Source organism: Juglans microcarpa x Juglans regia, chromosome 3D (assembly GCF_004785595.1).
Source record: "Juglans microcarpa x Juglans regia isolate MS1-56 chromosome 3D, Jm3101_v1.0, whole genome shotgun sequence".
Classification (NCBI taxonomy): Eukaryota; Viridiplantae; Streptophyta; class Magnoliopsida; order Fagales; family Juglandaceae; genus Juglans; species Juglans microcarpa x Juglans regia.
The window spans coordinates 4724473-4851000 of record NC_054598.1 but is presented as its reverse complement, the minus strand read 5'-3'; the positions used below and the strand labels follow the sequence as shown (position 1 = coordinate 4851000).

Sequence of the window (126528 nt, the reverse complement as noted above, 5' to 3'; positions counted from 1 at the left end):
TGTCTCTGTAGATATTTGTTTCTTTGATACGTTCCAAACAAATCATGATGCAAGAAAGTTGAATATCTCAGACTGAATTGTTTGACTCATTTGAGTCCACAATAGGTACGTTGGGTAGTTTGCTACGTGACATATTGATCCTTGACTTGTGATAATATTAAATAAACACCCTAAGAAAAATGCCACCAAGCTTTACGATAATAACAGGCTAAGACAGATTTTAAGAGAGGTAATTAATTATAATATTACCAGCTTTATTACCCATTTGGCATTTTATATATTGTTGCATCCATCTAGCTAGATCATGGCAAATCCTTTTGGGTGCATTGCAGATTCATTGGATCCAGAGCTCCTTTGAGCTTCGACTTCGTGACGGTTCGTATTGGTTGTTCCTGGATTGCAGCTGGCTCGCTTTCCCGCAACTTGTTATTTGTATTTATCCAAACGAAAAGTTAACGAAGGCACGCGGGTAACGCGTATTACAATTACCAACTTGTTATACAACTTGTTATTTGTAATTTTTAAATAAAAAATATTATCTTATTAAATATGTCTATTCATATCTGCAAGCAGATGAGGGTATTTAAAAGTAATAATTATATTTAAATAATTTTTCATAAAATATCTTAATTTAAATTATTTTATATTTAAATAATGATAGAATTATTACTATTTTACTATTTATCTACTATCTTTTTTTTATTTAATTTTTTTATTTTACTTAATTATTAAGGAAGTAAATATTAGTAAAATTATATATTTTTTTATTTTTTATTTATTAAGAATATTAAAAAATATTTAAAAAAAATGATAAAAAAAATAAAAAAACTTGGAATGGATAGGTAATATGGAAACGTCAACGATGGACATAAAGTGAGCACAAAGAAATTGAAAACGAATAGGTTTACAAATAAAATTATAACTTGTTAAAGTGAGTGGGTGGTTGGAGACGTACTGAACTAAGTCACTACTCACTTTCACAGGACAAGCTGGAAAAAAGCAGCAGCTAGCCAACAATGGCTCCACGTGCTATCTTGTAGGAAGTCATTGGTCTAGCTCTCGTGCCTTTGAATTTTCCAAACGTTGCCGGTCGCTATGTTCGACAATCGTGCAACTACAAATAATTTATAAATAAATGATAGAAATTTCTAACTTTTTTTCATTTGAAGTTTAAGGTCGTTTGTTTTTAAGAAATATCTCATTTTATTTTATTATTATAATTTTTTTAAATTTTTATATAAAATAAAATAAATAATTTAATTTTTTCAAATTTTAAAATAAAAATAATATTAAAAAATATATTTTAATAATATTTTATTAAATTTTTTAACTTTAATCTCATTTCATCTCATTTCATCTCTGAAAACAAACGAGCCCTAAAACTGCACGCATTAATTTTATGGTCACGTTTTTATGCTAAGAAAAAATCTACATAATTTCTTATTATTTACACATCTTTCATACATCATATTTTTTTAATTTTTTTATCAAATATTTAATATATAACTAATAAATAGAAGAATTGAATAGTTTAAAAAAATAAATTAAAAAATATTTTAAAAAAATATTAAAAATTTTAAAAAATTTGATATGCAGAGGTTGGAGAGGTCGAGTGGTATCGTTATTTATGCTAATTCCATGCATTAATTTCAAAATAATTATTATGAAAAGTGCAAACGATCAGTGAGAGGAGATGTGCTCCCAGCCGGCTACGACGTTATTTATTTCAGTTCATTTTTATCTATTTTTGGTTCGTTTTCAAGCTTTTTTTTGGTTAGCATCATTCAATTTTGTCGATCTATTACTTTTCGACAGCTTAGGGCTGACATGCACCCCTCCAGAAACTTTTCCAAGTGTCGATCATTCAGATGGCAGAAGAAGTACGCTCATAAGTAAGGCGCATAAACCTCACGCGCGATCAGGGGTATAAATTTAAACCGACAAACTGAAAAATCGATCCGGACTTTGAATTGATTCGGTTCATAATTAAATCCTATATTATAAAAGTCGGTCCAATCTGATTTAGTTTTGATTCTGTAATTTTTGAGACCGAACCGGTTAAAAAAATATATATATATAAATTAATTTTATATATTATATAAAATATATATATATAAGTTTTATATATTAATTTTTTATATATAATATATATAATTATATATCATATATGAAATAATTTTATATTATAATTTATAAATTATAACATAAAATGTTAATCTTAAATATAAACATTTGTAATTTATTTAATCATATGTTATTAATATTATTATATATAAGATAATGTTATTATAATTTATAAAATAAAAATTTAATCTTAAAAATAAAAATTTAATTGATCATATGCTTTAAACATAATATATATATTAAATTATTAATAACATTTTATGTTGATAAAATACACAATAATATAATAAAAATTAAAAAGAAATTAAAATTAAGACAAAGCCAGTCTGGATTGAGATACGGAAATATAGCTTTTTTTAAGGAGATTCACGTCCTCTGCAGTGTACAAAGTTTCAAATTTAACCGGTGCAGCAAAACTCCTCTTGACCTGATTCCTCTAAGATACAACAATCCAACTGATCATCGTATGACTCAAGCCTACTATGTACAAGTAGTTGAGTCCAAAACTCCACTATAATAGAACACCTATCTTTTATATGAAAATACTCTCAAAAATATCTATATACATTTCTACTAATTTTTTCTATAATTTGTACGGAGAAAAAACAACACCACACTGGAATGAAAATAATAATTAAAAATCCTCACGGACGCCAACTTCCATCAATATTTAAACAAATCAAAATGCATCCGGTAACTATTGTGCAATGAATAAAAGAACACATTAATGAAAGTTGACGTTTTTCTCTCCAGGAAACGGCACAATCAATTATCACCCAATTCTAAAGTAAAAATAAACCGACCTGCATAATTTAGTGGACCATAAAAAAAATCCGGTAAGAGTAAAAGTTTAAACGACGTAAAAACACTAACGGACTCAGAATTAAAAGGCCAACGTTAACCACTAATAAGGCTTCAAGCCAAATTAAAACCCTAAGTAACGGCAATTTAATACCAGCCCCCATTAAACACAACGTAAAAGACCAAAAAGCCAAGTCAAGCAACAGTAAGAAATAAATATTATTAAAAAATATTAACATTTTATTATAGAAAGTAACACTTTATTATATATTTTTTACATTTTAAAAAAAACCGGATCAGAAACCAGTTAAACCGGTTTAGGAGGATATCCGGGACGTAATTGGTTTTAAAAAATACAAAACCGGTATATACCAGTTCGGTCCTAGATTTTGTCCAAAACCGGACCAGTTACACCCCTACGCGCGACTTATGCAGTACGTGAGATTCACGCACCGTCGCGCCTCGGAGAGCTTTGCTGCCACAAGCGACAGTTTCGGGACCAGGGGCCTCGACTGTTTCCAGATCCGACTATTCTTTTCACTCTAGTTGTGGAGCGTGGCTTGCACGCGCCGCCACCGCCAGTAACGGCCCCCCGCCAATGATTCGTCACAATTTTAAGTTGCTACGCTATGTTCTTGATTTTCTTAACCAAAGATCAAGTGAAAGTAGACATGAAAGTTTCTTCTAGTCAGTCCAAACCAACAAGTAGCAGCACACAATCCTTTAATGCGACTTATAGTCGCAGTTCTATAGTATGTCTATCAGACTATATAAAAACTGTCACCAAGTGGTATTCCCTTGTAGGAAATGTGTGGGAGCCATACTTTTGGCTCTAAATCCTTCTTTTTCTTTTCCGTATTGTAATATGTTAGTTTTGGAAGATTGTAGGGAACTCTCACCCTATTAAATTTTATATCTTGTAACCGTTAATTTATCTATGAATCTCTTATTTTGTTGAGAAAAAAAAAAAAAAAAAAAAAAAAAGATCAGCGAGAACGTGTGTTTCTAATCTGAAAAGGAAAATATTTTAACTACAAAGAAATAACATAAAAATAAATTTATAAATTAATATAATTTAATATAATATTTTAAATTATTAAATTACTACAATGTAGATTTAATAAATTTCATAAAATTAGATCAATTTATGAGTTTAGTTTGTTTAATCGCTTTATATACGTAAGAGTTATCATCTAGAAATGGAGCTGACCCAACTAAAAGCCAAATCACACGTTAGGAACTAAACTTGGACTCTAGGACTGGGACCACTAGCTAGCTGAGATACGTCATCGTGATCTGCTGAAAGATTTTGACGTACTGCTCAATTATTATAGTGACTTCTTTGACCTTTTCTTTTTTTTTTTTCTTTTTTTTTTTTAATGAATAACCATTGCATTTTTCTTGTAAATTTTTTTAATTAAAGTTCTCATGTTGGGAATCATTCGTCCAGTCCATAGTCATACAGTGTTAGGTTGCATGTAACGCTCGTTTTGGATCGATGGTCAATGGACACAATGGACGGCTGCATGCTTGGCTGAGCAACACGTGGGTCATTTTCAATGAACCTTATCACCACTTGGGTCATTTTTCAATGAACCTTATCACCACTATGTGGAACCCTTCGGCCCATAGCGATAGAGATACAAATTTTTTAGAATTGTTTTTAATAAACGGTACTTTTATATATAATAATGACGGATATATAAATTATAATTATATATCTTTTTCTATTTTGTTGTCAACAGCGGATATTTTTATAAAAAAGATTAATAAAATGATTGTGTTTATCGGTCGTTAGCGCATGAGAATTATGGTCTTTAATTTGCACGTATAAAAATTAATGCTGCTCATGCTTATCTACAGTACGCAAAGGAAATCTCTGTTTGCGGCTCTTTATTTTGACACTTCCACATTATCCATTATGTAATAGTACTTCGTACTGAGAATATCTTGAACATATTTATAAAAAATTATTAATTTTTTTTTTATAGAATTGATTTTATAAAATAAGTTATATTTTTAAATTTTTACATGATATTAAAGTAGAGGATTTGAGTTCGAATTCAGACTCTACACTCTATCCTATTTAATTAAATATTTCACGTGTTAGGTCATCTATTGATAGAGAGTCTGGCTTAAAAAAGAGTGTTAAGATATAAAATAAATAATAAAATATATATTTTCTTATCAGCTTAAACTTCTTGAATAAGTGGTAATTTCACAATTCATTTGTAAACGAACTTTTTTTTTTTGTAAGTTTTAAAATAAGGGGTAATATTGTATAATATCATATAAAAGTATCACTAATTTACAAAAATACTCTCAATAATAGGACCAATTACCTGTTTTTAGTACTTGTCAATGTTGAGTAACATATGTTGCCTTTGATTGAATGGAAAAATCTGCCACTTATAATTTAAAATAATAATAGAGTTACTATCTTATTACTACTCATCTACTATTCTTTTTGTATTTGATTTTTTTTTTAATTTTTGATTTTACTTAATGATTAAAGAAGTGAGTATTAGTAAATTTATATATTTTTTTAAATTTTTCTTAGTGATTAAGGATGTTAAAAAAATACTTGAAAGAAAATGATAAAAAATTAAAAAAACTTAAAATATACTTAGATAGTATATGGGTAGTAATAGGGTTAGAACATTGGTAGTAGTTTATGTATCTTCATATGCAAAATCATCATTTTTTAAGAATGATTTTACATATGAAAAAAACTCTCACATTGGTTTATGCATCTTAGAACCAAATAATAAAAAAATATTATTATTTTTTTATTTTTTATTTGTTTCCTAAAATTATTTTTTTATATATATTTTACAATTAACATTCATTTTGTATTATCAACTTAATACAAATTTTATGTATCAAAATCATCTTAATATAAATTCTACAAAATTGATTTTAATGAATAGGAAAGAAAAAGAAATAGCAAAATAATGTTTGAAGAATGAATAGTGCTTCTTCAAATTTGAAGAAACACTATTTATAGCTATGCAAAAATTTAGAGATGCATAAGCCAATATAGATGAATTTAAAGACACATTCTTTAAATTTAAAGATGAAGATAAAGATGAAGAAGCCACTACCAATGCTCATATTAAAACATTGGCATTGGCTTCATCAAAAGCCTAGCCAAATGCAAAATATGATGAATTTCATCAAAATAGAGCTGCATTAGATTAGCTAAATAGATAAGTGTGAAACTTTGAGCTACAGTAAATGGATGGGTTTCTTCAAATTTGAAGGGCTACTATTCACTCATCAAATCTATTTTTTATTCACTTTTACTATTCAAATATCTTTTTTATTCATGTTTAATCTCTAACCGTCTTGAAATAATAATGTCAGAATCAAATTAAATTATTAATTAATATATGATTAGTGTAATTGTAAAATATGAAAAAAAATATTTTTATTAAAAAAAAATATTATATTATTATTTTTATGAATTTAATGACTAATTTAATGTGGGATTATGGCTAGGGAAGTTTTAAATTTATAAAAATCATGTACTTTTCATCAAATTTTAAAGATAATTTTGATGAAGCCAATGTCAATACTCGTACCCTATAATTTATTTTAATTTTCTGGGTATAACTTTCTCAAAAGCAAAGCAGCATGACAAATTGCAAAAAAGAACTATGAATTCAACTTCTAGCGATGTAGGCAATTCAATAAGCACCAAACTTTTTGTAAAAATAAATCACTACATTTATGGAAAATCGATCCATGTGCATATATATTGTCATTCACGAAAAAATTTTGCTATTCATTATCTTTACATATCACACTTATTTTTATTTTTTATTTTTGTTTTATTCTTCCTAAATTAATTAAATTCATCTATTCATAATTCATATGCCACATATTTAATAAGATAAAAAAAAATAAAAAATTATCTATGATGTATAATATGAAGATGATAAATATAATTTTTTTTATCAAAAAATCGAGAGCAGCTATCTGTTAGTAATGGGCTCATTCCGGGTTAAGTCGAAGCTCAGTCCAAATTATAATCGGGCCTAGTCAAACCCAGGGCTGCCCAAACCGAGATAGAAGGAGTCCAAAACTCCAGATGTTGATGTGAGAGTTTGTAATTAGTGATAAGTGATAACTACGGTTTGTGTCTCCCAGAAAATCGAAAAACGAGAGTTGGTCGGGTTTGGATATAAGAAATATTTTATTTTATTTTATTATTATAATTTTTTTAAATTATTGTATAAAATATAATAAATAATTTAATTTTTTAAAATTTAAAAATAATATTATATTAATATTTTATTTAATTTTTAATTTTCTTTTTAATTCACTGTCCAAACTGCACCCAAATCTTGTTCTTTATCATCACCTCTTATTGAGTAATTCTACTCATAGGCCACTTAAGTCTCTAACACCACACAACAACTGAGCTGGTTTTTTTTATTTTCTCAAAACGATTCATTTTGGAAGACTACTCTCACGTTTTCGATCTTCTCCCCCAAATCCTCCATTCGGATTCACCCCTCCGCCGTTTCCTTACCAACACCAATTGAACATTATAATGGATGGTCTGGCTGAACATCTTGCAAATGTCCATTTGGGGATATAAAACTCCAGCAAAATCAACTTTTTTTACAAAGTTCATATCATACAGTAGTCATATGTGATTTGTATAAGAAAAACAATTACACTCATCTTCAAAAAAATTTTACACCCTAACTATCAAATGATCTAAGGTCCAAAAATAACATCCACCCTACTAATTAGAGATCTAAATAAGCTAATCAAATTTCCCAGATTAACTGTCCATCCGTCAACGAACTCTGCAACTTTGTTCATTCAAATCATCCATTGCCAGGGTTCTCTTCCCCCATCACCTCAAGTTCCTCCACTTTGTATACCCTAAAAAAAAAAAAAAATACAAGCCATTAAAAAATCTACACAACCTGAAATGATTCACTGCCATGCCGTCTGAGATAATTCGGAGCTTCGGAGGCGACTCGGAAGACTTGTGGGTTTCTGCGTGGTGTTTAGGTTTATGTACTAAGGAGAAGACGAAGGGCGTGGGTTTGGTTTCTGCGCTAAAGGAGAAGACGAAGGGTGTGAGTTTGGGTTTGGTTTCTGAGCTAAAGGAGAAGACGAAGGGCGTGGATTTGGGTTTGGGTTTGGGTTTGGTTTCTGTGCTAAGGAGAAGGGCGTGGGTGGGTTTGGTTTCGAGCTGTTTCGTTGCAAAACCGTGACATGGCGGTCAAACTGGGTTCGCCATGTCACGATGTGTGGTGTTGGTGAAAGAACCAGACTAAGTATAGACTTTCTCCCTCTCATTTACTGCCACAGGAACCTAATCTTTTTCTTACTCCAGTAAGGTTGGTTTTAATAGTGAAATGAGATGAGATGGTTTTAGATAAAAATTGAAAGTTAAATAAAATATTATTTTGTAATATTATTATTGTTTTGAGATTTAAAATTTTGAATTATTTATTATATTTTGTGTAAAAATTTAAGAAAATTATAATGATGAGATAAATTAAGATGAAATAATATAAAATACTTTTACTATTCAAACCATACTTTTAAGACTTTCATTGCTGGTTACATACAGTGAGAGTACTTCGCTTGCAAGAGAGGTAGGAGAGAAGCCATGAAAAAAGTGGAAGAGCAGGACACGATGATGGGTTTGTTGCGGCTGGATAATGTCCAATTCTGCTGAGGGCAAACATGGCCATCATGGCTTCGGAGCGAGCGAAGATGAAAGTCGAAAGATATGGCCTTGTAGCTTCTGTTGCGGTTGGACACGTTTCAAGCAAAGATTCGACGACCCAAGTGTCAAGTGCCCTTCAGGCCTTCACTCATCTGAAGCCCACCTAACTTGCAACGGAGAAATGTGTTTGGATTAAAAGAAAAACAGTGGGAAATACGAGGAAGAGGGCAGAGGGGGCTTAATTATTTAAAAGCGACGGTTTTTTGTTTTTGTTTTGGTTCTTCTTCTTCTTCTTCTAAGCAAGCTCCATATATTATAATACATGAGTGAAGGGTAGGGAGACTTGGATAAATACAATATCTTAACCAATGCAACACTATATAAAAAATAAATGAGCCCTAGAAACAAACAAATATTTTCTACCCTTCTTTGTTAGGAGAGAGTTGCACAAAGTAATAATTTTTATACAATTTGAGAAGAGGATTGTAGTTCCATGATTGTAGGCCATAGTGATTGTAGTGACTGTATTTTATCTTGAACTGGCTATTGGAGAAGTCTATTACCTCTCGTCTTCACGATCTTATGGCCAAATAAGACAACTCTTATAATAAAGACCAGTTAAATAACCCAAACTCTATCACATTATACATTGTCACAAAACTCCACACTCTTCCGAATGAGTACGTGTGATTCTTGCGTTGAGGACAAAAATAAAAAAAAAGTGGGGCTAGTGGGTTGGGCGAAGAGAGACCGCCAAAGGACCAAATGGGAGGTAGTGATCGTCAGGCGCCAATGGTTTGAATATTTTACTAAACTATTTACATATATGAATATCATAATAAAATTTGGAAAAATCAATAAGATAAAGATGAAAATGGACAGATTACAGTTTTGATCAACTTCAATAGACTCCAGAATTTGTGATAGAGCGTGGGGTCCATGCACTTGTCTCTTTGCAACCACAACAGTCAGATTTGAATGATCTGATGGTGGCGAGTCCGTTGATTCAACGCTTGTGGTGAGAAAAGCTCCCAGAGGGATGATGAGTGAGGCCCATGCACAGTTGTTGGTGGCGCGTGAGGCCCACTGCCTCGTCTTCACAATCCTATAGCCAAATAAGACAACTCTTATAATAAAAAATCAGTTAAATAACCCAAACTCTATCATTTTATACGTTGTCGCAAAACTCAATATTCTCTCGAAGGAGTACATGTGATTCTTGCGCTGATGACAAAAATAAAAAAAGTGGGGCTCTTGGGTTGGGGGAGAGAGACCGCTAAATGACCAAATAGGAGGTGGTAATCGTCGGGTGCCAATGGTTCAAATATTTTATTAAACTTTTTACATATAAGAATATCATAGCAAAATTTGGAAAAATTAGTAAGAAAGAGACGAAAATGAATGGATTTCAGTTTTGATCAACTTCGATAGACTCCAGAATTTGTGAAGGCGTGTGGGGCCTATGCATTTGTCTCTTTGCAACCACAATAATCAGATCTGAATGATTTGATGGTGGTGAGTCTGTTGGTTCAACGCTTGTGATGAGAAAAGCTCCTAGAGATGGTGATGAGTGAGGCCCATGAGCAGTTGTTGGTGGCGCTTGAGGCTTACACACGGCGATTTTTGTAGGACTGTCACTTTTATCTGAACGATTTTCATCCTAAGAGCCTTATTGTGCTATTCGTGTCTCTCGAATGTTGTTGAAAAATTGTATATCTGTTTTTTCAACTTTAAAGAAAACAAACCAACTAGGAATGAAGAACTAACTTTATAAATAAAGTGATAGATGGAGAAAGAAGAGGAGGAGGAGGAGGCGGCGGCTCCACTCCTGCAAAAAACACAGATATGAGTTTTGGGGACTTTTGAGAGAGAGAGAGAGAGAGAGAGAGGTTTTTTTTACAGCTTCAAAGCGACTGCCTACCATCACGTACAATGGAAATGAGCATAACTGCGTCAGCACAGATTATCGATGCAAAATCATCTCTTTATTACGTAAATAACTTTAATGAAATGATACTAGCCTATTAGGTGATAAGTCAAAATAATTTTCACCCACGTCTGTCCCTCCTCTCTCCCCCTTTCTGGTTCTTTTCAGATCGTCCAGACTCCATTCTCGCAACGCCCCCACAAATGATTGGCCGGAGAGATGGGTTCTCGATGCGAAACACGGCGCATTCGCTCCCCAAATCGAGGGTCACAATCTCCGTAGCCATCGGAGTGGGAATCCTCTTTGGTTGCGTCTTCGCCTTCTTGTTCCCTCATGGTCTTTTCCTCCCAGCCCCTATTATCACTCACCGCCTCTCCAAATCTGACAATGCACAGGTTCCGATTTACATGCCTGGTTATTTTTAAAAAGAAAAGTTTTTCTTAATTTTTGGGGTGTGGAATCGTTCTTGCTGTTTTGGGATTCTAAAATATGGTATGTTCGACGATATTATAACAACAAATTGAAACGAGCAAAATCATTCATACATACATATAAATTTGCACACTTTGTACTTTTCCGTGGGGTGTTTCACACAGATTATTAGCCTATAGAAATTTTAAAGTAATATGGTAACCATTTGACGGAAAACCCATTGATATGAGAAGAAGTTCATTTTATATGCATTAATACATGTCATATAGTCGAGCATCTTCTACAGTTTTGCTAATTTTTTTCATCTTGTGGCCATGAGTATGGTGTGTATGGAGTTCACCCGGAACTGAGTCGACAATTAGGTAGATTTTAAGGAAGGAATTTAGGTCTATGGAACTAGTATTCATTCTCTAACAAATTTGGGTCTATGGAAATAGTATTCATTTTCTAGTTGTTTACGGACTAGGTTGGTTCAGCCTCATGTGAATCGTCCGAACGGGTGAACATGCTGAAATCAGAGTTTGTGGCAGCATCAGAAAAAAATGCCGAGTTGAAAAAACAAAAATCAGGAAGCTTACTGAAAAGCTTAGATTAGCTGAACAAAGGAAAGATCAGGCACAGAAGCAGGTTCTTGTGTTGGGTAAACAGCAGAAAGCTGGAGGTTTTGGTACTGTGAAGGGATTAAGAACCTTCCCTACTGTTGTCCCTGATGAATCTGTGAATACAAGACTGGCTGAGATATTAGAGAAAGTTGCTGTTGAAAGAGAGCTCATAGTTGCTCTTGCAAACTCAAATGTGAAGGACATGCTGGATGTCTGGTTCACTAATATTAAGAGAATAGGTATACCCAATTATCTGGTTGTTGCTTTGGATGAGGAGATTTCCAGGTTCTGTAAGTCAAAAGGATGTCCCAGTGTATAAAAGAGACCCGGATGAAGGTATTGATTCAGTTGCGAGGACCGGAGGGAACCATGCTGTTTCGGGGTTGAAATTTCGTATTCTGAGGGAGTTCTTGCAACTAGGATATAGTGTCCTTCTATCGGATGTTGATATTGTTTATTTGCAGAATCCTTTTCCTTATCTTTATCGTGATTCTGATGTGGAGTCCATGACTGATGGTCACGATAATGGGACGGCTTATGGTTATAATGATGTCTTTGATGAACCTGCAATGGGGTGGGCTCGATATGCCCATACCATGCGGATGTGGGTTTATAACTCTGGTTTCTTCTATATCAGACCGACGATCCCATCAATTGAGCTTCTAGATCGTGTAGCCAGTTGTCTTTCTAGGGAGCCAAACTCTTGGGACCAGGCAGTTTTTAACGAGGAGCTCTTTTTCCCTTCACATCCTGGGTATGATGGGCTTCATGCTGCCAGGAGAACTATGGATTTCTATCTTTTCATGAATAGCAAAGTTCTCTTCAAGATTGTGAGGAGAGATGCTAAACTGAGCAAGTTCAAACCAGTAATTGTTCATGTAAAGTACCACCCTGATAAGCTTCCTCGTATGAAAGCTATAGTGGAATTTTATGTTCGTGGGAAGCAGGATGCCCTGGAGCCCTTCCCTGATGGTTCAGATTGGTAACATGTTTCTGTTCTCTGAAATACATTTAACATTTATTTGCTTAGCAAGTTATGATGAAATGTTGTATAGATGTTCCGAAGCCCGTGTTTTTTACTTTATTTTTTATTTTTTCCTTTAGTTGAACTTTTCCCTTCTAGCAAGCTGTATTGAAACAAGCTCCCTCATGTTCTGGCTGTTTGATATGTAGCCAGTAACTCAAACTTGGACAATTTTTACGAAATTTGTTCTACGATGCTACATGATGCTATTTAGCATATGTTTGTGAGCTCAGAAAGGGAAAAAAGAGAGAGCAAATGCTTGCCACTTACTTAGGCCCCGTTTAGATATAGAAAAACTTTCAATTCATCTCATCTCATCATTATAATTTTTTCAAATTTTCATACAACTGATTGCAAGATAGGCGCTTGAGTTATAGATGGTTCTTGCTAAATTATTATGTAGGACTGTCAACGATAGATGCTGTAAAGGAGCGTTTGCAATGATAAAATGGTTGGTTTGCTGCTGATGCAAAAGTGGGTTTTATGGAGAAACTTGAGTGCGGATTTAAATTGCGGGCTCAATTTGGAGTGATGAAAGGGATATTTCCTTTCAACTCATGATTGCTCCCATTTCGGGTCTCTCTTGCAAATCATTTCCGTCCAGAACCTGTCTATAGAAGTTGTGTCGATCAAAGAACCAGTCTCCTATTTATACATTCTTTTCTTTCTTCTTTCACTTTTGATGAGATTGTAATGGGTGCTGGGTCCACCTTTTTCAATGACTCGATTCTAAATCAATGAGTGTTCATTTCAAGTTTTCACATGGTTGCTCAAATCATCTTAAAATTACTTATTTATTGCACATTTTTAGAAAGATGTATCTTCTAAAATGATGCTTTATTTGTCATCTAATGCATCTTTTGAAAACGGGCTTCCTGAACCTTTTGAGAAGTCTAATGATTATATATTTATCAAAACCTTCCACACTCTCCAGAGAAGCTCTACTTTTTGACGTTTTGTTGCATATACATACAAAGGAAATCAATAATACTACCTATAAAAAAACAATAATAATAATAATAATTTACATCAAAAGCTATGCTGTCACTCCGTGGAATTTAAGTATTTTAAGATTTGGATTTTTGTTTAAATTCATGATTCTACAAATAATTGAATTCAATCTCCTCTTATTTTTTTCCTTAAAAAAAGGTAATTACAGAGAGGCCAATATTCCTTTTGTCTTGTCTTAACAACATTGTTAATTTTATAGCATATGAAGTGTAACTATGATGTGGGTAGTCTTTGTAATTAACTTTGTTATTGCATAGATCACTTGTGTATTTTTTTTTTTCACAAAATTCATCTACGCCTTTCATTTTGATAATAATTATCCTAAAATAATAAAGTTGAAGAATTTGTAAATCTTTTTCACAATAGCATTTACTTTATTTTTAGTCACAACAAATTGGTCTTCAGCCTAATTTGGATACACAATTCAGATAAGATGAGATGAGATATTTTAAATAATAGTAAAATTTTTTGAGTTAAGATGAAATGAGATAATTTGTAAAAAAATATATATTTGGATAGTGAGATGATATAGAATAGTTTTGACTTTTTGTAATTTGATAAAAAAAATACTAAAATCACAACTGGGTATTCTCAACTGAAATCCCGACTGATTTTTTTTATTTAATAATTAATGAATCATGATTAAGTAAGTATTTTTTTATTGATATTGTGAATTTAAAAAAAAATTAAAAATGATAAAAAATCGCAATATTTTTTTCTGTTTGTTTTTGCTTGTTTTCTAAGCACCTTAAATCCTATCAATCCATTTCAATTCATCATTATAATTTTTTTAAATTTTAATATAAAATATAATAAATAATTTAATTTTTTCAAATCTTAAAATAATAATAATATTAAAAAATAATATTTTAACAATATTTTATCATCTCAATTCAACTCAACTTAATTTACTTCAACGTTTAAACACAACCTAAATTAGCAGGAGACCAGACCTGGCGACTCATGATAAAGCCAGCCGGTCAAATTGTACGAAGAGACAACATGTCTTTCATGGTTTCACTTTTACCTTTAGCTGCAAGACGTATTAACCTCTATTATTCTTCTTTCTGTGTTATTCTCTCTCCTCATTTGGCTTCAAAAAGTACTATATTTTCTTTGCTTCCCCGAATCTTCGTTTCATTTCTGTCAGGTAAACAAAATACGATGTGTGGGTTTCGGGCACACACATTGCTTCATTTTCAGGAGCCCTCCCCCCTGCTCTGAAAATGGCCGCCTTATATTTTGGTGGTCGCATTTCCTTCGCTTTCTAATGGGTGGTCTTTGCATAGAGGTTAGTGCGTCTCTTTGATTATCACTTTCCTTCTGGGTTTTCTTTATTTTCTCGAGTTTTTTGGTTTCTTGATTGGATTTTACGCACCAAACGTTCTAAATTTCCGATGTAATTATTGTTGTTTGGATAACAAATGCTGCTGCTACATTGTTTTGTTTCCTGATGAATCTGATCTGCTTCCGTATCCAATTAGAGAGAGAGAGAGAGAGTTACGTAAAGTGGATGAAAGATACGCAGAAAGAACTTGACGGAAGAAATAAATTACTAAAATGCTTGCAAAAAATAGGTCTTGGACAAAAATGAGAAATAACATTGTTGTTATTGTTAACGCTCAGATCTTCAGATTTGTCTACTTTGCACGTATGTAAGAAAGGTGAAAATTCGATTGACGGAAGATATTTCCTTTTGTTTTAATATCACACAGTGCTATGCCTCAATTAAGAACTATTAGAAATAAGAATAAAATCATTCGCGTCATACAACTCTTAGGCCCGTTTGGATACTGAGATGAAATGAGATGGTTGTAGATAAAAATTGAATAAAATGAATATTATTTTTTAATATTATTATTGTTTTGAGATTTGAAAAAGTTGAATTATTTATTATATTTTGTGTGAGAATTTAGAAAAGATATAATGATGATATGAGATGAAACTGTTTCTCTATCCAAATGAGGCCTTAGTGGTCACTTTTTGCAGTTTAACATGGATAGTTGATGTTGTTATTCCACTTTCTACAGGTCGGAACCAGGCGTTGATGGATTCCTAGTTTCACCCTTAAATCATGAAATCAGGACCAAAGGATGGCTGGCATTCTATTATGCCTCCTTGTTTCGGAGGCAAATCGGCCACACGCTTCTGCATATTCCCAAAAGTGAAGTCAGCAAGATATAGTCCAGGCAATTCACCTGTCTATCTGAATGTGTACGATTTGACACCTGTAAATGGCTATGTCTATTGGGCGGGCCTGGGTATCTTTCATTCTGGAGTGGAAGGTTAGTTAATTTTATTTTAAATATCCATTAATGATGCTTTAAATTACTTGTGGTTCCTCTGAAAATGATAGTACCAGAGCATGTGGTGCTTCTCATGGAGTTTCTACCCGGGATTATCTGGCTATATATTACTGTCAATGGTGAGAGTATGAGTTGACAACTGAATTAGAACAGTTATAAAATTACTGAGGAAGGGACAGTGCCTTTAATCTTTGTAATGGTTTGGTCTATGCCACTATTGTTTACAGTGGAAAATTAACCTTCTTGATTGAACTGGACCCAGCTAGACAACGCTCCTCTCAAGCCATATGGACCAAATGATAGGAAAAACTCTGCAAAAAGATGTTCTTTTGTTTGACTGAATTAAAAGTGAGGGGATGTAAGGAGGAGAGGGGAAATAATCTACATCATAAATTGCAGTGGCACATGATTCATTCAGTTCAAACATTTCATTAATGTAAAAATATAGTAGGGGATGAGTACATGTGATCAAAATGCTAAATAAAGTTGCTGCATATCAGATGTTCATGTAAAAGTACCCAAAAGGTTTTTGCACATTTCTGTAAAGCCTCAATCCATGGTAGAGGATATGATTTGCCTTCTCTCCTCTCAACCTCCACCCCCCCTTCCACTTCCCCAAGGATAAAGTCCTGGATTCTCCCTTGTATGCATGCAAATATGAATGTACATATATGTCAAATGTTAATTTCATGTCATCTTCTTTCTCTTCTTAAATTATGGTATTCTCTGGATGATACAACCGTTTTCTGATTGTCCCTGTTGCATTTTCAGTTCAGGGGATTGAATATGCATTTGGAGCTCATGACTACCCAACAAGCGGTGTCTTTGAGGTTGAACCTCGGCAGTGCCCTGGCTTCAAGTTTAGAAAGTCAATATATATGGGGACAACATGCTTAGATCCTGTCCAGGTTAGAGAGTTCATGGAGAGCCAGTCAGCAAACTATAATGGTGATACATATCACTTGATTGCTAAGAACTGCAATCATTTCTGTGAGGATATATGTTACAAGCTGACTGGTAACCGAATGCCAAGATGGGTAAACAGACTTGCAAGAATAGGTAGGTTATATGCATCTTGTTTATCATGCAGTATATTTTACTTTCAGATTTTGCTTTTGTTTGATTACTTTGTTCTTTACCTTTATTCTACCTTTTACTTGGAAAAAAAAGAGAGAAAGTTTGCATGAACTTTTGGCTCTAACTATCTTGGTGGCTCAAGGCCTGAATGCTTCTTTTATCAATTGACTATCATGGTTTAACTCAGATTTTTGTATTATGCAACAATTTCCTTGTTTAAGGCTGATGAGGTTTATATAGAGCACGAGGCACTCATGTAACATGTGAACGAACCTTTAGGCTATTAAAAAATAAAGAATACTTGATGCATGACTTTTATCAAGTTACCTTGTTCATTAGATATATGCTTGGATTTCATCATCCAAGCACTGATTGAAAGAACCGGGAGCACTTACTTTTCTGGAAACAAAATAAAATAAAATGGAGGTTTAACATGATATTCATTGAGTTGTATGCCTTGTTACTGCATTAGTTCCCTCGTATTAGTTTCCACACATTCATGTGAAGGTGACCGTAGTTCATTCTTGTGTCTTCCTTGTAGGTTCACTGTGCAACTGCATACTCCCTGAGGCCCTTAAATCTACCACTGTATGCCATGACCCTGACTTCCAAGAAGATGACAATGAAAAGAAGAAACTGAGGAGTGTCTTCAGCTGTCTGTCATCAATCTCCATGCATCAGAAGGAAGTATCAATGTCATCCTTGTTTCTGCATTCTCACTACAAGGGCTGTTTACCACCATGGGAGTTGAAGAGGTCTAGAACTGGTTCATTGAAGGAACAGTGAGAAATTATTTCTTTGTTACTTTCTGCAGTTGAAGGGAGACTGGACGTCCATCTTGCAATATTGAGCTATTGGAGGTATGGGGTAGTCCTGCTCATTTGCATCCGTAAGGCCTTGGGGTAAAATCTGTGAGTTTGTTGTTGTGGATGTAGAAGTTGAAGGCTTCTGGTCTTCTGTCTTTGCCAACTTGTGTGGAGTTTGCTTGTTGTATTTGTAAAATCCTGCTGATGTTTTTTTTTTATAAGTTTAAATCCTGCTGATATTAGGCTATTAGCTTCATTGATATGCAGCCACATTTTGATTACACACCAAGAATCCAAATTGATTTCTGAATTGTTTTATACCATCTTGAGCTCTCATACAATGCGTTCTTGTTGTTAGTTCTGTGCATAATGTTCTTCACGACTAAATCAAAGAAGTGAAAGGGTTGCTTCGTGTCATCAACCTTAAACTCCACGAGGTTTGATCATCCATTTACCATCATCATCAAGCTATGGCTTGATACTCTAGCCCATGTACTGTATCAAAATTATCTACATCCAGAGTCCCAGACCCTCAACATGTACAGATTCAGAAAGTAACTTCGTGGAAGCACTGCCTTGGCATGACAGCAATCATGGAACTTAGTGAAGGCTGAGAAGTTATAATCGATGTTTCTGTGTCAGGCCTCTCGTGTTCATTTGCATTCATGGGCTTCACAAGTCCCTTAAAATGGATTATTTTCCAAACCCCACCATTCAAGGTGAACGAATGATATCCTCAGTCAAAATGCAGCTACGAATGAGCTTCTGGACTCCCACCTGATCTAAATGGAGTAATGGGCTGCCTTGATACAAAGCTTTTGGAGAGAATGAAACAAATGCATTTGGTAAATAATTTCAGTGGTTAGGTCCCATCATCATTCTTTTCCTTTTTCTTTTTCAGAAAAATTCTGTCATCATTCATTGAGAGTGGTGGTCCAATGATTTTAGATCTCACTCGTGTGAGATCTGGTGGTTAATATCCTGACTTTAATATGCCTGGGCAATATATACTCTGGAATAACCCTATTTGCCCTAGCCTTCAAAGTTTAAGATTGCTTGTAATATATCACCACTATTTATTATTTTATTAACTATTATTCAATATTCTATTATTATTTTTTTATTACTTTTTCATTATTATTTTCTATTACTATTCACAGAATACTTAAAAATACCTCACTACCTAATTGCAACCTCAATAGTCAGTTCCATTTCTGCGTTTTGAATCCAAATCCATTTGTCCACCCCGGAAGTCAGGGAGGAGGATCACATGCATAAATACTAATCCTGAAATGTTGCAACACACGATACATAAAAGCCAGAGAACCATCTCTTTATAAAAGACAGATCTTTGCATTCAAGAAAAAAGCCCTGAAATGTTGGCTAAAGATTTGCCCAACAGCGCAAATATCTGGTCGCCATTGCGCTCTTAAAATAACATAAAGTTTTTTGTAGAATGGGTCAAAAATGTGGGAATAGAAAGCAAACAAGAGATGATTCCAACCTCCAAAAACTGGAACCCAAATCCCTTGTCCTCATGTACCATCGCTATCACCATCGTGGATGACAGGTATAATAGTGCATGGCCAAGGAGCCAAAAAAAGAAAAAGAAAAAAGAGGATCTCGTTCAAAGTTTACGGTGAAATATTCCAATCAAACGACCACATGTTCCAGCTTCCCTCTTAATTGCCGAGGAAAAAAAAAAAATTCTTCCCTTTTGATCTTCTTTTACTACATCTTCTTGCCAAATGGCATTGTGCTATCCCACTCCTATTTTCACACCTGGAAATTGGAATGACAGCGATGAGCTGGGTCGACCCGGAGCTCTAAACAGCTCAGAAGGTCAACTTCACGTCCAGTTCCAACACCACCAATCAGAAGGCCTTATCAGTTCAGAACCTGGTAAGCTTCTGATCCTCGTAGTTGTCCCACGACACCCATCAATTTTATAATCTTACTGGGTATGAGTTTGAAGAAGAATTGAAATTCAGCGATTATATTTGCACTATAAAAATCTCAAACACAGTTGAAGCTTTTATGGGTAAAGGAGGTGGGTGTGTGCCAAGCAAGCACAGGGCACCCGCAGGTGTTGCCGATCAAGATCCTACAGATCCAGAAAGGATCACTCCTGTTTCTGGCCAAAACCAAACCTCAAGTACTAATAATACAACCACCCCAGTCCAAGATGGGGTCATACAATCGGCCAAGAAGCTCAGGATTTTCCTTGTGTTTTACTCGATGTACGGCCATGTGGAGCTCATGGCAAAGACAATAAAGAAAGGGGTGGATTCCGTTGAGGGCGTTGAAGGGGTTCTTTATAGGGTCCCGGAGACACTGCCCCCGGACGTATTGGCGCAGATGAGGGTCCCTCAGAAGGACAATGAGGTGCCCGTGATATCTGCGGAGGGTCTGGTGGAGGCTGATGGATTGCTCTTCGGTTTTCCAACGAGGTATGGGAGCATGGCCGCACAGATGAAGGCATTTTTTGATTCAATGTGGGGGCTGTGGGAGCAGCAGACGCTGGCTGGGGTGCCTGCCGGCTTTTTCGTGAGCACCGGCACACAGGGCGGCGGCCAGGAGACCACTGCGTAAGTATGGTCTTTGGTATTGAGTGGTTGAACTAATTCAATAGTTGCTGTTTGCTACATGCAATATTTTGCAGGAATGAAAATTGGCTATATTTGTTATTTCTTGGGAGAAGTATTGGTTTGAGAATTCAATTCTTGGTACATTGGGAATCCTTGTAAGTTGTAATTAAACGACTTGGAAGCAGTCTCTACTTCTACATAATTTGTTGGTTTGCGTAAGGCATAATAATCATTATTAGATCATATCGTTTGTATGAGTAGCCGTTGATGACTCGGCAGTTTTATCCATAAAAGTTGCAACCGCGACTTGCTTCCAGATGAGAATATTGGGATAGCTCTAAGAATGGTTATCCCTCCTGAAAAAACATGCTAGCTATGAGAACCGATCTGCAGAAGGTCAGAAACCTTTGCTAATATGCTAGCAACCCAAAAGACGGATACACAGTAGGGTGGTCTTTCCTCACTTTCCAATGTCGTAAGTGAAGGTAGGATTTGATCCCCGATTTCTGGTAAAATGCTAAGACATTATGCAAGCGGAACTAGCTGACCTTCTGAATGATTATTCTTTTGGATCGTCAGTCAAACTAAGAACCTCCATTATGTCTTCTTTTGGTTATGGTGCCTCTTGATTTATCTAAGCAGTAAGCAGTAAGCAGTATCTTCCTATTTTCATTCCATACATAATCCAGAATAATTTAGCTTTTCAAATTTCAGAATACTGGAACCACGAAATTGCAAAGATGGATTGAACCAATTCTTTGTACTAGTGTGGTAGAGCGGGGCGGGAAGCAGGGAGATTAATGTTTTAAAATTGTCTTCTCATTCTAGGGAGTTCTTCTTCTTGTTATATATGAATACTCATATCACTTGTGCCAACATAATTTGTTCGAAGATATGGAGTGAATTTCTGCATTATCATCTAGAAACCTTCCTTCAAGTGATCAAGTTTCATCTCATGACTTTTGCTATTTCTAATTCCTGCAGTTGGACAGCAGTCACTCAGTTAGCCCACCATGGGATGCTTTATGTTCCTATTGGGTACACTTTTGGCGCTGGAATGTTCAAAATGGACTCCATCAGAGGTGGCTCTCCATATGGTGCAGGAGTGTTTTCTGGTGATGGCACTAGGGAACCAAATGAAACTGAGCTTGCACTTGCAGAGCATCAGGGCAGGTATATGGCTAGTATAGTCAAAAGATTTGCCCGAACTTCTTAGTCCGTGCCTGGTTAAATCTCAACTAGCCTTGCTTGATCAACATTCATTTCCAACTCCATTTTCTGTGCTTACATGGAAATTTGACTCAGTTTTTTTATGGTCTTCAGATATTATGTGTTGATAGATCTAGACAGCTGAGGAATATTTCATTTTTTAGCCTGAATACTTTGAGCTTCCCACTTGGTGGATTTTACTTCATTGCTTGCTCATACTGTTGTATTTTTGTATATCGTGTGAAAAATCTCTATATTTTGATTGAATCAATTCTTATCATAAATCAAAGTTTCCCACTTGGTGGATTTTACTTCATTGCTTGCTCATACGGTTGTATTTTTGTATATCGTGTGAAAAATCTCTATATTTTGATTGAATCAATTCTTATCATAAATAATATAATGGTTTGTGTTCTGCTTCAGTGGTTTATCCTCGATTCCTCATCTCTATAGTTTTAGTTGAAAAAAAGAGAGGACATTTAAAAAAAATAGTTGGTAGTTTATGGGTGAAAATTGTAATTCGCCCAAAAACATATTTCTATACACTTTGATATCCCTCCGAAATTGTAATATCATATTGAGTCCCCTTTCAAATGGAATTGGTCTCTCCTAAGGTCCTTAGCCAACACAGTTTGCGGTAGATCCAAACTCTTTAACCACAGGCTACATGCTCAAAATCAAATACCCAGAGAAATGATGTCCTGTGGAAATGACTGTTATGTGGAAATGCTGCATCTTGACGGCGTACCCAATAATACATGCACTGTCTTCCATTCGAGGTTAATGTTTCCTTTACATCGCCTCTCACTGCAAGTACGAAGATTTCATGGCCATGGAAGGGGTTTTCGAATTTTTGTACTGCAATATGGAGGCATTCACACTCTCAAAAAGGGATCTTCGTCAACGCTGCTGATAGCGTTAGTTTGTGCTTTAAGATCAGACCCATTCTTGGACATGATCTTTTGAGGCTGCAGTGTTCCACTGATGCCATTGCATCGTTGCCCCTTGAAGCATAATAACGAATTGCTCTGCCGAGTTATAGTCCTTGTACCCTTAAAAGCAGCTCAGGTTGCCAACCCCAACCTGTGCCATAAACGGTTTACCAAATAAACCATATAGATTTGATCACAAAATGGAACCATTATTACAAACTTTTACCTACATATATGTATTAGTCATTCCAGTACTAACTAATATATCACTTTTACCTAGGATCGCAGGCCAGAATAGAAATAAATCATAGCACTTTTTCAATGGATAAATTACACATGTAATAAGAATTCAACCCAAAATCAGCCTCTACATCTCATCCCTCCATTTCTTTCGTACCGAAGGGAAAATGCTACGTGAACTCGGGCTCAACAACGAAACGAGGCTGAAGACAGGTGAATGACACAGTCGGAGTTTTAGCACCATTTGCCCAAGCAAGGCAGTACAAGGCATGTTTTTCCCCAAGAACTATAAAAGAAATAAATACATAACTAAAGTCTTATCCCAGTGATTCACATTAAAATAAAGAAAATCAAATGTCCCCAACCAATAACTCAAACATGTCACTAAGTTACACATCATACAAACGTCTTCTGCTGGGCACATTCTGAAGAACTGTCCAAACAGCACCATTCTAGGAAGTTCTGCAACCAAATTTACAGCCCTGAACCTTCAAGCGATGAAGTTGGTGCTTAGCAACACAAGTGGCAGCTATATGCATCGTGGGAAGAGGGTCTGCCCCACATACCCACCAGTCATTGCCCTTCGCACATTGGATTCAAACAATTTTGGGTTGTCTCTTAAAACTGCAGCAGCATCATGATTGAGTGGATCTTCACTGTTGGGTTCCTGTGTACAAACAGCTTGTCATTAAAAGGGGGATATCCACCTAGTTGCAAGAATGTACTCGTGAAACAATAATCAATACCGTGAAAAGATGAAATAGGCCATAAATTATAGTGTTTATATTTAACACAGGTTTCCAGTCTTCTCTTAGAATGTTAAGGCAGACATTTCCTTCCAAGTCAATATTAGGATGGTACACCTGCATGTTGGATGCATTGTTAAAACTGCCTTACCTCACATAACTTATAATATTTATCAAGAAACAACTTTTTTAGAGGACAGGATGTGCTTACTTACCTTTGTCTTGCACTTGACCTTCGGTGCTTCATGAGGGTAAATAGATGAAACTTGGAAAGTGAACACAAAAGTACCACCTCTGTTACAAAAATAAGAGATTTAAGTATTCAAAACTTCCACCATAAATATGGCACAGGGTATTATCATCAAAACTTCATAAACATAATACTCCATCAGCCACAGAAGAATGCTATAGATTTGAGTATTCTTACAGATAATATCCTTCATCAGGCCGAATGGTAACCTCAAAGTTCATCAAGTCATCCTTGCCGTTGGGGAAAGATATGCTACAAGATTTTGGCAGGTTCAGTTCGCTGATGTCTACACAATGAAAAACATAAAAAGCTTAGAACATAACCTATATAGCTCTGCTGGAAGCTAGTGGGTTGATTTTGTGCTTTTTATACAAGAAAATGCCTTTCAATTTTCACATCAATTTGCCCACAAGACAGATTATTAGGAATTCTGAGTAAAGAACCAATGTACGCCAACGAGATCCTGAAACAATGCCAAAGAAAGTTTTCAAATAAAAAACAAGTTGGCTAAGCTGGTCCACAGTTTTAGAATGTGTCAACCAAATCTTAATAGGATGAAGTACCTCATAGCAACTGTTTCAGGTACCTTGAGTGAAAAGCTTAAAGTACATTATTCTAGTCATTCAAATAAAAATATTGGATTCAATACCTCTGTGAAGACGTAATTCTCCGGCGCTTTGCTTCTTGATAGGCGACTTTCCATTAGCACTCTCTGCAAGTTCCTTTTGCTTTTCCTTCACCTTAAATAGTTTAATCATTTTTCCTACAACAAAATAACAAAATCTGTTTACAAGGACTGCAATGCTGCCATATCAAAGAAAAAGCTTACAAGGAATGCAATGCTACCATATCAAAGAAAAAGCTTAGGCAGCACAATAGGATCTAAATAAAAATTTAACACTTAAATATTTTAAATAGAGAAACAGGAAGTCTGTCTTGGCATACACAATGCACATGATTGCCAAAGATCATCACAAAAGTGGCAGCATCAAAGACTACGAAGACACCAAGGAAGCAGCACACAGAAGATCACTATAAAGAGAATGACCAGCGTGGAGAACCAGGCCCAAAATTCTCACTCAAGCCACACTCAACTCCAGCCACACTTCTGAGATATGTGCTCTTAAGCACTCTAGCAGCTTACATGAGCATTTCGATCATTCCGCATGTGAAATTTGATGGATTATTAGTGATTTTCTGATAGGATTAGATATACAACAGAATACTTTGACACGTGGATAGATAAGTGGATGGTGCATTGATGCCAATCTAATTACTGGCATACTTGAGGCACGTAAAACATTAATCCAGCAACTATCCACTTGATACTAGCAGAATAAGCAGATGAGGCAACTTTTCTTTTTTGTAACAGGCTGTTATCAGCTTCCTCACAAGTTGCTCCAGAATACTCTCAGGAACTAGAGGAAAAAAACCTGGAGCATATTGGGGTGGATGTGGGTACAATGTTAATGACTCTCGATGTTGAATTGTTGATGCATGAAAAAAATCGTCCAAACAAATGAAGGTATTGATATAGCTAAGAAACACACAAAAAATAACTTCTCATGAAAAAATTAATTCTTTTAAGAAACCCATTGAACAGAATAATTTTTTTTTATCAAACAAAATAACTTAGGCCTCGTTTGTTTTCACAACTCATCTCATCTCATCTCATCTAATTATTACAACTTTATCAAATTTCCACACAAAATAAAATAAACAATTCAACTTTTTCAAATTCCAAAATAAAAATAATATTAAAAAAATATTTTCTAACAATATTTTATTCAACTTTTAACTTTAATCTGAACTCATTTAATTTCATCTCCAAAACAAACGACGCCTTAATGAATATTTCTTCAGCAAAACTACCCAATCAAGGAATCGAGGATGCCTTATAGCCACCAAAAATTCAGCAAACCAAAAAGAATATCTCCCACCATATATTACAATTTACCATGATCCTACAGTAATGCAATTACGTAAGACTGTATATATAGCGAATGACAACAACTTGTAGAACACGAAACAAAAGACCCGCTTGGAAACAAAAAATCCCACAACTATTCGAGCTTCCAACCAATAACATGGTTCATACAACAATTCAGGAACTTACAGCTCCTTACCAATGGTATTTCGCGAAAGTCTTCATACCACATAATACTTCTAAAACAAAACCACCATGCTTAAACAAAAGTTATGAACTTACCAAAAAAAACCACCGAGAGACAACAACTTCAATAGTTCTTAGTTCTTAATACATAAAACATAAGCAATCCACAACAGACGCACCCATGAGGAAAATAACCTCGTTGACCGCAATACATAGCAAATAACTCAAAAAAAAACCAAAACAGAATAAAACCCTGCATAATTACAAAATCTTCAAGTAAACCCAATCGCAAAGAACCCAGAACCCGATAAAAAGCCCCCGCCCCCCCCCCCCCCCCCACCCCACAAAAAAAAAAAAAAGTTGTATGGAGAATAAACATATACGAAGCTCGTAACCTGGATCAGATTATCGGAGAGGGACGTGAAGATAGAAAAAAGGCAACAGATACTATCGCGTGCAAGGAAATTATGATAGAGAAGACAAAGAGTATAGCTTTTACCTTGTGACAATAAACCAAGGGACTTTTTTTTCTGCAGGGCGAGAGAAAGCTGGCTAAGAACGAATCTGAACGATAATTTTTTATATTTTAGGAGTGGGGTCTCTCTCTCTCTCTTTAATTTTTAAAAGAACATTTTTATGAATCAGTCTATAGTAATAGCACAGCTCACAATATTTTTTTATTTTTTTTAATTACAGCACAGGAGGTGTGCTGCTCATGTGCTGTGGTTATAGATTGATGTAAATATATATATTTTTTTAAATTACGTATTAAATTAGAAGAAGTTGCAAGATTTGCATATCAATATAAATGATTTTCTCTTTTCCTTTTAAGTAATTTTTAAAAAAATAAAAAAATATAAATTTACTGATAATCACTTTCTTAATTATTAAAAAAATTAAAATATATGAATAAATATATTTGGTAGAGACATTTGTAAGTCATATTAACATTTTTCAAATTAAAATATATAATAATACTATTAAGGATAAGATATCCGGACTCAAGACGAGCCCAATCCATCTAAAGGCCACTACTAGGAAACAAAAGAAAAATTGAGAGAGGGAACAAAAGAGAAACGAGAGAACGTGTCAAGAAGAAATGATGGGAAGGTAAGAAAGAAAGTGGAAATGAAAAATAAGATGTCAGATATCCAATGAGGACCATGCCTCACCATTGCAAGGGCACACGGAAAAATGTATCAGATAAAATGGGACGGTCAAACAAATTCAAACGGGTGATTCTTCCACTGCTTTAGCTTCTTCAACCTCTCAAAGCGAAGCTCCAACGAGAACGTTTTTTCTGATAAATATATTCAAGATCTTCATTATATAATGAGAAATGATAGGCTATGAGAGATTGTAAACAAGTATATTATAGTAAATTTTTCATCCCAAACATCATATAGACATAGATAATATGTTGAATCACGTAAATCTGTGTGTCTATTTCACTATACTTATTTCACTGCTATGAATTTACACACTGACACCATACAGTCGCACCGGAATACTATCAGGAGCTCCATACCACATTGATCGAGGCTTGAATCTTCATAGCGGGTCAGGAATGACTCTTTCTCCCCTTTCGACCTGTTGTGGAATTTTTTCGGCATGAACAAATACCCTTAGACTTATTTTACTATTAATATACTACCCAGCTATTTTTTTTATTGTTCTCTTTGAATTTAGATTAAAAATTTCAAAACATGACATTTTTACATAATCTATAAGAAAAAAAATTCAATGAACATAACCATATAATTTAATTAAAAATAAATTCAATTTTATAAAAATATCTTAAATTTTAATATAAAATATTAAAAAATTATATGTTTGATATACAATATGTATATCACACTTAAAGTAATATTAAAAGGGCCTATTTTTTGAGAACTGATTTATACAAGTTTTAAATCGACAAGTCTTGTATAAGATATTGTAAAAAGTAAATTCCACTAAAAAAAAAAAGTGTAAAATAGTTATTTTTTATTAGTAGAACTTATTTTTATATAAAAGAAAATTGTATGCCTATTTGTATTTAACATTACGCTTCTTTCTTTCGGATAATGTTTTTGAAACTAAAGAGTAAAAAAAAAGAAAGCAGCACTAAAGAAATTAGAACTACTCGTTAACCCCTTTACAAACAGAAATCTCCAAAACTACCCCAATTTCTATTTTTCAATCTCGGGTAAAACCACCCCTTTACAAACAGAAGTCTCCTCACTCGGTCTCTCTGTGCACCCCCACCCCCCGAAAACCCTAACCCCAACCATGCCGAAGCTCTCCCTCTTCCTAATCCTGTTCCCTTTCCTCCCATTTTTATGCACCTCCTTCTCTCCCGAGAACCCTTCTAGTCGCCGAGTCCTCGTCTTGCTCGACGACCTCGCCCTCAAATCGTCTCACTCAGTTTACTTCAAGTCCCTCCAGTCCCGTGGGTTCGAGCTCGATTTCAAGCTTGCCGATGACCCCAAGATCGGGCTGCAGCGTTACGGCCAGTATCTATACGACGGCCTGATCTTGTTTTGCCCCACGACCGAGCGTAAGTTCGTGTTTTCTCAATTTTGTTCTCGATCCGTTTGGTTTATCGGACAATGCGAAAAGATACGTGAAATCCTGGATCTCATTAGCTCAACTGAAAGAAATAGTGATATATTATTCTTCGGGTGACCGAAAGTTGACCTTTGAGTTTATAAAAAGTATCAAGGGCTTAAGTTGTATTTATAGTCCTTTCAGTCGTCTCAGCAACCAAACACGTTTAAAGCTTAATAATAGCGATTTGAGGTGAATTTGTAGGGTACCTGCCTTTTTATTTATTTCAATATTTATACTGATGGAGGAGGATGAGAAATGCAGATGCATTTTTTAATTTGTTTAGTTTTTCTCCTATTTTTTGTGTCAAAATTTGTAGGTTTTGGAGGATCCATTGATTTGGCTGCAATACTGGATTTTGTTGATTCTGGTCATGATTTAATTCTTGCGGCTGATAATAATGCATCGGATCTAATAAGAGAAATTGCCACTGAGTGTGGAGTTGATTTTGATGAGGTGTGTATCCATCATCGGAACCTAATATATTCTTCGCTCAACATTTCAATTCCGTCCAGTATTTTTGTGTTTGTAGGTGGTTGAGTGATTTATTTATTCATTAAAAAAATTCTGTCAATTACCATCTTGGTTGCCTTATTATTATTTTTTATTTAATCATTTATGGGTACAGGACCGACAGCTATGGTTATTGATCACACGAGCTATGCAGTTTCAGAAACTGAAGGAGACCATACTTTGATTGCTAGTGATGATTTCATCAAGTCTAATGTACTTTTGGGAAGTGAGAAAATTGAGGTTATTACAGGCTCTGACAGTCAATCTTGGTTATTCAGTTTATGTAACACAACCATGTACATGTTATCAACACTTGTATTTGACTCATACCTCTGGTCTTTACGCATATTTCAATGAATTATCCACTGTCTCTTTTGAGTTTTTTTTTTTTTTTACTTATAAAAAAAAGTTTTTATGATTTTCTTTCAACTTATCAGTTCTTGTATATTATATTTTTCAAAATGGATAGTTTTACAACTCACTCCAACTTTATTTATTTCATCATTTCCTTTTTCCTGATTTGTACTTCGATAGGTTTTGCAATGTCCGACTACGTTCTTAGTCCTGAATTTTCATAATTGATTAGTTTCTGATGTCACTTCATTTCATAACAGTCTGTGCTCAATTTTAATGTGCATTTGCAACCACTGACCAACCACTGTGTGTCATTAGTGGTTATGACAATCGCAAGCTCAGCTTTTTTATTAGTTTTTGGATAAACTTGTGACAGGCTCCTGTACTTTTCCAAGGAATTGGCCATACTTTAAGTCCTGCCAATAGCCTGGTATGACGTCTCCCTCTCATATGCTTTTCAACAACTAAGATAAGTAAATGCTTACGAGAATATTTCAATTTTATTGCTCATATGCTTTTCCATGTTCATTGTAATTTCCTAATGTCCTTTTCACATTATTAGGTGCTGAAAGTTCTCTCCGCTTCTCCTTCAGCATATTCTGCTAATCCAAATTCCAAGCTGTCAAATCCTCCATCACTCACTGGATCTGCAATCTCTTTAGTTTCTATCCTGCAGGTATTATGGCACTCAACTCATCTTCCTCTGCTCTTTGACCAAGTAATTTTTCTTGATTTGTTTTGATCAGTAATTTGTCTTGATTTGTTACTTACTGCTTTTTATGGTTTCTTCATGTTTTATATATGATTTCTATACAATATAGAGGCAGGTGTATGTATGTGGGAAGAAGAAGGATAACATTTAGTATTTAGTTTATTCAGCTCTACCAAGCCTTTGTTATGTTATTCTAAAGTAGTTGGCATTCTCCATATCAACATTGCCCTTGTCGAGCCAAGTGTATAAATTTTGTAGAGATTTATACAAATTTCATATTGTTACTTTTCGTTCCAGTGCCTCAGTAGGATATCTCTCTGTAACACATTGGGCTTAAGATACAGTCCATAGGAGTTTTTCTTACTTCTTTGAAGTGGTTGTAACGCCCCAATGGAGAGCCCAAGCCACATGACTTATACTCCAAAAAGACTAGTCAATGATACAATTGGAACCCTATTGAAACATTATAAAGAGCAAGAACTTCTCATTCCCAAACGATGTGGGATCCCATACACCACCTACTTATCCTCTTATCATATGGAATATCACAATCTCCCCCCCTTAAATCCCAATGTTCTCATCGGGTCCATCCGTCGTAGATGACATGGCTCAAGTCCCACATTTCTAGTCGGGATAGGCTCTGATTCCATTTGTAACGCCCCAATGGAGGGCTCAAACCACATGATCTATATTCCAAAAGGAGCAAGAACTTCTCCTTCTCATTTACTCCTACATTGTGAGTTTGTCCGGGATACATGGAATCATTTTTTTAGTAGGGTGGGGCTAGCATGGACGATGCGGGAAAGGATTGTTGAATTACTTGCAAGTTTGAGAGGAATCTCAGGGACAACACAGATCGCAGCTTTGTGGAAGATGGTTCCCATTTGTATTCTTTGGTGTATCTGGAGTGAAAGAAATGATTGACATTTTGAGGATCACGAACGCTCTGATGAAGAGTTTATGAGTTTTTTATGGAAGACTTTATTTATGTGGGCCATTGCTTTAGATTTTAATGGTCTCAACTCCCATGATTTCCTTGTAACAGTTTCTAGTTCTTAAAGCGGTGTTTTTCATGTATACTTCCAGTGTACCTGGCTTACGCCTATCTTTATATTAATAAAATTTCTTATTACTTATTAAAAAAAAAAAAAAAAAAAAAAAGAACTTCTCCTTCCTAAACAATGTGGGATCCCATACACCATCTATGTTATCCTCTTATCATATGGGATGTCACAATGGCTTTGTGAATACTAAAAAGAAAAGGTCCGGCCTGCATACACATATGACATGAACCTTTTCCATTACCGATGTCTGACAAAATAACAACTGAAAGTAGCTTAATTTCTCGTTCAGATCCCTTGTGGAACATAGAATTACTTCATATAACATCACTACTTCGCAGAAAACAATAGAATTATGAATTCAGCTCTGTTCTTACATGTTGTGTTTTTTTGTGTTGACTCCACATTATTTCCATGGCTCTATGAGCATGGAAACTGCCTCTAGTATTGAACCCATTTACTGGAGTTTGCCTTTGATCCTCTTTGTTATCAATTCATTTCTCATGCTTGATTCTAAGAACAAGCCCTGCCTGCATAAAATGAAACATGTGCTGAGCAATTCATATTTTTAATAGGCTTGTAAAAAGCTATTAGAATTTGGAGCTTGTTCACCCGTTAGATAGGGCTGGGCGGCCACCCCCACAATCTGGCCTGCCCGCCCAATCCACACAGCCCACAGGGGTAACGGGTGGGAAACCTGCCCCGTTAACTCAGACGGGCAGGCAGATGCCTTAACAAATAAATGTAAAGCGGGTGGATAGCGGGTTGGATTTTACCCAACCACATTTTACCAGCCCATCTGCACTTCACTATAAAAGAAAAAAAAAAAAAAACCTAGATTCTTATTCTTTTCCCATCTACATTCAGCCTTCCAGCTGCTCTCCCCATTCCTCTTCCCTCACACCTCTCCTTCCATCTCTTCTCTATTTTTTCTTCTACTCCCTCTTCTTCTTCTTGTCTTTTTTCAGATTACTTCTTGGTGCAAAGGCATGGGTCTTTGCAGGCTCCGAGGGTTTCAGCATAGAGATCCCTTGGTCTCAACACAGAGATCTCGTTAAACGTGTTTTCTGGGGTTTTGTAGAGAATGTCACAGGAGATCTCGTTGGTTGGGTTTTTTTCTTTTGTCGATTTGTGGTTTTTCAGATCTGTTGTTGATTGGCTTTCTTTCATTTGCTATGGATTTTTGCATAGATCTGTCGATTTGTGATAAATAATGTTGATTATGGCTGATCCGGTCGGATTATGGGCGAAAATAGGGTGAAATGAACCCACCTGTTAAACGAATACGGGCGGACAGTGGCTGGGGCCGGGGAGGACAGCTACCCACCTGTATATGGCAGGTAGCATCACTAATGTTGGATGGTAGTATATACCTTAATGAATGTTTATTTGTGTCCGAGCAAGTTGGTTGGGGTATAGAGCCTTGAGCGTGGTGGGGGTGGACAGACTCGTATGTTTCATATAAGGGTATGATAAACTCGTTGTTTGAAAGTTACAAAATTTGACTGTTTTTATATTTTTGATGGAGTGGGACTTATTTATGCCTGATTTTGTGTAAATTAAATCCTATTGCTTGCAATAAAATTATCGGTTGTTTTGATACCATTTAGTGGGTAGTATTACTGCAAATGATATCATCATGAAATCTTATATATATATATATATAATACATATATATATATATATATAAATATATATGTAAAATTTAAACATGCTTAGATCTTGTTTGTTTCAGGCTCGAAACAATGCTCGGATTTTGATCTCTGGCTCATTGGTTATGTTCAGCAATCGGTATGTAGTACTTGCCAGTTAAACAATTTTTTCCTATTGCGTGCCCTCTTTTGATCATTTTTTTTTTTCCTTACAGATTCTTCAGATCTGGGGTGCAGAAAGCTGGGACTCCGACTAAGTGAGTAAATCTTTTGACTTGCCATTGTTTTGTGCAGTGTTGGTAAGAGCACAGTGCCAAGACCAAAGTGCTTTGCTTACCAATAGTGGAGTGTATTTACAAAAGCGCACTTTTTGACGCTTTTTGTTATCTACACACACCTGCCTTTCGAAAGAAAAACTGATTATGTGTTTATTTTGCGTTAACAGACATGAGAAATCGAGTAATGAACAGTTTTTGACTGAGCTTAGCAAATGGGTTTTCCATGAAAGAGGACATCTCAAGGTCAGCATCCTATTGTAGTAGTTTTGTTTACGATTTAATTCCTCCTAAGACAGTTTGGGGAAAAAGAATAGTTGACTTATTGGTTCATTTAGATTATCTTGTGTCATTGTTTGATTACCATATTTTTGAGTTATTTACTGCTTCGTCATAGTAAGACCTTTATTGATCAATAGGCTGTGAATGTACAACACCATAAAGATGGGGAGGCTGATGAACCGTCCATGTATAGGATCAATGATGACTTGGTAATTTTGCTTTACTTTTTAATTTATTTCAGAGCACAACATAAGACTGATTAAAAGGTTTTCTGTACTACTCACACTTCGTATCCGGTTGAAGGTATATTCTGTTGAGATTTATGAGTGGTCTGGTAGAAGTTGGGAACCATATGTAGCTGATGACGTTCAGGTGCAGTTTTACATGATGAGTCCCTATGTTCTGAAGAATTTATCCACTGACAAGAAGGTGAAGAAGTAGTTACAAAGTTGCAAGTGATTTCACTGGCTGTGTTCTTACGGACTTTTTTTTTTTTCTTTTTTTCTTTGAGAGAAGAGGGGGGGGGGGGGGGGTGGGGGGATGAACACCTCTTATTTATAATTTTGATTTCTTGCAGGGTCGTTATTTTACAGCATTCAAGGTTCCAGATGTTTATGGGTTTTCCAGTTCAAGGTTGAGTACCAAAGGCTTGGATACACAAGCTTATCCCTGTCAAAGCAGGTATATAACATATAGTATTCTCAGTTGGACCTTGTAAAGAGGCAACCTTAGGATTATTACTCAGAGAATTGTATATGTGATAACTCTCTAAAGCATTCCATAGGTGAGTCCTAAGGGCTCTGCCGTGGAGCGTCATTAAAAATAAATATAATAAAAAAAAAAAAAAAAACTCTAAAGCATGTATCCAAGTATATAATTTAGAAGTAAACATAGCTGGCTGAGCATTCTTGCAAAGAATCTAATGCTTTTGTTGGGTCTTGGTCGAAACTTAAAAAATGGTACAGAACTGGGACCATGATCTGTGCCTTCTCCACATTATATTGCTGCTAAGCTATTGAGTTTAATAAGGTGAAATTTAAGGGTCTGATTTTGAAATGTTATAGAAGAATACATGACAGATCTGCAACTCAATTGCCATCTTTGACATTACTTGCAAGTTTGACTCAATGTTACAATATATAAGCACCTTTTTTCATGTATACCATGTATTGATAATTTTTTTAATACAGATTCCAGTCCGGCCCTATAGGCACAATGAATATGAAAGGTTTATACCTGCGGCTTATCCCTATTATGGGGCAGCATTTTCAATGGTACGAAACACCCTCTCTCTCTCTCTCTCTCTCATCAGTCTTCTTGTCTGTGTGCAGTTTTAAACAAATTATCTTTTCAGTTGTTTGTTTATTTTTCTTATTTCTTTTAATTTCTTGGAGGGATAATTAGAGGATCCTCCTTGGATTTCTGGCAACAGCTTATCTGCCCTACTGCTGTTGTGGTCATTTCTACAGAAGCTGGGATTTTGTTTTTTTCCCACTAATGCTAGGATAGTCTAGGTTGGGAAAGATGTAATTCCAATTGCGCCTTGTAGATCGGTATACAGATAATGGCAGCCTACTCAGATTGCGTGTTAAAAGCTTTCAGCCTTAGCCTAGTTTGACTTGAGTTGAGCTCTGCAGAAATTTTCATTCCATATTGAATAATTTACTCGAACTTGGCTTACCATGCAAATTGACCTTAGCAAGTATTGCTGGCAGAGTTAAGTAAGCAGACTTATGAGCTGAGCTCAAGTTATTGGCAAGTAGCCTATCGACTTGTGATGAGTCTTGGCTTAGCAACTAGCTTATACTCGATACCTGACATTAATTTGGCATATTTCATTCCAACTATTTGTTGCCGATTTTCCTCATAGATTGGTTTGTCTCCTGTTTTGTTGCACTCCCTTCTTTATCACAAAACCTTTAGCTTGAGTTTCCACTTCATTCTGTTCTGGGAATGCTGTAAAATGTCAGGGTTTGCTTATTTTACTTTTCCCAAAGAAGAAATGTCAGGGTAGCAAACAATTTTGAATTTGTATGCTAGAATAAGATATGCTTAAAGATAACTTGAAATTTAAATGTGGATGCAGATGGCAGGTTTCTTCATATTCACTGCGGTCCACCTGTACAACAAGTAGCTGTAGAACCATTGCATATGGAGAAAATGTACCATTGGGATTGAGGGCCCAATTTTTGGATTGGAAATTTTGATCCAGCAATGAATGAGTCACGTGGAATGTTTATTATATAATGGACACATAAGCTGATAGTTGGTCAAAGAAAATGCAATTTGCCATCAGATACATCACTTTTTATTTGTTACTGTAGTTGAAGTCATTTTCATTAACTCAATTGCGTATTTTCAAGGATGTCTGAAAATCTAGAGACACTGAAATTGCAGCCATTAGAGCATAACCATGAATACCTATTTTGGTAGTGGTCTCAACAATTGCGTGTGATAAATGCTATCTACTCTTGACTAAGATCCTTTAAGGCCCAGTTTGTATTCGTAAATCATCTCAACTCATTTCAACTCATCTCAACTCATCTTATTACTATTCATTATTATTCATCAACTTTAACTCACAAATTTTACTATTATTTACAATTCATCTCATTACTATTTATAATTCATCTTAACTCATCTTCGAATCCAAACGATACCTAAATGTACTTTATCAAAAAACGATGCCTGAAGTACAAACTGGCTCAGATAATTACTTCCTATTTCTTTTGCCGTCGAGTGGGGAATGAATTACTGCTTTGTCTGTTATATTTGCAGTCATGCTAGCTGCGTTCGCTCTTTTTAAAAAGGTAAATAAATATAAAAAGAATATTTTATAATATTTAATTTCACTCTATTTTAAAACAAATACGAGATACTTGTATAATTTATGACTATCTAATGTTTTTGTATGTGTACGTGTTTTAATGCATGTTTGGAATCACAATGATTCTGATATTTTGACGATAACATTAATACCAAGATTAAAATTTGAATTTTAGAAATTAAATTACATATGGTGGAAAGCAAAGGTACATAGAAGGCTGTCCCATTCACACTTGGGAGATTTTTTATAAATTTTTAGACCAAACTATTTACATGAATCCAAACATCAAATGGAGCACTGGCATTGGCTGTTTCAAAATTTAAAGAAATGTAGATAAAATGATTTACATCGACTTTTTTAAAAAGTAAAAGTTTGAACTATGATCAATAATAATTTTAAGTATATTTTTAAATTTGAAGATGTCCTGGTCATATTCAAAAGTAATATTTTATTGTAAAAATTACCTAGTAATATTTTATTGTAAAAATTACCTCAACTGTTTTGCTTTTCAATTTTTATTTTTCACAATTTTCATTTTTTCCGAATGCCCTTTCATTTTATTTTTGTGTTCAGTTTTAAATTATGTGAATGAAGAAATATTATTATTAATTAACGTATGTTAACATAATTGTAAAATATGAAAGAAATATATTATTATTAAAATATATTATTATATTATTATTTTGAAGGTTACGGCTAGAAAGTTTTAAATTAACGAGTGTGTGTGGTTAAGGTTTCAAACTTCAAACGAGCAGGTCATGAATGAATCGACGTCCGATTGAAAAGGCAAACAAGAGACGCTATATATATATATATAAGAAAATATATTGCTTCTGCATTTAGCCAACCGCAGCAAAAGCCAAGTCGGGTACGTAGGTAGGTTCACACAACTCAAGGGAAAAATAAAAAGAAACTTGGGGGTTTCAAAGAATCGATTTTCATACTTGGAAGGACAACAAAGGGGGAAAATGGAAAATTGAAATGCATGTATGGCGAAGTTACTAAGTAAACGCCTCAAAGCGATGAATAAAAAAGTAGGCGTTAATCAGCGAAACTTCCCAACTTTGCTTTCTGCCTCCCATGAATCAGGTAAGCACCGAAGCTTTAGCTTATCTGGGATTATGAAGGCACCTCTATCTATCGTATACAGAAAGAGATCTGTAAAGTTTAAACTATAATAAGACTTCGGAGAAAAGGCGCATCCGATTGGCATTGAAACAATTTGTGCGAATTGAAAGAGATCGAGAAGATCAGAAATATTTTACCACAGGTTGGAAGCAAGAAGCTCTCAACGATACTACTTTTTGGCTGCGCTTTAAGACGGGAATGTGGAACCTTTGACGTCCGTGTGTGTGTGTTGGGTTTTTATAGTCCCTGGCGACGGACCCGAAAACCAAACCCTAACCCTAAACCCTCATAATTTAGGATTTGTCCTTCATTTTTCCTTAGTTTTTCTTTTCTAACACTCTAATTGCATTAAATATTAAAGACAGTCTTATCTTAAAAAATTTGAGAGCTTTATATTCGCAATTTATCTCAACTTAACTCATTACTATTCATCAACTTTAACTCACAAATTTCATTATTATTTATAATTTATCTCACTACTATTTATAACGTATCTCAACTCATTTTCAAATCTAAACGACACTAAAATTTCCACAAATTGACTCCGTGGTTAAGACATTGAACTTAATTAATTATTTTAAATATATATAATAGAAAAACTTATTTATTTATTTCAATAGATTTCTTTATGAATCTTTGCCATGTGATGTTTTATACTTTCAATTAACTTTCCATAACCTCCAAAAATGAGGCACGTGGTCTAATGGCATTATAAGTGGGAGTTTCAAGGATTGGATTGAGTCTAATTTTCTCTATTATTGTTGCCTTCGTTACTGTCCATAAACAACATTTAATGTAATGGATTCGCAGATTGTGTTTTTTTTTTTTTTTCTTTTCTCAAACTTAGGATAAATATAGTTAAAGCATCAAGTAGACTTTATTGTAATTAATGTTGTGTTATGTTAATGTCGTGTTTCGTACGTCTTTGAGTCATGTTTCAACAACTCGAATCTTGAGTCTTTCACCTACAAAATTAAGAAAACACAGAGAGTGAAGGAGCTTTGGTGGAGGTTGGGGAGTTTCTAATATTAAAGTTAGTATATCTCCTTAGTAATTTGTGTGTGAGGTTAGAGGAATCAGAGATAGTTCTTTGTACTGGGGTCGACTTTTATACTAAGTTTCTGGTGGGGACAGCTTGTACCTGAGTATGAGGAGCCTATATCATTTTCACTATTCGTTTAGTCAAAATCATTTAATGTGGCGTGGCTTCTGGGACAGCGTCATTAATGCAGCATGAAGTCTAGGAAGTGGCGTCATTGATGCGGCGTGGCTCCCTAACTCACTTTGCCCTGCGAACATTCCAAGTTAAGCCCCTCTATACCTGCTGTGAGGAGATTAAGGGTTATCCATATTTGCTGCCCACTTGCCTGCATAGGTTCCTAAGGATAAGGTGTCATTGGGGTAGTGTCAGGGCGGCGAGTCCCATCTGCCCCTGTCGTCCGCTTTCCCTACGCGTGGGTTGCTTCATCGATAGGTTTTGCTTATGGGTCGAGTACTCTACAGAGGCCTCTTGACTCATTTTAGTAGAGGGTTGTTGGGCTTGGTTGGACTTGTTCGGGCTCTCTAACTTACTTCTCTCGTGGGCTTGCTATACAGGCCGATAGGAGGGAAAATTCCCTTATATGTTCGACTCTATACATAAACAAGTGTTCATAGATTGTATTGATCTCGTGCTTTTTCTTAAATTTATATTCGAATTTCATTTTGAGAAATACTAGTCTCACCGCTGGCCCCTCCCACTTGACGTGGAATACTCACGTGTAAGAATATTAAATATTTAAAAAACAAAATTTGGTTACAGCCCTTACCCAATGTCCAAAAGCCTTCTTCAAAATCCCAAATCCTATAGCCCTTACCCATCATCCACATTCCAGATTCCAGATCCTTCTTCAAAATCTTAGCTAGAGGCCTTCTTCCACATCGTCCAAAAGGCACTTCCATCCCAATTCCTTATTCAGAATCGTCTCTCCTCCACATCATCTTTCCTCTACATATATTTTTGGGGTTGTGATTTCTAAATGTATTTCTAGTGGATTTATTTTTTTGAGTTATTATTATTCAGAAACTGGGTCTTGAGCTCAAATGCCCTCTCTGATATGTGCTTTTTTATTTTTTTTCTATTGCTTTTTGTGTGTTTGGTTCTCATATGAAAGAAATGACTTTTGATCTGTTTTTATTTTTTTCACAAATTGGACTTAAAAATCTAAGTCCAACAAAAAATTTCGAACCAACAAAAAATCTAAGCTATCTTCACATGAAGACCGTTGCTTTTGGAGGCCAATGTTGCTGGAGAACTCACACAGAAATGAGAAAAAAATAATAAAAAGTCTCAGAGTCAATAAAAAGTCTCGATGTTGAGGCTGATATCGCTGGAATTCACAGAAAAGAAAAATACATTGAAAACTGAAAAAGTTACGTTTAGTTCCTTTCCTCCTACTCCTTTTTTTAAATATATATATATAATTACACGTGGCATGACACATGGCATGCCATGTTGAGCGGGAGGGGTGAGCGGGGACTGTAGAAGTAGTCTTTAGTTTTTGTTATTATGTTTGCATTTAATTCTACCCTTTAGTTTTTGTTATTATGTTTGCATGTAATTAAATGTTTTTCTTTGTTGAGAAAAAAAAATTAAATATTTTTCTTTAAGTGATAGTGACAAGGATTGGACAGTCTATTTAACAAATTGCAATAGGCACAAAAGAGAATTACGTGAGAGAAGCATTGATTAAGCGCCCTTCGTGCTAGCTCCCATATATCCATGTGTGTGTGGGCACGCACGTGTGCATGTATATATATCGATGACTGAAGAAATTGTGATAATTTGAAATTAAGTAATTAACACTTTCGAAAATTATTTTATAAGAACCTAGCTAATACAATGGAAAATGCTTGATATCTTTCAAATTAATTATAAAATTACGTTATAAATTAACGTGAATTGATATGTTAAATTTATTTTAAAATTCTTTTTATTATAAAATAAATAAAATAACCCATGACAAGTTATCTTTAAAACTCATCGTATATAATCATGCATGCCCATTCGAATTGTGTATTGCAAAGACGTACAAGGGATTAAGTTAGAAGGTATGCAGACTGACTCACACGTATTTAATTATATCTACTCTATTATAATAAATAGCTATCTAACTATAAATAGTAATTTTTGTTATTTTTCGTTAACTTTTCTTGTTTTATCAAAAGGTTTTTAAAATTTTTGACCAGTTGACGCGTAGCCCTCTTGTAGAATTTAATGAAGGATCATCTTATTTTACCAAAAGACTCTTATTATTAAATTAATAATATTTTATTATTATATAGAGAGTAGATAGATAATCCAATACGGATGCAGACCAATACTCATATTTTGCTAAGTTTTAATTTTTTTAATATTGATTTTTTATTTTTCTTTAATCTTGTATTTTCTTTTTTCAAACAAGTAAACTACTGATTTTTTTACTTTTTTTTTTATTTAAATCATTATGTCGAGTGCATTTTTAGGCTAACGCATCTGAGACTGTTCCCTAGTATGTGTATATATATATATATGTATATGAGCTTTACTATTTCATCATTCCTACACACCACACAACACACTATTTTTATTTTTATTTTCAATTTTTTTTAGTTTTTTTTTTCATAAACTAATTGATTTTTGTATAATATTATCACGAAATAAAATGGCACATGGTCTGTGAGGTTCACATGCCACCATACAGAAGATGCCTTTTTCCATAAACTATTCGGTCCATATAAAGTTCCCACAAAACACAAAACCCCTTACACCACTACTGTACCACCCGTGACAGTACCGCCCATTGTAATCCCAACTTTTGCGAACTCCGAACTGCATGCAGTCACGAGCTGAAAAGATATATTTTGCGTCCCTCCAACTAAACGACCTAATTATTTATACTAAAAAGATATATTATGATGACTAAACGATGATAAAATAGTATTTTTCTCAATTATTGCTTATCCCATTTTGCTTATATAAGTGGCCAGTTAATTAGATACGTACATAGCCATCACTCTCTTGAACTCCAAACGAAGTAAAGAGCTGAGCTGTTTGAGCAATATGGAAGGTGGATACAAAAAGCTAGTCTTTGTTGCATTAATGGTTGTGTTCATGGTCATGATGGGATCTGAGACCATCATGTTGGCCAATGGTCAGACATTATGCCGCATGACAAAAGAGGGTCTCAAGGCATGTGAGCCATCGGTGAGCGGCCTATTCCCAGTTCCTCCCTCAGCCGCCTGTTGCTCGGCTCTCTCCAATGCTGACATGCAGTGCCTCTGCCTTTTCAAGAACTCCAGGCTGTTTAATCTCTACGGAATTGACCCCAACCTCGCCTTTGAGCTCCCCGCTAAATGCAATCTTCCCCAGTTCCATTGCTCAAATTAATATATTATATGCTAAAACATGATATGTATCCCGGCCCGCTTAATTTATATATTCATCATGTACTATCTCTCTGTCGTAGTTTTTCCGGATCTTCTTTGTGCTAGAGCTTGTTCATGTGTTTTATTATGATCATGCACGTACTCGTGCGGCTGTTGCTTTCAGCTTGTTTGCTAGTTTGTTTTCATGTCTTGCTTTTTCGTACGTCGTCGTTATGTAATAAACAGTACTCTTGTTAAGATATGGTTCTGGATGGTTTGCTTATCTTTTGAATCTTCATGGCCTCCAAACTTATTATGCGTACGTACTGCATATACGTACTGATCTCGCGCTCAAGTTTGTTTTAATTAAATCCAGCCATCATGTTAATTTTTACCAATCCTATACACACACACACACACACCCCTTATGACACGATCTGGTACTGGTGTATAAGATCAATTCCATGTTTCACATGCAAAGTTCTGATATTGATCAAGGCCGGGATAAACAAGAACGCAAAGAACACATGATTAATAATCCTCCATGAAACTTCAATATTCATTTATTCATTGCAATGCAAAATGGGAGAATCGGCAAAAGGGTATTAGTGAGTCCAGTTTGACTAATGTTAATCACACAATCTATAGATGACGTGTTTTACACCACCAATTGCTCGGATGACCTGCAACAGATGAGAGAGTGGCAATAGGCGTCGAGGGGAGCTCCGATGCCTAAGTTAGAGAAGCGTGATCTTAATATGAGTATATTAGCCAAAAGTTAGAACTTTATTACCTATAGATGTTATTTATATATAGAGGTTATGAAGATATAGATAGGTACTAATTATTCCGTAATAAATGGACGAGATAACCATCTTGATCTATTGGCATTATTATATTACACGGTTAGGCCCATAGGTCACGTGAGCTCCTAGAGAGTAAGTTCTCCAATCTCGAGCCCATAGGCTGAACTTGTCCTCTAGTCGTGGGTTTATAAGTTATAACCAAGGGACCTAATATCAAAGATTTAAATTTCGTACCGTACCGGCTGGTACGGCCGAAATTTTTCGTTTCGGCCGTCCGGCCGGTACAGGTACTATACCTGTTCCGTACCGGCAAAAATACCGGCTGTACCGGCCGGTACCGGTCATACCGGCCTCAATTTCGGCCTGTACCGGCCTATATTTCGGCCGGTACCGGCCGATATTTCGGCCTCTATTTTTTTTTTTTTTTTTTCGTTTTTTCAAACTACAAACTTATTTTTTAACCCTCAATTCAGACTAGACTATTTATAATTTATATATATATGTATTTGTATATAATTTATTTATATATAGACTATTATTTTAGAATATAATTTTTATATATATTTATATATATAATTTATTTATAGATCGACTATCCCGAAACGTTATCCCGAAACGCTATCCCGAAACGGTACCGGTACCGAAATATTTCGTTCCAGTGCCTTGACCGGTACGCTGTCCGGTACGGTATTCAAAACATTGCCTAATATCCCTTCTACAATCCTTAGCTTAGGCGCATGTATATATATATATATGCATATATAAATATATATATTCTATTCATCATCCTCACATGACACATGCATGCACTACAAATATTTTTTATTTTATTTTTTTTCTTATCAAATGTGTAGTATATGGATGATAAGTAGAAGAAATTAATTAGTTTATGAAGAAAAAAACCAAAAAAAAAAAAAAAGTGTGATATGTGGAGATGATGAATATCAAAGCTCTATTGTATATATTGGTCTATGTGTTTCTATTGATTACTAATACTTGATTTTGTGATAAAAAAGAAAATTAGTGCGCTACACGCATATATAATTTTAAGACAATATTATACGTATTGAACAACAGTTCTATGTTATCAATATTTTTTTAAATTTAGATTTTAAATTTCAAATTCTAAAATGTATATTTGACACATTATGTTTATATAAATAAAATCGTAAGTATAGATAGTATTTATAAAAATAAAAATAAAAATGAAAAACTAATCTTTCGGATAAGTTTCACATGGCAAATGGGTCTTCTCACCCACCTACCATGTGTTCATGATAAAGAGCGGTGCTACTTCCACCGCTGGGAGCTCTCGCTGGGGCTCCCGCTAGTGGTTTTGGATGAGTTTTTTTTTTTTTTAAAAAATTTTTTTACATGTATTTTTTAACACATTTAAATATATTTTAAAAAATAAAAAATTCATAATATTATTAAAAAATACTTACTTAATCATTAAGTAAATAAAAATTAAAAACTCACAACGGTAAAAATTAGCGGTAAGAATAGTATTTTTCCATGATAAAATAGCTGGCCGGCCTCTAACAACGGGAGATTATAAGTAGTCTATATATAAAGAAAAATTACCTTTATTATTTTCTACATTACACACTAATATATGATTTGTTATTTTATCTTTTTTATTTAAACACATACATATTGATATATAAATATATATATATTTAAATAGAAAAATAAAAAATGATAAATCAAATATTTGGTGCGGAAATAATAAATAACATTTCTTAGACAGAAAACACCTCAACGAAGTGCATCTCCCGGTCGTACGTCCAATACTGGATTGAGTAAAAAATAATCGAGTGGTGAGAATTTACTGGAGCATGCTAAAATAATATTATGAAACCAGCATGATCTATTTGAAGCCGTTTTTTTTTTTGTATTTTATTATTTTTTATTAACTAATTTGAGAATTTTTCTGAGATCTTCCTCCCCAACATTTAAGAATAAGGACACGCATATATTAACATTTATTGCAGTTTATTTTTATAAATATATTTTAAATGGGTAGAAATTAGGTTTCACCCCGATCGGACACCGAATTACATATATAATTTTTTTAATAAATTTCATATAATCTATGATTATTGACCATATAAAATATTAAATATACTATTACGAGGAATGCTATACATCATACTACCATCTTATTTTCATCTTATTATGTAAGATATATCATATTTATCACCATTATATGATAAAAAATCATATAATAAATGATTATTTAATAGTGATAAATGCGTCATATCATATATAGTGAAATGAAAATAAGATAGTGATATGATATATATTTTGCATGAGTTCAAACCAAATAGAGCAACCGAATCAATAGATAATATAGTATATGGTCCGATCCAGAGGTACCACGGGTCCAGACCAAAAATATATCTTTGACCGGACTGAACTGATTAATTACAATCTCTAGTAATTATATAAAACTTGAAATAAAAAGAAAAAAAAAATTAATATGAATATCATTATTACTTTTTATTTTTTGATAAAGGGGATGGTTGGTTCGAATCCAATATAAATATCATTATTATTTTTTCAGTGAAATTGTTATTTTGCGAAAGCATAAAGAAAAAAGATTAAGTTCTTATTTGTTTTCGTAATTAAGGTAATGTGGATTGAAATTAAAATTAAAAAATTAAATAAAGTATTATTATAATATATTTTTAATATTATTTTTATTTTAAAATTTAAAAAAATTGAATTATTTATTTTATTTTATATTAAAAATTAAAAAATTAAAAAAATTAAATAAGATAAAATAAAAAAAGATAAGATATTTAAAAAAAAAAAAGTCATATTTTAAGTAAAAAAAAAAAAAAGAGCGAACTGTGACCTGTCACAAAAAACACGTGACTGGAAGAGTTTTGTTGCCGTAGCGTGGAATAATAATTTGAAATCACTAAAAGGCGGCACCCAATTAATTACTCGTCGACACGTATTGTGAGCTTACGCGTCAGGTGGAGGAGTGTGGTTATAACAGCCCCACCCAGAAAAACGAGAGGGTTTTTTGGGACCATTGTAGTGCTGTCATCGGATTAGCCGATTAGGACTTGCTTTTTGGTTTCGCTTTCCTCGTGCCATACGGAGTCTCTCCACCAAAAACAACCCTGCCTTACTTTGAAATTACAACATCGCCATTTTTCCGATTTGTTTAAAGGATTTTTTTTCTCCATATGTTTTCGGTATTTTAAGCGAGTAAATCTAGTCATCATCTTAATTTTCATTATCTTATTATTATTTTATAACGTAATATCAAATGATAAATTTATAAATATAATATAATAAATAATTTTTAAATATCTAATATCACATCACGAGATGATAATAGAATGATAAAAATTAAGATAATGAGTAGCATTACTCATTTTAAACTAACAAAGACAAACAATTTGACTTAAACAATACAATCTAATACTCATATATATATATATATTGATATTATTTTTCATGATATTTTTTTATATCTCCAAAAATTCATATTATCTGACTTCTTTAAAAAAAAAAAGTGAGATATATATAGAAATTATAACTTTTTACAGTGAAACTTTTTTTTTTTTTTTTTTTTTTACGCATGTTATAATACAATCTTAACTATTAAAAATTAGACATATCATATACACTAGTCGCGTACATTCTTGTAAATTTCTTTGGATACAGATGCACTTAAATGGGCAAGTTGATTCTTAGACACCAAGTCATCTTTTGAATTTCTAGAATATTCAGTATAAACATACATTCATATTATAGCTGCAATCATATTTAACTATCTGAACGCCGGCTCAAAAAAAAAAAAAAAAAAAACTATCTGAACGCCCTTTGCAAACTCTCTCTCTCTCTCTCTCTCTCTCTCTCTCTCTCTCTATATATATATATATATAATTCCTTTGAGGCTGTGAATTGCTCTGATCATTCGAGAACTGCATGCAATCAAAATAAGGTATATTTCATTTTTCTTGTAATTGTTTGCATGTATGCATGGGGGGGATGAATGATGAATTTCAGCCATTAACATGTTGGATGTAATACTCGGATAATGTTTTTTTTTTTTTCTTTCTTTTTATAGTTTGATGCTTGACCATTTTAGTGTCTGTTCCACATTATTATCTTGAAGATCAACAAATACTTTGGAAAATTTAATGGGAAAAGTTAATGCTTCAAAAGCTATAGAGATATCTAAATACCAGGAAAATGCTCTTCAGAAGATAAAAAAGGGTTTGGAGAAAACAATTATAGGCCTTTTTCTTTCGAATATCTTGTGTCATAAATCCCTTGGAAGTGACGAGAACAGGGCCTCCTCAATGTTCACCTTTTCAATAACTTCCTTCTAAGCTTCCCAACAAGTGTTCCATGAACCATGATATATTTGCGGGGATAAGTTTCTAGCATGAGAAAATAAAAAATAAAAATACATCTTCGCTTGAATTTAATTATTTTAAGCTTTATCTCTCTATCTTTTTCTTAGAATGACCAACAGATATCAACTTCAACCTTATATTGAAAATGCATAATAAAAGAACAAAGAGAGAAAAATCATCTACACATATATTCATAATATTTAAAATGAATATTTGTTAGCAAATGAATCATCACTACGAAAAAATATATATATATATTTATGATGAGTTATTTGCGATAAGAATAACTATTTGCAGTGAAAATAAATTCTTTTTGATAACAAATTATTGTAGCATATAACTAGTTATGTTAATGCCTTAGGATAAATCTACTCCTCTTGCTGGGGGTTACTGCTGGATTTTATTTTTTTATTATTTTACTTAATAATTAAGTAAGTATTTTTTTAATAATATTGTGATTTTTTTAAAAAATTATTTAAAAGTGTTAAAAATATACATGTAAAAAAAAAAAGCAAAAAAAAACTAAAATCAACTAACGGGAGCCCCAGTGGTGGGAGTAGAGCCATCCTAATGCCTTAATTTTGCACAACAGACCGGAAGGAGGAAAGAATCATCATCGACTCACGATGGTGATTCGGACTTCGATACTGTACTATTTGCATTCATCCATATAATAAATAATAAATAAGCAAATAAAACTAAATAAAGAGTGACACATAGATTTACGTTATTCGACATAATGCCTACATCTACGGGTTGTTTAGGAGGTAAAATCTACTATAATGAGTAATTTTACAATCTCTTATAGCTTCACATATATCTCAATTAGGCATTATGACGAATCACGTAAATAATTATATATCTCTTTATTTATTTTTATTCATTTATTTATTATGTGAATGAACGCGAAGAGCACCGAATCGAAGTTTGAATCACCATCGTGAGTCGGGAATGATTATTTCTTCTTTTTCCGTCTGTTGTGCAAAATTAAGCCATTAACAAGTTATAAATAATAATTTTTGTTATAGTGAATTGTAATATTTAGGATGAAAGATAATATTTTCTCCAATTAAAAAAGAAAAAAGATTTCGGTATTAATGTTCTTTGGCTTCCTTGGCAGTTCATCAACCAATACCCTTGTTTTTCTCGAATCAAAGACTTGTGTTTTCTTCTATGTTATTACCGAAGTCTTAGAACCGAAGCTTCTGCCGCCTTTATGTCCGCTTTATCTTAGCTCCAGGTCTCCCTTCTCTTTGGTAACAGTTGCTTTGCGCGTTAAAACTGGAAAAAAAGCAAGAGAGAGAAGGAGATACATATTGCTTCCTGCGTCTTACATTGCCCAACTCTCTCATTTATCTCATGCGTGCAAGCTATTCCCAGATCTCCTCCACCACCCCCACATCTCTTTGTCCCCAACAGTTGCAGCTCTCTTCAAGCTTCTTCATTCACCTCAATTTATGATCCAGACCTTCCTTTATATTGCTTCCCTCCTTTTAAACTATATCCGTCTCTAATTAGATCGACCATTCTCTTCGTCGTTTCTCTAAGATTCTTTCAACTTGCCAAGGTTCTTAGTTCTCTATCCTTTTCTTGGTCTGATCCTTTCCGGTCGGTTTCAAAATCTTGAAAAAAAATCTCCGCACTCTCATCTGTGGCGATCAAGTTTGCCAACTAGGAAGGTCATGCACACGAAGTTTTAGCTTTAGATTCAGTTTGGTGAAGTGGGTTTGTTCTGATATGTATGCTAATTATTCTATTTATTAGCTGGGAAACTTGGATTGGATTTTGTTCATCATATATATATATATATATATATTTATGTACTTCTAGGAAATCTGCACTCAGAAATTTGGTTGTCGTTCTCTGTCTCGACATAGACGAAAGTTAAGCTGCTGGTTGGCGAGGATAAACAAGGGGTTTTGAAAAGCAAGCTCAAGCATCTGCAGAGTTTCTGAATTGAATCTGGTTTTTTGTTCTGTGCTTGGTTTCTTCAGATCTAAGAATCAAAGTCATGGGAGGCCATATGAGCAAAAAGGCCCCTGAAACTTCCACGGCTATCAATCTCAGTACCAATTTACAGTACACTAGTGAATTGAGTTCTTACGAGGCTGCTTGCAAGCTTGATGCAGACTTGCAGTCCTTTGACACCACCCTCCAAACGCGTACCAATCAGGTCATCAACACTCTTGCCGTGGGAGTGGAAGTTCGAGCCCTTTCATTTGATTCTTTGAGAGAGGTCACGGAATGTCTCCTGGAGATGAACCAGGACGTTGTTAAAGTCATCTTAGAATGCAAGAAAGATATATGGAAGGATCAAGAACTATTTGAGCTCGTCGAGGAGTACTTCGAAAATAGTTTGCAGACTCTAGATTTCTGTACAGCATTAGAGAAGTGCCTGAAGCGGGTTCGGGATAACCAATTGCTCATTCTTGTTGCGCTTCAAAAGTTTGACGAAGAAAGTACTGAAATGGGAGGGAGTAGGTACGGGAGGACATTGCAGGAGTTGAAGAATTTCAAGGCAGCTGGAGACCCTTTCACACAAGAATTCTTCCAAATCTTTGAGTCCGTTTATAAGCAGCAGATGCTTATGCTTGAGAAGTTGCAACACAGAAAGAAGAAACTCGACAAGAAGCTTAAGTACATTCATGCTTGGAGGAAGGTTTCAAGTATGATATTTGTTGCCACATTCGCCGCTGTGTTGATTTGCTCAGTTGTGGCGGCAGCCATGGCTGCTCCACCAGTGGCAGCAGCATTGGCTGCTGCAACGTCTATCCCCGTGGGCTCAATGGGAAAGTGGATTGATTCCTTATGGAAGAACTATGAAAATGCTTTGAAAGGGCAGAAGGAAATACTTAGCTCGATGCAAGTTGGTACCTATGTTGCCATCAAGGACTTGGACAACATCAGGGTTCTCATTGATCGGTTGGAAATTGTGATTGAGTCACTCTTGCAGAGCGCAGAATTTGCTATTGAAGAAGAGGCTGTTACGATTGCAATAGAGGAGATTAAGAAGAAGCTAGGAGTGTTTATGAAGAATGTTGAGGATTTGGGGGTGCAAGCTGACATTTGCAGCCGGGATATTCGGCGGGCAAGAACTGTAGTTTTGCAGAGGATCATAAAACATCCTAATCACTAGAACATAAATGAATCTCCTTGGTGCTTTATAAATCCACCTGCAACTGTTGTTATGTTAGAAAACTGTTTTCTTTGTGGTTTATGATGATGATTATTCCTTGATTCTTAGATTGTATCATGGATCCACGCTGTTGGATTCATGTTAAGAAAATAATGCAAGAGTGCTAGTGAATTTCACTTCAAGATGTTGTTTAGGGAACATGTCCTTCTTTTTGGGCTGATGTACATTGTTTTGCAATCTAGTCAATGAACCCAAAAGAAAAAACAAAAACAGATTTCTTGTCCGACAGTTGTTTTCTACTCTTAACTTACAAATTTTTTTGTTAAAATCAATAACACATTGAGGTACAACTAATACTAACGTATATAGTGCGAGCATGAAAGCAAAACAAGAGAAAAGCCAAGGCAAAGTTAAAAGGAAAATGCATTATTGGAAGAAGCAAACAAGATCAATGATCAAAAGATAATTCATACAACGCCATTGAAGGAGAACATTATTGTTGGAACCCTCAATACAGAATCATCTGTACCAGAGAGGCAGAGACTGTCCCCCAACTTTACTTGAGGAAAAACCTTAAAACCTATGAACCTTGGCCCTACCATAAAATTACAACAACAGAACTCATATTCCTGCTCAATACATACTAGAGAAAAGCTTTGACAAGGCAAAAAATGGCACCGGTCGAATATTAAAGTAGGTTGCAGATGCCAGATAAGCACAGACCAAAGACACGTACATTTTGAACCAGATGGATGAGAAAAAGGTCAAGTAAATACAAATGCTGATCAATGCAGTAACCGGGACAATATTGACAAGCCACTTCTCTGTGGAGATCTCCATTTCCGTTCCTTCTTGTGGAAAATGGCCTTGAATATAAAAGTTAGACAGTAACTCATCTTTGAGACGAAATGTATCCATCAACCAACTAGAAATCTTGTCTTCCGATGTTGGGATATTGTCGAGAGGGATGCGTTGAACATGAATATGAACCTCGGAAGGGTCTACCCCGAAGACATTGTCCAAGAAAGATGGACAGCGATGCTTGTAGCCAATGGTTATATCATAAACTGCAGTACATACAAATACCATAAGATATGAAGGTGTAGATGGAAGAAAGTCATCAAGGGTGAATTGCTAAGATTTAGAAGCGGGATTGTGAAGAGTTCAAATATAGGGGGAAATTAAACTTTTCTCTCACAAACTACCACCTATTTTCACTTTGCATTCAAACTGCTACAAGCTTTAATGTATAAACAAAACTACCAATATTTTCAATTTGCACATTTGGCAGATAAAAAGAAAAAATTGAGAGTGCAAATTTATAATATAGTTGGTTTAGGTGCAAATTAAAGCTTTATAGTTTGGAGTGCAAAGTGAAAAATATGTGATAGTTTGTGGGTGGAATGTGTAATTCCCCTTTAAATAAATAATAGTGACCTTTCATATGGAATGCTGACATGAGACAGCATTTAAGAAAAAAGCTCTTGTAGATTAGATTAAATAACACTCATACCTAAACAATAAAGCAGATTATACATGTCCATTTGTTTTCACTCCAATTACGTTGTATCCTCTAATACCTCATTTTTAACATTGAATGCATATTACCATGAAAGTAATAAGATTCAATCAGACAATGATTGTAGCAAAATGATCCTGCATATGCATATGAATTAAAGAACAACCCTGCAACGCATGTAGTGATGTATAGCATTTCAAATTCTGTTGCATCTGCTCTCATCACGTCTAATGTTGAAGGCCATACCAGTGCAAACAATTCAGGAAAAATATTGGCTTGAAATACAAGTCTGATCATAAATGATTACAACAAAAAACATTTCAAAATATAAAATCACAAATAGCAGCAAATCACATTAAGTCCAACGTTTAACTCAAGCGCCACAACCATCCACAAAGGCCAATACCTCCAACAAGCTTTATCATAATATGAGCAGCAGTGTCGATACTACCCTATGGTTCACATATTATTTGATCAACTTCACCAGTTGCAATCGTCGATATCCAAATCATAAGCTCTAGAATCTCCAGGCTTTGACAGCATTTTTACACCTCTATTACACGCTAAAAAGCAACAATTAAGAAAAATATTTTTTTTTTATAAGAGATTTTATTTATTGAAATAGGCATAGCCAAGTACACAGGAAATATACAAGAGGAAACACCTAGTTAAGAGAAACAATAAAGAATAATAATTAGAAACTAGAAGCAAGACTTCAAGAATTTCTCCCCGGACCAGGAATGAAAATATCATCCAAATACTAGTACCGCAAAATATTCAATAATTTCCACTCAAATTATGGAAAATTATAACAAGTAGAGTTGATGCAATAGTCATTTAAGCAATATATATAGACAAGTAAGACAACCTGCATCCAAACAGTCCCTTAACTCTTCCAAGCAGGCACAGAAGCCCTTTGTTTTTGGGAGCAACACATTTTTTAGGATGGGCAAGCCATTCTCAGCAGCATATTTTTGATTTCGAATGCATTTCTGCTCACTGCACAAAAGAGTTGGACGAAATTAAAAGACATCAGTAGTTAATATGGATAAGCAATAGGGCACAGAAAGCACAATTTCCATTCTGGTACATATACACTGAATACATCTGGTTCATCATTTAAAAATAATACCAAATCAACTCGAAGGACCAAAAAGAGAAAGAAGAAGAAAGACAAGATATTACGTGAAATCAGTGCCTTCTGGGAAAAGAGCAAGCCAGAGGGGATCTTGAGGATCTTTAAATGTGGAAAGCATCTGGCGCATGGTAGATTCGTCAACCTCCCACTTCCTCTCCACTGGGATGAACTCCAATATGTGAAATCCCCAACCAAACACTGGTAGTTTCATCAAAGTGCTTTTAAGAATATACTTTATGCATCCCAGGCTTCCCTTCCGCAATGCAAGATCCCACAAATACATCCAATCAACTTCGGTTCTATGGTTTGCAATAAGCAAAACACGTTCCCTTGCAGGAACAGTTTCCCCAGAAAAAACAACTTTAGTCTTGTTTATCTTTTCAAAGAGAAAAGGCCACAAAGCCAGCCAGGCACTAAAGAAAAAGGATGTTGCCTTTCTGCTGTAATGTATGCTGAAAATTCGCAACATAACAGCACTCAAAAAGCCAAAATACACTAACATTATGAACGCAGTTGAAAGTAGCACCAATAAACACATTAAACCCCTACACGCCCTTAGTGGAGTTAACTCATGGCGCCTTTTTCCCTCAGTTGAACTTACGCGCTTATGATCTTCCATGCGGTATCAAACTTAGTTACAACCTCCCTGCCCAAGGTAGCTGCAACACCTCTGCACCACCTATGTTTGATAGCTTACCTAATTAGGATGTTCTTGACATTAGTATTGGGTCTCAGAGGGTTGTTAATTGTGAAAAGAGAATTTGGAGATGAACAAGCTCCTGAAGATGGAACAAGGGAGTCATATAATGAAACACAGTCTCGCTTTGAGCAATGATAAAGACTAGGCTGGGGGGAATCTAGGGTGGTTTAGTTGGTTTAGTTAACAAAAAATGCCCTTACAGGAGGGAATTTCTGTAAAAGTTGCTGACGGCACCAGCACAACAAATGCATGCAAGGAAGCTACTCGTGGAACTGGAGGAATCAGGACACTGAGCGTTTGCCCTGCAGAAAGAGTCAGGAAGAGACTCAAAAATTTCATTTGTCATGTAACACAAATATGCATTGTAAGCCTGGAAAATAACTGAAAGAACCTGTTGATGTGAAATGATGTGCAGAAAAGCTGGGAAATTCATTAACATGTAATAGCAGGAAAAATAGCAGAACTTTCAAATTTTGAAAGCTCATGGCTGCGAGATGGTTCAGTTATCATAAAGACTTCTGAGAACAAATTAGCTCAATGATTTTTGCTTCACAGTCTAAACATCCCTAGAGCATAAGCTTACATATAGTTTTCAGAGAACTTTTTTTTATAAAGTTATTGAGATATTTGTAGAAATCGAAGGGGTGCTACTCCAATAGACACGAAGTACACATTAGAAACACCTAAGTAGAAAATAAAAAGAAGAAGATTTTGAAAATTCGGGAAAGAAAAACAATTGTAAACTGCCCTCCAAAAGTAAATGATGTTGTTTTAAAACTTCCTTTACAATTAGATTTGAAGTTGGGAAGTGTGCGCAAGTTGCTCCACATGAACTTAACACTACATATGTGCATTTCTCTTCCAGTGAATTAGCAAACTATGGAAAACATTGTAATCTTGCAAGTTAGACCTTATAACCAATTATCCCCAAGAAATTCAAGCCCATGAAGAAAGCATTAGTAGTGTATACTGTAAAGGCTTTGTATTGAAGTATTGATTGAGTTTTCAAGCCAATAAATTACAAAAAGAAATCATATTTATATCGTATGGGAGACAAAAGAAATTAATAAAACAAAGGAACTCAATCAATGACAGGAGCAGAACCTAAGAGAATCTAACACCCAACAGTCAATTAGTTTATCCCTCATTTCCAATACACGACGTATCCAAACCTTAGTTCAAAAGATAATGAGAAACCCGGATCTGCTCACAATATAGTAGCCCATACGTACTTAACTACTGTAATTAGATACCAAATCCAACCTTGATAAAAACCCAATACTATATACGCCCCCAAAATAGATGACACAATTATTACAATTATGAAGCTCAACCTAACTTTTTTTTTTTTTTTGATAAGTAAAAATGAAGCTCAACCTAACCTAGTATTTGACTTTCCTTAAACTTCCCCCAAGTACCTAAAACAAGCAACATCGAAGGACATCATAATCCTAATCCAAATGAAAACGTCACGCGAATCGGAAACAACGGATCGGAATCAGATTTCATTACGAAATGAGAATTCCACGGAAACCTCACTTGATTGCGGAGAAAACAGAGGAGATGCAAGTGCACGGAACACAGAATCTTAGCGGCAAGTTGCCTTTTGTTTTTACTTTCGAAACAAACATGAAAAAACTCAAATGAGCCAATGAGTTCGAACTACGCTTGGATCAGCCGGAGCATTGAACGAAGACTCGGAGAAACAAGTTTCCTCATGTACTTCTCAATCATTTTCGCGGCAACCAAACGGAGTCTTAGAATTAACAGTATGTATGAATGAGAGAGTGGCTTACGAAAGATTGGATTTGGAGCGGGCTTTGACGGAAAGAAAAAAGTCTGCCTTTGGGTGCTCCGACAACTGAGAGGCTTCACACTGTGAAGCTACCAAGTATCAACCAAGCGAGGGTGTGAGCCTGTGAGAGTCGGTGAGACTGTTTCAGCGAAGAAAAAGGTTAAAAAGGTAAGAATAAAAGCAGATTTTTTCAAATTTGGATTGAGAGATTCTTGATTTCATTTCATTTCATTTTATTTTATTATTATAAATTTTTAAAAATTTTAAATATTAAAATATTAAAAAATAATATTTTATTTAATTTTTATTTAAATAAAAATATTTTATTTAACTTTTATTCAATTTCACTATTCAAATCAGCTCTAATAATAACAAAGAAGCCTGCGAACACGGATCTTTGTAATTACAAATTTTGCCACGAATCCTATCCTAGATCCTCTGTCTATTTTTGGTATTGACAGGCTGATACATAATTAAAGGTATCTTATTAATTAACTAAACAGATAATATCAATTGGGAAAAATAAATTAATATTGGCTATATTTGTATGTCAAAATCTATTTAATTTATCTCAAATTAATTATTGATGTGATCAATTATTTTTTTTAACTTTTTTATAAAAAATTAAACATATCTCAATATATTTCATATATTTAAATACATATCTCAAATTATTTATATTTAAACATATCTTAATAAAAAATACAAAATAATACTATCTACGGGTCAACTCAAATTATACCCTCATTTTTTCTCTGCTTGGTCAAGTTATAAGACTCTTTAATTTTAGGGGTGGGCAATGGAGTCCCCATCCCGCTCTCATCCGCCCCGCCTCCGTATGGCGGGGTGGGAAACCCAATTCCGCCCATGCAGGGCAGGGCTTCCCACCCCTCATCTAGGGCGGGTGGCGGGGAGGGCCCTCCCCGCCCCCGCATGCATTTTTATATATATATATATATATTATATAAACATAAATATATATTTATATTTTATAAATTGTGTATATATAAATATATATTATAATTAGTTAGAATTATTTACAAAATATGCATTGACAAATTTAAAAACTACATAGTTTAAAAGTTAATAAATTATAATTTACACAAAATATACACTAGTAAATTTTAAAATTATAGTCATATTTATAAAATTTAAATTTATAATTTAGGTCTAAGAATATATTTTTAATTATTTTTACATTTAAAAATAATTTTTAAATCAAGAAAAATATAGTATTTTTTTTAAATAGTAGATATAAAATGGATTGAGAATCTATCCCGCATCCCATCCCAGCATCACGGGAGTAGGGGACGGGATGAAAACCCCACCCCCCGTCCCGGGTGGGAAGTAGGGGGCCTGGTCTTTCGGCCCGCACAATCCAGTCCAAGAATTAAGTAGGGGTGGCCCCGCCCCTAAGCCCCAGCCCATAGTCAACTATGTGTAATCGTTTTCTTGCTCGCCAATTTTTCCTCTTTATACTTTACTTCGTTTGTTCCAAAGGCAAAGGCTCCTCCCACCCAAACTTTTTTCGGCTCTCACTATTTCTACCTGGTTCTCTCGCTCCCGCTCCCGCTCCCTCTCCATCTCTAAAACTTTCACATGGAACTCGATTTCAAAGAATACCAATTGCGCTGCGAACTCAGAGGCCACGAAGACGACGTAAGATATTCTCCAAATCCATGCCCTTGTCAAAACCATTCTTTATTTAACTCTTTCCGTCTGTTTTTTACGTTTCATATTTACACTCTTTATTACTTCTAAGTTATTTTATACTTCTAAGAGTCGCTTATCATCAATTGTAAACTAGATTTTTTTTTCTCTTGAAATCTGTAATTTTCCCTATTTCTGAAATGATTTCCACTGATGAAGATTGCTAATTTTTCAATCTCAGAATCATTGAATTATTTGTGCTGTTGGCTGAAATTCAGTTTATTTTTGTGTAAAATACGATGACTAGGCTCGTGGAATTTGTGTGTGTGGCAATGCGGGCATAGCCACGTCGTCTCGGGACCGAACCGTGCGTTTCTGGTCCCTGGATCCGTCGGACCAGCGCAAGTACGCGCCCTCGAAGATTCTGTTGGGCCACACGAGCTTCGTAGGCCCGCTGGTGTGGATTTCTCCCAACGAGGAGTTCCCAGAGGGCGGTATTGTGTCCGGCGGTATGGACACACTTGTTCTGGTGTGGGACTTGAGTACTGGAGAGAAGGTGCAGACGCTGGAAGGTCACAAGTTGCAGGTGACCGCTGTTACGTTGGATGACGGAGACATCGTATCAGCGTCAGTCGATTGGTGAGTTTGTGTGCTTAAGCTGATTTGCTTGTATAATTTAGCCGAATTGTTGGTTGATATGCACTGTGTGCCGTTTCTCATTATTGTTGTTTGTGAGTTCAAAGTCGTTCCTGATTGAAATTATTGCCTGCTGTGCATGATAATAGAAATGTAAGCATAGTATTTTAAGAATTATGTTGTTAACTTGTCATGTTGATGACTCAGAAGTTGTGTCATCTTCAGTCAACTTACGAGTTTTTACCTTGATTGATTTTTTTACTCTCCCTGTTATGTATTGGAACAAAAAGAATTCTTTTTCTGGAGGTTATTTGATTGGTTATATATTTTTAATGAAATTTATCGCTCATAAAAAAATCAATTTAGTACTTTTATTTTGTAGCCATATATTAATTCACTAGTGTTTATTTTTATTGTTTTGGCCCATTCCAACCAGTAGATACCGGTTTAAAACACTACAGCTGCAACACCTTGAATTAATTCTATCAAAAAGAATTATATTCATTGTTTTGCTCAATTGAATTTATCAGATTAAGTGCCGAGGGACACAATTCAACTAAATTGTCATGGAAGGCCAAAGGAAAAGAGAACATATTGAAAAATCCATTAATCAATCAAATGGGAAAGAGAGAAGACAGGTCTGCTTTCCACACGCATGTTAAAGCAACACTCAAATCACTTATGGAGCTTTCTATCAATTTGGAAGTCTAATGATATTGCCCTGCCCAAGCATGCGAAAATCAGGAATAAGAGGACTGCCATTTGAGCTGCATGGCTTGCTTCGTGTGAATTTCTTTGCAAAATCTGTGTGATGTCTTTATATCTGTCACTTTAATTAAACATTGATATATGCATATTATGTTTTCATTTTGTTATGTTAGCCATGTTATTTGAATTGTAATTTTAGTGCTTGCGTATATCCACAAAGTTTAGACTCATATTTTCTTAATAGTTTCGGTTAGGACCTTATTTGGCTTCTTTGGTGCAGTACGTTAAGACGTTGGAGAAAGGGCCAATCCATAGAATACTGGGAGGCTCATAAGGCAGCAATACAAGCAGTTGTAAAGCTGCCTTCAGGCGAGCTTGTTACAGGTGTATTGAATTCAGTGGATGGGTGACAAGTATATATTGTTTATTTTATTTGTTAATTTTCAAACTGACCGTCATCGGAATCAAATGCTTGGATCCAACTATTGCTTTGAGGATGAACTTACATTTGTTTTTTAACCATGATTTAGGTTCAAGTGATACAACTTTAAAACTTTGGAGAGGAAAGTCATGCGTACACACTTTTGTTGGGCATTCAGGTATTTTTATCACTTTTGCTATAAGTCAAAAATGGAAGAATCTTATCATGAGGCTTATGATTTTCATGGAAAACCTTCATAGTTTTAGTACTTTAAACCTTTTTTTATGGGCAGTGCTTTACATGGCTGAATTTCTTAAACTGTGGAGATTTTCAGAATTCCAAGTAGTCATAACATTTTTGTTGCTCAAGTGTGAGAGCCTTATCGATGAGCTCTAGTTTAAAGGGCACCTTCACCTCTTTTAACAGAAGGGTGAAGGGTTTGAGCCCCCTTACATGCACATGTTTCGTAGGTATTGAAAAAAGTGTGAAACCCTCCAATTTCGAAATCTTCCCCCGGCAAGGCTTGGACTAGAAATCTCAACTTGTGAGGAGCTAGTCCTGCATAGTGTGAGTTATGCACCTCATAACTTCAGGCTTGTCTCCCCCCTCCCCCCTACTTTCCAGATGGTTATTTCAATCAATTAGATTACATATGATAGCACCTTTCATCATGTAACTGATTTTGATTAAGGCACAAATGTAATAGTGGTGTGGCTTGAATTGAAAATAATTAGAGAGATGGCGTTCTTCAGTTGGGTGGTTGCTCTAGGGAAAGTAGTGACTACGGATAATCTTAGAAAACGTGGTTTGTGTATAGCTGATTGGTGTGTCATGTGCAAGAAGGGTGGAGAATCTGTAAACCATTTGTTTTTACATTGTGAGGTGGCAAACTCTTTGTGGTATGAGGTTATTGGTTGGACAGGTTTATTTTGGGTGATGCCCAAGGAAGTAGTGGAGCTTCTTGCATGTTGGTGTGGTTGTGAGGTGAGGAAAGATGTTGCTGCCAGGTGGAGAATGATTCCTTTGTGTTTAATGTGGTGTTTATGGCTAGAAAGAAATGGGAGATGTTTTGAAGAAAAGGAGCGCTCTTTTGAAGATCTTCGAAACCTTTTCTTTTATACTTTGAGTTTGTGGGCTAAGATCTTGGTAAGGAATGATGAGAATGTACTGAATCTGTTTCTGTTTTAGTTTTCCTGTTTTCTAGAGTGTAGTAGGTATTTCCTGTGTACTTGGTCTATGTCTATTCGTGATAATAAAATTCTTATTAATTAAAAAAAAAAAATCGGAGAGATGCACATTATGCTTGACGCTGTTTGTGGAAGTGGTGATAAATACACCCAAAAGTTGGCCACAATGATTAGCCAACATTGGCTGACCTACAAAGATAGATAGTTGAATTAGAATTGGAACATATTCCCCATGAATTGCAAGTGTAGTGAAAGTTTTTCAAGTGTGGACTATTCTAGGTTTAATTTTGTTTGTTTTTTAGTATGTGGGTTTAATTCTTCTACTAACAGAGGATGTTAGTAGAAGAATTAAACCCACATACTACTTGTCATTCTGGAAATTTCAGGTTTTCAGTCAGTTCTTTTTATAAGGTGCTTAGTTGTCATTCTGGCTATGTATTCCCTTAGAAAAGCATTTGGAGGGTGAAGGTACCTACGAAGGTGGCGTTCTTCAGTTGGGTGGTTGCTATTGGGAAAGTATTGACGATGGATAACCTTAGAAAACGTGGTTTGTGTATAGATGATTGGTGTGTCATGTGATGGTGAATCTGTAAATCATCTGTTTTTACATTGTGAGGTGGCAAAGTCTTTGTGGAATGACGTTATTGGTAGGATTGGTTTATATTGGGTGATGCCTAAGGAAGTTGTGGATCTTGTTGCTTGTTGGCATGGTTTTGAGGCAAGGAAAGGTGTTGCTGCTAGATGGAGAATGATTTCTTTGTGTTTAATGTGGTGTTTATGGCTGGAAATGAATGAGAGATGTTTTGAAGACAAGGAGCGTTCTTTTGAAGATCTTCGAAATTTTTTCTTTTCTACTTTGAGTTTGTGGGCTAAGATCTTTGTAAGGAATGATGATAATGTACTGAATCTGTTTCTGTCTTAGTTTCCTACTTTCTAGAGTGTAGTGGGTATTTCCTTTGTATACATCCAGCGTACTTGGACTGTGCCTTTTCTTGGTAATAAAATTCTTATTAATTATCAAAAAAAGAAATTAATTGATGAATTGGATAATTTATTGCTCAATTTTTTGGTGGTAGGTAGTTATTATCTTAAGCATATATCTGTGTGACTTGTGGATTTGCAGATACCGTTCGAGGTTTGGCAGTGATGTCCAGTTTGGGAATCCTTTCTGCATCACATGATGGGTGGGTTTGTCGTTGCAATAGTTCTGTTATTTATATCCTGTTTTGGGCGTTCACTTTTAACATTCATTTTCATGAAGAGCATTTTTTTGGGGTGAGTACCTAATGTGATGGGGAGGCATTCAAAGCAAAGAAACTCTGGAATTGAGAACGAAACATAGGGAAATAAACCAACAAAATGGATTTAGTTTGATGGCAAGGAGACATGCAGCTAGCAGACATTTGAGTCAAGATGCCTTCTTAGTAGATTAAGCTTTCTAGTAGGAAGCATAGAGAAGTTGGATCTATTGAAGCATTACTTACCCCCATTGTTGTTATGGTTTTTCAAATTACATTCTTGGTCCTTTTTTTTACTTGATCAATAAATTATGATGGGAAAAAATGTTGAGAGAATCTTATAAAAAAAGCTTGAGAATCTTGAAAGTTATATATCCTTCCGTGTATAGTTTGACACATATTTGTTACTGTTTATGTGAATTGTCACCATAAGTTGCCACTCTGGCTTTGGATTAACTTAATCAATAGTTTTTGTCAGAATAATATTTAATCCATTACCTATAAAAAAAAAGAAATAATATTTAATCCACTAAGACACTATGGATTTTAAGCAAACTGTTGCATTCCCAGCAAAAGAAAAAAGAAAGTGTGGGATCTACCACAGATCTACATTGCATTCTATTGGTGCCTTGATTATTGATTGGTTAAAAGAAAAAAGGTTTCTCCGGATGGCTGGTTGGTAATTCTGTGATTAAACAATTATCTTCTCTATTCCGTGATTTTGAGAGCATAAATGGTAGCAAAATGGTCTTCATTTTGAGTTAATCATAGGTGCTTCTTAGTGATTTAAGTTTGCATATATTTGTTGATTAGGAAAGCTTTGTCTTCTGTTGGAAATGTTGTTCTCTTTCATCTTGTGCTCCTATTTTTCCCAATTTCTCTTGAATTCTCAATTTCCATTCCTACAGTTCCATAAGATTGTGGGCATTAAGTGGTGAAGTATTAATGGAGATGGTTGGTCATACTTCCATTGTCTATTCGGTTGATTCACATCTCTCTGGACTTGTTGTCAGTGGTAGTGAAGATTGTTCTGCAAAGATATGGAAAGGTAGAACTATCTGGTTTTCATGCTTCGTTTTGGAGAAACTATTTACTGTTGATTCTCTAATGTTATTATTTCTCATGCTGCAATTATAATAAAAAGCTAGGATGATATTTAAGGTTATGGAATGCTCTATCCTTAAAAGACTTGGATGTGACAATTTCTATTTCGCAATCGCAAAATAAATCTTTTCTGACTAAAGGGCAAAAGATTTGCAGAACCTTCATATTTGGAGCTGTAATCTGGTGATGCCTTCTCATTTTTTTCTCCTTCAGTAAGAATATAAATGTTTATGAAGCAGTGGTAGTTTTTATTGACATTCTTATTTCAGGTGTTTGGTAGTTAAAGGTGTCTTCTTGAAACCACAATGGATAATGTTTGTTCTTACAATGTAATTTGTTCCAGACGAAAGTTTCTCTCTCCTCCCTATTCTCTCTCCGTACACACTCATTTTTTTCGTAAGTTGGTTGGAGATGTTATCCATGGGTTTTTGATTGAGTGATTCTTGCACGTATGGGAAGGGAGATGGTTCTGTCGAATACTGTGATCATTGAACTTAAGGCTTTTGAGGTAGTAAGAGATGGTCGATGGGTGCTCATCATTGAAAGGGGATGGAAGTTAGTGAAAAGTCTTTGTTTGGAGTTAACCACGGCATAGTGGTTCACAAAGGCGTTGGAGGACTGCTTGAAGATGGGGAGAAGGGAGTTTTACACAGCCCACCGTGAAGGAGACGGGCTTCATAGCTCAAAGGTGTTCCAACCCCCAAGGGGTGTTCATGGCTTTGGTGGAATACAAACAAGGGGGTCGGCGAGAGTGTATTTTCATTCCTGAAGACGGAGATGGGAGGGGGTGGAGAAAACTGGTGGAGGTTCTGAGGGAGGCTAGCAGAGAAGGATGTTTTACTGGGTTGGTACCACCAGTGACGATGGCAGCGACGAAGCAACCGCAACCTTCTCCTTGGTCGTATATGGAGGTGCTGCAGAAACCAAGGCAAGTTTGCACTTGAGGTCCTATAGCTAGCTTTGGCCTGCAAGGTGGTGTCACCACTTTTGCATAGGCTCAGCGTAGTGGGGATGGTGGCAGGGGTGTTGTTGGCCTTAATAAGGAAATCATTTTGCGGGCTCTTCAGAGATGCAATCGTAGGTAGAGGAATTGCAATGTAAAATAAAGGGTTTGAAATGATGCGTAGAGGAGGATCAAAGGGTGGAGAAAAATGGTGCATTGAGGAGGGTTTTGAGAAGGGATTGAAACGGTGCATCAAAGGGGTGGGGATGGGTTTGGGTCAGGGGGATGGGCTTGCAGGAAGGAATCAAAGGGGGATGGGTTTGCTGGATTTGGTGAAAGGCCTGAAACGGGTTTGGAAGGTAAAGGCCCGAAATGGGCATCTTGGTGTTTTGGGAGAGTTGGGGGAGGCCAGCACGTTGGCGCCACCCCTCACACAGAAACTGTAGCGGGTCCTTGGCGAGTCTTTTGGTGGTGCGTCGGAGCCGGCAATGTCGCTGGAGGAGGAAGAGGGTGAAATTCTATTTTGCACTTCGTTGGCTGTGGTGGCTTCGCAGGCGCAGGAAGGAGAAGAGGGGGAAAATATGGAGGAAAATGCAAGAGGTGATGGGCTGGAGTACGTCGATAAAGAAGAACTTGTCAGCGAGACACAGTTCACGTCGGCGAGTCCTGGGATGAAACAGAACATGCCGATGGAGGGATCTTGTAGTTTTGGGCTGCCACAGAACATGCTGATGGAGGGAAAAGAGGTGCTTGTAGCTAAGGATATTGTAGTTCTGGAGAGTGGGACTGAGATGGAGAAAGGGAATGTGGAAGGGGAAGGATCGTTGATCTTGTTTAAGCCTTCTGGATCAGTGGGTGAGGAGCCTGTATCGGAGGACCCTTCTTCGATAAGTATTATTTCTCCTCTACCTGCTGACTAGGTAATGAAAAAGGTGGATGAATTGTAGAGTTGTGGGGGATTTTGTGTGAGGGCTATGCAGATCAATTTAGGGCACTGTTAATAGCCATTGAGGCAGGCCATTACCAACAGGGAACGGGGCAAAAAAGTAGGGAGTTGAAACGGCTAGATTGGTCTATCAACTATGATGGCAAGGAGGGGAGTGCAAGCCGTGGTAGGAACAAAGGGTGGGCTGGAATAGTTGATAAATGAAGCCCAAAATTTTGATCTGGAATGTTAGGGGGTTGAATGAGATTAACAAACGCCTCTGAATAAAATCTTTGTTAAGACAATGGAAGATGAATATTATTTGTTTGCAGGAAACGAAGTTGAAGCTTATTACAAGAAGAATCACACATTCCAGATGAAAATTTTGGATGGTCATACTTACCTTCAAATGGGGCTTCGGATGGAGTTTTGATTATGTGGGATAAAAGGGTGGTGGAGAACATTGATGAATTTGTGTGAGAATACTCGGTGGGGTGTTCTTTTAAAAATTCTGTGGATGGTTTTGTATGGTCTTTTGCTGGGGTTTATGACCCTAATTTGGATTGTGAATGACAATTGCTTTGGGATGAGCTTGCAGATTTATGTACTTGGTAGGAGGTTCCTTGGTGTATTGGTGGAGATTTTAATGTGACAAGATTTCCTAGCGAAAGATCAGGGGAGGGGCGACAAAATCATGCTATGGCGGAATTCTCGGATTTAATATTCGAGTTAAAACTCATGGACCTACCTCTCATGAGAGGTGATTATACTTGGTCTGATAACTAAGTCTGGTCAAAGTTGGACAGATTCCTCATAGAGTAATGCTAGATACAGTCAGAGATTATGCAAGTGCCGCACACTCCTTTTGAAAAAGAGTAAAATATATCATTAAAAATTAAATTTTTCATGTGGATTTTATATTTTCTCACTATTTTCAAAAGGGGTGCACGGTGCTTATGCATTCCATGACTGCAAATATCATTTCTCTTCCTCATATCTTCTTCATGGGAAATACAATTTCCATATGTATGTTAGAAAAAACTTCCTCGGGTATGCTCTGATCACTTTCTTATAATATTAGATTGTGGAGAATTCCAGGGGGTAGAAGACCTTTCAAATTTGAGAATATGTGGTTAAAAATGGAGGGGTTTGTGGAATTGGTTAGGCAATGGTGGAATTCATATCAAATACAGGGCGCTCCGAGCAAGGTATTGGCTGGAAAATTGAAACCTTTGAAGATGAATTTGAAGACATGGAATGAACAGGTATTTGGTAATGTAGCATTACTAAAAAAGAATCTCCTACAAGAATTACAAAGCTTAGAGGGTGTATAAGATGAACGATCGCAAAGGCCAAGTAGTCGAAAGGTTGATCTTAATGGGGGAGATCTCGTGGAGGCAAAAGTCAAGGGCATTGTGGCTAGGGGTGTAAAAATTAACCGGGAAATCGGAAAATTGGCCTGAACCGATGGAACGGGTCCTGTTTTGGACCAGTTCAGTCCGGGACTAGTTCCCTTAGTTCCAAAATTGGCCGGTCGGTTCTAGTTCTATGCTTTTTAGGATCGGACCGGACCGGTTCAATATATTATATATTTTAAATTATTTTTTTATATTATATATAATTTATATAATAATATAAATTATAATTATATATAAGATAATGTTATTATAATTTATAACATAAAATTTTAATTTTAAACATGAAAATTTGTTTGATCATGTGCTTTAAACATAAAATATATATATTTATAACATTTTATGGCCTAATAAATTCTCAACATATTTCTTTTGATAAATACATAATACATTAGTATATCAATTACATTTCGCTTTAATTAATTAGTATACATTAATATATTAATGTATATTAGTATATTAATTACATTTTATGCCTTAATACTAATACTATTAAAACCGAAAAACTGGACCGGAACGGGTAAAACCGAATGTACCGGTTTAGGAGGGCAATCGATATGTAATCGGTTTTCGAAAATGCAAAACCGGTCCGGTCCTAAATCTTGTCCAAAACCGGACCGGACCTGACTGGTTACACGCCTAATTGTGGCTTAGGGAGGGGGATAAATGTTGGGAGGTGGTGAGAGAGGATGTTATGTAGGTATTTCAGGAATTTTTCTTGTGTGGAAAAATTGAGAAAAGTTTAAATGATACTTGTATTGCACTGGTCCCTAAAAAGGTTGGTGCAATAGAGGTACAAGAGTTCAGGCCTATTAGTCTTGTGGGTAGCATGTATGAGGTACTTGCCAATAGGATGAACACAATCATAGATAAGATTATTTCTAAGTTTCAAAATGCATTTGTGAGAGGTAGACAAATATTGGATTTGGTTATTATAGCTAATGAGGGCTTAGACAGCAGGCTCAAGTCGGGAGTACCGGGTATTTTATGTAAACTGGACATGGAGAAGACCTATGACCACGTCAATTGGCATTTTCTATTCTATTTGTTAAGTAGATGTGGATTTGGGGAAAGATGGAGGGGGTGGATGATGCATTGTGTGGAAACGGCTCGTTTCTCGATTTTGGTAAATGTGATCCTGTGGGTGATCCACTATCACCACTCTTATTTGTCCTTGTGATGGAGTGTCTTAGTAGAATGGTGTTGGCTGCCGTAGAGGGGGGTTTCTTTTCAGGATTTTCTGCGGGGGCTATTAACCACGGCTCCATCACTATTTCTCATCTCTTGTTTGCAAACGATATGTTGCTGTTTTGTGAGGATAATGTAGGACATATTCAATCTTTGAAGGCTATCTTACATTGTTTTGAAGCGGTATTCGGGTTAAAGATAAATCTTGCTAAAACGAAGATGGTTGCGGTGGGTGAAGCAAGAAATATTAGGGGGTTGGCCAACATATTGGGATGTGTGGTCTCTTCGCTGCTGTTGAAATACCTTGGTCTCCCGTTGGGAGCAACTTTTAAAGCTAAGACAATTTGGGAGGAGGTGTTAGAGCAATTAGAACGTAGGCTGGCCGGGTGGAAAAAGGTTATACTTATCCAAAGGGGGGCGGACCATACTTATTAAGAGCACTCTATCTAACCTTCTCACATACTTTTTGTCTTTATTTCCCCTTCCAGCAAGCACTGCATTTAGGATTGAGAAATTCCAACGAGATTTTCTGTGGAGTGGACTAGGTGATGAATTTAAATTTAATCTAGTTGGATGGGATAAAGTGTGTACTCCTTTGAGAGATGGTGGGTTGGGGGTCCGTAATGTTAGGACCTTTAATAAGGCTCTATTAGGGAAATGGTTGTGGCGTTATAATCATGAGAGGGAAGCCTTATGGAAAGGGGTGATTGATGCAAAATATGGAGTGCAAGGGGGGGCTGGTGCTCTAATGAGGGGAGGGGGGCATATGGTGTGGTGTTGTGGAAGTATATACGGCAAGGGTGGGGGCTTTTTCGAGTAATACTAGGCTGTGTTTGGGGGATGGCAGCAGATCAACTTTTGGAATGATGTGTGGGTGGGAGATATGACTCTTAAGGTTGCTTATCCTAATATTTTCATAATTGCACGAGAAAAGGAAGTTATGGTGGCTGATGTGAGAGCAATTAGACATGATTCACAAGAGTGGAACATCAACCTCACTACGGTGGCGCAAGATTGGGAAGTGAGTGCTTTGGTGGATTTCTTTAGCTTGCTGTATAACATCACTGATGTTGTTCTAGCTGAAGACAAGATGGAATGGAGACCTTCTAAGAACAGGAAATTCTCAGTACACTCTTTCTATGACATACTTACAGTTCAAACCAGGCCCAATTTTCATTGGAAGAACATATGGAGGAGCAAAGCACCTCCCAAGGCTGCATTCTTTGTTTGGACAGCAACTTTAGGGAAGATTCTAACCATTGATAATCTAAGAAGGCGTGGACTTATAATTACGGACTGGTGTTGTATGTTTAGAAATAGTGGGGATACGGTAGATCATTTACTCTTACATTGTGACTTTGCACGGAATATATGGAATTATTTCTTCGGCAAAATGGGATTAGCATGGGTAATGCCGGGAAGGGTGGTGGAACTACTAGCTAGGTGGAGAGGGATCACAGGGACACCACAAATTGCAGCTATGTGGAAGATGGCTCCTATTTGTATTTTCTGGTGTATTTGGAGAGAAAGAAATAATAGATTTTTTGAGGATTATGAACCTTCCTCGGAGGAGTTTAGGAGTTTTTTTTGGAAGATTTTATTTATGTGGACCATTGCTTTAGATTCAAATGGTCTCAGCTTCCATGATTTTCTTGTAACAGTTTCTAGTTCTTAATTTTGTGTACTTATATGTATACCTCCGGTGTACTTGGGCTATGCCTATCTTTTTATCAATCAAATTACTTCTTACTTATCAAAAAAAAAATTGTTCCATATGAACTGGCTTCTTGCAACCCCAATGGATAAAATTTTGGTTCTTGCTGTGTAATATTTCCTTTATAGCTTGGATGTTTATTTGGGCAACGATGTCATGTTTCAGATGGAGTTTGTGTTCAGAGCATAGAGCATCCTGGTTGCATTTGGGATGCCAAATTCTTGGATAATGGAGACATTGTAACTGCATGTTCAGATGGAGTCATACGTATTTGGACGAGTCATCAGGATAAGATTGCTGATTCTCTAGAACTCGAATCCTATGCTTCCCAAATTTCCCAATACAAGCGAAGCAGGTATGATCATCCATCAGCTTCCAGTTCATGATGCACGGGATTTTTTGCAATTTTGGAATAAATAAAATTTAGATAAGCATCCTCTGTGACATTCCCTATATAATAGATTTTGTATTCTGGGGACATCCCTCTTTTCCCTTTGTTTTAAATATATTATAAAATTATGAACCTCTTGTCTGTTTATGAAATTCCCATAACTTTTGTTTGAATACTGTAGCTCTTTATTTATTTATAATTAAAAAAGTAATTTCTGATTTCTGAATTTTATGATTATCACATGTGATTTCCATTTTGGATCAACTTTGCTCACTAGCTTTTTCTCATCTTAATGTCTACTTGTTTGTGTTAGGAAGAGGGTCGGAGGATTGAAACTGGAAGATCTACCAGGGCTGGAGGCTTTACAGGTTCCAGGTGTGATTAATAATACCGATCTCTTTAACATTAAGTGAATGTTATATTAGTTTAATTGACTGAAAAGACTTCGGTTCAGTTGCTGGGTTGATATACATTTAAAGTTGGGACGGAAAGTTTTTTTTTAATTGAAATAGTTGTAATAAGGACTTTTGAAGCCTCGTTTGTTTTCAGAAAACATCTTATCTCATCTCATCTAATCATTACAACTTTCCCAACTTCCAATAAAAAATCAAATAAATAATTCAATTTTTCAAATCTCAAAACAAAAATAATATTAAAAAATATATTCTAACAATATTTTATTCAACTTTTTAACTTTAATCTCAACTCATCTAATCTCATCTCTGAAAACAAACAAGCCCTGAATTGAAGTCGTTGTAATAAGTACTTTTTTAATGTATTATATGTTGGCAGTGTAAATCATATTACTGAATGAAAAGGGAGACTTTCTTCCATAAAAGTTCTGTAAACAAAAAGTAGGAAACATTTCTTGCTTGTATGGTTTGCATGCACCTGGGCTTTGTCTTCAATTTTTTATTTTCAAAATTTTCTAAAGATATTTTATCTACTAAATAAGAAGAAAATGAGCTTCCATGAATAATGCAATAGAGACTTTTCCTTTTCCTGTCTTCTTATGTATGCCAAAACCTAGCATTCAGATGTTTCTGCAGGATTGGTATGTTGCACCAGATCGCTGTCCTATACTGATTTATATAATTGTATTTCATCTTTCACTTATCAGGCACCAGTGATGGGCAGACAAAAGTAATCAGAGAGGGCGATAATGGTGTGGCATATGCGTGGAATTTAAGAGAACAAAAGTGGGATAAAGTAATTCAGGGTTTCATTTTAATAACCATACCAACAAGTTTCCATATGGTTATATCTTCCATTCAACATGAATTGTTTTCTGATCTGGCGCTTGATACACTCTTTCTTTACAATTTTGTTTTCTTTGTTTTGGTATTTGGTTAGAATACTATATGCCCTGTATCTTTGTTCATTTTTTTTTAAAAAAAAATTGACTTCTTTGCTTTTGCAAATAGGAGATTACGACAACTGAAAAGTTGTTAGTTTTCTTTTTCTATTTCAGAAGGAAGTGAAGGATCTTTTTGTGTGGAAGGCCGTCACATCCAATTTTCTGTTTGATACTTACAAAGCCATTGTCTATGTTACATATTTTTGCACTTTTTTCTGTCTTTCCCCCCATTTGCCTGAATTTGTTTACATGTTTTTATTTTTGTAAACTACTTAATTGGTTTTTTTATAGTGCCATTTTAGTAAATTTCTGGCCTCAATATATTTCTTTTCACTGTCCTGTGTTATATCATTTTATCACTAGATCGATGAGGAATGTTTTTGTTGCAATTTCTTAGAGTGTAGGATTTAAAAAACATCCTTCATTTGGATAAGTGTAATTTGGTATCTATTGTAATGCACTTTCATGCTGATGGTTTTAATGATGCGCTTATCTTTATCCAGTTATTTATTGTAAGGTTTCCTTCTCTTCAATGCATGCATAAATGTAATTTTGGATTGGATTTTAGCTGGACTATTACAGATTTTATAATATACAATATTCATTTGGTTTGTTTCTTGGATTCTTTTACATGCTGAGTTTCTTTTGCATTTTGGTTGCCCCTATTTTTTGGTTTTGTACTTTAGAATATTTTATCTTTTATCGAAACTTTTTTTTTTGTTTAGATTGGTGAAGTTGTTGATGGACCGGATGACAACATGAAACGTCCTTTACTTGATGGAATTGAGTATGACTATGGTCAGCATCACATGTTGTTTCGAAACTTTTAATATGGTTGCCTTTTTTCAGCAATGATTAAATCTTTCATTCTTTTGTTACTCAGTATTTGATGTCGATATTGGAGATGGCGAGCCTATTCGTAAGTTGCCTTACAATCGATCAGGTATTAATTTTGTTGGTCCCGTGTTTAGCTGCGGTGGTTTTATAATTTCTGTATTTGTTGCTCTTCTTTTTATTTGCTGTCTTTTAACATTATAATGGTGATTTTGCGGTCTCTATTTTTCTCTTAAAGCTTTCACTTCTCAGTGTTGATGTTCATCTATTACTGTAATAAAAATAACACCATATTATATATTTCCAGATAATCCTTATGCTACTGCTGATAAGTGGCTTCTCAAAGAGAATCTTCCTATTGCCTATCGGCAACAAATCGTAGAGTTCATACTCCAAAATTCTGGACAAAAGAATTTTAACCTGGATTCATCATTTCGTGATCCCTATACTGGTTGTGAGTATAATGTTGTTATGTTTCTTTGTCATGAAACATTTGTGTTGATAGATGCAGTTGATTCCTTTTCTCTTGATTAATATTTTCTTTTCCTGCAGCTAATGCTTATATACCTGGCGAACCCTCCAGCTTGTCTGGTATGCATCTGTATGATTATATTGTTTAAAAAATTAAAATGTTACTATTAGCGTTTGTCACTTTCTTTTAGTTTCACCTATGCTAATAATCTCTTCTATGCTTTTTTGATCGAAATACTCTCTTATATGCTTCTCACTTTGAGACTCTCTCTGAGGCTCGTTCTTCCTTGTTCTTGTTTATTTAGCAGCAGTTCCAGCGAAACCTACTTTCAAGCACATTCCTAAGGTATGCTCTTATGGTTGAATGTAAAAAGGTTTGGATGTATCTGTCAAGTGTTTATTATGTATTTTCAAAAATAATATAGTGAACATAGAGTCATAGTGTACCTTTTTTGAATTGTACTCCGCGGATCACTTTCACCATTTTAGAGTTGGGAGTAACACTGTTTTTTATCTGAGTTGACTGACTTGTAATAACTTATTGATAATTGGTTTACTCTGAGATGCTTATTCTTCCCGGTATTGTTTGTATGTATTTCTGTTAGAATACACTTCAATTGTATTCTCCATGGTATTGGTTTTTAGCTGTTTGATGAAATTATGAGTTTTATTGCACAAATATCTGGATTTCTTCTCTATGGTTTTGATTTTCAGTTATACAATGGAACAATGAGTTCTATTGTACAAATTTCTGTTTTTGCTATTTTTGTTTATATTCTTTCAAACAGATTTTTTTATTCTGTTAATTATATGGTAGCTATGCCAAATCATTGGTTTTTAAAGGCTGTTATGAGTCTTTTCTCCCCTGAGCTTTTTGGGTAGAGTTTATTTTGATATTCTTATTCTTTATTCAGAGGCTAGTACTGTTTTTTTTTTTTATATCTAGTTGGGAATCATTATTTCAATATCTTATCTATGGCTGGTTGAGATCATAAAGTGGGTGATTGAAAGGAGATTTGCTGCTGGTTTTATTCATCTGGTCATTTACTTGCCATTGTTCTTCAATCATTTTGTTCCCAGAAAGGAATGCTTGTTTTTGATGTGGCTCAGTTTGATGGGATCCTCAAAAAGATTACTGAGTTTAACAATGCTCTACTCTCTGACCCGGTATGTTCTTTGCATAGTTTAAGGGCACATAAAAGATTAAATTCTGCTTCGTTAAAGATAAGAATCTTTGATGCAGCTCTGTAATCTACCAATATTAATTCCTGATTAATGTGGATTTATTGGCAAACTTTTGTAGGAAAAACAGAAATTATCGTTGACAGAGCCTGAGCTTTCCAGATTGGGTGCCATTGTCAAGATTTTGAAGGACACATCACATTATCATTGTAGCAAGTTTGCAGATATTGATGTTGCTTTGTTGCTTAAACTGCTAAATTCATGGCCACTTGTAATGATTTTTCCAGGTTAGTCTGCCAAACTTTTAAGGCGCATGATTTTTCCAGGTTAATCTTCATGATTTTCTTCTAGCTTTTTCTAGCCCCTAGCTCCTAGCTTGTATTTAGGTTTCTGCTTGTATACTTCCTGTGTACTTGGGCTTTGCCTATTTACTTAACTTAATAGAACATTTTATTACTTATCAAAATATATATATATATATATATTTTGGACTGTGATTTTGCTGTATTATACTCATTTTCTAATTTTCTATAAAGATGGAGTAGCATTATACTTCAAGGAAAATATTTGTGCTAACTTAGTTGGCCTTTACTATCTGTCTGCAGTTATTGATATTTTGAGGACGAGTGTCCTCCACCCAGATTGGGCGAATTTACTTCTCAAGCATGTTGAAGCTGAAAATGGTATCCAAGTTAAAGATGAGCACCAACCGTGTCTTATTTCTGAAAAATGTACCATGCAAATGGTTTAATTGTTTTTGAGTTATGCCATTTTCAGTCCTGGAATCACTTATATGCATATAAAGAGTAACCATTCTGAAATTGTTAAATGAACTTATTATAAGGTCTTATCAGTTTTTTTTTTTTGTTCTGGCAAAATTTGATCTTTACTCAAAACTTTGTGTCTACATAGATGTAGTTATGGAAACGATCAAGAAAGTCACGAAGGATCCAGCTATTCCTGCAAATCTTTTAACAAGCATCCGTGCAGTTACTAATCTATTCAAGAATCCATGCTACTACAATTGGTTACATAAAAATTGTAGTGAGGTTGGTAAGAGTATTGTTATTTTCCAAGTTTGACCACATGTAGTCAGCAGTGACATTAGTTTGGTTGTAGGTGTTGTTTGCCTTTTTGTGTGTAACGCCTGTGAGCAGGTGGGTGGGTATTGGTGTTCTCTATATGTGTTCGCTAATAGGTACGATATTGATTTATGGCTTCCCAATTCTTGCTGGCAACCACCTCTTGCATCAAATTAATTGTTGCATATGCAATTTTCTCTTCTGTGCTGTCTTATTATATTCTTGAAGCATTTCCTATGAATATATTGGAACTTCATGTTTTCTCACCAACTTCAAATCTTTTTTTTTTTTTTTTGTCTTTAACCTTCTTAAGGTGTTTGAGATTGAAACTCTCTTAGACAATTCTTGTGATTAAGGGGTTGTTTGGGAATAGAGATGGTTTCATCTCATCTCATCTCAAAATTTCTCATCTCATTTCCTTCCTAAACATCACTCAAACACAAATGTTGTTGCTTCCAATATAGTGATTAATATCACAAATATAAAGAAAATGATTCTAGCAGTATTTGGGGGAAGGTTTTTTACTTAATTTGAGCAAGTTCTCAAAGTATTTCACAAAAAAAATAGCCAGCAATTCCTCTTGTTGCTAAGGTTCTTGTCCATTTTCATTTGGTGTTTATTCCCTAGGGCTGGGTATGAAAGGGCTTGCCTTGGTCGAGTTTCAACGTCATCAAAAAATTTTAATCAGTGATTTATTAGGATTTTCTTTTCTGTTTCCTCTCCTTTCCAGTCAGGTCTCTTTGCTTTACTAGGCTTCGCGTTTTCCTTGCATCTTTTGCTTTTCCATCTGTTTTTTGAGGGTTGTTTGGGGGATGCTCCTGTGCTCGTGCAGTTCGTGTTTCCTTCTGTTTATATTCATTGACCAAAGAAAAATTCTTGATTTCCATGCATGTTTTTAATCGGGAGGAAATATCATGCGTTACTGGATTGAAGCTCAAAATAATTGCTGATTTTGTCATATTGAATATGTTTGTAAGTTTATATGGTCAATGTTTCTCATATACAAATGGTGATATATTATTTTTCAAACTGATTTTGCAGATTCTTGATGCTTTTTCAAGTTGTTATTCATCTCCAAATAAGAATTTGCAGTTGTCTTACTCTACCTTGATACTCAAGTAAGTAATTCTTGACTGTTGTCTTACTCTACTTTATACTCAAGTAATTTTTAACTTAAACATGCAGTTGTCCTATTTAAGAGAAGATGATTCTGTCCACAAGCAGAACAACCCACACCTTTGTGAAGGGAATCATTTAAATCCTGCATCATAAGCTCAAATTTGACCTATATGTACTGATAGCATAGGCAACTATTTTTTATGCATATTATATTATTGTTGACACTCCTGAGGAAAAGGTAGAAATTCAGGCATATGTTTATTTACTAATAATTCCATGCCTGTTATGTCACAATTATACTTCCTGTAGCTAGCTAAGTTTGGCATTGACCTTTAGCATTTCTTGGTGAGCTTCACAGTTATTCTGTGCTGTTAATTGAAAGGAAGGATGAACAAGGTCAATCTCAAGTTCTTTCAGCAGCTCTTGAGGTATGTCTAACTCACATGTCTGCCAATTTGCAAATGTTTACCTTTCACATGCTTTTCTAATTTGAAGTTTTCTTGCGGGGCCTTTTCCCCCTCATTTGGCTTTTCCCCCCTAGGGGTTGGCTCAAGTGGAAAGAGTCTTGGTCTTAGTGGCATGCTCCTTCTAGGTCCAAGGTTTGAAACCTTGGGTGCAAACAATTTCTTGGGGCCACGTCCCATTGGTGAAAAGCCAATGATTTACCTAATCCGTGTGATGGGGATGTGTTACATGGGTCTGGGGTTTAATTGGGTAAAAGACATGTTGCATTTGCATGGTCTCCTGATTCCTCATCATTAAAAAATTATTATGTGGGTTGGTTACTTTTAAAAAAAAAATTATTATGTGGGTTGGTTGTGAAGTGGCAATTGAGTTCCACCATAGCATTTTTTGTCGTAGAACAAATATTAGATGGAGGGACGGCTTTTGGTCTGTACCGCATGTATTGTTTCTTCGAAAAACTGACCCTAAGGACCCGTTTGAAATTCAGCAAAAACCCTTGGGATCATTAGATGAATTTTCCCTTATATTTGAATGATCTCATAGAGCTTTTTAGAAATGAGAATCATCAAAATTCATGTTTTATGATCTTACCTTAAAAAACATGATCTTAAGCTATGGTTTTTGGCAGATTGCAGAAGAGGAAAATGTAGATATTGATTCAAAGTTCCGTGCTTTAGTTGCCATTGGATCACTGGTATCATCTCTCCCTCTCTCGGGTTGGCATTTTATCAGTTATTCTATTATTGTATATGCGTGATGATGGTGGCTGATTTTGTTGAAGATCTGACCATCCTGTGTAGGTTTTTAAAGATAATCCTTTCACTTTTGGTGTATCAATACTACCTATGAAATGATTGTTTGAAAGTGAAAAATGATCAGATTTACTTTTATGAATAAGTGCCAAGAGAAGTGACTTGTCAAAAAAGTGAGTGAATGAGAGGTTTGACCTGACTTCCATAGTCTTTTGTTAAAATGAGAAAAGTAGCCGAGAGAGAGAGAGAGAGAGAGAGAGAGAGAGTTTAAAGAGAAGTTGGGTAACAAGATAATTTGATACTGAGATTGTGAACCTAGACATTTTTTTTTCCATCGTATAGGTGAAGTATTAGTGTGCTAGTTTTCTTGTCCAAAAGGCAGTGAAATAGCGTGGTAGCTTTTGTCCAAAAGGCAAAAATATATGTTTTGTCTTAGTTTTGTGGAGTTTCGGGTGGTGTGCTTTGTGGAAACAAGGGGTTGTGTTAGTTACAGTTGCTTTGGTGCGGGGAGGAGCTTTTTGTCCCAATCGGGCTTGTGTATATTGGATGGACTTACTGGTCATTAGGGGTACTCTATTATGGACTAGGTGTTCTCTCTTGTATACACCCAATGTACTTGGTCACGCCTATTGATATTAATAAATTTTTACTTATAAAAAAAAAAAAAACAAATATTTTGTCTCTTGTACATGATGTTGTGCATCCATGAAGCCGAATGCCTGGATCTATAATGTTAAGCATGAAGAGGGAGAAAGTTTGGAATTTAGTGAAAAAGAGTCAATGAATAGAACTTATTAAACATAATTCGAACTGGTTGAATAGCAAACATAGACTCGTTGCATCGAGACAATGTTTTGGTCACATTTGTCTCTTAATAGCATTTATCCTTTTAGCTGACCAATTGTTTTCTTTAGTAATATCTTCGCTGTTTTCGGTGATGCAGATGCTTGAGGGTCTTGTGAGAAGAATTGCCTTGGAATTGGATGTTGAGAGTATTGCCAAAGCAGCAAAAGCTTCTAAAGAAGCCAAAATTGCAGAAATTGGAGCTGACATTGAAGTGTTAACTAGAAAGAGTTGAAACTCTTAGATGCTGGTAACTAATATTCTAATTCTCAACAAATCCTGTGAAATGTGTATAATATGAAAGACTGGGAGATGCATGCATGCATCTGTAGATGACATGCGCACATACTAATGCAAGCATGCAACACACACAGAGATGCACACTGTTCTGGAGATAGCTTCCACAATGTGGTTTATGATGTTCCCTAGCAATTTATCATAGGTAAGACATGAGACATGCGTCAGTAATTGGCTTAGCTGATTTAAGAGTCGGTTAAAGATTATAATATACTTGCCACCACCACCCAGCCCGAGTTGGGAAGAGGTTCTAGGGGATTTGGTTGGAATCTTCATCTGCCTGCCATAACACTATACTGTATGTATGCACGGGTATGCACAATCATACATGGCCAATGCGGTTATGTTTGAATGAAGGACATGGTCCTTGATAAATCACAATAGCAAGAGGGGATTTCTGAGGCCAATCCCGCGAAGTGAGGGGTTTCAGGCTTGTTTTGCTGCGTTTAGTATACGTAGCTGATACCCATTTTTCCACTTTTCAGGTTTGGTTACATCATCGGCTTGAATTGATACTTAATAAAGAGATGAACATTCGAGAAGGTTGATTAGACAGACTCCACAGAATTACGAAGGTGAGAAACCGGGTTTCTGTTTTCCTGTCGTGTACAAGGAAATACTGAAATTGATGTAGACTGCCGAGAATGTGATTGTCACGAGCTTTCATTTTCTATTTCAAGGAATTTAACCGAATCTAGCTCAGGCCCATGGAGTTCATCTTTGCTACAAAATGGTGCGTCATGCCTCTTTAATTGTGTAGCTGGCCTCAGTTGTACCTACCTTATGCGCAGACCGACCCTTGATTGAAATAATATAGCTTCAAAGAGATGGGAGTTTCACATTTCGGGATAATCTGTAGCTTTTGGTCTTCATATGCTTGCATTCATAGTGAGTAAAATATCAAAGTTAAAGTTTCCTTTTAATGGGTTTCAATTCAATGCCTTGAAAGTACTACTACCACCTTGCGGTAATGCAAGAAAAGAGATTTGAGAGGATTTTGCTCCTTCAATACAGGCCCCCGTACTAAGGTACAATTCAATTGAGATGGGTCTCAAAGTTTCATCAGGTCGCATGACAAAGCTTCATGCGGTAAAGCATGCAATGGATTTTAAGTACATTCTTAATATATAATTGATATATTTTTTAAAAGAAGAAGGGAGAAGATATAAGCAAAAATGAGAAAAGGACAATAAGTACTGCCAAATTTCACTTCCACTTGGCATAGAATTTTTGGTCACCCCAAAGCAACATTCTATTCAATGGAAGGCGAACATTCCTTTCTTTCAGGTGCAAATGCCTCGGCACTATCCGCTTCTCCAAACTGAACGCGAAGTACTGCGGGAACCTCTTCAGTTCCTCCACACTCCTCTTCATCTCATTCACCAAATACTTGTACTTTGGCCACAGATTATTATCAAGGCTGTAACCAAATATCGCCGGCAATCTAACGCATAGCTTAGCCGCCTCCTCGTGCGAGAACCCTATGCTCCGCAGGAAGCCAATCTTCTTGCGCAGCTTCTCCACCCCGTGTTCAAAAGATGCGCGTTCAGATTACTCGGCGTGCTCAGGTTCTGTACCCCCAACTTCCTCAGATAATTGAGCGTCGGGCGGAGACAGAACTCGACGTCGGAGAAGAGAATGCTTGGGCACCGGAGGATCAATCCACATGAGTCTTCGGGTGAAGCGGGTAACTCCGTAGTCAAGAAGTCGAATACCGGAGTGACGTCGGTTGGCTCGAAGGCGGTGGAGAAGAGCTGGGGGCAAAGGAGGACGAGACGTGAGAAGTCTGAGTCGGTGAAGCCCTTGGACTTGAGGAAATGTACGGTTGCGAGAATGTGATCGACGGCGTCTGGGGAGGGGAGCTTAGTGATCTTGGTGGAGGGGTGGAGTATGCGGAGGGCTTTGAGGTAGCGGAGGTTCTCGCGGTGGGAAGTACGGAACTTGAGGTAGAGAGGTACAGGATTTGCAGGGAGAGAAGAAGATATGGGCTTGAGGTTGGAGAGGGATGGGATGGAGAGGGAGAGGGTGTGAAGCATGCTTCTTTAGTTATAGAGGGAATTTTGAAGAGGGTGTTTTGTGGTCGGACGGTGTTTTGGGGAGGATGAAGAAGATGATGGGTGGGTACGACAACGACACGCCAGCAATGGTTACATAAAGTTTTAAGAAGATATAAAATACAAAAAATCTGAACTCCATTTTAAAACGTACCAACAGTGAAACAGAGAGTATGGTATTTTATTAAAATAAAATATCTGCTTTTCGTATAAATTAACAGCAATGGTCGTTACGGCTCGTTGTTCAGTTCTGAAACTGGGAGACCGTTCCACAATCTACACAATGTAGGCTTTACAGCCCACCAAAGCCCGATTCCCATATCTACCTAATACCCTCTTCCTCAATCCAATCTTCTCCGCTCCACCTTCAAACCTCAACCAATTCCCTGTAGTTCCAAACTCGAGTCTTCACAGTTCTAGAGTTCTCTCATTCTCCCTCATTTGCAAGTGGAAGACACCTTAAGACATCCAAGAAGATTGTGCTATCGGAGGTGACGCCGCGCCACAGCTGGGAGAGGAACGCGGTGGAGTAGCTGGAAATGGGAAGTTTCCAGTAAAGTCAGGGAGTGGGGGTGGTGTGATGGGGCTGTTGAGGTTCTGGCTGGCTATTTTGTCTAATCTGCCTTTGGCTATTGGAGAAATGTCCACTCTCGCTGGTCTAATGGCCCTGGGTATGTTTTGCCTAATTCATCCAATTTATGATTTATCCTTTTTTTAATCCTTCCCTGTTTTTGGGAATTGGGGACGATCGGGTATATAAATACAAGGTCGTGGTTCTAAGAAAAATGCCTTCATTTCCTTTGAGTTTCGTCTATATAAATTGCTGATTGCGTGAATATTGGCATTTTAAACTTGGTACGCCAAAAACAATGCCTTTTCGTACTCTTTCGCTTAATATATATACAAACTGTTAGAATATTCCTTGTATTTTGTAAATGATATTGTAGGGCATAAGGAGATGGCGTTTTTGTCAAGCTGCTTTAGCTTCATATACTAGTACTTGCTAGTATTATCTAAAAGTGTTCCCTGATGCATTATAATTAAAAATAGTTCTTGTTTCTATCCAATGCTTCTACAGGTACTGTCACTGATCAAGGCGAAGCTCCAGACTTCTACTTTCAAAAGTGCCCTGAAGGCAATCCGTTATTGGGATTCTTCACTTGGAGATGGGTTCTCACTCTTGGGTTTGACCACATGTACACGTCTCCCAGTTCTCTTGGAACGTTGGTTTTCCTGGGTGCATCACTCATGGCCTGCACTTACACAACACAGATCCCTTTGGTCAAGATTGCAAGAAGGTCTGATTGAATCACTCTCATATTTGTATCCTCTTTTTCTAGGAATAAATGGGAGAAAATTTTCAATATCAAAACTTAATTGAAATGTGTAGATGGAGTTTTTTAGATTCTGTTGAGGCTATTCGTAAGCAAGAATATTCAGACATTCTGCCCAGAGCATCAGTTCAAGATATATGTGTTATTCTGATGGGATCTGGATACGAGGCAATACCATCTTATATGTTGCTTGCTCTGTTTTCTCACTCTCGTTCACTTTTCCTTTAATTTAATTGGTGTAAGTTGTTGTATTCTGTACAATCCTCAACGGTGTACATTGACACAAAAGTTCATGCATGTTCTTTTGGGTAGACGTTCATTTTACTAGGAGGAGAAAAATTCTGGGAATACCTTATATTAACAATACCCGGAATGCAATCCAATTTGTGGTTGCCGTAGGTTTTCTTGAAAGGACCTGACTTGCCTGTCGATTTGCCCTAATTGGAGTACACTTAGCAATGCTACTGATAATGGCTGGTGGAACTCTTAGTGCTGCTGGGAGCTTCAGAGGTTCAGTCACAGTTCCACGGGCTGAATTTTTTTGTTGATGTACTAGGCCCGAGTGGGTTTCTCTCTACTCCAGTTGAAGCTTTCAATACTGAGGTTCATGTCAACAGATTCTACATGGACTACTACAACAGTGGAGAGGTAAATATCGATTTTGTTTTACATCAGTGAAAATCCATCAAGACGAAAATAGCTTTTCGCAAGTTTTAATGGTTCTGTGTCTAAATCTTATATTTTGTCAAAGGCTTCCAGGAATTATTTTCAAGTAAATATATTTTTCTTTTTCCATTCGCCACAGATTTCAGACCAAAATCCATGGGTTAGTGGGTGTTCATAGCTCTATCGTGATGAAGTCCTATAGGCATAGCATTCTAATGGATTTTGTTCCTTCGGTAATCTTTTAGTGATGAAGCCTCCTCTTGGAATGATTTTTTTTTCTCTGGCTTTGTAGGTGTCCCAGTTTCACGCTGATCACCGTTTGACATTGATGGGAAGGAGGTAATGAGGAAAACCATTAGCTTGAATGGTCCTTTGAGGTATGATTGGATTACTGTTCAGTTTTTTGTATACTTCATCTGTACTTCGCTTTGCCTTATTACTTGTTCAATAAAATTTTCTTAGTCCTAAGAAAAAAAGGTACGATGGGATTACCATATACCAGACAGATTGGAGTTTTTCAGCACTCCAAATACCTGAGGATGATGAAGGACCTTTCAATCTGGCTATGGCACCTCTAAAATTCAATGGAGACAAAAGCTTTTTGAGACCTTACCAGTAGATGTTCAGTTTCCTAGTGTAAAAGGAATGTATGTATTTCTCAATGACTGGATATGCTGATTCTTTTAGGGATGAGGGAATGCACGTGCCTGATTCTTTTAGGGATGAGGGAATGCACGTATTTTGTAGGCAGAGCCATGCTTTTTTCCCTTTTCAGTGTTTTCTCACTAATCTAATTTCTTTTTGCCTCGTTCGCTGAAACTCAGATCAATGCTTGCTTATGATCTATAGTAAATTATCCTATACGATCAGGAAAGGGAAATTTGCGGGAGTTAGACGGCCTAGCTCCAAGCTCCCAATTGACATAGATGGCACAAGAATTATTATTGCAGATGCAATAGGCAGCAGTGGCCTTGACTTGAAGGTGATGACTCAAATTAACTAATTTCGTAAGCAATATGGATTGTTCTTGACTGCTTATTTTTGTTTGTGTTGGAACTAAGCATGCTTTCATCTCAGACTGACCCCAGAGTGCCAATTGTTTAAGCTGGATTTGGTGCTTTAATGCTCACAACTTGCATCAGCTATCTATCTCATTCAAAGGGATAATTTCTGTGTATTTGATAGAGATTGGCTATGTTTGTTTCGAGGATTGCAATGAATGCTTTAATTTTGATACAGGTTCTTCAAACTGTTATATGCTATTTACATTTTGACACCCGTTACAATGATGATGAACTTTACGTCAAATAACACTGTTCCCTGCATCATAATTAATCTAATCTAAGAGTATAAAGATGTTAATGCTAAAATTTTCATTTTTCAATTCTAGTTTTGGTTCAATATAGCTTTGTTGAAAACATGATTCCAGTTTGTTCATACTCATCTGTTCATATTTTCTTCCGTAGGCAATCAAAAGATTTGGGCAATACAACAGTTATTGTAGTATGAACAACGAACCGAGCAAAGGCTGAATTTCCAGAAGAGATGAATCGCTTGCTTGATCAGGTTCCAGAAATAGTTGTATCATCTCATTCCAAGGAACCTGACAGAATTAGTGGCTAGCTTATGAGGCATTGGAATGGAAAGAAAGTGCACTTGAAGTGAGGATATTGGATCGCTATTTTGAACTTTTGAGTCAAGGCCAAGAAGTTGCTCAAATGCAACCTGAATGTCTAGCATAGGAAATAAGAGAAGCACTCCATCCCAAGTTGGTTCAATTAAACTTTGGTTCAGCCATTGAAGTTGTCCTTCTAAAGGTATAGGTGCAGCCGTACAGGCATTTTTCGGCCAGGGCAAGGTTCCAAGCCACAAGAAACTTGTGCCTGTCTTTATCTGCCGAAAAATGAAAAGAAGGGAAAAGGACAGGAGAATGAAACAGTTTTATTGCATTCTCTGCAACGAAACTTATGTAAAGCAGGACCTATGTTTGTAATACAGGGAATTCAACACAATATGGAACTATTTTTTATGCATATATATATATATATATATATGTATGACAGACTATTTTTTAACGGGAAACTTATGTAAGGCAGCATCTATGTTTAAAGGGGCAATTTCATTGATGCCCAACATTTTCTTTTTCATCATGTCTGTAAAGAGTCATCTTGAAGACAACGGAATTATGTACAACATTATCTGCATCAGAACCAGAGGCCGTCGCATAGGGGCACTAAGTTTAGAACATCTATTGATAAATTCTGAACATTCCAACTATAATGTTTAAGCTAGAATACATTGGGGCTGTAAAACATGTATAAATCCCTCAATTCTCTTGCAGTGTTACACTGATACCCCCTAGCTGATGCATACATCTAGACCAACCTAAATTACACCAGTTGCAAGGCTTCTTCACGTTTTATGTCAAACACCTTGATAAGAACATCCTCAACTACCTGGTTAAAATCCAAAAGGAGACAAAGTTTATATTACTTCTATACCCAATAGCATTCAAAATCCAGCACGGTAATGGAAGTTGACCTAGCTCAAAAGAAAATTTTTATTCATAATCCCCACACACCACAACATACTTTTTTTATTTTTTTCTCTTACCAATGTGTGGTATATGGATGATGAGTAGAAGAATTCAATTAGTTTAAGAAGAATAAAATCCGAAAACAATTTAAAACAAAAAAAAAAAAATTGTAGCGTGTGGTGTGTGGGGATGATGAGTAGCAAAGCTCAGCTCAAAAATGGCTTTCCAGGATTATTTTGCCTCCAAGAAAATTACCTTATCTGGAGTTGAGGCACCAGATGTTACACCCAGTGTTATGGGACCCTTCGGTAGCCAGTTTTCTTTTTCAACCAACTCGCCATGCTATCAGAAATTCACAGTAAAACAATTCAAAGACAGTTACTAAAATGAAAATGAAATCAGAGGAAAGGCAGACAACAAAAGACTTGGAATCTAAAAACCAGTTGAAAAAATGGAACTCTATGCATCCATGCTTACATTGAGCTTATATGCTATTTTATTTCCAGGACCTATTCTCTGTTCACTGTCAACCCAATATGAGGGGATTCCACGGGCCTCTGCAATCTCTTGTAGGTGTGAGGTATTGCTTGAGTTCCACCCACCAACCACCAACATAAGATCTAGCTTTTCGTCCACCAGCTTATACATCGCATCTTGACGCTCCTGCAAATGAAACAAACTACTAAATTAGCTGCCTAAAAGATCAGAAAGCCTCAAAGCAACTTTGCTTTGGCTGCTCTGCAAGTTGGCCACACATGAGCAGTTGAGCGGTCAGGTGGTGTGCTGCTAATAGGGGTTATAAGAAAGAGAAAGTCTACTATGCCGCCCCACTATGACCGCTCAATTTGACCGCAGGTCAAAATTTTTTTTTTTTTTTTTTTACTTAGTGGTTAAGGAAGTGATTTTAAATGTATTGGTGTATTTTTTTTATTTTTAAAAATATTTAAATGTATTAAAAAAATGTGAAAAGAGAAAGAAAAAAAAAAAAAAAAAAACCAAAACCACTGGGTGGCACGCCCAGCGGTAAGAGTGGGGCGGCATAGTAGCCCCACTCTATAAGAAATATCTTCTCTTCCTATAATAGTACAGCTAACAAGGAGGATAGAGAGAAGATGAAGATTATGTAAAGAAAGACCTCATACTCTATTCAGCAGAATATAGACATATATTTCCTGGAGAACTGACCAAGCAAAACCATAGGATTCGGGAAAAGAAAATTACTTGAGTAGCATCACAAATGGTATTGAAGCTTATGAAGTGCTCATTAACGTTTTCCACTCCATACTTGCGCATCATTGTCCTTTCTACTAACTTCCCTGTGAAATTGGAAGTTTTTTTTGGGAGATAAGTGGAAATTTTGGACAAATATCACAAGTAGCAGCTTCTTGAGAAAATAAGAATTGAATTAGCATAACTAAAAAACTAACCAATCTCTTCTGTTTCTCCCTTAAGCATTGTTGTCTGATTTGCAATGCCAACTTTTACCAAGTCATTATCTGGATCAAAGCCCTTTGAGACTGCATTTTTAAATTTCTGCAGGCAAGACAATGATAATCACTAAAAATCTGCATTACGCCAAAAATACCAGACATTACAGCTCAAATTAGCAAAAAGATCTGTACTTGTAGAAATTCCTCTTTGGTTGAGCTAGATCCATTAAGTTCACCCCCAAGAACGTAGTCACATACATACATTGCCTGCATTCTCAAAAGTCCATATGAAAAAATATATTCCTTGTACAAAAGTGCCAAAAGAAAGAAGCTATTAGCTGCATCTAGGATATACCTCTGCCATACTCTTGACAATAATATACTTCCCTGCAAAAGATGCAGTTGCTACAGTTTCCTCATGAGCATATTTTCCATGAATGATTGAGGTGTAATCACCTTTCTTATGCTTCTCAACAGTATTCCAGACCTACAAACAAATTTATAAAGATATAACTTGAATTATTAAAAAAGATGATGAATTTAAAAAGAAAATATGCACCCATGAAACAAGAGGCTAATATCTGCAAAAGATACCTTAGACACCCATGGACAAGTTGTGTCCACAATTTGTACATTTTTGTCACTCAAAGTCAACATCTCTTCCACTGCAGCTCCAAAAGCAGGCAAAATGACAACATCACCCTTGTCAACAACATCAAACTGCTTCTCCCCTTCCTCAATGGGAATATTCTGCACCTCCATCTCCTCTAACCGCTGCAATAAATATAAAGACCACATTAGTGAAGGTTATGAGAAATAAATATAGAATTGATACCGTATAAAAGGATGAGGAACTTCTCAACACGGTACATGGTACACGGTATCCAAACTCAAAAAAACCAACCAGTTGCACAATTACACGAGAAAAACGATAAAGTACAAATCAAAAAGTAAGACAGATTAGGCTTGCAGCTGGTGGTTTCCAGACATCAATGTGATTTTTTAAAAGTACTTTTAAAGAAGGACTCTTGTGCCAAAAACTCTTTTAGTGCATAATATGTAAGCCCATAACTGATGCAATTGGTCATATACGAAACAACCATTTTTCTAAGAAGAATTAAATCATAATTTCTACTCCTATCTTCGCCGGAATCCAACACCAGCAAACACTCAAAGCAACACGAAACAAATTTAGCAAGTTCCTTTAAATTCAAATGACCATGAAGATTGGTTATAAAGTTTAGTGACCTTATTAACAGTTGGGTTATGAATAATATCATTAGTAATCCAAATCCTCTCATCTGGAAACTGTTTCCTCGCTTCATAAGCAATTTGGACAGCCCGCTCAACGCCCCAGCAAAAACCGTAAGCTTCCGCCAGCTTCACGGTAACATTTCCCCATTTATACTCATTTCCATTTTCCTTCAAAGTCTTTATGATGTCACCTGAAATTTTCAATACAGAATTAGCACACAAACCACAACCCCAATCAAAGCACCAAAACGTAAGAAAATAATGTACAGCCACATTTCTCATTGGAAGGAATTGAAAAATGGACTATAATAAGGGTAAATTTCCGAAAAGCTCATGCTAATGTTAGCGCAAGTTGCTAGATATTAAATTCAGAATACGTTCGAGCCAATAGTGATTTGCATATATAATTGTAACCTGGACCTTACATGAACCAAGCTCCGCTTGTTGTAAAGTCGCTCTAATGATAATCTTAAAATCATTTTGCATTATTATCCAAAAAAAAAAAAACAATTTTGCAAAAATTCAAACGCATAATAAGCTCTTCCGAGCGATTTGATTAAAAAAACTCACTGGTGTACTCGCGGTTCATGAGCTCCAGTGTCTCCTCCTTGCGACCGAAGCCTTTCCGATTATAATTATCGCTCCTCGTCAAGTTCTTCCTGAAAACCTTCGCATCGAAATCGGAGTCGACCGCCACCGAAGACGAAGGAGATGAAGAATCGCCGGCACATCGGACGGAAAGAGGCTTCCGGAAACGGAGAGCTCCGGCTCCTGAGAGGATCTCGGGAAAGAAGAGGTCCTTACGAGTAGGAATTCGGCAGAGTTGAAGAGAGATCGCCATGGCACCGACTGAGAGAGAGAGAGAGAGAGAGAGAGAGAGAGGGGGGCAGGCGCACGACCACGAGTGATTGCTGAGACCAGAGTACTGTTGGCTTTATCCGCAGGCAGGCACCCACCTCGTGTTTCTTGTTTTATTTTTGTTTGAAATTCTCGTGATTCGTGGATCACATTTTGTCCTTAATTTCTTTCTTAAAATTACTTAAAACTCGTGAAATAAAATAGGACCATAGATTCCCCTTTTTTCTTTTCAATCCAAATTATATGGAATATCAAATACATGTAGACATAAATCTCTGCATATTTAATATTTATCACATATCATTTTTAAATATAATAATTTCTGTACAAATACTTATTTCTATGTTTATCTTGATTTAAATCACATCATCAAGTTTAGACACAAGTTTCAAGAGAATCTCAATTCATAAAAGAAAAAAAAAACATGTCTTAATTTAAATAACTTTCTAATTCAATAGTTGATATATAAAATCATTTAAAATAATTATATCAACTGTGTAACTATGAATTATAAGATTAATGATCTTGTATTCAAGTTTCCAAAAAGAAGGGGAAAGAAAAAATAAAGTTCACTGAGTATGGTAGGATAAAGGAAAGAACAAGATGACAAATGTTTAGAGGATAGTTGTCTATGTCACAAACTAGAAGGAATAGTGCCGAGAACTCTGTAACTCATGTGTCAGTTTATAAATTTATTTTTATGTGTTTTATTTATGACTTTAATATTTCTCTAAACAGATCAATTTGGATTGAGAGGGCCCTCAACCCATCTCATCTCATCATTATAATTTTTATAAATTCTCGCACAAAATATAATAAACAATTCAATTTTTTCAAATTTTAAAACAATAATAATATTAAAAAATAATATTCTAATAATATTTTATTCAACTCTCAAGTTTCATCTCGACTCACTAACTAAACCTAAGCTAAGTAGTCTGATGACAACTATAAAAATACATTACAGCAACTCCCAATAATGAAAATAGTCTCCCAAGTAGGATGAATAAATGTCCAAAGAATAATGCTAGTTAACATAATCTTTTTGCCTCCTCAAAGTTATTATTGGTGTATTTGATTTTTTTTTTTTTTAATGGTTAAAAATGTTACTACTAGTGCATTTGTGTATTTTTTTTTAATATTAAAAAATAAAAATAAAAATAAAAAACGCACGAAAAACCAATTTGAACTAGTGGTAATTTTGAGGGAGCAAAATGATAGAGGTATCCAAAAGCAAATCCCAACATAGCAAAATACTCCAAAGAGGATGGATTCCATGCTGTCTCAAAGGTCCCTAGACAAAATTCTATTGAATCTTGAGCTCGGAAAGGCACTGCTTGATTTCATTAGAGCTTTCTCCCATAGCAACATCTTCAAGCCAAACAAAACTGGGAAGATACAAAAGTGCATAGAATCTTGAATGAGTCCCAATAGTCTCCAATAATCTAAAGTTTTCATTTTTGAGGTCATAAGAATATATATTGTCATCAATAAAACATATGATCTCCTCGATTTTCCTGTACTTGATGATCTTGAAACCGTGAGCTGATCATAAGCTTTCCATTGGGTTCTCTAAAGCAAACACCTTTGTCCATGACTCGGTGACACCATACTCCTTCATCACCCACACTTCAATATCTGGATTTCCATCGCCGAGGCCAGAGATATTGGATACACATAGATTATCTGTCAATACTCCTAGACCCAACCACGCATGATACTTTTCATTATCCAAGGGAGGACGAGGTAGCTCCAAATTAGACCGGAACTCCTCACTTTCAAAATCAAAGGAGCAGATTCGTCATTGAGTTCGGGGCTATTTCGAGTGAAAATCAAATTGAATTCTCCATTGAAAAAAGTGCCATCTAGTGTTATACAAAAATAACATTTCTGTGGGACTTCTTGCAATGTTTCTCCAGGTGACAGCCCCAACTCCAAGCGTACAGATCTCTGCTGCCCATATGGTTTCTGACCGATATTCTCTTCTGGATTGAATTTTAAGCACCTTATATAGGCATGTCTCTGAATCATAACATCCCTAATTTCGTTACCATTACATCATCGTCTCTAGATGAATGCTCGATCAATAAACAGTCTGGACGCAGTCCAGCCGCTAGGGCAGTGACCTATCTCGAGAGATGCAAGCTGGCAAATATAGGGTCTGAAAGCAAATCCCGCCATTCCTTACATACGCCCCTGCATTGGACCAGAGTCTTCAAGGGAATTCTGCAGAAAATATCTACAAGGACATCGCCTGGCACTTCTTCTAGACTAGTATTCTCCCTAGTATCCATTGCTGCAACTTGAATGAAGAATTTCTATGGAAAGTCCTCGTTCTGTGTTCCACATCAAAACCTTCCTGCAGATGTCGATTTGAGGGCTTGCACGATCTAGGGATATCAATCTTTCACGCTCTGTTTGGTTGCATGCTACTATAAAACAGGGGTGAAAACTGATGGATCGGTTTTAGTTTCGATGCCAAACTGACGCTGCACCGACGTCGTTGGGCGATACTTAGAACTGGTCGATTGGGGGAGAGAAAACTGATAGCCTCGATCTTGACTTGCATCGGTGCAGTTCTTCGTTCTGCCGTTGACGTCGCTGTGAAGGAGGAGGGAAGCCGCATCGTCTGCCAGGAGTGTGGGAAGAAGAGTTGCAGAGGAGTACTGAGGAAGAAGAAGACAAGAAAGAAGAAGAAGAATAATGGGGTGTTTGTTAATCCCATTTTGAAACGGCATAGTTTGGCTTAAGCCAAATGGCAACGTTTCATTATTATTATTATGTTTTTCTATTCCAAACCTTAAAATGACGTCGTTTTTGTATAGGTATTAAAAAAAAATCCATTATTGGTCGGTTCAGCGATTTATCCTTGGTTCGAACTGGCGTCGAACCCCTTGACGTCGATTTTGATAAAATACCACCGCTCGCCGACCAGTTCCCTACTCCGACAGTCGGCCTGAGTCGACGCCAACCGATTTTGCCAACTTTTGTACAACCCTATTATAAAACAACAGCTGATAAACACGATAACATTAAAGGAGTTGTAATTCATAAAGAGAGGTATTGTAAGTATAATTGTAGCTATTCTTGATTTGTTTTGTTTATGGATTGACATTTTCCTCTCTTAAAAGCAATACACATCTTTTTCAATCTTTTTGAGCAAATCAGCAAAATAAAGGGATTGATTTGGATGAGGAAGATGATCAGAATGAGATAGGGGGGAGTATTTTCTAGTAGGGGTGTAGAATTGGGCCAAATTTTTTTTTGGTCCGGTTTAAAACCTAGAATCCGGGTGTATCCGAGCGGTTGAGAGAAACCCGAATCTAGTTTTATGATCCAGTTATCCGTAATCGGGTCCCTTTTTTTAAAAAAAAAAATCTTGCTTCCAATTAGTTATGATGTGAAGAGTAGTAGTATTCCTTGTATTAGTCTAATTAGTTATGATGTGTTATTATTTATTTTGTTATTTGTAAATTAATATTTTGCATTATGATATAACAACAATATTATTTATTTTGTATTTTTATTTATTTTGTTATTTATTTTATTTAAAAAAACTTTTAAAAAGTGTTTAAATTATTTGTTTTAAAAGATATGGACAATTTAAATATGATATCATAATTTTTTTTTAAAAAGTGCTATAAAAATATTTTTTTAAGTTTTTTTAAACAAAAGTCCGGATATTTAGATTTATAGTCAAAAAAAAAAAATCTGGATATTCAGATTGAATCTAGTTATCCACATGGATTATTTCTAGATTATCCGCTCAATTTTTAGAATTCAGATTCGATTATAGTCGGATATCCAGATTCGGATGCGGTTGTACATTCCTATTTTTCGGTTTAAATTTCTAAAATGGAAAGAAGTACGAAGACTTCTACGCGCAAATTACCGCCGTGAAAGGGGTCTATCGCCTTATGAATTCCAAATTCGAGTTTAGAGTTTAGGTTTTACGTTTTGTGAATTCCTAATTGCTAGTGATTCTGTAGAAAACTTGTTCTATTATTACTTATCGTTCTAATAAATTGGACCATGGGCCGGCCTACTATTTATGAATTGAACTGCATTAGAAACCATATAGGGCCAAGCGTCCGAGAATTAAGTTCGGCTGGATTTAGGGTTTTTCTTTCTGGTTTTGTCAGAAGAACAAGAAGAAGAGTAATAATCAAACCCGAAAATTCATAAACGATTCAGAATCCGAACGGAACACAGAAGATGAGTAGCGTTCCTCCCTCCACTGCTTTGGCTTACCTCGATCCTCAGTACTGGTACTAATAATTTATTCCAGACTTTTCTCTTTCTGTTTCCTTATTCTCGCCTATCTTTCTTCGCTAATTGCCTCGTCTTCATGCTGTCCTTGTTGTTTCAGGAACGATCGTTTTTCTAACGAGGAACATTACGAGTGGTTCAAAGACTACTCTCATTTTCGCCACCTCATTCAAGCTCATCTTAAACCCGATTCTACTGTACTCCCTTTCTCTCTCTGTGGATATATATAAATAAATATGTGACATTGTGTATATTTATTTATATATGTATAATTTTGATTTGCTCGGTATTTTATGTGTTGAACTTACCAACCAAATTCCGTTCTTGATTATCTAAAACCACCCATATAGTTGTTTGAGCTTTAATTTGGGCAAGTGATGGTGGAATGTGGGTCCTAACTTTTTTTTATTGGAAAACATTTTTATTGGAAAGTCCTACCTTTCATATATGGGACCTGTTGGACTTGAATCTGTCTTAATCTAGTTTAATTGGCCACTTAACATGGTGATGTAACTCGTTAAAGATAAGAAAGTTTTATGATAAAGGTATTGGAGCTGGGTTGTGGGAACTCACAGTTGTGTGAAGAGTTATACAAAGATGGGATTACGGAGACAACATGCATCGATCTATCAGCTGTTGCAGTGGAGAAGATGCAGAGGCGATTAGCATTGAAGGGATATAAAGGTGTGGGGATAGATATACCTGAAAGTAACTGCATTCAGTATCTGCTTATATGCTTATATAAGGACTTGTTTCTCTTGTATGTGCTCGAGTGTTTAAGCTGGTAACATTCATAGTGATATGATTTTCTCAAAAATAGAAGGAAACTCTTTAGGGGGTAGCTCTGATCCAAGTAAGCCGTCAGTGACTAAAATTTACCATCCTTGCCTGAGTATTTAAGATAGTTAGCTTTAGTACTTTGGCACACGTCTTTCAAATGATTAATGGTAAACTGTATACTGTGATTCACATATATTTAAAAACATATGAGGAGATGGGAGCTCTATGCCATGGAATGCCAGATTTGGAGATGGATTCTTCCTTTGTCTGGATTTTTTTGTCAATACTGCTGACGAATTTCTCATAGTCCTGTTTTACCTATAAAAAATAAATAAATTTCTTGTAGTCCTGTTTGTCACTGGCGTTGAATTGTGTTTGGCATTATTATCACTTATCAAAGAAAGTTGTTTGTCAAGTTGAAAGATGTGCATTCTGAAAATATATACTTCTAGGATGTCTATAATGGAAAAGGAAAAGGTCTTTCCCCCAACTATCTTTTAACCTAGTTGTAGAAGTGAACTTATGCTGCTAAACAGATATAATTTAACCACAGTATTTTTCATTTTTCCTTTGCCCTCTCTTTTGTCACTTCAATCGTCAGAAATAAAGGTTCTACAAGCTGACATGCTAGACATGCCCTTTAGCGATGGGTGTTTTGATGTGATCATTGAGAAAGGAACCATGGTAAACACGCAATCTGTGATTGTTTTCCTTTAGGCCTTGTTTTTTTTTTTTTTTTTTGGGATTTCCATGTGATACTATAAACTCTTGTAATTGTTATTTTTCCACTACCTAGTCTTTGACTTTTAATGAGTGGACCGTTTATTGTTATTCTTAATTTTGAAGGATGTATTGTTTGTGGATAGTAGAGACCCATGGAATCCGCCACCAGCAACAGTTACGAAGGTCATGGCAACGCTCAAAGGTGTTCATAGGGTTTTGAAACCAGATGGGATTTTTATCTCAATTTCTTTCGGCCAGGTGTTATGATCAGACTTAGAGTTTCTATTTCCCTCCTCATTATATTTGCCATTACTCTGATTTCTCACATGACAATCATATCTCTTACAGCCACATTTCAGGCGACCTTTGTTTGATGCTCCAGAGTTTAACTGGTCTGTTGAGTGGAGTACTTTTGGTGATGGATTTCACTATTTTTTCTATGTCTTGAAGAAGGTTGGTCCAGATAAAGCCGGAGGCTTAATTGTTTTGTACACTTGTTGAGGCTATCTTTTTTGCCATGGTATAATGTATTATACGACTGATGGAGTTGGAGCATTTCACTGTTTTCTACATAACTTTTGACAATAAATCCATTTTTTCTCAGGTCATTCGAAAACATTTGTCAGTAAGGCATGCATAGAATCACTTTAAAATTCACAGATCTTTCGGATATATATATTGTCATTTCGGATGATGACCAATGCGTTCATCTTTTGTCCTGATTCTATTCTGGCGATTAATATCTGCCCTTATGTTTTCACCAGTTTTTTTCATTTTATTACAAGTACAAAAGAGGAAGAAGCTTTTGTGGTGCATAATGATGCATTTACATGTTTCAGGGAAAGAGATCATTGGATGGAAAAGGATCTGGTGAGAGCTTCGAGATGCCATCAATTTGTCTACTTCAAGAAGAGTTGGAAAGCGAAGATTATATATTTCGGACCAACATTGATGAGATGAATAATTAGAATTTATTTGTCAATTTCCCTAATGTAATCTTGATGCTTGATTTGCCTGCACTCCAAGCATAGTTGATAGTTCAGTTACCATTATTTAACATTCAGATCTGAATTTCTGACTGATATTGATATGAATGCAAGAGATGAATTTGTCAATATCAACCGGAGACCAAGATTTTGTTCCTCCATTTTGGTTAAATGAATTAGGTTGCCTGTAGCGATTTAGCCACCAGCCATCTTTGTACTTTAGAAGTGATCTCTCTGAACTGACTGCTTGCCAGAACTGTAGTGTCATTTAAAATGATCTGCAGGGCTTTAGCTCAAGCAGCCTCAGAACTCAAATGTAGAATATGATTTATTCCTCCATTTGGGAAATAAAAATCATCAAAGAGGTTCAGTATTTGTCTAAATCATATTATTAGGCTAATTAGGGAAGGATATGAGAAAAACCCTTGAAAATTCTCAGACTACGGTTATCTTTTGTAGTCATAAAAGAATTTCAAGATTAAGGTGCGGTTTAAATAGTAAGATGAGAAGAGATGGTTTTAGATGAAAGTTGAATAAAATATTATTAGAATATTAGTTATTTAATATTATTATTATTTTGAAATTTGAAAATTTTGAATTGCTTATTATATTTTATGTGATAATTTAAAAAAATTGTAATGATGAGATGAGACATTTTCGCTATAATGGGACCTATTTGTGGGTGGTCATTTGGGATTATTTATCAATAAAAACTGGTAAAAGTTGAACGCTAGAAGAAGGGCTTGAACCTTCGACCTTGTGGTTAACAGCCACACGCTCTAACCAACTGAGCTACTCCAGCTGTGTTGTGGCAGGAAATCAATGTTTGTTTAATAATTCTATTATTTAATATCGAGATCCATTTTATTATTTTTGTTTAAAGCTGCGTTTGGATGTTGAACTGAGTTAAATTGAAATGATAAAATATTATTAGAATATTATTTTTTAATATTATTATTATTTTAAAATTTAAAAAAATTAAATTATTTATTATATTTTGTGTTAGAATTTAAAAAAGTTATAATGATGAGTTTAGATGAATTAAAATGATTTTAAGTTTCAAAGAAGCCTAAAGCTTGCAAATTTAAATTAACGAAAACGATAACAGAGCCTGACTGCATATACTTGAGCGTAATACAATCATTAACCAAAAAATAAAAACTCGATAAATTTTCCATGCCATTTTTCATGTTCTTCTTTGATAATTTCACAATACTCGAGATAATTAGATTCAAAAATAAAAAATGATCGCAGATAAGACTGCCACGTCTAAGTATTGAGGAGAGGTACATAAGACTATAAGTTATAACATCTTAGAAATTATCAATGTTTTAAAGTTTTTTTTAAATAAAAACCGACAACTCAAAATGTCGGATTATAATAAAGATACATTGTGTCAATTTTAGTAGTTTTGAAGTAAAGAATCTAATGGTCTAATAGCAAATAGTCCGATTGTCTAAATGAAAGTTCTAGGTTGGAACTCTCCGCCCTCTTATCAAAAAATAAAAAATAAAATCGGTAGTTTTGAATCTAAAATATAAAATCTCTTATAATTTAGAAATGCATGTGTATTTATCTTAACATTATCATATCGCTCTATAATTTAATTAATTAAACATTAATGATTGATTTAAGCATTACTTTTTTATTTTTTTTAGCATTACTAAATACTGTTACGTTGACAAGAAGGGATTGACTGATAGTGGTGTAGTTAAGATGTTCTATTCTCATTTTTGAGGTTATCGTCCGCCTCTAATTAAGCATCATTGAAAGTTGAAACTATGTACTCTTCCGTAGCCCATATATTTTTGTATGATTCGTGTTATTGCAAAAGATCTTTGTCAGTGATCTTCAAGTTTACTTTTTAAATGTCATGGTGACGCATTATTTGCAATATTATATCAAATATATAACACATTAACTCATATATCTAATTACTTTTGGTATTAATCTAATCATGCACTCAATAAATATTAGACTAACAGTATATGTAATTACAATTTTATGAATAATATTTATTTTATTAATTTTGTTTAAATTTAAATGTCAAATTTCAAATGTTATAATATCAATAATTGACACGTTAAAAATTAAGTTTTTTTTTTACGCTTTTCTTAAATATAGTTAACATTTGTTTAAGGTGCGATTAAGATATTGAGATAAGATAAATAATTTTAAATGAAAATTGAAAGTTGAATAAAATATTATTTAAATACTATTTTTTAATATTATTATTATTTTGAGATTTGAAAAAATTGAATTATTTATTATATTTTATATGTAAATTTGTGAAAATTATAATGATAAAATGAGACGAAATGAGATGGAATACTTTCACTATTCAAACAATTTCTAAATATTATTCACCATTGGATCAAACTTAGTTACCACGAGCCCATATAATCCTATAATTTGATTTAGAAAAAAAAAACTATAAATATAAAAGGAAAGATAGCTAAATAATTATTTATTCCATTAATGTAAAGTATTTATCTTCATTGCCTATACAGCTATTATCCAGGTCATTTGAGATTATAGAGACAGGACAATTATAAGCCTTTAATGTTTAAATCGCACTTTGTCAGTTATTAGCAAGTATTAATATTGGCTCTTTATTAAGGCTTAATCATCAAGCTTGCATCATAGCCATTAGATTGCTCTTGCCAACGAAGCAATATTATTGTTCATTTTTAATAGACGTGTAAGGGAGGAATATACGTGGCACCAATTTTTTTTTTCATTACCTTTGCCACATGTTACCTTCCTATTGGACAGATACAAACGAACAATGGTCACATTATTTCCCACGACTTGATCACATAGGTGGGATGTGATTAAAAAAAAAAAAAAAAAAACACAACTTATGTCGTTCAATCTTATAAGTATCATAACTCATTTGGATATTGAGATAAGTTGAATTATTTGTTAATAATAGTAAATTAAGATGATAAAATGAGTTTTGTGAGACCTATCTAAAATAAATTTATATGTGTTTATATATTAAGATAAATTTAGATATATTTATGAGAAGTTTAAAAATATTATAGGTCTCACGTATAAAGAGACGTTAAGTTGAAAAAAATTATAGGTCTCATATTTAAATATATTTTTAATTGAGATGAGTTTAAGAATTTGAAAATTGGGTATTTTGATATCAGATTCAATTTAAAATTAAACTGAACTGAGATGAGTTCAGTCCATATTCTATACGGGACCTTAATGTGAGACATTAGATATATCTTATAATAAAAAATGATCTTTACAATTAATATCTTATCTGAAGGTATCTCAACTTCTAAAATATTTCAGTAAATTTTTAAAAATTTATTGGGAGACAAACAAATTTCACTGTTGAGTTGTCATAGTTATTCAGTTCCTCACATCAAACCACTGTACATCCACTCGACATTTCTAACGTAGGACCCAAAATCCAACTTTTTATGTATTTTTTGAGTACATGAAATCTATATCTTTTTAAGAAAAACTGAATATGGATGGCTTTGAAGGCAAAAGACCCAACTAATTTTATTATCCTCAGGATAACAAATTGCTTAACAGTTTTTTTTTTTTTCCCCCTAAAGCAATTTGATGCTTAACAGTCATATAATACGTGTGAGGATTCGACATTTCTTGTATATTTTTTTAAAGAAAAATAAGGTCACCACTCACCGGCAAAAATACGACGCCGTTTGTAACAGAACTTCCGTTAATTTCCACGGAAGGCATAGGACCTCGCTTTATTAACTCTCTCTCTCTCTCTCCGTCTGAGACAAGCAATTCCTGGTGTTCCACTCGTATATGCTTTCCCCTCAGGGCCGGAAGCCTTTTTTCTTTCCATTCTCATCGCCGGCATACTTGTCGGTATACTCATCGGATATTGCCGGAATACCCCGATTTTACTCGGCTCCGGTCATCGGATCCGATTGAATATTCGAATCTCCGCCACAATTGGCCTATGCATATGCCCATCTACTCATTCATTGTAATTTTATTGTACATATAATATTGTTGTCAGTAAGTATCTATTCTCCATGGAGGATTGTGCGAGCGACGAGGAGTATTATTACTCCGATCGGGACTCGCTCGACGGTCTTGAGAACGAGGAGTCTGAGTTCCAGTGTGCCCCTACCAAGGGTCCCACGACTAAGGTATCCGACTTTTATTTTTAACTTTCGCTTTTGAAATTCTGGGGGTGGAATTATCTTTGATTTCGGAGGGCTCTTTTGTTTTGTAAAGAGAGATTTTTTTATGGGAGTTTTGGTTCGTTTTGAACGGCTGCGTGTTTCTTTTCCAGTTTTTTGGTGTATGGGGACTTTGGGATTGCTGATTTTCGGGCTCTGGTGACAATATTAATCGTGAATCTGGGTTATACTTCTGACGTTCGGTTTTTTATTTTTTGGTGGAACGGAGCGCCCCCAGTGGGGCTGTTTGTTTTAAGGATAAGAGCTTTTGATTTGCTCTAGTTATATTGCAACAAAGGTTTCATTTTTTGGGGTATTGGCATTTGGGAATTTGATCAGTGTTGAGCTCAAAGTAGCCGACTTTGTGGAATGTATCGCTTCAAATAGTTGCTGCATAATTTTGTTGTTTTTGTTTTTTGGTATCCGGGATGCTTTTTTTTTTTTTTTTTTTTTTTTTTTTTTTTTTTTTTTTCAGGTTTTGCCGGTAGTTGCATGTAAAGCTATTGAAACCTTTTTTCTTTTTCGAGACTTCCAATATGGAGATTCAAAATTATTTGAAGTGGCAAACGCAAAAATTTTATTTGTTTTTTAGGTTTATCGCACTATCGTAAGGTTATCTTGTCCCTGTGCTGAGTCCTCTTTCTGCCCAGGACTCTATTTCATATTTACCGCGTTTAGCTTAACCGTTGCATTTTTCGCAGGTAATTACAAAAGAATCTCTTTTGGCTGCGCAGGTAAAAAATAATCCTTTTTCCACTATTTTCTCAGGACTTTCTCATTAAAGATTTTATAATATTGATATTTTACGTTGGGACATAATGATGTAGAGGGAGGATTTGCGTAGAGTTATGGACTTGCTATCCCTGAGGGAGCATCATGCCAGGACTTTACTTATTCATTACCGCTGGGATGTTGAACGGTTGTTTGCAGTGCTTGTAGAGAAAGGGAAGGCTTGCTTGTTTGCCGAAGCGGGTGTTACAGTGGTTGAGCATCAAGATCTCGATTCACCACTGTATTCCACAATAACATGTGATATCTGCATGGATGATGTAGCTAGTGATGAGGCAACAAAAGTGGACTGTGGCCATTGTTTTTGCAACAACTGTAAGCACTCTGGCTTTTGTTTCCATATCTTCTGCTTCAGTGCAGTTTGCTTTGAAAGCTATATAATCTTTGTTATACGTCCCGAGTTATCTCATAGATTTTTACACTATGTTTAGGAGTTTGGAGGGAGTGGTAAGGGGAGGACCGAGGATTAGAGAGGAGAATAACTCTCATTTTGTTTGGATGTTTTTAGTGAATAATAGGAGGGTGGAGGTAATGGGTATCCCTCCCTTACTTGATTGTAGCCTAGGGTGGAAAGGAGAGGAAGAGTTTACATATCAGGTAGATTTACAATTGGGGAAGATAAATGATGAGTATTTTTTTAGACATTGCTGAAATTTAATAAATTATTATGTGTATACAGGTGTCTTTCGAACAATTACATAATCACGATATCCTCCCCTTCTAATTCCCCCAATTTTCACGAGTTTTTGTTAGTTGTTGTCCTCCAGTTTTTTTTTTTTTTTTTTCCTTTGTTCAATATCTTGCTGGAATTATCTGGATCATAATCTTTCATGGTGATGTTTCATTTTTAGGTTGGACGGAACACTTTATAGTGAAGATAAATGATGGTCAAAGTAGGCGCATTAGGTGCATGGCACACAAATGCAATTCTATATGTGATGAAGCAGTTGTAAGGAATTTAGTCAGTAAAAGGTATCCTGATATGGCAGAGAAGTTTGATAGATTTCTTCTTGAGTCATATATTGAAGATAATAAGAGGGTTAAATGGTGCCCAAGTGCTCCACATTGCGGGAACGCAATACGCATTGAGGATGATGAATTCTGCGAGGTAGAATGTTCATGTGGTTTGCAGTTTTGTTTCAGTTGCTTGTCAGAAGCACACTCGCCTTGTTCATGTCTGATGTGGGAACTTTGGGCCAAGAAGTGCCGAGATGAATCAGAAACAGTTAATTGGATAACAGCTCATACAAAGCCTTGTCCAAAGTGCCACAAACATGTGCAGAAGAATGGTGGTTGCAACCTTGTGAGCTGCATCTGTGGTCAAGCATTTTGGTGAGGGCTCATTTCTTTCTTCTCTGTAATTAGCTTTTCATTTATGACATATATGCGAAAATGAGGCCCTAATCTTATATAACCTGAAGTTATATGAACTCTCATAGTTTGAATTTGGCCCTGTTAGGTCTCAAATCAAAGTTCTGTAACACGTATGTGAAAGTTGTCTTGTAGATTTATGGGCACATAAAACTCAGAAGTAGCCCATCCCAGCCAGCACACTAGTGTTTTTTTTTCTCCTGATGCTTGGATTATGATCAGCTTGCTTATGGTGACATTAATTAGTTTATCTCTCTCTGCTGGGATTATTAACAAATAAATTTTAATTACATCTCTCGTCATAGTATCACCTTGGTTTCGACCTTAATTATTTTAGATCTGTGACATTGTGTTCTACGGGAGTCACTTCGTTGGATAGGCCGGAGTGAGGGAGCCCAGTAATGTCTATATATATGCCGGATTGGTGTCGGGATCATTGGCAAAATAGGGTAGCGATAGCGATGGAGGTCAACAATATGCTGCTACCAGCCGGCACAGCTCTTGCTTGCTGTCTGTATGTGGTAGGGTCTGGTTAACTGCCCGGCCACCTCTTTAGCTCATCTCTTGTCAACGCTAGCACTTTTTAATAAATGATGCCATTCCCAACTCGCAAAGTGAAGCTCAATCTCTATTGATTAGTTCAGCGCTAAGATGTAGAACTGGATCATATATGGGTCAAGAGATCTTCAATCTGGAATTCTCTTTTTTATATTGCAATCCTTCTTAGTGAAAAATGACTCTACAGACTATGTAGGGCTATGGGGACTCAATAAATGACATTATTCGAGACTTAGGAAATGAAACTTCCATTCAACTATAGTCGAGAGGAAACAAGGTGCTTTTTCGATTAGTGTGTTTTCAGATTAGCTTTCAGTACTTTTGAAGGAATACCGTGCATTCAAGAGGATTTAACTCATAACTCTTTCTCTAAAATGCATGATGGAACCATCGCTTCTCCCTCCTCTACGGAAAGTGATAGAGATTCAACAGAGGCCGGGGGTAGCCCCCGAACCCCCTAGCAACCCCGCCCGGTTTCCATTTCATGTTATTTTATCCCAAAATGCATTGGATTGGCTCAACGGTTTTGCTGCTGCTGTTAAAATATAGATGATTCCAACCATGTATAGCTTAAGGACACTTGGAAGTTGGGTGCTATGGTTGAATAGAATCCCTTTGCTGCTTAATGTTGGTTCGGGTTTATTTGGTCATCATTCCCTTGACCTGTCCTTTTTTTTTTTCATGGTCACTCATCTTTTGTAAATTTTTGTTGTTTTCACTTCACTTCCTTTTTCTTTAAAGTTCCTAATTAGATATCTTTCGTGGCATCACTTGGTTTCATGCATGGGTTGGTCTGATAACTCCCCCACACACATAGAAAGAAATCCAGCCACATTTGGCCTTTCTTTTGTTATTAATGTTGATGCAAAATACTTGCTTTTCTATTTTATGCAGTTGGCTTTGTGGTGGAGCTACTGGCCGAGACCATACTTGGTCAAGTATAACTGGTCATAGTTGTGGTCGCTTTAAAGTAGAACGAGAGAAAAAATCTGAACGTGCAAAGCGGGATCACGATCGATATCTGCACTATTTTAATCGCTACAGAGCTCACACAGATTCTTTCAAGCAGGAAAGTAAGTTGAAAGAGACCATACAAGAGAGGGTATCAATTACAGAAGAAAGGGATTCAAGGCTCAGAGATTTCAGCTGGGTAAATAATGGGCTCTATAGGCTTTTCAGATCCAGGCGTGTACTTTCATACTCATACCCATTTGCATTCTATATGTTTGGAGATGAGCTGTTCAATGATGAGATGACAAAAGAGGTAAATGAAATAAAACAGCATTTATTTGAGGCCCAGCAGCAGCAGCTTGAGGCAAATGTTGAGAAACTTTCTAAGTTTTTGGAGGAGCCCTTTGATCAGTTTAGTGAAGATAAAGTTATGGAGACAAGGATGCAAGTCATTAACTTGTCAGTTATTACGGACTCTCTCTGTCAGAAATTGTGAGTATCTGCATTGTTGTTGCAAAAGCTTTAACTATATGGGCCTATTTAAACTCATGCATTTATAAATCTCATGCAGGTATGATTGCATTGAAAATGATTTGTTGGGTTCTCTCGAATTTGGTAACCACAATATTGCTCCTTACAAGTCAAAGGGAATTGAGAGGGCATCAGAACTTATTGCTTGCTGGAAAGCCAATAATAGTGACAAATATCTAGCTTCTGACCATGGCACTAGTGGTAAAATGGATACCTCCTGACCTTTTTTGTTATCTGTATGATATATATTGGTAGAAGGACATGAACTGTGACACATGGAATGTGTAAACATAAGTTAGAGTAACTTCACTATCCTTGGTGGTTATGGTTATTTGCTAAAAAATCTTCTATGGTATCTTAAGCATAGCATGCCTATCATTGATGTGAGGCATTCTAATAGGTATGAGAAACTCGATATGTGACTATGGATGTATACTGATGATTTGCAATTGAAATGGATCTTCCCGTTTCAGTTAAACATTCCCTTTTTTAATCTTCCTTCAACATGTTTTTTGTTAGAAAAGTATGTTTTAACAGTGAATTTAAAAAAATTATATAAAAGGTTTATTAAGTGCAGCCAGTTTAATTTCTCGTTTTTCAATTTTTTTTGGGGTACAACTGACATGGGATTATTATTGACACGATAAAGTACCATTTTTATTTGACAAAAGATATAATCGGATGACTCAAACAAGGGAAAAAAATCACTACCAAACTTAGTACCTTTATTGGGTTAAAGGTGTCAAGAGCTTTGTGGTTCATATGTGAGAGATTGGGTTCACATGTCCAAATTTGTTGGATTCATATAGTCTCGTATGGAAATGATTGAGTATAGGGCCTTAGCTTTGAATTATAACATGATCTTGCCTCTAATAGAATAGGATATGAAAAAACCAAAAAAGGATATTTGCGATCTTGATCTTGGCATTGCATTTCATTTCGGGTGCAAATCTGGGATTTTCTTTTCTGTGTTTAGTTGTAGACAAATAGTTTATCAGATATATTTTTACCCTTGTGAGCATTGCTCAGTAGATGTTGCTTGGATGGTTAGAAGTTTCTCTGACATTGAAAATGTTTGGTGGGACAACAGAATTTGATCGACCTTCAGGCTCTGGGAGTTCCGACGAGAGTGGATGCTCTTCCAGGAAGCGTGCTAGAAAGGATGGTCTTGGAGGTGGCCTTTTTGATCTAAACTTGCCAGCCGAGGTTGTTGACAGAACTTGATCTTCAAAGTTGTAGGCTTCATATAAGTACAACATATGTACAGATCTAACATTACTCCATTATTACTTTAATGAGATTGATCATTTCTCGATGAAAACACCCAAGAACTTTACCTTTCCGCATTATCTTCTCTTTTCTTTTGTTGTGATTTTCTCGAAGAGAAATGTGGGAAATCCTTGTACCTATTGCTATCGTTCTCTCTTCGAAGATCGAAAAATGCGTACATATATATATATATATATATATATATATATATATATATCCTTTTATTTGGCTTTGGTGGGCGATAGATGTGTAAATTTTCTATCTGAATCTTGAGGAACCCCCCTTATACATCTAAGATATTTTCATATTTTTGGATGTTGGGAAGTAAAGGCTATTTTGCTGAATCTGATTGTTTCCTGCCTAGTTTAGTGCTGTATTATTCTTTCTGATACTTGATATAGTTTTGCTTTATTTTTTCCCCATCTTCCATTCAATGCTAATTAAAGGGAATAAATCAGTTTGCCTTTGAATGATATCAAATGTCTGTTATGAGAGTCTGTGTGGCACTGCTTTATTCAAGTCCAACAGAGTGGAGGGAGTTTTGCTGACAGATTCAGATGAGGTTATGTATGTATTTCTGGGAGTTTTAATCCTATTTAGTTCTTATCTCTTGCACATAAGATATGTGAATCATTGAAATCTCTATCGATTTTGGATAGAGCAATATTAGATACAGGTTCATTATAAAAAAAAAAAAAAAAAAAAAAAAGACGGTTTGTTTTTTGTGTGGGTTTCAGAGTTTTTTTTTTTTTCGCGCACTCCTTGTACACGTTTAGGCTGCGTTTGGATGTTTAGGCTGCGTTTGGATGTTTAGGCTGCGTTTGGATGTTGAGTTGAGATGATAAATTATTATTAAAATATTATTTTTTAATATTATTATTATTTTAAAATTTAAAAAAATTGAATTGTTTATTATATTTTGTATTGAAATTTTAAAAAAATTGTAATAATGAGTTGAGATGAGTTGATGATCTAAACGTACTCTAAGACTGAATGGATAATTTCAAGTTTACTTTTTTTTAAATGTATCAAACTTATAACTCAACTCGATGCATAAAATTTCTAACACTGTACATTTTAAGATTAATCGAATTATAAGATATTTTAAACCAAATGGCATAAAGTCTAATTTTCAAACGAAAGAATATTAGAATCCCCCACTGCTCTGTAAATAATAATAATAATAATAATAATAATCGAATTAATAAGTTTTCGTATTCGATACGGAACCGGACTTGGTTAATTGGAGGCATAGGTATCTCTGCCCCGTGCAAATTCGAAAACGATACCGTTCTAACTTCAAACCACGACCATTCTCTGCAATCACAAGCTGCCGACGCCATCACCACCACCGAGACCACTCCCTTCCAAGGTCTCCATGACCGTTGTTTACCGCCACCGCCAATGTCGTCCTCCACGGTCAACCACCCCACTATATCGATCACGGTATCAGACGAGGAGTCTGACGACCGCTCTCGTCTCCTCCGGGCCCGACGAAAGCGCCGTAAACAGCATTCCCTAAGCTCTCGGAGCAAGACGAATAAAGATCTCCTCGTCAGGGCTCTGAGGAAAGTGGTCAGATGGTGGCCCATCATTCTGTTCGTGCCTGCAATGGGGCTGCTCCTTTTCGAGGTGTCGAGGGTTTTCGAGAAACAACCGGATCCATCGGTTACATTGGTCCCGAGTTTCGGGAGGAAGGTTTCGGTTGGGAACTTGAACCGGTCGGACCCGAGGACGCGTGCTGTTCATGGAGGCAGAGAGCGTAAGCACTGCTCAATATGTTAACTTTGCAGATTTTTCAGAACTATTTTGATCCGTTTGGTCGCTCAGCAAAATGTGGGGAAAAAGAAAGGGGAATAAGGTTTGGAAAGTTTGAGAATTTTAACGTGGTCGAGTTAGGAAACTGAGAGAATGGTCTACATTTTCTTCTGGGTGGGAGGTCAATGTGAGTAAAAACTTTTTCTTTAATTTTTTATTTCCTTCATTATACCAGGTTGCTTAAAGATTTTGCCACCAGAGGAGCTTGAACATCTGGAAATTCCTTCTGTGGAATCACCAAGTTTTCCTATTGATAGAATAGAGTACGTCTCGGAGACTGATGGAGCTAACATTCACAGCAACGCTGACCTTATTCAGCATCATACTAATGCTACGCGATTTAATTTGTTTACCGGATACCAAACAATTCTTGAGAGAGAGCAGAGCTATAAGGTTATAAGTCAATATTGTTCTTCCATTATCGGTCTAGAATTGAATGGTGTATATTTTATCTTGGTATTTTAATGCTGCAAAATATATCTTGCTGGATTTATGTTGGAGCTATTCTAATAAAAACAATATTTGACCTGAAAATTTGGTTTCGCTTATTTCAGAAGTTTTTGCCTCTTTAGGTGCTTGGTGTGGTCAAGCATGCCCCAGATTTTGCTTGCCCAGTTTGTTTATTGGTTATAGACTTATAGTATGTAAATGAATGTTTCAGGTGAATGAAACTGCTGTGGTGCATTGTGGTTTCTACAGTGAAAATGGGGGGTTTAAGATAACTGACGAGGACAAGAGGTACATGCAAAGTTGTGAAGTTGTAGTGTCTACTTGTGCATTTGGTGGTGGAGATGATCTATATCAACCTATTGGAATGTCAGAGACATCACTTAGAAAGGTTATTACCCTGAATGAAAAAGTCGAACATGATTTTAGTTTTGAATTTGAATTTACATGCATGATTTCTCCAAACTTTGATATGCAGGTTTGCTATGTGGCATTTTGGGATGAAATTACACGCATAACTCAGGACTCAGAGGGGCATATAATTGGTGAGGACCGAATGATTGGTAAATGGCGAATTGTGGTTGTTAGGCAGCTCCCTTTTATGGACCAACGGTTGAATGGTAAAGTCCCAAAGGTAATATAAGGCAGATCTTCTTCTCAGGTTTAGATATTTTGGATGTCTTATCATATTTTTTTATTTTTCAAGATAATGCGTCCTTAAGGTGCCTCGTGTTTGATTCTGGGAATAAAGATCTAAATCATTATCTTTAGCAGCTAGGTGCTGTCCTTTGGAATGTATAGTCCTAATATTGAAATTACTGAATTGATATCTAGTGACATGCTGTTAAGTTCATATGGTGGGTTATCAAGTTGTGCAGATTTTGTTTTTATCCAGAAGTCTCATTGGTTGTCAATTTAATTGTTTATGTCAATTCTTTCAATTTGCCCTTTTCTTTATTTATGCATGATAGGCATGTATGACTAACTTTTTAGGTGTTGTTTTAGTTACGAAGCAGAAGATTAAAGTTAATATCGTATTTTTAAAGCAAAATTTAATCTTTTTGAGAATGATATATATTAACCTGTATATTTATATTTTTTCACCTTTTTAAACAGATGTTAGGGCATCGATTATTTCCTCAAGCTAGGTATTCAATTTGGGTGGATTCAAAGTCTCAGTTTCGGAGAGATCCCTTGGGTGTTTTGGAAGCACTTCTTTGGCGTACGAATTCTGTGCTAGCAATTTCAGAACATGGAGCTCGCAGTAGTATCTATGATGAAGGCAAGGCTGTGGTCAAGAAACACAAAGCTGCCCCAGAAGAAGTTGAGGTGCAGCTGTCTCAGTACCATCACGATGGCTTTCCTGATGAAAAAAGGTTCAATGGAAAGAAAGGTGTGCTTCTATTTCTAGTCCAGTTTCTTCTCCTGCCAAGATAAAAATTAAAAAATTTCTCTAGTTAAACTGCTATACCACTATTGTTCTAAATCAATCTTCAGACACAACCTTGCTCCAATTGCTCCAGGCAAGTCTTGATATAAAAAGCTTTAGTTTCTGCGATAAATAGGAAATCTGTCATTTTATCTTCTAAACTTCACTCCATTTATACCTATATATATATATAAACTTCACTCCATTTATTACCCTCCTTGTCCTTTCATATTACCTTCTCATTCTTTGTCTAATTGTTACTGATGTGACAATTCCCCTCTTTTACTACCTCAATCTTTGTTCTTGAAGTTTCACTGGAAGGGTTGTGTCTCTGAGTGGAGTTTTATTGGACAAGATGAATGCAGTTGGAATTTGTAGTGAAAGGGGGTGTGGCAATCGATTGACAATAGGTCAAAAGATTGTTATTGGAAGGTGGCGATGTGCGTGTTTGAGCTCAAGAGGGGGGATAGGTTTAAAATTTTCTGAAATTTTAATGTTTATGAACAGAAAGCCAGTCAACAGGAAAAATACTGAAAAAATAGTTTAAAAAAGCTAAAGCTATTATCTTAAACACATGAAAGGGATGAGATATTTAATTAATTCACATTTCATTGAGAATCAAATGTATCCATTTTTATGTGAGCTGATCCTAACATTGTTTTATGCACAGCTTTAGCTGAAGCTTCTGTAATTGTGAGGGAGCACACGCCTTTGACAAATTTGTTTATGTGCCTCTGGTTTAATGAGGTGGTTCGTTTTACTTCACGTGACCAACTCAGCTTCCCTTATGTGCTGAGGCAGCTAAGAGTGCTGAAGAATGTAAATATGTTCCCTGTCTGCACCCGTAAGGATATGGTGAATAGCATGGGCCATACTCGCAAAGCTAGATCTCAAAAAATTTGATATTTCCTCTTGATAAGGTTATTCTCTAATTTCCATTTGTTTAACTAGGCTCTACATTTTGAGCAATTTGTAGATAATTGTATCACTGAATAAAGTTACACTCACATATCTTCAATGTTTCACTTTTCTGGTTTAGTTATTTTCATTGCCTTTTAATTTTATTGTGTCGCGCGGGGGTGGGGGTATTAAAGCTACACTTAATTCTGATGAATTGAGGTAAATCGAACTGGCTATGTTTGGGAGTGAGCCTGCAACCAGTGGTAATCCACGCCCGCCCTTTTGTAGTTTGAGATTTGAGACAATTACCTTTGACCTTACCTAGGAGCCAGAAGGAAAGGAGAAAGATTCATTAGTAATCCAGTAGCAGAAAGATTCAAATCGCTAGGAGCCAGAAGGAAAGGAGCTAGTGATTTAGGAGCTGAGATTGGCTCTCGAGAGAGAGCAACTAACCATAGGAACCGAAAAACAAAAGACAAAAAAAACCCTTTTTCTCAGTCTGAAATACAAATGGGAAGAGTAAGCCCTAGAAGAAGTACATGATATGGTACAAGAAAGATAATTTCAAGCGAAAGTTTGGTTTTGTCCATGATACGACTCTATAACCCTCCAGCTCTTTCCAGTTAAAGCCACAAAGCCACCTGTTTATCTTCCTGTAGTGAATGGTACGGAACAGAGGACAGGTTCCGTTTGGTTGATAAACTCAATTGAGATCAATTCAATTCAGTTTAATTTTAAACTGAGTCTAACATTCAAACATCTAATTCTCAAATTATTAAATTCATTTCAACTCAAAACCTCTTTACACGTGGGACTCACAACCTTTTTCAATTCAACATTTCTTTACACGCGAGACCTATAACATTTTTCAACTTCTTATAAATATATCTAAATTCATTTTAACATCCAAACACAAACTCATCTTAAGTGGACTCTACAAAATTCACTCCACTATCTCAACTCATTACTATTTATAAAAAGCTCAACTCAGCTCAATAACGCAGCATTGTGGCTACCTTACCATGAGTTGGGGTATACATGCATAGGCATATTTTATTCCAAAGCAAATGGGTGGCTATGGCAAGATCATATTCGTTGTGTAGGTGGCTATTCATCCCGATGGTAATTGAATTGTAATGGGTCGTAATAATATCGACCTGACAATTTAGCATTTGACAGCTAATTGTACCAATCAATCTATGTGTATTTGTTTGGAGTTCATGCCCAGTCCAAGCTGTAACGTTTCTTATTCTAGTTGCTTCTTTTTGCCTGTTCAAATTGCATGAATACCTTGCTCTCAATTATCGACGATTCGATTTACAGACACATTTTACAAATATTGAGTGGATGACTACTGCATTAAAAAAATGATTTTAGATTTGTAGTGTCTATAGATTACAGAGCAGGAGTAGAAGAAGAAGGGCCTAGTCCAGAAGCAGATGCCTTTTTGCTCTCATCATTTGCATTGACTAATCTGCTGCAATGCCTTTGGAAAGTTCACCTTTGATGTGCTTCTCATCTGGGTTTTGATTCCCTACAGATCCTCTCTCTCTCTCTCTCCCTCCCTCCAAGAAACTCTGCTCGTTCGTGGGATAAGATGGAACCAAATTTTCGTTGATCTCGAAGAAAAGATTCCTTTCCATTAGTTGAGAGAAACTTCACTTGACTTCGGGGACTGCGAACATGGATGGTTTAATAACAAATTATAAGTTGAATGCATATTTTTTTAATGCAGGCAGGCTGTATTACCAAAGTGGAGCTCCCCTTAATAGATTGTTATGTTTTGTTTGACGTACTTCTTCTGTCTTATTTAGAATCATGAACTTCTAATGATGGAGTTTGAAGTCGGGATGTTTCCCTTTCTCACTTCAATCCAATCATGTGTTAAAGAATGCGATGGGTTTGTGCATGTATTAAGTTCCAGCACACTCAAGAAAAGAGAACCCATTTTTTCTCTTGGAGTTTAGACCATTTTAGATCATCTAATTACCTGGAAAATTGAAAACGATGACAATGCTTAAACAAAAGGTTGTGGCCGATTTCAATACATTTTACAACAACAGATAATGACAAATGCATCTTTCTAAGTTTTACCTTTTTCTCGTAGTTATCTCTTGCACTCATTCTAATGACATTGGTGTTTGTACGACTCTTTTTCTTTAGTTATTAGTTTTCAACTATCCAAAGCCATAATCGAAACACCATATTTTTAATAAACCGCAAGCATGTCTGTCAGTTTCTTTGAAAATTGGCGACTTTGACTTGCTCGAGAACGAAAATGTTTGTTTTTTCTTTTACCCTTTTTTTATTGACATCGATAAATGAAAACCAAACATTGTTAGGATTTCTATTTTGTTTTGATTCCCCAGTACGGATTTTTCCAAGTTGACCATCAGCTTGAATCCAAACTAAAAACTTCTTTTCTTTTCTTTTTTTTTGAATAGCAAACTAGAAACTTCTTAAAACATAGTTAACTGCCCTATTTAATTGTATATGAATAATGATAGGGTTATTATTTTATTACTGTTTATTTACTATTTAATTTATATTTAATTTATTTTTTATTTTACTTAATGATTAAAGAAGTGAGTATTAGTAAAGTTATATATATATTTTTTTAATTTTTTCTTAGTGATTTAGGATGTTAAAAAAATATTTAAAATAAAATGATAAAAAAATGAAAAAACTTAAAGTGTACCCCATTGTATATAGTTTAAGGTTATGCACAATTAGAGTTGTATTTGATGTTGAACTGAGTTGAGATAAACTGAATTTTTTATAAATAGTAGTGAGTTGAAATGATGAAATAAGTTTTGTGGAGCTCACTTAAGATGAATTTATATATATTTGGATGTTAAAATAAGTTTAGATATATCTATAAAAATTTGAAAAAAGTTGTGAGTTTCGCGTTTAAATAGGTGTTGAGTTAAAAATGATTGTAGGTCTCACTTGTAAAAAAATTTTGAATTGAGATGAATTTAATTGTATGTTTGAATGTTAGATTCAATTTAAAATTAGACTAAATTGAGTTGATTTCAATGCAGTCTAACAACCAAACGTAAAGCCTAAAATGACAATAATATATATGAATTGGTTTTCTTTTGAAGGGGTTGCTCTGTCACTGTGACTAATAATGAGGACAATATACAAATGTATCATATATCCAGTCTTATCGTGTTCTTTATGTCCAAATAATAAAAGAGGAAACAATAGGTAAAATAGAAGATCACGAGCTTGTTCTATACTGAGAATTGAGAAGCATTAGAGACTAGAGAGAATGCCTCATACAGGAACATCCCAGAAGCACTGCTGTGAGAAGGACAAAGATTGATAGATGTCTGGTATGAATCGAAAATTAAAAAAATGTAGACAAATCATTTTTGGAAAACAACACCCAAGGGCCAAATCACATGTAGGAGAGGGAGAAACAACGTGCTCAAATCCCAAACCCCTGGCCTATTACCAAAATATTCAAGGAGGATGTATGTCTTGTGTGTTGATAATGTCCTCCCCCCCAGCTGGGTAATTTCTACAGCAAGCATCGAATTCTAATGATATGAGATGTGTCAAGAACTATTTCTAATTTGCAAGAGCAAGAGGAAAGGAAAATTGTTTAGTCCATGATGGCTTCGAACTTTTGGTCTCGTTGATCCTTCCTTTACATGAACCCTAATTGTATTGCCCACAGCATAACCGGCCGTCTTGCACGAAATGTCAACTCTAGATGGGCATGTTCAACCTAACTAGTGTCATTTGTCAGCTATCTGCTCTGAAACATTTTGCAGGTTTCCCTTTCTTCAATATCTATAGACTTTTTTTTTTTCTGCATAGCACCGCATCCCAAAAAGAGGCAAGAACCTTTTTCTTCAGCATGTTTTTTGACTGGACAAATTGGTTGTATCCTAATTGTTTCCCCAGAGGGATTGGACAAAGGAAAGCCCACCAAACCAGTCATTTCATGTCAATCAGACACTGTTTTAACTTTCCCATTCACCTTTCAGCCCTTTTGAGGTTGCCTTTCTTTTTTCCAAGTGCTTCTCTTTCAGGCTTAGGGACCAACACCACTATAATCCTCCTTCCAGTGTTGTTAGCAACTCTCATTTTCTATGCAGCACCGAACGGACTGAGAGAAAATTACCAAATAACGGAAATGGACGTAAGATATCTCGAATCGAGATGATAAACTAGTATATATTGAAATGTTGTTCATCTTTTTTTGAATACCACTTTCACAATGAAATAAAATGCATGCAAGTATTCCTCGCATCAAAGAAATGGGCAACTAAAATCATGCTCACACAAGGAACATTTTTGTATTTAACTGGTCACATGGCATAACAACCATACCGAGTGTACTTTCCTTTTTACTTTCAACCGTAAGAAGGTCCATGTACCACGATCTCCTATTCTCTGTATATATATATATATATATATATATATATAGATCTCTTTTGCACCAAACTGTTGTTGTCTCTTTGTACCTATTTAAAATGGCTGAGTTCTACTTTTACATATCAGTCTTCAATCAAACGCCACGAACAGGCTAACTTCTTTTAATGCAATGCAAAAAGCCCACCATTGCTAAAGCTTGAAAGGTGGTATAACTTTCTTAGACAAGGGACTAGTCAAAAAAATGACAACCTTTTAGGGTACTTTGTACTGTATAGCATATATACTTTAGCACGTTATCTTTGCACTATTTCGTTAGTTCTCTTGTATCGAAAGGACAAATTAATGGGGTTTCTGGTTTTGAATTATATATAGCCGAAAACTCGGTCGTAGCACCACTAAATTTTGTTCAACTTTAAAAAAAAAAAAAAAAAAAACACATCTCCGTGAGTAGTCAGTCTCATTCTATCAGTATGTGTTCTGTTGCTTTTGAGTTGGGTTTTTGCTGTGTTACAATTAATGTTCCTTGGATGTATTCGTAACCCTGTTCGCTTCTCTGTTGAGGCAATCGTTCATATCTGATGGTTGCGTTTGCTGCAATTAATGTTGTTTCAGGGAATCTTTTAACCGTGGGGTTGAAGCCAATTCTGATACTACCATGCATGAAACAGAGTGGCGGGGTTCTAGTTTGAAAGCATTCAACTTCATGGAAGAAAAAATTTCAAGACACAAGCGTTCTACGAGGTAGCTCTATATTCAGCAAAGATAAAATTTTTATTTAGTTCTTTCATTTAATCCTAATCCCTTGTCAAGCCATGGTTTTCTTGAACTGGAAAAGAAGCTAAATCCCATTAGCTGTCTGATGCTTTGCCTCTTTGATCTTCTATGTGCTTTATGAATGTAATCTTGAAAATAAAGCTGGATTTTAATTTCCTGGAAGTGAAAACCTGAGCTTCTTCCGTACAAGAAGTTTGAACTACTTTTATTATGACTGTATATATGAGTCAAGCATTAAGCAAGAAGTGTTTTTATTTTTTCAAGTTATGGCGATAGAATGCATTACTTAATCAGAAGGTAGAGATTGTAGACTCAAAAATTTTGGGTCGTCCTTGCTTTCCAGTAGCAAGTAAATTCGAATAGAATATATCTGCTTAAACTTCCATAATGTCTTTTCCTGTGTTCTATTGTGACTCTATCTTTTTTCTTTTACATCAACAGTGATCCAATTAAAAGAAAATTCAAGGCAGATAGATTACATAGTATCCTTGAATCCCCATATCAAGTTAACATGGTAAGAAACTCAATTATCTGTTTGATGCTCTTACTTCACCAATGCAAGAACATTTTGCTGAAGGTTTTCCTTGTATTATGCAAACGTTAAAGTCAGAAAACTATTTTTCTTATCATTTTTTAATGTCCCCTAAACAACAACCCTGAGTACAATGCAGTGGCTACTTCTTTTATTACCTTATACGAACTACTTTTGAATTTTTTTTGCAAACAAGAGTAGTCATACTAGATTTTGGTAATAAGCAATCATTCAGAAATCAGAATAAATGCTCTTCTCACTTTCAAGTTTGGTCTATCTAATTGTTTTTTTATATTTACCCTGTTTTTTTCCCAGGAGGACTTGGGAAAACCTACGGCCTGTATTCAAGCCAAGAAGAGGCAAACTATGAACACTGACATTCAAAGTTCTTTGAAACAAGAGGTATAAATTTCGAGTTTTCTGAGTTGTGAGGCTGTGTAACTTTGTCAAGGTTCAGTCCAGAACAATAGAATGACTTCTTGTAATTAACATGCATTTGGTAATTTACAGTACATTCACTTTGTATCTTCTACAGGTTCTACAGCTTCAAAGACAATTACGGGACCAATTTGTAGTACGTCGTGCATTAGAGAAGGCATTAAGTCATCGGCCTCTCTCATATGATGCTACTAAAGAAAACTCAATTCCTGAGGTAAGTTCTCTTTGTAAAATGTCTACTTCCTACAATGCAGATCACATACTTTAAATACCAGACAAGCTATAAACATTTCCTCTGTCTTCCTTTACTAGCGATATGTGCAGAAGAATAATCCACTGAACTTGATATGTGCCATACTACTTGCTTATTTTGCTTTTCACAAATGCTTGATATTCCTTTTGCTTGAATTCAGCCTGCCCAAGAACTGATAAAGGAAATTGCAGTCTTAGAATTGGAAGTTGCATATTTGGAACAATATCTTCTTTGTATGTATCGGAAAAAATTTAATCAACAACAATCAAATCCATCCAACGTGGAGGGAAGATCTAAATCGACTTCAGTCATGCACGACGAAATTATTGAAGTGGCTGAATATGATATTATGTCAGAGAAAGACGATTCAATCATCCGCCCCAGTCATCTTAAGTTTCCTCGGAATTCAATTGCTAAACCACCAGATGCATGCAATGATATTTGGGGAACACGGATGCTACTGGATTCTAGTATTCAGTGCAGCCACTCATTGCTTTCTCAGCATTCAGCTTGTTTAGCGCCAACGAAATTTCCAACTAAAGCTGTAGACTCGTACCATTCTCTACCTTTGTCAATGCTGGAGGTAACTTTATATGTGGATATTAGTATCCCCTCAAGGGAACATTAGCGTTTTCCTAGAACATTTCCTGGTAATATACCTGCTTGTAGTTGGCTTGAATGACAATATATCAGTGTAACTTATCTGTGGCTTCAAATGTTCTCTCTTCAGCAAGCCCAGACTGCCTCTTCAAACTTAAGTCTGGCGGAGCATCTCGGGACATGTTTCTCCAATGATATTCCAGAGACTCCAAACTGGCTTTCTGAGGAGTTGATTAAGTGCATTTCAGCTATATATTGCGAACTTGCAGACCCACCTTTCACAAACAATGATTACCCTTCTTCGCCTGTTGCAATTTCAGAATCACTGTACCAGCATTCTGCACAAGGTCAGAGTGATAAGTGGAGTTCGCAGTGCAAGAATTTATCTTCATTCAATTCGTACTTTGATAACCCTTTCCATTTTGATGGATCAAAAGAATTCAGTGGACCTTACTGCACCATGGTAAAGGTGCAACTGATATGTAGAGAGGGTCGGAAATTAAAAGAAACTGAATATATGCTACGAAAATTTAGGTGAGCCTTCTCACTCTCACTCTCATTCTCACGCAAAACCTTGTGTCATTCTATTTTGTTTGTTTTCAGTGGATTTCACTTCCTATATGCTCCATCTGGTGGCTGAGAAAACAACATAAAAAAAGGAATAATAAATTGGTGATCAAATTTGTTATGAACCCAAGATGGAGCATCATGGATATCCCTGGTGCTGTGGACCAATATGCTACAGTTGTGATGTAAAATTATTGGCTGAATATACAATTTTCATAGTGTGCTTTTATGTTTAGACTTTCTGATTACATATTGCTGCCTTGATTTTTTTCTTAGTTTCTAATAGTTGCCTCTTATAACAAGTACTCAGAGAATTCACTGCCACATGAAATAGAAGATAGGGTTTTGTTTGGATATTTTTGTGTGAAGTGTAATAAAGTATGACTTTCAGGCATAAGAAACTTGTTCTTATAATAAACATGTCGCAAATACATATGACATGAAAAAGTGAAAAATTATTCCCTTGCAGGTCACTTGTTTCTCGGTTGGAAGAAATTGATCCTAGAAAGATGAAACAGGAGGAGAAGCTGGCCTTTTGGATTAATATCCACAATGCACTAGTAATGCATGTAAAAGTCGTGACAGTTTCTGCTTTGCTTTGTTATTTTGCTTTCAAGCCTGGAAGCATATCCAATGTATTTTGTTGTCTGTTGTCTTGCAGGCATTTTTGGTTTATGGGATTCCACAGAACAATTTTAAGAGAATTTCTTTACTACTCAAGGTTCACAGCACTTCCCTGATAATTTCTGAATAAAATAATGGTTTACAGTTTGTTCACATGAGGCTTGTGCATGATGCAGGCTGCATATAATGTTGGGGGTCACACCATTAGTGTAGACATGATACAAAGCTCTATCCTGGGCTGTAGATTGCCTCGTCCTGGACAAGTAAATTCCATTCCTTAATCATTTTGTACTTGTTTTACATTATATAATCCTGTTTATGTGGCAGGAATCAGTTGTTAGTCTCAACATTTTGCTATTGATTTATGGTTGAAATTTCTCTACTTGCTCAATTGAGACTGATTTAATTCAAATTTTCTCTCAGTGGTTGTGGCTATTATTTTCCTCGAGGACAAAATTCAAGTTTGGAGATGCACGGAAAGCATATGCCATTGAGCAACCTGAACCTCTTCTACATTTTGCACTTTGTGCTGGCAGCTATTCTGATCCTGCGGTATGCCCATATCCTTACTGTACTTGTTAGATAAATGTATCCTTGGAAACTGCTTTAATTGCAAACAAATGATTCTTGAGGTTGATTCTGAATGAGCCAATCTGATGCTGAGAGAAATTTTGCTCCCAATTGGTGAATTACTCCTGCGGCTGCAAATTCAAAATTCACATGTCTAAGCTGAAATAATACCTCGTATAAATCCATGCGCAGCTGAATGTTAACTTCTTGTCTAAATGAGATACCTTGACGGTTTAAGTAGTTTGACATTCATTCACTTTACAGCAATTACAGCAACTATAATTGATCCAAGCTGGACCAGAGTATGGGGTCTAAGATGGCTGGCATTTTATAAAAAACACTTGGACTGTTCGATTTTGTCCTTGGATCTTTCTCATTGGTTGTCATTTACTTAGGTCCGTATATACACATCCAAAAGAGTATTTGAGGAGCTGGAGGCTGCAAAAGAAGAGTACATTCAATCAACTTTCAGCATACGTAAAGACCAGAAAATCCTTCTACCTAAGATTGTGGAGTCTTTCGCCAAGGATTCAGGTTTGTGCTCGGCTGATTTGGTGCAGATGGTTGAGCATTTCATACCTGATACTCAGAGGAAGAGCATTCGGCAGTGTCGGCACAAAAGAACCTGGAAGGGAATTGAGTGGATGGCTCACAACTTTACTTTCCGCTACATGCTTTCAAAAGAATTAGCTTAATAATCTCATTGCTTAATAAGTGCTCAGTAGCATGGGGCAGGCCATTTTAGTGGCTTCAGCCATTGCTATCCTTTTTCTGCTGTGTGTGAGAAAGTGCAGTCAGCCTGGGTGTCGAGAATGACAGATGAATCATAACTGAACCTTCTCAAGAGAAACTAGACTAGTACCTAAGTTGAGCAACGTACTACCAAGTCATTGTAGATATCTTTTTCTGCAAAAATAGTGATGATCAAAGAAGCTCAAGATTGTCGAGCTTGAGAATATATTGAAATGCATCAAGTCAAGTGGCTGCTTTAAATCAGAAGGGAGACAAATGAGAAAGCTCCCCTTTTTAAGACCATGACAACTTCTGCCCTTGTAAGCTTGAGTTCGTTTGATCACCATCTTGTTCGAGTGGTGAGGTTGTGATTCGGCTGTCATTCCCAGTCATCTTGCCGATTTCTTTAATAGGTTTTTATGTAAAAACGAATGACAGTAGCAAGAGATAGGTTGATAGAATGGCAGCATGCGGTTGGTGTAATACTAATATTATTCCTATTTGGCTGGATTTTGTAATGTAAAGTATTTGTGTTAGTATTCAAAAAGGTATTATGATGCAGTCTGAATGTTCTCTTCATTTGTTATCGGCTATTTCTCAAAACCACTGAATGTCACGAGAAATCGACAATGGTTTTTGGTCAAATAACATGCATCCCTCCATGGTTTTTTTTTATTCTTTGAGTTTGGAAAGAAAATTATTAATTACTTTTTAGGTTTTCTAATTTTTTATAGTGTTACTTTTTTTTTACATGTTCATTAACTTTTGTATTCTTTTTGTTTTTTCATAATTTGTATCGTGGATAGTAGTTATGCTAAATTTTCTACGAATGGGTTATTGTAATATTTTGACAGTTTAATGAGATGATTGCCAAAATCAATAATTTAAGAAATAATTGTAAATTAAGCCATTTGAGAGAATATATATATATATATATAGGGTGGGCCATTTAAATATGAAAAAGTCTTTATTAAGCGATTTTGTGTATTAAACCGCTCACCAATGTTAAATGTAACGCACTCTTTCGAATATCTGATCAGATTCCAGTCAATTTTTAGGCACCGAAACACAACAATCACGAGTTATAGTTCATAATCACCAGGAAAAAACAGAGAGATCAGAAATTTAATTCACAGGCGAGAAATTGGTTGGAAAAATCATAAAAAATGTGTGCGTAGGACTTTTTGGAGGAGATTTCTATCTGCTCAGAGAGCACCACAATCACTTAATTTCTCATTGAACCGACACTCGCAAACCAAACAAAAAAGCTATTTTGGCGGTTCTGCAAAACTCTTTCCCCCAACTGAGACCGCATTCATTGCAATTCAAAGTTCAAACCCCCCTCGAAATCGCCACCAACTCCTACACGCAGAACACTCACTGGGACAGAGATATATGGAGGAAGAGGGAATTGGGTTGGTACTGGCTAGAGCCACAGAGCTTCGATTCAAAATCAGCAATTGCATCCACAAGGCTACCTCTACTCCAAGCCATGGCCCTGAACAGGAAGATGGAAATAAACAAGGAGGAGAAGAAGGACAAGAAGAAGAAGAGGAGGAAGAAGAAGAAGAAGAAGAAGAAGAAATGGAAAGGCTTTTGAACATTTCCGATGCCCTCCAATCCCTCGAGACTCAGCTCTCTTCCTTGCAGGTTTTTGGCCTCACACCTCCTTTTTTCTTTGTTAGGGTTTTTCTATTAAAGCCCTAATTTTGGAGTGCTTGCTTTTGAAATTGCTCTGATTCTTGGGGTTAACGTGCTTGATGATTGTGACTTAGGCTGTGTGCGAAATGGGGTTAAATCATTTCGTTTATCCGCCTTAGTAATAGTACTAGCTTCTCTCTTTCCTAGTCTCCATTTGATGACTCAAGAACCACACAAGAAAATGAAAAATCTTGGACGGTTTTGGTTAAGATCAAAGCTAAAGTACATGTGAAACTAGCTCATCAAAGAAATGTTCTGGCTCATAAGCCCAATCTTTATGTGGAATCTTAACTGTGCATGCCTGAAAGCCTATTCGAAATTCCGAATATGAGAAACTTGAAAGGGGTTATGATTAATTGTTTGAGTTATAGATGGACAGGTTACAAGGGCTTCAACGCATCCATGTGATATGGTTAACGTCCATAACAAAGATGATGCAAAAGTGATTTCAAGACCAGTCTTTTTTATACCAATTGTAAAATTTTCAGTTACGATAACTAGTTGCATCTTGATCTTTGGATTTCTTTTTTGGTAGTTTACATGCATCCTTCACCACGTTCCTTTTTTTCTTTGGGGGTGACATCTGAGTTATAGCTAGAAAATGGGAATTACCTGAAGAGGAAAAATGCAATGGTCAATTGCTTTCCTATATATTTTGGTACGATGACTACCATTAATTATCAAGTGTGATGCCTGGACACATCCTCTAATTGCAAACGTTGGCGCTGAATGTCACACTTCATCAAGGGCATGGGTTGTATATTGTGCGTGACCATGCATATGCTGCACACAGACATTTAAATATGCAGGCATCTGGGCATGACCTAATTATATGGCATATCACGTTCATGACATTTCATCATGTGATCTGATTTCCTCCCAATACTACATTGAATGAAGCAAAAAGTGTAGTGTGACTTGGTGAAGGCTACTATGGTAAAATAATCTACAGAACGTTGATACTACTTTAACAAGGGCACTTGGTCAAGCATACTTGCTCAATGGAAATTGACACAGATGTGTATTAGCTTGTCAATTTGTTGGCAGCAGTGATTCATGGATTCTCCATCTCTTCCACTCCCTGCCCCTCATCACCCTTGTACTGCCAATTTTTTCATAATTGTAAGCGTTAGTGATTTACCCCTCATGAGCTTCATTGCCAACATCGGCAGGCTTACTAGCCTTACTGAACACTAGTTCATTTAACTCAGCATATGTACATTATGTAGATCTTTGACAACTGTTTGAGATTTTAACGGTTCTCTTTGATGCCTAGACTTTGCAACAACAACAACGATATGAAAGAGAAGTGGCCCTTGCTGAGATTGAAAATAGCCGTAAGATGTTACTTGATAAGCTCAAGGAGTACAAAGGGAAGGATTTGGAAGTAATACATGAAGCTTCTGCGTTTGCTTGTGAAACAGTAGAACACAACAATGATCTTCAGCTTCCTCCATATCCAAGCCGCCCTCCAAAGAACTCCCTTCACCTAGAGAATGGCTACCTAACACAGTACCCTTCCACATGTAAGCCTGTAAGAAATGGAACAATCACCAGTGATCCAACAAATGAAGCTAAGAAGAGTATCAGCGAGTTAGAAAAAAGTCAAAAGCAAACTGGGACCCGGTCCCAAGGTTCTAGGAAAGGGTTGGGAATTTTCATTAGTGCAGCAAGCAAGACGGTGATTACTCTTGTTGGTGTGGTATCTGTGTTAAGCATGTCTGGTTTTGGGCCTAATTTTGCGAAAAAAGATGACATTTTCAAAGTTTTGGGCCTGTCTCGGCAACCAGCAGCTGACGAAAGGAGGTCTGGTACTCAATGCCCGCCTGGAAAAGTCCTAGTAGTCGAAAATGGGGAAGTTCGGTGTCTTGTTAAAGAAAGAGTTGAAGTACCATTCTCATCGGTGGTTGCAAAACCGGATGTAAACTACGGGTGTGGCTAGTTTAGTTTTCATTTTCCTTTGTGTATCTCATTTCCTTTTGAAATGGCCTGCGGTTAGTCATCACTTTTTTGTTCTTTTAGTGACATGTGCTTTGGAAGATGCAAAATGCAAGATCACATTCTTGCACAACCTAAATCCAGATGGTTTGCTTGCATTTATAACTTACTTAATAATGCCAATGTTTCATTGGATGTTTTCTCGGTTAAAGAACTGCGGCAACTATCATGTCTGCTTTGACCTTGGAGGAGGTTTTACTCATTCTGCCACGTTTGGTTATACAGATGAGATAAGGTGAGATGTTGATGAGATGTTTTGTTGAAAGTTGAATAAAATATTATTATAATAAAATTTTTTAATATTATTTTATTTTAGAATTTGAAAAAATTGAATTGTGTATTATTTTTTGTGTTGGAATTTAGAAAAATTATAATGATGAGATAAAATAGTTTTGTGTATCCAAACCGGGATAATGATGTCACTGATTACTCGAACGATTCTGGACAAGTGCAATGACTATATAACTGATTACTTATATAAAGGATCCTTATGCAATGACAATATGGCATGCCTGTAAGAACCTCCCCTATATGAAGCCGTGGAAATTACATTTGTCTTGGTTTTTGTTTGCAGGATAGCACCTGGAAACTTCTGGTTAATTAATAGGTCCAAGTTACACTTCCGTCCACAAACCACACAAGCCCATTGTTTTGGGAACGCCAGATGATTTTGTACGAACAAATTCTAAAAACACATTGGCTCTACGAAGTGTTGAAAGGTTAATCGTTGGACGTTTGGTAAAATATCAAATGTCAAATTCCATCTTTCAAAGCCAAAATAATGTTACTTATTTTTAATGTGGTAGTTCTATAGATTAACAATTTAAGCAAAAAGATTATTTTGAAATATAGGTTATTAATTAATATAATTAAAAATAATAAAACTCAGAAAAAAAAATCATTATTCTATCAAGCCATCTTCTCAATTATTGGGTCAACAAGTAGACGAAATTATTGGTCTTTAGGCATTTTGTTGCTGAATTATTTACTCTACCTTTTGTTTTCACTTTTTGGGCACACATTGGCTTATGTGCTGGCTATTAAGATGGAAATATCATCATCTTCACACACATCATATCATATTTATTTTTAATATATATATATTTTTTGTTTCTCCTAATTTAGTTGATTTTTTTACAATAACTTAATGGTCAAGCCGTCATCAAGTCAATTCAACTCACAGAGAGCAAAACCGTTTGTGCCTCGCTACAAGCAGCCGATGGTTTTTACTTTTTAGGCAAGTGGTAGGAGAGGCTGTCTGCTGCTACGAGTTGTCGTGCGGAAGATAGACCCCCAAAAAATAGCTCCTGCCTCCTCAGCTCTTGAAGAGCCGAATTTCATCCTCATTGAGCTTTACTATAAGTAACCCAAGATTGCTCCAAATCCCATATCAGATAACACCATTTTCAAAACCTCCTGCTAATTGTTGACAAAAGACACAATCTGCTCTGTCACATTCGGAGCCAGTTTGAGCATATAGCCAAAGACCATGAACACTTTGGAAGGAAGAGGGTTCACAGAAGAGCAAGAAGCTCTGGTGGTGAAGTCATGGACTGCAATGAAGCCGAATGCTGGGGAACTGGGTCTCAAGTTCTTCTTGAAGTAAGACAACGCATGTTGTATCTTCTCTGTTTCATTTCGATTTCGCGTATGATTGTTTTATATCGATGGCAGTTTAAGCAAATGGGAATTGAATGAATTGTACATTGGTCTGAGTTTTGTAGGATATTTGAGATTGCTCCATCAGCTCAGAAGCTGTTCTCATTCTTGAAAGACTCAGATGTTCCCGTGGAACGAAACCCAAAGCTCAAGTCCCATGCCAAGATTGTCTTTCTCATGGTAAGCCAGCCTACACACATGGCAGTCTATATTACCCAGGTTTGGCAATATATTTCAACTCAGTCCCGTTAGTTCTTGGGATTTCTCGTAGGTCCAAGCTCAATTTTTAATGTGACGCAACCATTATATTATTCAGTTAATCTTCCAATTGATGATGGACCAAAAGACTTTTAAGCCTAAGCGTGTCATTTATTTTTGGCTCATTTTGTACATGTATTGCAGACTTGTGAATCGGCAGTGCAACTTCGGAAAGCTGGCAAAGTTACTCTGAGAGAGTCAAGCTTGAAAAAAATGGGCTCCGTCCACTTCGAACATGGGGTGGTCGATGAACACTTTGAGGTAGTACTATTAATTCTCATCTCTATCAGTCAATTTTTGTGAAGTAAATAGGTAACTCATCATGTCTGATCATGTCTGTGTAAATGGTTCCAAGGTTACAAAGTTTGCGCTGCTCGAAACTATAAAGGAAGCAGTACCCGAAATGTGGTCTCCGGAGACGAAGAATGCGTGGGGAGAAGCTTATGATCAGTTGGTTGCTGCTATCAAATCTGAGATGAAGCCTTCCTCTTAAATAAGCTTATTATATATGCGCGCGTACGTGCCATTGATCGCGCGATCGAGCATGTGTATTGGGGACATTGTATGCTATTATAATTTAAGGACATCAAGTACTACAAGTTCACACTTATGCAATGAAGATTTACATGTGTGTGTGTGTGTGATTTTGGCATTTGGGTAGAATCTTTGGTGCTTAATGGATTACGACCCATATCATAAATTACTTATATAACCAAAATTTTATGGAAAATAAAATTAATTACAAGTTGCGACCACCAATTAATTTCAAAATTTTGGAATGTTCTTTTGAACCTACGTACACCCACTCATGACGAAGTTCGATCAATTCCATTAAGGTTTTGAGGCCATTGGTATTTGGTATATCACATATAGTGCGAAGATAAAGATAAGGTTCCTTAATAATAATATCATTTTTGCCGTTCTCATTCCAAACCTTTTACAATTAACACGTTCCGTCACGCAATAAAACGAAAATTTAAAACATCATTGGGATACTTTACGGACGCATGCAAGCTAGCTCCTATGTTGTCCTCTGCAACTTTGTTTTTATGTACACCTGTTCTTCGGTTGCCTTGTCCCACCGCAGAGTTCAGTACTCCAAAGATGTCAAAGCCTGCTGCCGGAGTTTCAGACCATTCTTGGGCTTTGCTTGGGAGTCGAACAATATCATTTCTATTTGAAGATTTTGAGGTTTTCATTAATGGGTAGGCTCGGACTGAATGAGTAAGTGCAGCGTGTGCCTTGATGGCTAGTGCGCCCAAGTCTTGCAGAGAAAGGGGTACATGGGATTTAGAGAGTGGCATCAGGAAATAAAGTTGGCCCAGTTGTAGGTCTTCATTTTTTGGGGATGAGTGGCAGCTGGGAGTAGATGTACATGGAATCTGAACAGCAGAGGAAGCAGGTTGGGTTCTGGGAGAGGATGTTTCCGGCTTTGATTGGGTGTCTGAACCCTTGGAGCGTTCCATCCAAGTGAATCAGCTTGGCAGTGGATGCCCAGTTTAGGGCTAACTCACCATCCCTTGTATATCGGCCAGAAGATGAACAGATATACCCATGTGTAATTTTCTGTACGAGAGAGAGAGAGCGCTTAATTTGGGATGATGCACAGATGCAGGATGAGCCATGAGCGGGTGAATATCTGATATGGGAAAAGATTTGATTTGTCGACTTGTTTTGACAGCTGGTAATTTTTATTTTTTTATAATTATTTTTTTACTTAATAATTAATGAAGTGATTTTAAATATATTGATATTTTTTTTTATTTTTTTAAAAAATAAAAATATGAAAAAAAAAGTAAAAAAAAAAAAAAAAAAAAAAAAAAAAAAAAAGAGACTGGCGGCACGTCCAACGGTAATACTGGACGACAGAGTAGCGATGCCCTATCTGATATATATAGGAAAGGGAGAACAGTATCTGAACGGGATGGGCATGGACTTTTATGATTGGCCGTCTAATATACAGTGTTTTATTGACTATACAATAATAATTATAATATAAATTAATGATATATAATATTTTTCATAATATATAATATAAAATAAGAATATTTTTATAAACTAATGTTACTTGTATATAGTATTTTATAATAATACGTCTCATTTTAAAATATGATTGTAAAATATATAGTAAACACTATCATTTTTCAATACAAATTTGTCTATACGATAATTAATGATCTACTCGCAGTGAGCCTGTGCGCATGAATTCACATCACTACAACTAAACTGGCCTTTTCCAATGTTTTTACATTTGTCGCAAAATAAAACGATGCAAATAATACTTTTTTGCGATAGATTTGAAGTTGCTGTTAAATAATAGCGTGTATACATGAACATAGCGTAAGTGAATAGTGAATTACATTAGTTGCGACAACATTTATAGTTATTATGGCAATTTTTTCATCGCAAGGGATTGACATCTATACCTTCGGCCATTTTCTTTGTGAAAGATAAATTATTACGGCGATTTATGAAGAAATGCTACAAAAAATCTTACATATATTTTTTTTTCTCGCGGTTTTCCATACTACTCATTCTCTCGTTGCTTCCCACCATCATCTTTCTTCCTCTATTTTTTTCCTTTCGATGTTCCCTTCCCAAATCGAAGACACCTTCTACAAAGAAGGATCTTGAAGGTTTGTTTCCCGAACTATAAGGTAGGCATAAGAAAATCTCGAGCCCTATCTCATTCCTTCCATTGTCTTTAGTTTGTAAAGAATTCTTAGGATTTATGGGTTATTTTCTTGAAATTGTTGTTGTTATCTTAATTACACTTTATTCGACAGAGCTATCCTTCAAATATTGTGAGAATTTTGACTTGGAGGAAGGATCCCACCATTAGCCAACAACTCAATTTGTGAGAGGAGCAAGAAAGCCAAATATGACAGTTAGATCCTGCATTAAGATCTTTTTTTCTCAAAAATTCAACATCGAATATTTAAATCCTACATATTGCCGATACTCTTGATGCATCCACGAATTGTTTCATGCATGGAGTTAATCATCAAACTATAACGCCATTAGAGACCTGTTGTGAAATTCTTGTGATTTAATGAGGAAGGGATGGGTTTGTAGAGTTGGGTTTGTAATTAGTAGATCACAAACGGACAGGTCTAACAAAGCAACCTAGTCTGTTTTTAGAGGGAAAACAGACAAATTATTAATTCACACGACCCTGGCCCTTCACTTTCACAAATTACTTACACTACTCAGAAAAACTAATATAAATTTAA

General features: G+C 35.8%; 17 protein-coding genes, 1 long non-coding RNA gene and 2 other non-coding genes across 40 annotated transcripts; 14 read left to right on the top strand and 6 right to left on the bottom strand.

Moving 5' to 3' along the window:
• Window positions 1-10685: 10685 nt before the first annotated feature.
• Window positions 10686-12852, top strand: LOC121256116 (arabinosyltransferase RRA3-like). Its single transcript, XM_041156768.1, is given in 4 exon segments — window positions 10686-10945; window positions 11449-11544; window positions 11547-11879; window positions 11881-12852. Coding segments are annotated over 4 exon segments (1311 nt in total). The 5' UTR covers window positions 10686-10753; the 3' UTR covers window positions 12571-12852.
• Window positions 12853-14678: 1826 nt separating this feature from the next.
• Window positions 14679-18131, top strand: LOC121254528 (deSI-like protein At4g17486). The gene is made up of 4 exons (XM_041154610.1): window positions 14679-14910; window positions 15650-15904; window positions 16697-16984; window positions 17544-18131. The coding sequence occupies exons 2-4, from the start codon at window positions 15694-15696 to the stop codon at window positions 17786-17788; spliced, it is 744 nt and encodes a 247-aa protein (XP_041010544.1). The 5' UTR covers window positions 14679-14910; window positions 15650-15693; the 3' UTR covers window positions 17789-18131.
• A 1108-nt stretch (window positions 18132-19239) lies between these two features.
• LOC121254525 (probable NAD(P)H dehydrogenase (quinone) FQR1-like 2) lies at window positions 19240-21890 on the top strand. The gene is made up of 3 exons (XM_041154605.1): window positions 19240-19710; window positions 19835-20396; window positions 21381-21890. Exons 1-3 carry the CDS (start codon window positions 19557-19559, stop codon window positions 21610-21612), a joined length of 948 nt encoding a protein of 315 aa, XP_041010539.1. The 5' UTR covers window positions 19240-19556; the 3' UTR covers window positions 21613-21890.
• Window positions 21891-22832: 942 nt separating this feature from the next.
• LOC121254527 (NEDD8-conjugating enzyme Ubc12) lies at window positions 22833-26493 on the bottom strand. Of its 3 annotated transcripts, none has more exons than XM_041154606.1 (6): window positions 26386-26493; window positions 24423-24536; window positions 23951-24059; window positions 23739-23817; window positions 23524-23640; window positions 22833-23444 (listed from the first exon to the last, which is right to left on the bottom strand). In XM_041154606.1, exons 2-6 carry the CDS (start codon window positions 24529-24531, stop codon window positions 23307-23309), a joined length of 552 nt encoding a protein of 183 aa, XP_041010540.1. In that variant the 5' UTR covers window positions 24532-24536; window positions 26386-26493; the 3' UTR covers window positions 22833-23306. The 3 variants fall into 3 exon arrangements, with proteins under 3 accessions (XP_041010540.1, XP_041010541.1, XP_041010542.1); XM_041154607.1 differs by having other exon boundaries at window positions 26282-26421; XM_041154608.1 differs by lacking the exon at window positions 26386-26493 and adding an exon at window positions 24719-24863.
• A 1571-nt stretch (window positions 26494-28064) lies between these two features.
• On the top strand, window positions 28065-35619 carry LOC121254524 (dolichyl-diphosphooligosaccharide--protein glycosyltransferase 48 kDa subunit-like). Its single transcript, XM_041154604.1, has 12 exons — window positions 28065-28425; window positions 28795-28931; window positions 29719-29772; window positions 29905-30018; window positions 32851-32906; window positions 32983-33024; window positions 33213-33288; window positions 33462-33533; window positions 33628-33753; window positions 33902-34005; window positions 34515-34598; window positions 35411-35619. Coding segments are annotated over exons 1-12 (1134 nt in total). The 5' UTR covers window positions 28065-28157; the 3' UTR covers window positions 35412-35619.
• Window positions 35620-37134: 1515 nt separating this feature from the next.
• LOC121256776 lies at window positions 37135-37271 on the bottom strand. Its single transcript, XR_005939069.1, has one exon. It is a non-coding gene; the product is annotated as a small nucleolar RNA snoR83 (small nucleolar RNA).
• Window positions 37272-41360: 4089 nt separating this feature from the next.
• On the top strand, window positions 41361-41687 carry LOC121254290 (putative lipid-transfer protein DIR1). The gene has a single exon (XM_041154273.1). It carries the CDS (start codon window positions 41361-41363, stop codon window positions 41685-41687), a length of 327 nt encoding a protein of 108 aa, XP_041010207.1.
• Window positions 41688-47803: 6116 nt separating this feature from the next.
• On the top strand, window positions 47804-50272 carry LOC121254520 (UPF0496 protein At4g34320-like). The gene has a single exon (XM_041154601.1). The coding sequence runs from the start codon at window positions 48865-48867 to the stop codon at window positions 49987-49989; it is 1125 nt and encodes a 374-aa protein (XP_041010535.1). The 5' UTR covers window positions 47804-48864; the 3' UTR covers window positions 49990-50272.
• A 120-nt stretch (window positions 50273-50392) lies between these two features.
• On the bottom strand, window positions 50393-55304 carry LOC121254519 (probable 1-acyl-sn-glycerol-3-phosphate acyltransferase 5). Of its 11 annotated transcripts, XM_041154600.1 has the most exons (6): window positions 55143-55303; window positions 53547-53648; window positions 53248-53343; window positions 52694-53098; window positions 52377-52507; window positions 50393-51056 (listed from the first exon to the last, which is right to left on the bottom strand). In XM_041154600.1, exons 4-6 carry the CDS (start codon window positions 52927-52929, stop codon window positions 50623-50625), a joined length of 801 nt encoding a protein of 266 aa, XP_041010534.1. In that variant the 5' UTR covers window positions 52930-53098; window positions 53248-53343; window positions 53547-53648; window positions 55143-55303; the 3' UTR covers window positions 50393-50622. The 11 variants fall into 11 exon arrangements, with proteins under 11 accessions (XP_041010534.1, XP_041010523.1, XP_041010524.1 ...); XM_041154589.1 differs by having other exon boundaries at window positions 52694-53425; window positions 55143-55304; XM_041154590.1 differs by having other exon boundaries at window positions 52694-53343; window positions 55143-55304.
• Window positions 55305-56618: 1314 nt separating this feature from the next.
• Window positions 56619-77986, top strand: LOC121254516 (phospholipase A-2-activating protein). Of its 5 annotated transcripts, none has more exons than XM_041154584.1 (24): window positions 56619-56800; window positions 57099-57430; window positions 58416-58519; window positions 58666-58734; window positions 60867-60927; window positions 61890-62029; window positions 68436-68625; window positions 68975-69036; window positions 69782-69870; window positions 70744-70816; window positions 70902-70961; window positions 71160-71306; window positions 71405-71443; window positions 71632-71669; window positions 72404-72490; window positions 72627-72792; window positions 73111-73236; window positions 73418-73554; window positions 74629-74705; window positions 75065-75134; window positions 75800-75865; window positions 76867-77016; window positions 77549-77638; window positions 77744-77986. In XM_041154584.1, the coding sequence occupies exons 1-22, from the start codon at window positions 56741-56743 to the stop codon at window positions 76999-77001; spliced, it is 2328 nt and encodes a 775-aa protein (XP_041010518.1). In that variant the 5' UTR covers window positions 56619-56740; the 3' UTR covers window positions 77002-77016; window positions 77549-77638; window positions 77744-77986. The 5 variants fall into 5 exon arrangements, with proteins under 5 accessions (XP_041010518.1, XP_041010519.1, XP_041010515.1 ...); XM_041154585.1 differs by having other exon boundaries at window positions 71629-71669; window positions 73111-73188; XM_041154581.1 differs by having other exon boundaries at window positions 71629-71669.
• Window positions 77987-78245: 259 nt separating this feature from the next.
• Window positions 78246-79236, bottom strand: LOC121254521 (transcription termination factor MTEF1, chloroplastic). The gene is given in 2 exon segments (XM_041154602.1): window positions 78246-78589; window positions 78592-79236. Coding segments are annotated over 2 exon segments (828 nt in total). The 5' UTR covers window positions 79100-79236; the 3' UTR covers window positions 78246-78269.
• An 86-nt stretch (window positions 79237-79322) lies between these two features.
• On the top strand, window positions 79323-80619 carry LOC121254522 (cytochrome c biogenesis protein CCS1, chloroplastic-like). Its single transcript, XM_041154603.1, has 2 exons — window positions 79323-79788; window positions 80196-80619. Exons 1-2 carry the CDS (start codon window positions 79698-79700, stop codon window positions 80423-80425), a joined length of 321 nt encoding a protein of 106 aa, XP_041010537.1. The 5' UTR covers window positions 79323-79697; the 3' UTR covers window positions 80426-80619.
• A 1211-nt stretch (window positions 80620-81830) lies between these two features.
• On the top strand, window positions 81831-83193 carry LOC121254523. Its single transcript, XR_005938656.1, has 2 exons — window positions 81831-82099; window positions 82195-83193. It is a non-coding gene; the product is annotated as an uncharacterized LOC121254523 (long non-coding RNA).
• Window positions 83194-83217: 24 nt separating this feature from the next.
• LOC121254518 (4-hydroxy-3-methylbut-2-enyl diphosphate reductase, chloroplastic) lies at window positions 83218-87316 on the bottom strand. Its single transcript, XM_041154588.1, has 11 exons — window positions 86908-87316; window positions 86332-86528; window positions 85678-85857; window positions 85439-85570; window positions 85276-85350; window positions 85081-85186; window positions 84875-84969; window positions 84131-84316; window positions 83909-83995; window positions 83476-83573; window positions 83218-83405 (listed from the first exon to the last, which is right to left on the bottom strand). Exons 1-10 carry the CDS (start codon window positions 87176-87178, stop codon window positions 83508-83510), a joined length of 1395 nt encoding a protein of 464 aa, XP_041010522.1. The 5' UTR covers window positions 87179-87316; the 3' UTR covers window positions 83218-83405; window positions 83476-83507.
• A 3984-nt stretch (window positions 87317-91300) lies between these two features.
• On the top strand, window positions 91301-94082 carry LOC121254515 (EEF1A lysine methyltransferase 4). Its single transcript, XM_041154580.1, has 7 exons — window positions 91301-91463; window positions 91565-91661; window positions 92010-92148; window positions 92846-92928; window positions 93091-93225; window positions 93316-93420; window positions 93807-94082. Exons 1-7 carry the CDS (start codon window positions 91411-91413, stop codon window positions 93933-93935), a joined length of 741 nt encoding a protein of 246 aa, XP_041010514.1. The 5' UTR covers window positions 91301-91410; the 3' UTR covers window positions 93936-94082.
• Window positions 94083-94681: 599 nt separating this feature from the next.
• Window positions 94682-94755, bottom strand: TRNAN-GUU. Its single transcript has one exon. It is a non-coding gene; the product is annotated as a tRNA-Asn (tRNA).
• Window positions 94756-97695: 2940 nt separating this feature from the next.
• LOC121254513 (probable E3 ubiquitin-protein ligase ARI1) lies at window positions 97696-103947 on the top strand. Of its 2 annotated transcripts, none has more exons than XM_041154578.1 (7): window positions 97696-98101; window positions 98836-98868; window positions 98962-99238; window positions 99775-100255; window positions 101747-102295; window positions 102375-102535; window positions 103425-103947. In XM_041154578.1, the coding sequence occupies exons 1-7, from the start codon at window positions 97985-97987 to the stop codon at window positions 103556-103558; spliced, it is 1752 nt and encodes a 583-aa protein (XP_041010512.1). In that variant the 5' UTR covers window positions 97696-97984; the 3' UTR covers window positions 103559-103947. The 2 variants fall into 2 exon arrangements, with proteins under 2 accessions (XP_041010512.1, XP_041010511.1); XM_041154577.1 differs by having other exon boundaries at window positions 103422-103947.
• Window positions 103948-104824: 877 nt separating this feature from the next.
• Window positions 104825-108335, top strand: LOC121254514 (probable hexosyltransferase MUCI70). The gene is made up of 6 exons (XM_041154579.1): window positions 104825-105365; window positions 105597-105814; window positions 106083-106259; window positions 106347-106502; window positions 106985-107261; window positions 107968-108335. Exons 1-6 carry the CDS (start codon window positions 105008-105010, stop codon window positions 108198-108200), a joined length of 1419 nt encoding a protein of 472 aa, XP_041010513.1. The 5' UTR covers window positions 104825-105007; the 3' UTR covers window positions 108201-108335.
• A 3750-nt stretch (window positions 108336-112085) lies between these two features.
• LOC121254512 lies at window positions 112086-118189 on the top strand. 4 transcript variants are annotated; one of them, XM_041154574.1, is made up of 12 exons: window positions 112086-112344; window positions 113201-113330; window positions 113805-113877; window positions 114211-114297; window positions 114431-114547; window positions 114747-115169; window positions 115317-115720; window positions 116223-116322; window positions 116415-116474; window positions 116554-116640; window positions 116801-116929; window positions 117343-118189. In XM_041154574.1, the coding sequence occupies exons 2-12, from the start codon at window positions 113245-113247 to the stop codon at window positions 117640-117642; spliced, it is 1866 nt and encodes a 621-aa protein (XP_041010508.1). In that variant the 5' UTR covers window positions 112086-112344; window positions 113201-113244; the 3' UTR covers window positions 117643-118189. The 4 variants fall into 4 exon arrangements, with proteins under 4 accessions (XP_041010508.1, XP_041010509.1, XP_041010506.1 ...); XM_041154575.1 differs by lacking the exon at window positions 112086-112344 and adding an exon at window positions 112654-112792 and having other exon boundaries at window positions 113202-113330; XM_041154572.1 differs by lacking the exon at window positions 112086-112344 and adding an exon at window positions 112892-113057 and having other exon boundaries at window positions 113202-113330.
• Window positions 118190-118769: 580 nt separating this feature from the next.
• Window positions 118770-123925, top strand: LOC121254289 (plastid division protein PDV2-like). The gene is made up of 7 exons (XM_041154272.1): window positions 118770-119329; window positions 120657-121321; window positions 121403-121523; window positions 122859-122980; window positions 123103-123217; window positions 123440-123556; window positions 123651-123925. Exons 1-7 carry the CDS (start codon window positions 119075-119077, stop codon window positions 123786-123788), a joined length of 1533 nt encoding a protein of 510 aa, XP_041010206.1. The 5' UTR covers window positions 118770-119074; the 3' UTR covers window positions 123789-123925.
• The last annotated feature ends 2603 nt before the right edge of the window (window positions 123926-126528 follow it).

Excerpts from the sequence above, each read along its gene's own strand:
- LOC121254528 (XM_041154610.1), top strand. The coding sequence starts at position 15,694 with ATGAAATCAGGACCAAAGGATGGCTGGCATTCTATTATGCCTCCTTGT. Across the intron at positions 15,905-16,696 it reads CTTTCATTCTGGAGTGGAAG|TTCAGGGGATTGAATATGCA; the intron begins GTTAGTTAATTT and ends TTGCATTTTCAG. Across the intron at positions 16,985-17,543 it reads AAACAGACTTGCAAGAATAG|GTTCACTGTGCAACTGCATA; the intron begins GTAGGTTATATG and ends TCTTCCTTGTAG.
- LOC121254525 (XM_041154605.1), top strand. The coding sequence starts at position 19,557 with ATGGCATTGTGCTATCCCACTCCTATTTTCACACCTGGAAATTGGAAT. Across the intron at positions 19,711-19,834 it reads CCTTATCAGTTCAGAACCTG|TTGAAGCTTTTATGGGTAAA; the intron begins GTAAGCTTCTGA and ends TCTCAAACACAG. Across the intron at positions 20,397-21,380 it reads GGCGGCCAGGAGACCACTGC|TTGGACAGCAGTCACTCAGT; the intron begins GTAAGTATGGTC and ends TAATTCCTGCAG.
- LOC121254527 (XM_041154606.1), bottom strand. The coding sequence starts at position 24,531 with ATGATTAAACTATTTAAGGTGAAGGAAAAGCAAAAGGAACTTGCAGAG. Across the intron at positions 23,818-23,950 it reads CCTGATGAAGGATATTATCT|AGGTGGTACTTTTGTGTTCA; the intron begins GTAAGAATACTC and ends TTTTTGTAACAG. Across the intron at positions 23,445-23,523 it reads GCCTATTTCATCTTTTCACG|GAACCCAACAGTGAAGATCC; the intron begins GTATTGATTATT and ends GTTTGTACACAG.
- LOC121254524 (XM_041154604.1), top strand. The coding sequence starts at position 28,158 with ATGCCGAAGCTCTCCCTCTTCCTAATCCTGTTCCCTTTCCTCCCATTT. Across the intron at positions 28,932-29,718 it reads GTGGAGTTGATTTTGATGAG|GCTCCTGTACTTTTCCAAGG; the intron begins GTGTGTATCCAT and ends AACTTGTGACAG. Across the intron at positions 32,907-32,982 it reads TTGGTTATGTTCAGCAATCG|ATTCTTCAGATCTGGGGTGC; the intron begins GTATGTAGTACT and ends TTTTCCTTACAG.
- LOC121254290 (XM_041154273.1), top strand. The coding sequence starts at position 41,361 with ATGGAAGGTGGATACAAAAAGCTAGTCTTTGTTGCATTAATGGTTGTG.
- LOC121254520 (XM_041154601.1), top strand. The coding sequence starts at position 48,865 with ATGGGAGGCCATATGAGCAAAAAGGCCCCTGAAACTTCCACGGCTATC.
- LOC121254519 (XM_041154589.1), bottom strand. The coding sequence starts at position 53,265 with ATGGAAGATCATAAGCGCGTAAGTTCAACTGAGGGAAAAAGGCGCCAT. Across the intron at positions 52,508-52,693 it reads CCAGAAGGCACTGATTTCAC|TGAGCAGAAATGCATTCGAA; the intron begins GTAATATCTTGT and ends TCTTTTGTGCAG. Across the intron at positions 51,057-52,376 it reads AAGGGACTGTTTGGATGCAG|TTTATGATATAACCATTGGC; the intron begins GTTGTCTTACTT and ends TATGTACTGCAG.
- LOC121254516 (XM_041154581.1), top strand. The coding sequence starts at position 56,741 with ATGGAACTCGATTTCAAAGAATACCAATTGCGCTGCGAACTCAGAGGC. Across the intron at positions 71,670-72,403 it reads CTTTCAAGCACATTCCTAAG|AAAGGAATGCTTGTTTTTGA; the intron begins GTATGCTCTTAT and ends TTTTGTTCCCAG. Across the intron at positions 75,866-76,866 it reads TAGTTGCCATTGGATCACTG|ATGCTTGAGGGTCTTGTGAG; the intron begins GTATCATCTCTC and ends TCGGTGATGCAG.
- LOC121254522 (XM_041154603.1), top strand. The coding sequence starts at position 79,698 with ATGGGGCTGTTGAGGTTCTGGCTGGCTATTTTGTCTAATCTGCCTTTG. Across the intron at positions 79,789-80,195 it reads CGCTGGTCTAATGGCCCTGG|GTACTGTCACTGATCAAGGC; the intron begins GTATGTTTTGCC and ends ATGCTTCTACAG.
- LOC121254518 (XM_041154588.1), bottom strand. The coding sequence starts at position 87,178 with ATGGCGATCTCTCTTCAACTCTGCCGAATTCCTACTCGTAAGGACCTC. Across the intron at positions 85,858-86,331 it reads ATAACCCAACTGTTAATAAG|CGGTTAGAGGAGATGGAGGT; the intron begins GTCACTAAACTT and ends TATTTATTGCAG. Across the intron at positions 85,571-85,677 it reads CTTGTCCATGGGTGTCTAAG|GTCTGGAATACTGTTGAGAA; the intron begins GTATCTTTTGCA and ends ATTTGTTTGTAG.
- LOC121254515 (XM_041154580.1), top strand. The coding sequence starts at position 91,411 with ATGAGTAGCGTTCCTCCCTCCACTGCTTTGGCTTACCTCGATCCTCAG. Across the intron at positions 92,929-93,090 it reads TCATTGAGAAAGGAACCATG|GATGTATTGTTTGTGGATAG; the intron begins GTAAACACGCAA and ends TTAATTTTGAAG. Across the intron at positions 93,421-93,806 it reads TTTTCTATGTCTTGAAGAAG|GGAAAGAGATCATTGGATGG; the intron begins GTTGGTCCAGAT and ends TACATGTTTCAG.
- LOC121254513 (XM_041154577.1), top strand. The coding sequence starts at position 97,985 with ATGGAGGATTGTGCGAGCGACGAGGAGTATTATTACTCCGATCGGGAC. Across the intron at positions 99,239-99,774 it reads CCATTGTTTTTGCAACAACT|GTTGGACGGAACACTTTATA; the intron begins GTAAGCACTCTG and ends TTTCATTTTTAG. Across the intron at positions 102,296-102,374 it reads GACTCTCTCTGTCAGAAATT|GTATGATTGCATTGAAAATG; the intron begins GTGAGTATCTGC and ends AATCTCATGCAG.
- LOC121254514 (XM_041154579.1), top strand. The coding sequence starts at position 105,008 with ATGTCGTCCTCCACGGTCAACCACCCCACTATATCGATCACGGTATCA. Across the intron at positions 105,815-106,082 it reads AGAGAGAGCAGAGCTATAAG|GTGAATGAAACTGCTGTGGT; the intron begins GTTATAAGTCAA and ends TGAATGTTTCAG. Across the intron at positions 107,262-107,967 it reads AAGGTTCAATGGAAAGAAAG|CTTTAGCTGAAGCTTCTGTA; the intron begins GTGTGCTTCTAT and ends TTTTATGCACAG.
- LOC121254512 (XM_041154574.1), top strand. The coding sequence starts at position 113,245 with ATGCATGAAACAGAGTGGCGGGGTTCTAGTTTGAAAGCATTCAACTTC. Across the intron at positions 114,298-114,430 it reads AAAGTTCTTTGAAACAAGAG|GTTCTACAGCTTCAAAGACA; the intron begins GTATAAATTTCG and ends TATCTTCTACAG. Across the intron at positions 116,475-116,553 it reads GAATTTCTTTACTACTCAAG|GCTGCATATAATGTTGGGGG; the intron begins GTTCACAGCACT and ends TGCATGATGCAG.
- LOC121254289 (XM_041154272.1), top strand. The coding sequence starts at position 119,075 with ATGGAGGAAGAGGGAATTGGGTTGGTACTGGCTAGAGCCACAGAGCTT. Across the intron at positions 123,218-123,439 it reads CCAAGATTGTCTTTCTCATG|ACTTGTGAATCGGCAGTGCA; the intron begins GTAAGCCAGCCT and ends CATGTATTGCAG. Across the intron at positions 123,557-123,650 it reads TGGTCGATGAACACTTTGAG|GTTACAAAGTTTGCGCTGCT; the intron begins GTAGTACTATTA and ends AATGGTTCCAAG.